General features: G+C 36.2%; 2 protein-coding genes across 2 annotated transcripts in view; one reads left to right on the forward strand and one right to left on the reverse strand.

Moving 5' to 3' along the window:
- Positions 1-18,525, forward strand: part of LOC145676060 (uncharacterized) — a 1,660,834-nt gene extending 1,642,309 nt beyond the window's left edge. Inside the window, exon 24 of the mRNA XM_081746923.1 lies at positions 17,079-18,525. Within this exon, the coding sequence (XP_081603049.1) occupies positions 17,079-18,166 (1,088 nt within the window). The 3' untranslated portion in view covers positions 18,167-18,525. The remainder of the gene's footprint in view (positions 1-17,078) is intronic.
- Positions 18,526-62,087: 43,562 nt separating this feature from the next.
- LOC145676066 (uncharacterized) lies at positions 62,088-119,107 on the reverse strand. Its single transcript, XM_081746931.1, has 8 exons — positions 118,804-119,107; positions 109,649-109,892; positions 105,809-105,904; positions 101,716-102,019; positions 95,860-95,965; positions 89,120-89,240; positions 83,056-83,124; positions 62,088-72,625 (listed from the first exon to the last, which is right to left on the reverse strand). The coding sequence occupies exons 1-8, from the start codon at positions 118,993-118,995 to the stop codon at positions 72,564-72,566; spliced, it is 1,194 nt and encodes a 397-aa protein (XP_081603057.1). The 5' UTR covers positions 118,996-119,107; the 3' UTR covers positions 62,088-72,563.
- Between the last annotated feature and the right edge of the window lie 5,949 nt (positions 119,108-125,056).

Consider the following 125,056-nt stretch of genomic DNA (forward strand, 5'->3'; position numbering starts at 1 on the left):
TGTGCTCCAAGTTTACAATAATTAGTTTAGTTAGATTCATTACTAACAGTTAAATAATTACATTCATTATAAACAGTTAAATGCTGCTGATGGAAAGACTTAAATCTAGCGGTACTGCAAGCGTAATGAAAATATTAGCATGGGTCTGAAGCCTATAATATAATAAGTTGATTGCTATATTTTAGTATTAAACAGAGGGATTTTAAGGAGCCCCTGAGCTTGGGGGCCCCGCCGGAGTCTGGGCTCCACTGGCTCGGCCCTTAATCCGTTCCTACCCCTAAGTTTCAGAAACTTCCGCTTTTTAATAAATTGTTTAATATATTAATATACTTCTTTAAAAAAAACACGAAGCTCTTGCTGAAATGATGCTACTGGATGGAATATGGACTTAGAACATTGAATCCATACCAAATGATCCATTCCTGTTATCTACTAACATTGTAGCTCTGTAGGTCTCAATAATGAAACTGGAATTTCAATAGAAGGCTAAAGGTAGAACTAGAATCTATTCTTTGGCAGTGGAATCCATATTCTATAAGAGAATATCTCGATGTTACCAATTCTGTTTCAATAGCGTCATTTCAGGTTTTGCCGGGGAGGAGGAGGGGCGGCAAGATTGGGATAAGAGTTTCACGTTTATATTAGCAAACAATTTATTAAAATTATGAGTTTCTCAAACTAAGGAAGCAATTGATCCCTGCCGTCCCAAATGACGCCCCTGTTCTGTTCTGATACCTACCGACTCGAAGGTGGACAAAGAAAGTCGTTCTACTTTCTTAGCATAGCATAGATTCTGAAGAAATAGGGAATAAACTGTAATGAGCGAGGAAAATATATATATATATATATATATATATATATATATATATATATATATATATATATATATACAAAAAACATAAGTAATAAATACCCTATACAAAGAACATAAGACAACATATGAGGTAAGAGGACACAGAGGAGAAATAACAATTCAGAAGAGGTTAGACAAGGATCATCCATTTTAATTTAATCTCTACATTGAAGAAGCAACAAAAGAAATCAAAAGCAACCTAGGAATAACAATTCATTAACAGAAAAATGCAGATAGAGGAGGGTTACCAAAGAACACGCACGCCCTAAGAGTGCGCAGTGCCAATTACGCTGAAGTGGTAACACAGAGAATTGTTATTGCTACGCTGTTTGATGCGTCTTTGTGTGAGAGTTGATACAAAGAAAAGGGAAGTTAACGGATCGCTGCAAACAGAAAATACAGCTAAAAATAACTTTTTTGAATTCTTGATGTAATATTTTAATACTCTTAGTTAAGAAATTATTCTGATATAGCAGCTAACTACAGTACCCTTGTTGCATGGTAGGAAACATGAATGCAGATAGAATTGTTTACCATGGCTTTGTTTCGGGAGTCTTGCATGTGCAGCCACATGGATGAATTTTACTCGAGATGACTGTTGTTTCCCAAAGAGTGCGCATTAGTGAGTTACCAAAGAACGCGCACGTACTCTTTGGGAGAATTTCTTTGATAGTGTGTGTGGGTAGCGGCATTCATATTACAGACTGTGGTTATTCTCATCAGTTACTCTCGGAGTGTAATCTGATGTTTGAATGGATTGTAGAATTATTTGTAATTGTTTGTCTTCGATTCAAGCACCAACTGTAAATCATATATAAGAAGTATTTTAAATTCACAAAATTTCTTAAATTACAATGATGATGTGGTGTTCTGCCCGAAGGCAGGCCTTTGGTCCATGGTAGTTTGCCATTGCTTTTCATGGTATGATTATGTCGTCCTAAGAAGTGAGGAAATGATCAAAATAAAGATTCTGGAAGTGTTCTGGAGGAAGATGCTGAGCGAAATATGGCTTCGATTACCATTGTAATGAAACCACGAACTAAGAATTTAAAAAGACATACACTAAAGGTGTTGTTCAGGAATTTTTTTTTTTCAATTGGTGGAATAATGTAATGAAACCACGAACTAAGAATTTAAAAAATCATCATTAATTTTACTCATAAAAATCATAATTTGTGGGTGAAACTAAACGAAGATTTTCTTTAATGTTTTAAATTTCGTGTACGTTCATATATTTTTTAAAACCACATGGACGTGTAATGAAGAAATTGTTGGAAGCAAAAGCAAAATAGTTTAGAATCACCTGTATTCGAACAATTGGAAGCAAACCTTAGGGTAAATTAAAGTTTAAAATCCATTTTATTTTTACATCGTTAGATGATAATATTTTTCAGAAAATGTTATTTTTTTTTTAAACTCAAGTTTTACAATTTCATTACACCGTAGAGAAAGGAAACGTTTTACACCTACAGAAGCCGCAACGACAAGCACGTCTGTTCATCCTAAATACATCATTCCTCTTCCGAAATCAAAAAATTTGCGACAAATTGCACGTACCAAATGTCGATCTGAAATTTTTACTATTTCTTCATTTCACAAGTTTCTTCAGAGCAAACGAGTCAAAGGAAATGTTAAGTCAAAGAGAAAACTCTTTGATCATCCCGATGAACCATCCACTTCAACAAAGAAAACTGCAGCTGAGATCAACCAAAACTTCATGCGCAATGTGTAACGAATTGAATGAAGAACCAATTGACGAAGACTGGATTCAGTGCATTAATTGTAAACGATGGTGACATGAGCAGTGTTCGTCTTACGAAGGGGTTTAGGCTTCAAGTATGATAGGTGTTGAGTGCGCCCTCTTAGGGACCGCAAAACGCACTCTTTGGGACACTGGTCCTTAAGAGTACGCATTTGAGTGTTTTAACTTTTTAACGTATATCTCCATTTCTACATCTAGTAGTAAACTTTTCTATTTCTTACAATGTAGCCTAAACTTCAATTAAAATTTTGTACAATTTTTATAATTTTTGCTTCATTACTTTCGGAGCTATTTGAAATTGAATATTAAGTGCGTGCTCTTTGGTAACCCTCCTCTACAGTGGAGTACCGGTAATCCGAACACGTTTAATCCGAACATCCGGTTAATCCGAATAGGTCCGAAAGGAAAATTTTATTTATTTTGTGGCGAAAATACACAGTTTTAGGAAATTAATGACTAAAAGGATGAAAATGAATGCATGTTTTAATAGAAAACAAAGTACAATTTCGTTAAATAGAGCTTTTTTTAATACTTGTATTTAGGCCTTAAATCACATTACGACAATTACTGTACGTCGAGAAATAAAGTCATCGTTTTTTTTTTTTTTTTTCAATATTTTCTCAGTACAGCACATATACTGTAGTCAGAAAACATGTTTTGAAATACTATACGCTATGTATTACAACACAAAAGACCCGTTTACCCGCTTTAAACCGTGATTTTACTGTTATTCCGGCTAATCCGAAGAGAGTTCGGTTCCAATTAGTTCGGATTAGTGGGACCCCACTGTACTTAGATTTACGAACGATATCGCGCTGTTGGCAGACAGTAAAAAACAATTACAGACACGTCTAAATGGATTACAACAACTGCAGCAAACTCATGAAAAAGTTATAAGATGCACAAGAAAAGAAACAATATATGTATAGAATCTGGTGTTGCAGTATGAGAATTAGGTTCCAAATACACACAGAAATATGATTACACTAAACAACAAAATTTTACTTTTTTTTTTCTGTAACTGGTATGAGAACAGCTAATCTTTATGTTTTCGGGTGTGCTGATAACGAAAATGTTAATGAAAATGCAAGATTAGCTCTCGTTTTGAAGTTATGATAATTTTACGTTATTGCCTATATAAGCATATCCGTGTATTTACCTTGTTGTTATCCCTCGGAGGAAGGCAATTGAAGACGCAACCGCTTTGTCTGGCGTTTGTAGTTTTGTGCTGGTGATTCCCTGATTAGTGTCCAACAATAATCCGCCAACATTAATGCATTCCACTTTGCCTGGTATCTCATTTCCATGTCCGAAATTTGCTGGTGGAAGCTTTCCCCGTGCTCGTCGCTTACAGCACCACAGTTGTCAGGAAAGAAGTCCAAATGGGAATCTAAGAAATGTAACTTTAAGGCCAGTCTATCGTAGCAGGGCAGCTTTGCCACAAGACCCTTATAGTTTTCTGTCCTCTTATTTCCTAAAAAGTTTGTTGATACTTGAACAAAGGCATCCCAAGCTAACTTTTCATCACCTGTCAGGATGGTGTTGAAATGCTCATCTTTGTGCAGTTTACGTATCTGGGGGCCCACAAAATCCCCTCTTTTATTTTCGCCTCACTAAGGCGTGGAAATTTCTCGCGCAAATAGAGAAATACTTCCCCAGTTTTGTCCATGGCCTGAACAAAGTTTTCATTAGGCCCAGTTTTACATGAAGAGCAGAGAGAATTATGTTATTGGATTCAATAAGTGCTTCGTGCATAACATTGTAAGGTCCTGGTTCAAATGATTGACGCTTAGGCCAATCTTTCTTTTTATAATGAAGTGCTTTGGCGCGGCTATCCCAGAGGCACAGGAAGCAACAGTATTTGCTGTAGCCCTATTGTAGCCCAAGTAATATGCTTATGACTCTCAGATCCCCGGAAATCTGTCATTTAAACCTGTCATAGTTCAATCGCAATCTTTCAAAGAACTGAGTTTTAAAGGTGATGGTGCAGCACTAGTTTCACTACCGCCCTCGTCACTATCACAATCAGGTGGAACAGGAACAGACAGTCCATCTCCGTGAGGCACTGGTCGCATGGCCGACGTTATGTTAGGATATATCAAGGAAGACTTTTTTCTTCTTGGAAATACCATGTGTTAGCGGAGTTGTCGTACAAAAGTAACAATCAACCACATGGTTTGATGGTTCTCGCCAGATCATGGGTATAGCAAAGCCCATGGAAGATCGTTTACGGTTTAACTACGAATGAAGACTCGAGACACAAGACATGCAACATACTTGAGGAGCCCAGGGCTTGTCCTGGTCCCCGATTTCACATCCAAAGTACAGTCTGTACGCCTTTCTAATATATGGCGTTATTGGCCTCCTTTGCGATTTCAATGTAGCCTGTCCGCAAATGGAACAAAAAAATAGTCAGCACTGTTTACGCATTTGCGAGGCATATTGAATCACAGGAATTACAATGACCACACGCATAACTACACTTCAATAACACGTTCTTCCAGCACAAGAACACAACACAGCTTGTAACAGACATAAACTATGCTTAAACATGCTCCACTCCTCCCTTCCCTTCTCCTTTCACTCCCACTTGTTGCTACGAGCCCGGGCTAAAAATAGCGACAAAATACACACAGCTATTGTTGCTTGCAGGAAACTTAATTACTTTGTCTACAAGCAGCGAGATTTGAAGCCTATATGGAAAGGGATTGACAATGAATACTAATATAATAAATATAATTAAATGCACCTCCCCTTTAACTTGGAAACGAGAGCTAATTCCAGTTTTTCATTGTCGTTTTCGTTATCAACGTGGTCGATATAGTTAACAAACATCTATTTCATTCCACTTAAATTTTCACGGGAAAAGAACATGGAAGTGACAAAGATGAGAATGTTAAGATGGCAGTGTAGTAAGACAGGAAAGGCAATAAGAAGCATTTATATAAGCGATACTGTTAAGATGGGAACCCTTGAATAAAAAAAATTCAAGAATAGAGTCTGAGATAGCTTTGACAGGTAGAACGAAGAAACGAAAATTATATTGAAAAGAGAATTGGAAAATTGGAAGCACCAGGTAGGAAGAAGAGGCGAAAACCCAAGATGAGATGCAAGAAGAAAATACAAAATGATCTGAGGGAGAGGGGATGGAGATTAGAGGACGCCCAGGATAGAGAAGAATGGAGGAAAAACCTTAAAGACGGAAACACTGACCCTATATAAACAAACAAGAAGACAGCTTTTCCAATATGATTTAGAACGTTTTCAATACCTCAAGTTTAGTAGGCTGCCATATTCATAATACGGGTACTGTTGACGCTATATTAACAATGCAATTTTCAGTGTAAAGATTAATATACAATTTTGTCTGATTTCACCGTATATTTTGGTAAATTTGCTATATCTCAGTATTTAGTATAGCTAGGACAATCATATGATTACACTAGTCAACAAGGTTTTTACCACATGAAAGAAGAATACTGATCTTTAAGGAACTTTGGCCGCTGAATTCGAATCTGCAATCCGTTTTTCTCTATCACGCACAGTTTTCCCGCGACAGAGGGATTTTCGGGAAATTTCCCCTAAAATTTCCCCTTTTTTTCATCATTGTAGTACCTCTAGCTCGGGTACCCTTAGGCATATAAACATACAAATTATATTCTAGGTTAGCTTAATTTATACTTAGTAAACCCTGTAAGTTTCATCTGAGTCGCACCATTCTTCATTGAGAAATAAATATATTTCTATAAATATATGCTATGTGTACTGTCCATTTTACCATATACAATAGGTGCAGAAAAATCACATGTAATTTCCACGGGAATTGCAATATAAGCAAGGTTTATACTTCATTGGATTTGTAATGAAACATACTTTACAATGATGTATACACCATGTCCGCCATTTTTATAAGAGGAAAATTCTAGAGGGATTTTTCGGAAAATTCCCTTAAAAAGTAGATTTTTTGTCTCATGCCACTGTTCATATAGTGATACAGAAACGGGAATTGCGCCAGATTAATCCTATTGAAAAACTGATCTTTAACTCCAAAAGTATACAACAAAATTCTTAGTTTCCACGCCTTTTAAACGTTATTCAAGATCATCATCATAGGTATTCTGCCTTTATTGGCAGGTCACTTGCCGCAGCTGTGAAGCTTCCATACTCCACGGTCCTCCGCTAACCTTTTCGTCTTCGCGTATGATCTTTCTGTTTTAATATCGTCCATTAATTGTAGTCTCCTTCGCCCCCTCCCTCTCTTTCCCGACACCATACCCTCTAGGACGTCCCTCATGATGCAATCTCTTCTTAGGCAATGTCCCAACCAGTTTCTCTTCCTCTTCCTAATAATATCTAAAAGTGTTCTTTTCTCACCCACCATTTCTAACACTCTCTCATTCGTTTTCCGCTCGACCCAACTAACTCTTTCCATTCTTCTCCACACCCACATTTCGAAGGCTTCCAGTCGATTTTCGTCACCCTTACTCAATGTCCACGTTTCCGCCCCATACAGCACAACACTCCACACGAAGCATTTTATGAGTCTTTTTCTCAACTCTTTGTTCAAGGTCCCACAAAACAGACTTTTCTTTCTTTTAAAGGCTTCTTTCGCCATTCCTATCCTTGCTTTTATTTCACGTTCGCATTTCATGTCATTACTAAGAACACTACCCAGGTATCGAAAACTATTCACTTGTTCTATTTTCTCCCCTCCTACTTTTATATTTGACACAGATCCCTTTGTTCCAATCACCATGGCTTTTGTCTTTCTAACATTTATTTTCATCCCATATTCTTCAAAGCCCCTTCTCATTTTTTCTAACATTTTATTGATTTTCTTTTCAGATTCTGCAACAAGGGCCATATCGTCTGCAAATCTTATGCATCTAATCATTCTACCTCCTACCGAAATGCCATCATCATCATGTAGGCTCTTTTTCACTATCTCTTCTAGATAGACATTAAATAGTGTTGGCGAGAGGCAGCATCCTTGTCGAACTCCCCTTCCAATTGCACTCTCTTCCGTCAGTTCTTCCCCTATTCTAACACTTACTTGTTCGTTCATGTATAAGTTTCTTATGAGTCTTCTATCTTTCCATTCCAACCCTATCTTTGTTAGAACTCCCAACAACAATTCCCAATTCACGCGGTCGAAAGCCTTTTCTAGATCAATAAATACAACATACACCTCTTTCCCTTTTTCTATAAATCTTTCACCGATCACCCTTAATAATCCAATAGCATCTCTTGTGCCCTTGCCTCTTCTGAACCCGAACTGCTCTTCCTCAACATCTTTATTTGTTCTTCCATATAACCTTCTGTTCAGTATTCGGAGCAGAATTTTAGCTGCATGAGATATGAGACCAATTTATTCTATAATCCTCACATCTCTTTGGGTTCGATTTCTTAGCCATCGGTATCATGATCGTTTTCAGAAAGTCTCTTGGCCATTCTCCTGTTTCATATATTTCATTGCATAGTCGCCACAATTCTTTCTTTCCCTTGTCTCCTATATTTTTAATGAATTCAATTGGTATGTTATCTATTCCTGTTGCCTTTCCATTCCTAATCTCGGATATAGCCTTTTCAAACTCATCCCGAAGAATACTAAATCCTTTATCATCCTCGACTACTTCATTTTCCACTTCAACATTTAGGCTACACGGTCTATCCCTACTCTCATATAAGTCTTCAACGTATTCTTTCCACCTTCCTATAACCTCATTTCTCTCGCTGACTACCTTCCCATTCTTATTTTCTACTGCCATCATGATACTCCCTTGTTTCCTCCGAAATTCCATAGATTTCACCTCCTTGTACATTTCCTCATATTTCCCAACTCTTTCTAATTCTTCTATGTCCTCGCATTTTCTTTTGTAAAACTCTTCCCTCGCTTTGTCTGTTTCTCTTCGTAATTCATTATTTAACTTTCTGTACATCTTTCTGCCCTCTTCTGTATCAACCTGTTTCCACATCTTCCTATCCCTCATTTTCTGCAACATCTGCTCTGTAACCCATGGTTTCTTAGCAGTTTTGTGTTCGCGGTAACCTACTGCTTCTTCTGCAGCCTGCTGTAAGCAACGTTTAATATGTTCCCACCGTGCGTTACTACCTGCGCCTATCCTTTCCTCGTTTGAACATTTTTCTTCGAATTTTTCAGCGAAAAGATTTCTTATTTCCTCGTTTTTCAACTTTTCAGTATTTAACACTTTGTTACCTACTTTTCTTCTGCCTACATTTTTCAGTTGAATATCTACTTCGGCCAGCACAAGATTATGATCAGAGAAAATATCAGCCCCGGGAAGGGTCTTCGCGTTCTTTAAGCTATTCCGATCCTGTCCTGAATCATAACATAGTCTATCTGATATCTTCCGCCGTCTATTGGTGATTTCCATGTATATCTTCTCCTCTTGTGCTGATTGAACCAAGTGTTCCCAATTACTAGTGAATTCTGTCTACAGAAATTCACCAGTCCCTCTCCCCTTTCATTTCTTTCGCCTAAACCATATTTGCCTACGATACTACCTTCCTGTTTTTCTCCCACAACTGCATTGAAATCTCCCATTAGAATTATGCATGCACCCTTCTTCTCTCTATCAATAATTTCTTCTATTTTCTCATAATTTTCCTCTACTTCTTCATTTGCATGCGAAGTCGTCGGTGCATATGTCTGTATCACCACTAGATCCTTCGTTTTCCCTTTAAGTCTTAACATCATAACTCTATGATCAATAAATTCTACTTTCACTACCTTCTCCTTTAAGCGCTTTCCAAAAATTATTCCTACGCCATTATTACCGCCCTTTTCATTACCTGAGTAAAACATTCTATATCCTTCGCTGTTCAATACCCCATTACCTTCCCATCTAACTTCACAAACTCCTACCAAATCTAAATTATTTTGTTTCATTTCTTCTTTAAGATTTTCTAATTTTCCTCCCTGTAACATAGTACGTACGTTCCATGTCCCTATCCTAAATCTTTTGCTCTTCCTTGTCTTTCTTTCTCTGTTTGTCTTCCCCCCATTATTACTTTCTCGTCCAATAGTCCTTCCCAAGCCATCCCCCTCCCGGAGATCCGAATGGGGGGATATTTTACCTCCGGAACTACATTTTGACCTGCGAAAGACCATTGTTCATATGTTCTCTTTTCGCTGCTAGCAAACTAGGGAAAATAGAGTGGTGGTTTCCTGTTGCCTTCCACCCCGCAGTATCCCAGCCGTTAAAGTCACTCTGACCACGCCTGGGACTAATGTCCAAGTTGCCGTACCAATCACTATGATTTCCGCCAACTTGGCTACTGGAGAACTGCTGCCTTCTCCCAGAACACACTTCGTCTGGCTACTCCATTTAGACCAATTCGGTAGGGGTGGCCCTTCTGGTAGTGAACTACCACCGACACAGCTCTAAATTTCACTGTAGCACGCAATCCTCCCCACCCGACACATAAGTGTCTTCGTAAAGGTGGTGTTTATCGGGGAGGTTATTCAAGATAGTAAACAAAAAATTAATATTGACCTACAAAAACAAATATCAATAACTCACAATGGATCAAATGCACAACTGCTTTACAAAGTATGAAAATAAAACATTTGTACTTACAATAAATTCTTCCTTTTGTAGTGCCAGTCACTTTCTCTAACTAAAAACCAGCAGTAGTCGCCTATCATATGAGGATCATATTTACCTTGATAACGTTGCTCCATTTCTTGAATGTCCTGATGGAATCGTTCCCCTTGTTCCTCACTTACAGCTCCTAAATTCTCGGGGAAAAATTCCAAGTGGGAATGAAGAAAGTGAATTTTCAGGGACATTCTACATCCTAACCTTTGATAGCTATCCAAAAGCTCTTGAACCAAGTGACGGTAATTTTCTGCCTTATGATTTCCCAAAAATCCATACATCACTTTACTGAAAGCTCTCCAGGCGGATAGTTCATCATTATTTAACTTTGTCTCAAAGATGTTGTCCTTTAATAGTTTCCGAATTTGGGGCCCGACGAATATCCCCTCTTTTACTTTCGCGTCACTAAGTTTTGGAAACTGACTTCTAAGGTACGCGAAACATTCTCCATTCTTCTCCATGGCCTTAACAAAGTTTTTCATTAAGCCTAATTTTATATGTAAAGGCGGCAGCAGAATTTTTTCTGAATTAACTGAGGGAGAATACTTAACATTGTGTTTCCCTGGCATATATGTTTCTCTTGGGGACCATTCTTTTTGAATGTAGTGTGATTCAGTTGCCCTACTGTCCCACAAGCAAAGAAAACAACAGTATTTTGTAAATCCTCCCTGAAGCCCCAGTAATATAGCAATGACCTTTAAATCACCACAAATTTGCCAACAGTACTTGTTATAATGTATCACAGCTAACAACACAGACAAACTTTCATAAGTTTCCTTCATCTCTACGGAATATGCTATTGGAATTGATAGTTTAGTGTTCCCATTATGTAGCAAAACAGCCTTAAGGCTTGTTTTAGAGGAGTCGATAAACAATCTCCATTCTTCAGGGATGTGTTGGAAACCTAGTGCATCCATTAAACCATCTATATTTGTACATGCACATAGGGAATTTTGCATTATATAGTAACCTGAAAATTGTTCATGTCGGTTTCTGAAAATTGAAATTCTGGTGGTAGGAGCCAGTAAATTCCATTCTTGAAGTCTCGATCCGAGCAACTCAGCTTGTTGCTTACTCAGATTTAGATCCCTCACTAAATCATTCAGTCTGTACTGGTTAACAAGAAGAGGTGTGTTTTTGGTTGGGCTATAGTTTGGATCAAAGGAAGTTGATGGTTCGGTCAACTCATCTACTTGCTCTTCTGCTGGAGAAGATTCTTCTGACTGTGCGTATGGATCAGGGATTGGGAGTTCAGGTCCATGTGGTATGGGTTTTAGAGCGGATTGAACATTTGAGTACTCAATATTAGATTTTGTTCGTTTAGAATGACCCCAAATTTTTGTTAGACAGAAATAACAGTCTTCAGCATGACTGGTTGGTTCTCGCCAGACCATTGGCACCGCAAAAGGCATAGCTCGAGTTTTATCGCCACTTTTCCACTTAATAAGAGTAGAATAGCATGTTACACAGCACACATGGGGAGCCCACACTTTGTTTTGATCACCCACATGACACCTAAAATAGCTATAATAAGCTTGTTTTAACGTTTCTGTAAATGCACGGCGCTGACTTTTCACAGTATATTTTCCACACACGTAACAGAAAGTGTTCGGTGAGTTTATACACGCACGCCGCGATTTCTTCATAGCGGAGAAAGAAAACAAACACGCACATGCACTTACGATCACTTGTCACAGGTAAATCCAAATTAAAACTAAACCTACAATATGCATGCAGTTATACAACACTTCCTTATCTATTTGCCATGGACCTGACAATTTATCACTAGAGTCCGATTTTGCGCAGCTTTGTTGCATCAGCTAAACACATGTTGTTGTACAGCTGTATCAATGCAATCACATGCCAGGTGGTAGAAAATCACAGACTTCTTACTCCATGTCGTATACTCTCATTTTTCGTATTTGTGCCTGTATGGGTAAATGAAATTATGTGTTTTTTTTTTCTTTCGGTGCAGAGAACGCAACATCACGTCTTAAAATAAGTAGTACAAACAACATACATGCAGCTATATTTAATTCTCTAGAAATAATAATGCGATTGTTCTGAAACTTGCGAGGTTTCTTAAGCATAAATCAAAGTTTTATATAATGTCATTTTTGTATTTATATTTCAAGGGCCAGTGGTACGAAAATTTGGAAAAAAATGTATATTTTGAGGGAATTTCTCAGCCCCCTCCCCTTGTCACGCAAAAAACTATGGATGATGGAGAAAAACGGATTGCACTTTCGAATTCAGCGACCAAAGTTCCTTTAGGATCAGATGTTTTCTTTCATGTGGCAAAAACCTTGTTTACTAGTGAGCTATTGATTTATTGAATTGATATAAATCTATCTTCTGGCGCAATTCCCGCTTCTGTATCACTATATGATCAGTGACATGAGACAAAAAATCTACTTTTTAGGGAATTTTCCGAAAAATCCCTCTAGAATTTCCCTCTTATAAAATGGTGGACATGGTGTATACATCATTGTAAAGTATGTTTCATTACAAATCCAATGAAGTATAAACCTTGCTTATATTGCAATTCCCGTGGAAGTTACATGTGATTTTTCTGCACCTATTGTATATGGTAAAATGGACAGTACACATAGCATATATTTATAGAAATATATTTATTTCTCAATGAAGAATGATGCGACTCGGAGAAACTTACAGGGTTTACTAAGTATAAATTAAGCTAACCTAGAATATAATTTGTATGTTTATATGCCTAAGGGTACCCGAGCTAGAGGTACAAAAATGAAGAAAAAGGGAAATTTTAGGGGAAATTTCCCGAAAATCCCTCTGTCACGGAAAAACTGTGCGTGATAGAGAAAAACGGATTGCAGATTCGAATTCAGCGGCCAAAGTTCCTTTAAGATCAGGTGTTTTCTCTCATGTGGCAGAAAAAAAGTTAAAATTTGTTGACTAGTGTTATTATTAAAGGTATATTAATAAATCATTTTGAGTGTCGAGCGAAAATTGGTTTACAGTTCTGTTACTTTTACAATAAGTTTTGGTGTATGTGTAATACCACAAGATTTAGTGTAGCTGAGACAACCATATAAGTATTTCTGAAGTACATTAACCAGTGGCGAAGCGTACTATCAGGCTCTGAGACCAGGCTTACCCCACAATTTTCTTTAACTTTTATTTCTTATAAAATAAAGTCAATACTTCAACATTTCGGTTTTCTAATAAAAAAAATAATAGGTTGAAAATACTTGGAGACCCTTCTGTCTGAGCTTCACCAGCGCGCTAGACAGGTTTACGGGCTATGCTGCTCAGGGAGCGAAGCTATTATCGCTGGGGATTGCACACACAATAGGGAAGGGGGGAAAGCTCGCCTCTAGGAGTTTAATTTTAGCGTTGAAGGCAACTTTCAAAACTAGTATGTTATTAAATGATTTCCTTAACACAGAGTAAGAAGTTTCTGTGTAGAATTATGTATTTCTATTAGTGATAACTTTTTAATTTAGGTATATACTCTCAGGAGTTATTCAGAGTAGCTGTTTTCTTTTCCTTCATGGGGCCTATTCCATAATAGCTTGTAAAATATTAGTCTGATACACTAAACATATGTCTAAATTTACCAAAAGCTACCGTACAGAATAAAATAATAATATTTGTGTGTAATTTTAGTTGAGTTTTACATTTCATAGAATCACTGCGGTATTTATGATTTTGTTTCAAGGGGTTTTGCTTGTTTCGGAAGGGATTGCTAACTTTATTCCTAAAAATGTGAAAATTCTGCAATATATATAAAACAATAAAAAAACCTGCGATAAAATTTCGGTGAGTGCTTAAGCCCTGAAACTACCCTCTTAAATAGGCCATTTCATAGAGTACAATATTGAATGTCTTGCGTTTATACAAATGAAATTCCTTCTGAGCATTAACATTTCTAGTGAAGTCATTATCACATGATGCATTAAATGCTGTATTGTACTTACTTTGAGAGGTGCAAGTAACAAACGCTTATCCAAGAAGTTTGACAGCTAACAGTAAGAATGCACTTTCTTTCCCTCTCCCTCCATTTTCAAATATGCAGGAAATGAAAACAGCAAGTAGGGAGGAAATTCTCCTCATCCCCCCTGCAAATCTCAGACAGAAGAAAATATAAACTGCACTTCAAAATATTTGTAGTGGAGCTAAGTGGGAATATTAGTTTATCGGGCTTACCTTACTTATGGGATTACGCTTCGCCACTGACATTAACAACACTGTTTTAATTGTAAAGACTGTTTTCTGCATTAATATTCAAAATTTCTAATCTGTGTAACGTTATTTCATTTTTTTAAAAGTTAACGTAAGTTCTCAGTAATATTAAATAAATGATGCATCCCAACAACTATTAATCCAATACATATGTTACATGCGTTTTTCATGAACAGAGCGAACAATCTTCGTGCCACAAGACAGGATATTGCTGGTGCAAAAGATCGGTTCCACGGCGTCTTGCACCGCAAGACGCTCAGAATGATTTCTTGATTATTCTCCAAAATTGTGTGTGTAGTAAGATCAGGATTTCTTGTTGATCATGTTAATTAGCCTAGTCATATCAAAGTACTGCTGCCAATCCAGCGACCTGGCAAATTTGTCATTCAAGAAATATAATCAGGTAGTGATAAACAAATGCACTCTTCAGGGTAGGAAAAGATTCATTCCACTTCCAAATGGACCAATTGGACATTCCATTGGGTCCTTGTAGTGCCTTTGCCATAATATGATGTTGCGCCGCGAATCCTAAATATTCTGGTTATTCCTTCTAGCCTTGGACAGGTTTGGCTGAGGTCATAAGTAAATAACGATAATTGTGACAAGATAGAACACCAAAATAACAAAATAAATTTTAAAAGTGGTAGCTCATGTTGCAAAAATGATTGTATTTATTGCATTTTTGTCATTTTTTTAAACTTTGATGGTGTCAATAACAAAAACACATTAAAACGATTAAAATGAATTAAAATTACAGATCACCAAATATTAGTGCCCTAATACTACACAGAAAGTATGCTGATGAAATGAAATCTTTCAGTTTACCGGTTATGTCCTTTATGGCTAAGGGTGACGATGATTAAAGCAAGTGAATAATGATGGAATAATTGGTGGAATGAGAATGCGGGAGGAAACGGGGGAACCTCAAGAAAACCCATAGGCACGATGTTGTTCATCACATACTTACTTGGCCTGGGATCGAGCCAAAGACCCCATGCACCAGAGATAAGAACTCTACCACTTAGTTACCGTGCCAGCATGCTCCATTGAGAGGCATGGAATTCCATATCTCACTCGTGATCTTAATTTCATGATAACAACGAACAATGTGAGTTGTATTTCATGTAGAAATGTGAACAAAACTTAGAAGACAATCATGAAATAGGATATGGCAATAATCACACAAATTACTAATAAAACTCCAGCTGAACAAAGCAGTGTATATTTTAAGATTATATATTTGTGTTAAAGTTTCGCCTATGTAACATAGCCGAAAGTTTAACACAAATATATAATTTTAAAAAAATCAGGATTTCTATACTGCTTTGGTCAGTTGGAGTTTTATTAGTAATCTTGAATTTTCCAAAGCTACAATGAATAATTTACAAATCACACAAAATGGAATTTATTTATGGTTTCTTGTGAACATGGTAAAAAAAATGCCACAACTGCTGATGTTTAGTCAAAGTCATAAAGTACCCACTACGGTGAAGACTGCGGTTATCATTTCAATTCGTTTCCAATATAAGGTATCAGATGTTCTTATTTTTTCACCCTCATTCGTTCCAGGACATTAGTTTGAACATGTGGTATCAGCCTTAAGCTAAGCATCTCTAAATAATATATCAAATGTACGGAACAAGTAAAAAATAGGACCAAACAAAGAGTGTGGTTTCACTCTAGGCAGTACTTTAGTCATACAGATGAACGGTGCCTTCTGGCTAGCCCTATACTGTAAGTTTTTTTTTTTTCTGTGTCCTTTCGTTAATTAGCACTTCATCATGAATACATGCATAACTATTCAGGCGAATTTTATCATTACTTTATTTGTTTTTATATGTTCTGAATACTGTGCATAATCAATGCATCAGATATTTGCATCAATTGGTTCAAACGCACTCTACATCATTTACAAATCTTTACCAGCAGTGCCGTATGGAAAATTTCCACAAGTCGGAGAAACACAGTCGATGAACCGAATTCAAAAGTTATGCAAAGATATTGTACACATCCTCCATTGCCAAGCCGAGCACACCACAAAATATAGCGAGATCTATTCCTAAGACGATTGACTGCTTGCCTACAAAATTTACGTTAGATTCGGCCAGTCATCGAGAAATAAACTATCAGTTACAAATAAACACACACTTAAAGTGAAGCTAAAAGATTCCGTGTCCTTATGCTGGGAGCTAATAATATGAAATGTGCTGAAACAATGTTGTCTTGTGCAATATTACATAAGGACTTAGAGATTGATAATCCTTGGTTCTTGTTGCACACAGGTTTTATATTTCTATTGCTTATTGCGAAACCACTACTTCGGCATGTTGCCACTTCACAATGAGGTATTAAAAGGAATAATTTTCAACTTGTTTTTGGTCATTTTGCTCTACATACCTTATTTTAGGCCGAAGTGTCACACAGCGATTTCTCTAGAGAAAGAGATTATATACTGTATAAATCATATGTGTTTAACAGAAAAGTAGACTATAAAGCTTTCTCTGTCTATCTTTCTCTCACTTTAATGTCTTATAGTTAGTAAAAATTGTGTGTTTTGATCTGTGTTTGACCTTCAAGTTTCCTCCTCAACTAGAAAAGTAAAATCCTAACTTTATTCTTTCAGGTTTCACACCACAAGCCATAGGCGGCCCTGATGGCGACGGTGATAATCAAGCAATTCCGTCTGGTTATTCCCGACCTGAAATTACAACCAACCCTTCTTTTGACTTCAATGATGCCGAAAGTGACGTAGAAACAAAAGGTGGTGTTGAAGAACTTCTTTTAAATTCTGATGTCAAGATGTCAGCTAAAAGAAAATCTCAAGAAGCAAGTGAACTTCCAAATACGCAAGAAACATATATTACTGAAGAAGATGATGATGATGAAGTGGAAGAAGAAGAAAAGGCAGAAGAAGAGGAAGAAGAGAATGGGAAAACAAATATCGATTTGGAAAACTATGACAGCAGCCCGAAGAAGTATAAAAAGGAGAAGAAAGAGGATAGTGAAAAAGTCAATGGTATCCATGTTTACTCTCAGTACATCGAACAAGATACTAAAGTTCATAGAGGTCTGGAACACTGGAAAATAAGAGGCCATTACATTACCAAGGATAGTGCTGAAATCCTAAGACCTGAACCCGGACGTTGCTACATTCGTGACTCTCCAGAAGTTGTGATCAGAGCTTGTGTCGAGCTGGTACCTCAACGTTCTTTGGAAGAAGCTCCGGCCGTTTTAACGTGCAGTGTCGACGTAGAACAGCATCGCGTCGAAGTAACTCAAATCGAAATCCCCGTTGATTTCAGTGCAAGTTCTAGTCAACAAAGTGGAGAAAGTGTGAGTGTTATCGAGTCATGTCCGGCAGTAAATGTGTCCGAGCAATCAAGCGTCATATCTGACGAACAAGCAAGCTCTGTTTCCAAAGAACAATCGGACGGATCTTCAAGCAGTGGGTGGACTGCTCAAAATGCAAGCACAATGGAACGGAAACAACCAGAAGGTCGGGAAAAGCCAACCACAACAGAGAACATGGAAGGAATGCTGGACAGAATCTCACACGATTTGGATTATCTTCTGAACCGCAATACCCCATCACCTAAGCACGATACAGTTCAAACAGTTAAGAAGAAAAAACCAGGACTTAAAGTGCACATTGAAGAGGAAGACGATGTGTTTTTAATTGCATCTAGTAAAAATTCCCCAAACCATTCCTGACTTTTTAAATCTGTTATTTGTACTTCAACATAAAATTATTATTTACAAGGCCAAAAATATAGTCGTTGACACAGTTCTTAAAATACTACACAGTGTATGAATGGAATGTATGTGGAAAGTTGTTGTGACAGTCTTATTATCTTACATGTAGGAATAAGTATAACTACTGTATTTATAGTAAGTAAATGGTTTGCATTTATAAATATTTTAAGATTTTTGTAACAATGACTCATTATTTATATGAAACATTACTTGTGATCAAGTTGTTTTTATTTATGGTTTAAAGATTATTTAAAGAAAAAGGTAAACAATGTTTTTATACATACACAAGTCGTCGTTTGATAAATATATTTGTTTCTACCAAATGTATTTTCTTTATTTTCATTGTTTAAAACAGTTTAGACATTATTATATTTCCATCACATAATAATCAAGTTGCAATCCAAAATCCAGGCAATTTTAATGTTCCACCCAGAGCAGTACAGAGGTTAGTTCAGTTATATTGAGTCAAATTCAATGTGCAACTGCCACGTCTCATATAGCCTCGCTGCTGAACGGGACGTTAAACTCAAAATCAACTCAACTCAATGTGCAACTGTATCGATCATGTGCAACACATACCTGTGTGATTACCACGAGGCAAGCAACAGTATATCGTTAATTACGCAGTAGAGCAGTGTGGCCGAACGTAGTTTGATGCCGCCGAAACTCAACACATTCTGGGAGGGGTTCATTGTTGCTCTTTTCGACGCTAAATCCACGACGTCGCGCATCGTACAAACGTCTAAAGTGCGTAATTTTTTGTAGCTCGTGTCATTGTGAATCGTAATGTACGTAAATAAGCGGCACAGAGTCCTGGGCCCACCACAACGACGCAAGCAGCTAGAAACCGGCCTCCCTGGCAGAGGATACTGCTGCTTTTACGTGTGGTTGGACGTATGGCAACCTCCGTAAACACCTCACATGTCAGCAAATGCTGTACATCCCAGGTGATAATCAACTACGCTATTGATAGGAATCTACACACTGTCGTTCACAAGAGCAATGTGAATGTCCTGAAATGGTGTCATGTGGCTGAGCGAAAAACGAACTACAGGAGGCTGTGTGAGTGTCATTTCGTGAGTAATCGATGAAGTGTGTTGTTACCCTTGATGATACGTACACTCATGTCCAAAATTATTGTCGCATGTCTATAAATATGTTGTTGTAGGAATATAATTTGATAACGAATTCGCCCGGTATTTCTTATAATGTTAATGTGTGTATAATCGGCAAATACATGTATGTGGCAAATTTCATGTCAAAAGAGCAGTAAATAAGAACAATAAAACAAAAATAATATTTTCTTGTACATTTAGCAACATTTTATTTTACTAATTATAATTTTCGTATTTATAATCCTTTCTCTTTGAAATTTACCACAAACATACATTTCCCGATTATACACATAGTATCTGTATTAAAAGTACCCTGCAAAATCATAATCAAATTATATGCTTACAAGAAGGCAGTTATAGACATGCGACAATCATTTTGGGCATGACTCTACATTTACCTCACAAATTGTGGTAAAGTTCGTGCCATCACATACAGAGAGAGTTTCCCAAAAGAATTCACAATTGTGGCCGGTTTCTCGTACAGGGGCAAACTGCATCTCCGAAGGTGGAACATAACGCCAAAATCAATGCTGCATACTACTAGATTCATGTCCTGATTGAAGTGTACAAGCATGAATTCCCAACATTGTACTGGACAAGACCATGTTGAAACAGATTGACCTGCACTAAGACAAGGCATCTAGCCACACGCAAAATCATCGCTGAATTCTATCGCCGTGTGGAATAATAAATTGAAATTGGGGCAGTTCCCTTCTTCGCCATCCCTGTAAAGAGCCCAGAGCCAACCAAAAGGACTGTTGTATTTTCGGATGCCTCAAGCGGCGCCTGTCTCATCGTGGAGTCCGCACTGTCTCCGGCTTATGGAAAGCCTGTAAAGAGGGGTGGGATGCAATCCTCAAGGTCTAGCTGCAACGCAGTCTCCTACAAGAAAAACTTCGATGCCTGGCAACAATCGGTACTGGTGACCTGCAGATGGAACACAACCAGTAGTGGAAACAGGCATTTACTAGATAAGGCACTTTAAAATTCGGCTCAATGTAACTGAATCAACCTCTGAAGAATTGCGAACTTCCACGGCTAGTTTCCTCTTTGTGTTTCAATTGTAGTTTGCCGAAAGTGGCATTACAGTGAGTGCATGAGTGTCCTAGTTTTGTCTGATTTCGTTACATCATCTTCTGGTGAGTCTGCGAATTTCAAAATGACTGATTATGAAGGAGCAAAGAATCTGCAGTAAACTTTGTTTCAAGTTGAAGAAAACTGCAGCTGAAGCCTACGGAAATACTTAGAAGGATTTTGGTGAACAAACTTTAAGCCAAGCAGGAACATTTGAGTGTTTTAAGCATTTGAAGAATGGCCGAAAACCTGTAGAGATGACAAAAAATTAAGTCAACTATCATCATGCGTAAGTCCGATTCGAGAGTGAACATTAGCAGCACAATTGCATTGCTGCTACCGCTACAATCCATAAAGAGCTATGACTATGACTATCCAGATGATACATGGTTGATGATCACGTTCAACTGAGTGGTGCATGGTCAGCACAACTCTCAGGTGTCATTATTTTCGACTTCCTGGACCTGAGTTCGCTACTTCTTAATTCACATAGGTCTCAACTCGCCTCATAATAACGAAAAAAATAAAATGAAATCTTTCAGTTTTACGTCATAGGGAGGATAAAGAAGACAATAATGTTAATGAACGAAATGGTTGAATAAAGAAAGTGGGAGGAAACGGAAGAATAAGAAAACTAAAACTGACACAATGGTAGTTGTTTATCACATGGTCCACTTGTACGAGTTGGGACCCTTTACATCACAGGTTAGCGCTCTACCACTGAGCCATTACAGCTCTTCTTGATGAAGGGTCAATACCGGGAAATGTTAGTGATCCAATTGGAAGTAGAACCAAGGATCACTCATTACGAATACAAAGTCGCAGGAGATAATAATAATAATAATAATAATAATAATAATAATAATAATAATAATAATAATAATAATAATAATAATAATAATAATAATAATAATAATAATAATAATAGTAATAGTAATAATAAACTTGTCAAGTGAACAGCACATAATTTATTAAAATCTCATGTAGGGTTTGCGAAGTAAGTTTTTTAACATCACTGTACAATACTTGTGATAAATTATGAATTAAGTCATATTATCAGAATCAAAAAAGAAGTATACAATATATAAGCAAAATCAATCAATATACGAAGAAGAATGTGCTTGAGCGCGTCAGCAACTTCTCTTACGCCATTGGTTACAGTGTAGATTTATGCATGTACTTTGAATAGTATGGTTGAATAAAATATACCAATTTTAATAACATTTCTTACATTTCTGTCTACCTCACAGGGAGCTCTCCTTGTTGTTTCATTAAATGCAATATGAGTCCACCTTATCTTCTTCTACGAAGTTTTAACACTTTATATATAGCATTTTTAATATCGGAATACATTACTTTGTGTGACATTCTTTTCTTCGTTTCCGTTTTTCACTCTGCATCACAATAATCACTTTAGCAATATTATAACATAACAAACCAAGAGATGTACTAAGTATCGACTTTTATTGCTCTTATGTGCTGGCCATCCTCTAAAGTAATGCAGAAAACCACTCATACCTCCCCCTCTCGACAACTCTTTCAACAAATAACAACACATGAACACAACAACAGCGACTCCACAAAGCAAATGCACAAAATTATCAGATGTATATAATATATGAATAGAAGTCCTGCCATGTGTTGTTCCTACACACTATGTTTCTACTGTACATGGGAACAACAGGTGGCAGGGCTTTTATTTATGCAAATATCACAAAATTCATACGTTCACAAAACTATTTCCGTGAAAGATTGCTGAAAATATTGTATGCTGTTCGTTACTTGGTATAAATGCGAAATATACCGCGTAAAGCTTTGCTTGGCCAAAAAAGGAAACCAAAACACATTCTCACTATAAGTTACTAGATATTTCTGATAACCTAGAAAGGGATGATGTGGTGTTAAAAGCCTCAAGAATCTGGCACTTCCCCGCTGCTATTCGCCCTATGCACTTCAGACACACTAACCGCTCCTAACACCAATCTCGTCACATTCACTAATAACAGAGCAATCTTCACCAGTCACGGCAATTTCACATATGCATCACTCTGTCTGCAACGTCACATCCGATTACTGGTAGTGGATATACTGGAAACCTGGACCTTCAACTGGCATTGAAGGTAAACGAAACGAAGAGCGCAGTGATGGACTTCACCCGGAACAAATAAAGAAATCTCGCCTTTACCATGAACGGAACAGCCCTTACCATTGCTGAAGGAATCAAACATCTGCAAGTCCACCTGGATCGCAAACCAACCTTTGCCCACCATCTCCAAATAACAGTAAAGAAAGCAAATTGTCGAGGACAAGCACTCCTGGAGCATAGCAACGAATACACGGGTAGACCACCAACACAGCTAGCAGCTTCTGCAAACTACCATTTAATTTGCAATACATGCGAAGCGATTGACAGCAAAATCTGCTTCAGTGGATTTGTTAAAACCAAATGTTGAACAGCAGGACGAGACAGAAGGTGTTTAAATCGAGAAGCAACAGGATAACTCCGTGCTAGTTGCTTAGACTTTGTAGTAAAAGGATCAACTCCATGTCACTTTTTGCGATATCGTAAGTGTTAGACCGATAATAAGGTACCGCACATTCTATAGAATATTGGCCTTAGAATTCCGTGACGTTAATTAAACAATCACATACACAATTAGTGTGAGCTTAACTTACAGTAGATCGTTCAGCGTTCGTATCATTTGTTGTTAACATCAGACTGACTGTGAAATTTTATTTACAAGCATGGAGAAAGTAAATAGTTACAAATAGTGCGATGATTGGGAATAGTATATATATAAGGTAAACGCGCCTGAATTCGACAGGTACTCGAATTCGACATACCTGTGCTTAAATGTTGTGAAATAAGCGTAAGATATTTCCCCTGCAATCGTGCATAGAAGTGGCAACATTATGGGAGTGTCTTTTCTCGTGTCAAAAGCACGGTTACTGTAGATGAGTCATATGTATGGAGAAAATAAGTAAATTGTTGTGTGTGTGACACACTCTTTGAGAAAAAACACATAATCTTAAGGAAAACATAAGACTGCAAGTTATTTTCCTAAGATTTTTATTACAGTTAGGTTTGATTCAAGCAAATAGTAGTACTTTAATGTTGTAATGGAGTTTCAATCAGTGCGTTTTGTGTTCTTCTGTGAGGACAAAGGTTGTGATGTAACACGAACGGGAGGTTGTCGAAAACAGGAGCGTTTATTCGTAACGTGAACCGGATTTCGACAAGGTTGTCGAATTCATGCTCAGTAGTGCAAATATAATTTTAACTGAATATCTAAATGTACAAGTATGTTCAAAATCTTTCATAAAGCTATTTGTTGCATATTTCTCCGATACTTGTAATTTCAGTTCGACATGGGATGTCGAAATCAGGTTCCAGCATGTCGAATTGAGGATCATCGAAGTAACTACTCAGTTCAGAAAATTTAAGTTGTGTTCTTTTGCCCGTCTGATTATTTCTGCATAATAATAAAACAATATTTGAAGCTGAGAAGAGATTACTATTACTAATAATGCAGACTTGATGTTTTACATGGATATAATTGAAGGTGTCGAATTCAGGTACCGCAACTGTTGAAACCAGGTGAAGTGTGTCGAATTCGGGTTCCATTGGCGAGTTCCAGTTTCATAAAAATTTCTAACATTAACATTTGAGCCTTGAAGTGTCTTTTAGTATTAGTAGGGACTGTACAGTTCAAGGGAAAAAATGGGCCAACACCGACCAATATTATGGCCACAATAGACGATTGATTTTTAAAAAAAGTCCTTAACCTGTCGAAATCCGGTGCGTTTACCTCTTATATATATATTTGGGCTAAAATGTATCGATTTACAACAGCTGGTATAACTTTCGAACAAGTCTAACATTGCATAATTGTATTTTACTATACTTTACCCTATTACAAATGTGAGGCAGAATACCATAACTGCACAAAATCTATAATTATATCAGGGCAAGAAAGACTCCATTATTATGCCCTAAAGCTTGTCTCATTGTGAGACAAGGATTTCTTTGCCATGGATTCTAGCTCTCAAAACTTTCTCAATAGGATATGGGGAAGAAGAACGTGGCTTTATTAATGTCACTTAAGCTATATAATTCCTCTATTTTAGTTTACAGTGTTACAAGTCTTCGCGCGCCACTACCTAAACTGTAAAAATTACCTCATTCTTTTGATAGGTCTCCTTATCTTTTTCAACTGTTATATGCTCTAAAAACACTTAAGATACATGCTGAAAAAAAAAATACTAGTCAAGCATCATTCTCTTGCGGTGTCGTGCTATACTTCGTTTTCATAAGAGCCACTAAAGTTCAAACCTGGCGATGATTTCAATGTATTCAACTACTGACTCTGAGTTTTCAAATAAGTAAAGTGTCTGGTTTAAGACTAGCTCAAGCGATCCATTTCACCTCTGTCTCATCTAAACTACCCTTAAATAATTCCAGATTCCTCATTAATATGTAAATAAAGGGCAGCGTAAGCTCTTCTTCTCATTGTTGCCTACAGTTCAATTTTTTTTCAAGATAAGTATTTTTATAAATAGTACACGAAAAAAGCAATCTCAATTACAGTAGCTGCTACCTCACTGTAGGGCATGTCAGGCTATGAAACATATTCTCTTTATCTCTTCGTTTGTTTTTATTTATATTTTTGCCAAGGATGTTGTAAAATAGAGGATCTGCCCATACAACAAAATCGTGAAGCCATACGTCACAGCTTCGCCACACCTACTGTGCCCACTCTGCGCCACTAAGATCGCAATCAGGGATTTATTTGTAGCCAGGGAAGCCTGGGAATTTCCCCCCTTCTAAGTTTGACTTCCCTGTCTCTAGATTTAATTCAGTCTTCCCAGCCTGGGAAGATATTTCCCCCCTTTCTTAGGCTATACAATCTATTTTAAAGTACAATAATTCATTTTTTCAGTATGTTTATTGTCACGAGCTGTGTTGGTCTTGTTTATAGAATTGCTTCCCGAAGAAAAATTCTTTCAATATTACGGGAAAGACTTATGGCAGTTTGTCTGTGAGCGCCAGTAGCATGCAAGGCGGAATGAATGATGCTATCCCTTTACTGCAGCGAGAATTAGACGCCAATTGACTCGTGTTTTACTACACGAGTGAGAAGATAGAACTGGTTGTTCACAACGTTGTTAATACGGTTTCGTATATGGTTAATTTTCAAAACATCGTAGAACGATTACACGGTGTTTACTCAATATCCACGTAGAACACGAGAAATCGAATTAATATCAGGAGAACTAAGTATTCGCTTCTATAATATTACTAAAGTTTTTGATGTACGGTGGTGAGGCTGTTCATATCGTTCAGTAGAAGCATTGTGGAAGTCCTACCTGCGCTAGTGGAACACTTTCGAGAAGCTTCTACGAATTTGCAGACAAGTTTTGAGCAGCGTGCAATATTTTTGGGCCTTTGTTTATGAAATGTCCATGATCCGAGATGTGCTAGAACCTCTAGATGTCCTTAGCCTGTTTCTACAAGAAAGGTCAGCATCCCTTGTACTGTACAGGCAATAAGCAAAATTGAAACAATTGCACGTGTACTGGAAGCGTTGCAAGACAATGATGGCATGTTCATGGAAGAATTACAACGTCAGTTTGAAGAAACTGGTCAGTTTTGTGGAGTCAGAGTCTAAGAGTCTTACAAAACTCTTAGACAGTTCTCTTGAGAAGTACCAGCAAAATAGATTGCAATTCTGTCAGATAATATACGGTCTTGTTTTCCTAACGAAATGTTTAGTAGGGTCGAGGTTTTGCTACAATCCAAGTGGTCAGAACAATTGTCTGCAAGAAGTTATACGGCGACAAAGAAGTAATGGAAATTAAAATGAAATAAAATTTTCCTCTGATAATACAGCCAAAATTCTGCAGCATTCCGAGAGAATCTCCTAATATTGGACCAAATCTACAAAATATTAACATGAAATAATTGTTTTTCTAGTTTCTTCTGCATAGTGTGGGAGAGGCTTTTCCAGCACAAACTTACAGCACACTGACGCTAAAAACCCTTTATCTGTAAAAAAAAAAAAAAAAAAAAAAAAAAAATCGAATCTACCAGACATTACGAGACTTCTTTCAATGTAGAAAAGTATGTCACCAACTGGATAAAAAGTGGACACCATGCTGCTACCGACAAATCAACTGAAAAAAAAACGGTGTCCGATTTAAACCAATCTTCTATTGCTTCACTATTCTAAAGTGAGGTACGGTGTGACAGTACTATTAATTCTACTGGTACCAGGCACGTAGCCAAGGGGGGGTCCGGACCCCCCCTTCGAGACCAGAAATGAAAAAAATTAAGGAAGGATAAAACAAAAGGAAATGACGAAAAGAAGGATCAGCGTTAAATATTAAAAAGAAAACTACAGGAAGCTTTTGCTTACTCTTTCTTATGAGGAGATTTGTATTGCTTGCAATATGGTGGCGAGCTAAGCGAGATATTCTGGAAGAGTCAGGGATTTTGAAATTTCAAGAAAAGTTATGGAATTCTCAGAATTTCTGCTACTAGTCAGGGAGATTTCAAGCTTTCGAAAGTATAGTGCCGTTGTGTAACAGCGTGGACATTTTAAATCATAATTTTTCGTCATCGCATCCTTGCAGTATCAAACATGTTATTTCAAGAACAATTTTCTATTGCTCCTTTAACCTATCATTTGGAACCGACAATAGTTGACGGAATAATAAAAACAAAAATTTATGATGAAAGAAAGTTCTGTTAGCATTTGATTCAACAGAGAAAGGAACGCATATATTGTAAAACTAGTTGAATATACACATGCTTCGCACATGGGCTGTATTTGGAAGTCAACGCCTGTGGGAGTATCAGCATGGTTCACAGCGACGGCGAAAACTGGATTTCTTACTAATATCGGTCATTTTGGGCTATTTTTTTACATGTCTCGGTATCCACCCCCCCCGCTAACTCCCGGCCCGCATACAATTGTAACTAAATTTGCAAGTCATCGCTAATGGAAGTGTCACCATTGATTTCAGCGACCGCGAAAACTATGGATTTGACACTAATATCGGTCATTTTGGATTACTTTTATATGTCTTGCTATCTCACCCCCATCCGATGACCCCCGGCCCGGAGCCGAATAGCGTGAATTTGGAAGTTAATGCGATCCGAGTTTCATCATTGATTTCAGCGACCGCGAAAATATGAATTCGACACTAATAGCTCAAGTGGTAGAGCGTTGGCTTCGCATTCGGGAAGTCGTGGTTTCGAATCCCGCTGCCGACCATCCTGACTGAGGTTTTCCAGGGTTTCCCTCAGTCCTACCAGACAAATGCCGAGATGGAACCTAATAAACTGCCCTGGCCGATACCTTCCCAAATCCTTTCCATTGTTAATGTTGTTGGATATCCAGTGTAAAATGGCCTCTGAACTGTATCTGATGATTGTTAAATAAATAAATACATATCGATCATTTTCTACTACTTTTACATGTCCCGGTAAACGCCCCCTTGAGACCCTCCTGTTTCGAAATTAAAGAATAAAACACTTCGTCGTGATCTGGGGCCTGGGCCAAGGTACCCCTGCAGGGGCGTTATTTAGGGGGGGGGCAGGAGGGAGCAATTCCCCCCAAGAGTTTGAGGAATACATATACTTTAATCGATTGTCTACTAGTACTATACTTTAATCGATACTAGTACAAAACGTGAAAGTCTTATGTCGGTGGGGCTCTTGCCCCCCTCAAGCGAAGTCTAAAATGACGCCCCTGTACCCCTGACCAAAATTTGGTAACTCTCAGTCCACTCGTCTGGTCCCTAGGTCGCACGCAGACAGACAAACACACAAACAAACTCTTTATTTTATTTATATTAGAAGATAGTTTACAAGACAGTATTGAGTATGTACTTTCATAATAATTGAGGTCATAACGAAAGGAAAATTCTTATATTTGAATAAACAGGAGAAGGACGTAAATATTGTAAAGTCTTTTTCAATAGTTTTTTTTATTATTATTATTATTTTGCTCGAAATTTCTTCATAGTTTATTATTAAAATACTTGCCAACATATCCTCATTTTATTGTCCTAGCAAACCAATATATGTTAATAGTAAAGTAGTTTAGATTGATCGAGCTCCTGGGCCTTCAGAATTTCATGTCACTCCTTCCCCCCCCCCTTCGTTACGAAATCCTGGCTAAACGAACCAATATATGTTCCAGTAAAATAGTTTAGAATGATCGATCCCCTTTTGTGATGACCACAGTATTTCATGTCACGGACCCCCCCCCCCTTCACGAAATCCTGGCTACGTGCCTGCTGGTACTAAAACTTATTTATGGTATGAAGAATGACATTTAGCATCGTCTTTCCCCTTCTATTTAATAAAATTAGATTCAAGTGTATGTGCACTTATCACTATTATGCAAAAGGTAAACTCGTAACTTTTGTAGTATTTATTGTTCGAGCAATAAATTTCGTCTTCAAATACCTAATAAGAATGGACTAATGAATTATTTGTCATAACAAGACAGTTTTACGTAGGAGTGCGACACTTATTATGACAAGTTATGCAGGTTGCAGATTTTGCTGGATGCTGCACACTTGTCCTCAGCAGTAGGACGAAAAGTAGCAAGGCAAGTAACGAATGTGATCTCATCTACCTAACCAAATTTTATCTAACGTCCCTACCAATATTTATCATAAAATTGCTTTTTTAATGAAAAAATTATGAACTTGGGGACTGGCTATGAAACTAGTACCATAATTTGAAAGTAGATAGGTTTAAAAATAACGTTGTCCCAACCTGACTTTATAGTTGTTCTGTTATACGGAACGCAATCTTTCATAAATATTCCCCCCTTCTACAAAATCCACAAATAAATCACTGATCGCAATGTTTTCCAGCCAACAATCATGGCGGAAACGAGAGTAGTGAATCAGACGTGCCGGCTCAGACGACGCTCGGTTGTTTTTTGGCTTCATTGATTCACATGATGAAGATACGTATGAGCAGATCCTCTATTTTATAACATCCTTAATTTTTGCAGTGCTTTTTTTTTTTTGTTTTATATTTTAATACGTTCGTTTTTAAACATACAGTTAAACATACAAATAAATAGCCTCAATGCTGACGCCCTCATTAAACCTCGCTTACTCACTCATTCACTCGATGAAGGAAAGAATCTTCTTCCTCTGTCTTCGTCGCTATGAGAGTTTTCTAATTGCACAAGTCGTTTAGGCGTAATGTGAAGTTTTGAAAGGAGTAGGCTGAAATACTTTTCGGAAAATGCTTATTCACACAATATAGGTATCATTTTGCAGTTGACTGTACAATGCAAGAAAAAATATAACACTGCTTCTGTTTCACATGTGGAATTATTGTGTCAAATAAACAATTAAAAGCTTATTTTGTATTACCTGTTCATCATTCAAACACAAACTCAAGTTATTCATTTCACTCATGCGAATAGATAATGTTATCCAATAACAAATACCAAAGGACTAATACGAAACATTACAATTACAGAATAGCGCACAGTGCATTATACTATTACGAGCACAAGTGTACGTTCTACACCCGTGAAGAATAGTTTAATGCAGGGTTTCTCAACCTGTTAGTCGCGACCCCTAAGGGGCTTGCGAGAGGGTTAAATGGAGGTCGCGAAGATAAGCCGAAGAGAGAAATATAATCGAAATCTTGTTCTAATAGGCACATTTTTATATTTATAAATACTGTTAAGAACACCAAAAAATAAGTCTACTAAACATTTTCAACAGTGCAGAGGTGTTTAAAAACGAATTTAAATGAAACAGGTACGATATGAAACTAAGGAGAACTGCATATTAAAATACTAAAAAAGTACAAATGGAACAAAATCTGCATATTGAAATACAATTAAAATTGGAAGTTAATGAGATACCTGAGCCTGGTTTGATTTCGTTAGTGTGGCAATGTCCGGTTCAATTCTCGTGACACACACTATCAAGTAATTTAAAATACGTAAAATATAACGTTTTTAACAACTTTGGTTTTTTTAACAAAAATTAGAAATCACTATATTTTTTCATTATATGACCCAAAATTCAGGGAGTCGAAGTTTTAACATTTTCAAACGATCTCCATTTTCAAACAGTATGACGGATCGGATTCGATATTTGTAATATGAATGAACTGATCAAATTTGGTTTTAATCCATTCGCTTTTAGGGAAGTTACTGTATCCGCTATATACAAGAGATGGATTCTACAGGGTGTCCAATATACAATGCAACCAGGAGTTTGGGGTAGTAGAACTTTTGGACCTGAAGTGATACACGAATAATGGTTATACCAAAATGAAGCCTTGTTCATCTTCATGCATATATTTTTAAACTAGGAAGCAACGATTGAAGTACACTAGGAACCACACAGTGTTACCAGATGTAACCAAAGGTATAAATCTTTTTTTTTTTTTAACATGTAAATTGACTCATAACTTATACATATGGATGTTCTGTCGTTAATTTTCAGTTTGTTTAGTTGGAGTAGCTTGCAAACTATGTAGCAGAGAAAAGAACTTTTCATTTCCATCGGTAACTAATCGGATGAGGCCTCTATAAGGGGGTACTAGGGAAATCGTAGTTTTCATAAATTAACACTCTGAATCGGCAACGCTGATGTTTCAGTGTATCAAAAGGTGTGTTAAGGATCTGTCTAGATTATACAATTCCTGAAAAAAATGAAAAACAAACTTTGAAATTATCATGATAAATTTTTAACTCATATGCAACCGGCAATACTGCTATTCATTTCTATGGGGCTATTTAAAGCAAGAGGTATACAAGAACAATTCTCGAACTATTCAAGACCTGGAAACGAACATTCGCAGTGCCGTTGAGATCATTAATACTTCTAATCTGTGTAAAGTTGCTGCCAACCTGGTGAAACGTGTGACCAGTGTTTGAATCAAAACAGGGGACACTCCCAGCATCCGCTGTAGAGCTGGTAACTCACTTCTGATAGTAGCAGTGTTGCCGGGTGCATGTAAGTAAACGTTTTATCATGATAATTTCAAAGTTTGTTTTTCATTGTTTTTAGGAATTGCATAATGTAGACAGATCCTTAACAAACCTTTTAATGTACTGAAACATCAGCAAAGTTGCCAATTCAGAGTGTTAGTTTATGAAAACTACGATTTCCCTAGTTCCCCCTTACATCCGATTACCCATTGGTGGAAATGAAAAATACTTTTTTCTGCTCCATAGTTTCCAAGCTACTCCAACTAAACAAACTTAAAATTAACGACAGAACATCCATACGTATGAGTTATGAGTCAATTTACATGTTTTGCAATATATATACATGATGTATATATATATATATATATATATATATATATATATATATATATATATATATATATATATATATATATATATATATATATATATATACAGCTTCGGTTACATCTGGCAACACTGTGTGGTTCCTAGTGTACTTCAATCGTTGCTTCTTAGTATAAAAATATATGCATGAACAAGGCTTCATTTTGGTATAACCATTATTCGTGTATCACTTCAGGTTCAAAAGATCAACTATCCCAAACTCCGGGTTGCATTGTATATTGGACACCCTGTACTATTATAGAAATAAATGGATATCGTGAGCAGGGCCGCCCACAGGGGCGATGTATGGCGCAAGTTGCGCCATTGAGAAAAATTTTGGGGGGGATTTTACTCTGCTTTCGAACTAGCAATTTTACTGTCGGAATAGCATTAAAACACGATTTTGAGATGCTAATTTTCAAAAATTTTCCGGGGTCAACCCCCGTACCCCCTGCTTCGATACTCGATGAATGAAGTACCGCGCAAATAGGCGTATGAAAGGAAAGGTTGCTTCGTTTTAAGAGAGAAGGGCCGCCCACAGGAGGGATGAATGGCGCAAGTTGTGCCATCGAAAAAAAAATGGGGGGAATAAAAAAAAATTGGGGAAGAATTTTACTCTAATGTCGAATAAGTAATTTTGCTGTCGTCAGAATAACATTGGAATACGATGCGATTTTTTTTAAAATCTCGAGAATGAATCCCCCTGCCCCCTGCTTAGAAACTCTATGAATGAAGTACCGCGAAAGTTGCTATATGAAAGGATGGGCTGGTCGGTTTATCGCTTTGTGTAGGTAATTTACCCATTTTCTGCTGGGAGCATTTATTTATTTCTTATTTATACCATGTACGACACTTAATAAGTAATGCTATTCAATTGCTACATGATGTATATTAAATGAATTAATGATAATATTTTGTATAGTTTTCTGTTTGTGCGATTACATTTTCCAGGGCCTGCGGTAAATTGAAAACCAGCTCAAAAGTGGCATCACTGTGTACAATAGAGACTTTCCGTGAGAGGTCGCTCCAGTAGTATTCTATATATTCAGCTCCATGTATTGTACAGAGTAAAGCCAGCTAGGCAGTTGTTCGTTTTTCGCAGATCCTGGAAAATGTAATCACACATTCACACACATAGAAAACTATAGAAAATATGAACATTGATCATACATCAAGTAGTAACAGAATATTGTTACGTATTATATGTCGTCCATAATAAATAAATAAATAAATAAATAAATAAATGTAAACGGAATGTTTTTTGTTGGATATCACTTCTTTTTGTAGGCTAATTTCGAGGATAACATTTTATTTTGGTATCAAACTCAATAACTTGTAACTTGCGTCTTACTTTTCATGTACAAGGGAATTATATCAATATTTTGTAAAGAAAAAAATAATACTACTAATTGTAAAAAAAGAATACCTGTGCCATACACAGTGTGTAGAAGTTTTTATACCCTTCAATATCCTTATAGAACTTATTTAGTATTGTACACTACCAAGACTACCAATAAAAGTAATGCCATTTTTATAATTACTACTGCCCCTACTACTACTACTACAAGCATTCTATAATACTACTACAGGAAATAAAAACAACAACAAAAATAGCAATTACTAGTACTATAAAAACTACTGCTACACTGGGCAATTGTTTTTAGAGGACTTGAGTTTTGAGGAGGGAAGAGATTATTAGTTTTGGGGGGGAGTGCGCCATCAGATTTGGGGGGATGGGCACCCCTGATCGTGAGATCTTAGCAATAGGTATATTAAAAATCCAACACAAGCTTATTACAAACCAGAAACTATAAGGGAGTCGCTGGCAAGAGGATGTGATAAAATGGGGATCGTGATAGGAATTAGGTTGAGAACCACTGGTTTAATGAATACAAGAGGGAATTTTGAATGTTACAGAAATTTCCCTTTAGAAGAGAAATTGTCAAGCACGATGAAGCGCTTCTTCCCTTATTCAAAATAAATAAATAAATAGCGAGCACAAAGGAACGGAAATTATAATACTATAAAAATAGCAGATCTTCCCTCTTTAGAATGAATCTATGTATTTCCATATTGTTCCCTTGGGCCCTCACCATAACAACAATAGAGTATTCAACATTATTCGGAAACGGATTTGAGGCTTTCTAGGTTCCATCACGCAACTATGCAAATTCTTTGTGCCATTTCTGGGTGTCTTTACATTTCGTTTGAGCAGCATACTGAACTCAGTGTTTGTAGTTTAAGGGGGATTTCCTGAATCTAGGGAAATTTCTTAGGTAACTATAGCAAAAAGGGAAAAAGGGATTTTGGGGATAAAACGTGAAAATCCAGGGAAAATCTCATGCTTACTGATTGATCAATATAAACGCTTAATTTTTTCTTTGTATTCAGAAATAAACTTTTTGCATGCGTGTGTGTGTGTGTGTGTGTTTAGAATAGTAAATTTGTACCCATTGTTGGCTGAATGTATTTGTGTGTATTCTTTTTTGAAAATAAAGGAAAACATGATGTGTTTCCTGAAACGGACTGTCATACATAACAAGAAATTGGTGTTTTTTTCTGAAATCCAAATGTAGAAACCAGTGGTTGAGCAAGGGCCAACTTCCAGAACTGGCGTCAAACAGGGCCGTTTAGAACATAAAGTCGTGCTCTTTGTGTGGTGGAACTATCAAGGGGTAATTCAGTTTGAGTTCGTTTCTAATGGTCGTACCATCAATGCCGACCTTTATTCCGAACAATTGAAGCGAGAGTATCCTGCACTACACACATCATAACGTTCAGATGAAAAGGTTTCATATTATGTACAAATCTCCTGCCATAAACTTTGATTTTTCGGAATCCAAACACATCAAACGGTTGTACAAATCGTGTGCAGTTCTTTGGTACAGTATATTCGCAACCATTACCTCTTTGCCATCCGTCATTCAACTTGCAATGGACAATTTGTCTCTGAATGGACTCCAGTGATCAAGCAGTATCAAGTCCAAACCATCAGGCTTCGCCATGGAAGAGAATACTTTGGTTACATGCTTCTGATTGAATCTCTTGAACAATTCTCAATCGTACAGGAATTTTATTAGCTTGTTGTAATCAACATGAATTGGTCTTTCAAATGGCATGCTTAGTTTCTCTGCAGGCGAGTGCTTTCTTCCGAACTTCCCTTGTGAGTATCAACAGTTTTGGGTTATGAGTCTGTGAAGACGAACGTCAGGTGGTTTGCAAGAACAGATTTTTCGCTTTCTCATCACCGTCATGAGACAAGCAGAGAAGAGTAATTAAATTTTATCTTAAAGCGGGCAATAATACAGTGAAGGCCATCCTACTCACCAGACCTTGTTCTTGCCGATTACTTTCTCATCCCGAAATTGAAATTTTCCTTAAAAGGATGAAATTTTCAAACAGTGGAAGGCGATCATAGCGCTATGACAAAGGAGCTCGCGACATCTCCAAAACTTCTTTCCACAGCCAGTAGGATAAATAAGGATTCATGGTCTACTTTACCCTCGCGAAAATGTGAGAAGGGGCTCCCTATTCCTATATTCATGAAGACATGTAACATTTATACAGGAATAGAAAAAAAATTGACTTTGAATGTTCCATCTAGTCAGTCACTATTTGCTCCTATTATACAAAAAATATTATTATTATTATTATTATTATTATTATTATTATTATTATTATTATTATTATTATTATTATTATTATATTGTGATGATAATACCCCACTTTATTTTGTTCTCATTATTAAGAAGTAAATTTTAATTCACTCTCGGATAGAGTTGCAAGAGGATCGGATAAAACCGACTTTTTTTAAAAAAATAAATCTAAGTTTTTCCCCTGTCATTCTTGTCTGGGAAATTTTGAGCTTTTAAAAATATTTCAACTTTAGTATTTCACCTTAGTTTTCTCATCATAACACAAGAAAATATTTAATTACTGTATTCTGAAGAGAAAATTCTGAAAACGGTTTAGAATCAAAGATAATCGGCCATTGGATAGGTAACGCCTTGCCGTGAGGAAGAGGGGGGGGGGCAAACGGAGCAACGGCCCCGGGCGCCGAAGTAAGTGGCGCAAAATTCGGGAGGAAAAAGAAGAGAGAGAGATAGGAAAATTACTGAAAATGCATGTGCACATATATAAAGTGGAAGGGAAAAAAATATAAAAAAAGCTCAAATTCAAGGAAAAGCAGAGTTTATGTTTGAAAAATTTTTGACGCTTCGCGCCAACAATTATGGCGCTTCGTGGCTGGTCTGTCGATCTCATGCATATGTACGGGGGCGCCGTCGTAGACTCTAGTCCCGGTTGCTGATTTTCCACGGTACGGCACTGTCGATAGGAAGGAAAAAGTGTAAATCAATAGCCGTAGTGGGTTTTCTAGAGTCAACGAATTGTTTATAGAGCTGTTAGATTAACGGTCAACGAGAAAAATGTTTTAGTAAAACGTTTATTAATGTTATCGATAACTGCTCTAAAAATGTAGCAGATTTCGTGGAACAAAATTTCCATTTGAAATGAATGAATGAATTAGAACTTCATTATAATTATATGTGACATTTAGTGAGATCGCTAAAATTCGAGGGGGAGAATGTTAAAACGCAGTCCACAAGTTTCTTACGAGAAAGAAACAGAAACTAAGATTATAAGACCGATATTTCTGGAGTCTGGAGTTTCGTGTTACAGAGGAGTGAAGAGTGTACTTTAATTGTAATACATCGAGTTGGCAACTGTGCAGACTTTCAGCCACTCGCCACCCGCGGCGCTAGTTGTATGTAAACACAAATGGCGACTCGTTTGGAAAACTGGTCTCGCGAAGAAGTCTGCTCAGTTGTTTGATTTCTGTTGGCGGCAGAAATTCACCGGTAGCTGCTAGAGGTTTACGGAGAGACTGTAATGTCTCGTTAGCATGACACAAAATGGTGTCAAAAGTTTGCAGCTAATAGAGAAAACGTCATCGACGAGGAACGCAGTGGCCGACGCTGTTGAAGCAGTTTAGCTGGTACATCAGCGACCACCCTTTCTACAGCACGGACCTAGCTCCAAGCGACTTTCACCTGTTCCCGCAATTGAAGGAGCACGTAGGAGGCTGTCGCTTTGCTTCAGAACAGGATGTAAAACAATTCGTGACAACGTAGCTTAAGACTCAAGGAAAGGATTTTTGCCAAGAAGGCATCTTCAAAATCATCCCACGATGCTACAAATGCCTTAAGCGATATGGAGACTATGCTGTAAAATAATCTAATGTATGTACTACCTGTTGGATGTATTGATTGTATTAAATAATATATACACGTTTCACTGCAAGCTTTGTAACCTTATTTTCTGATCACTCCTCGTATATATATATATATATATATATATATATATATATATATATATATATATATATATATTAAATGACACGATATACTTGTATCAGTAGAAAGAAGGAATTCTATTGTAAGGATTCCCACATCACAATAAGAGCACATGTCAACACAACACGTGCTATTGATTGTAAACAACCTAGCAGACAAGAAGCCAATACGAAAGACATCGAGGAACGCCAAGAGAAGACGGACCTCACGGAAGAACCCGAAGAGGACAAATAAAAGGCGGACCACCGAGGGACCCAGCATCAGTCGTCCAACTGATCAAATCACCTACACCGCCCTGATGTAGCACTGGACTAGGGGTACACCTATCCTTACTCGAGGTCGCACTGGACTAGGGGTCCTTCCTACAACCAAGCCTCGTAAAGCTGCCTTGAACTGAGGGGCTATCCTTCAAGACTCACCAGAACCGGCAGGTGCCTTAAAAACTGCCTTGAGAGAAGGGAAACCGTGCAAACACCTATTTCCTCTCGTCTAAATAATAACAAAATAAACATTATTTTACTCTTTGTAATCAAACACGTTTTGTATTTAACAAATTTTATAATAAATTGGTGAAGGGGATAAATCTCGATCCATTATTAACTCTACCAAAATCATTACATGGTGATAGGCACCGGAGTACACTATGAATAACAATTTTAAACTAAAACTGCCAAAATAGCCGTGTATAGTATATCGAAATCTCTGAAGCCCGGAGTAAAATGTTTTCCGAAAAGAGAATGAGATCTAAGCAAAATTTTATGCAAAATAATAAGTTTTGTATCTGCTTCTTCTTTCGTGGTACTTTTTTCTTGTCTGCCAGATTAAATTTATTCAACCAGCTAAATGTATATAAATGTGTGCATAAATATGCAGCGTTGCCATCCAGTTGCTCCATTAAATTTCCTAAAGTGAGGGAATAAGAAACTTAAGCAGGGCAGGGTAAAATGAATTCATACTTAATTTGTCATAACTGTCAACAGGTTCGACATTGCATGCTATTTCATTTCAACCTTGGAATATCTGCTGCAGAAGCCAAAAGAACGATGGATGAAGTGTATGGGAAGGACAACATTGATACAAGTACAGTAAGAGAAAGGTTTCCCAACTTCAAGAACGGTGATTTCAACCTGAAAAGACAAGCGAAGGAGAGTGGAAGACTTCAAGAATTTGAAAACGATGGTCTGGAAACGCTATTTGAAGAAGACCCGTGCCAAACAACCAACGAATTGGGTGAGAAGCTTGGAGTCGAGCATTAGACAATTGCTGGACGTCTGCACGCGCTTAGCAAGATCCAGATTTTACTCCAAACGGACTTACAGAACGCAGTATAGAGTATCGTCTGAACACTTGTATATCACTTCATGTTCACCATAAAAGAAAATCTTTCGATGAAACCGGGTTCTGTAGGCCGGAATTGAGTTCAGACGTAATTTTCATTGCAGTGGTCTTTTTAGCTGCTACAATCCGTTTTAATGCCCTTCGGTCCCTATCTGACAGGATTGTCTCTCGACCACTGTTGTGCTTTGCAGACGTCGTTTGCCCATGAATTGTGTATGCCCTCGTGACATTGTACACAGTGCTTTCGATCCCCCCACAATGTTCGCCACTGTTGCCACTGAAGCTCCAACCAGACGGACACCAACGATCATGCCTCTTTGGATGTCTGTCAGGTCGCCCATTTTACCACACCACGACAGTCACAGATGAACTGGTTACTGCTGACAGAAGAGGAAGGTCCACATGACACATTGAAAACATAAAAACCATCGGCAACCGCAACACGTGTTGTACAGTGGAGGGCCAAACTTACGTGTCCTGTATGAAGTGTTTTTTAATATTTTTTGTCTATCCCCTGTAGATTCCAACGAGGTAACAGGCCTCTTGACTAAACGACAACGGCGTTAGACTCGTGAACTGCGCAACATCTAAAAACCTTATCGTGAAGAGTACAAAATTCCCACATCGCGACGTTTATAAATATACTTGGACCTCACCAGACGAAAAAACACATAATCAAATTGATCACGTTTTAGTAGCTAGAAGAAGAAAATCTAACATAATTGATGTTCGGTCATTTAGAGGAGCTGATTGTGACACTGATCACTAGCAAGTAGCAGCGATAATAAGAGATAGCTTATCGTTGAATAAAGGAAGTATTCAATGTCTGAAAATGCAGAGATTTAATTTAAAGAAAGTACAAGAGAGACAGGCAAGAGGGAAATGCCAGATTGAAGTTTTGAATAGATTCTCAGTTTTAGAAGAATCGGAGTGCACTAGTGTTGAGGATACTTGGATAGCATTAAAATTTCAGCAAAAGAAAAATTAGGACACGCGGAAATACGTAGGAACAAACCATGGTTCGACCAGGAATGCATTCAACTAGTGGAGAAGAGAAAACAGGCAAAATTACGTTGGCTACAAAGTCTGAATGAAATAACTATACAAAATTTCATAGACATCAGACGGAAAGCTTCCAAAACTTTTAGAACAAAGAAACGCGATTTTTTGAAAGCTAAAATTTAGGAACTTGAAGATAATAGTAAAAATAAAAACATTCGGGACATGTATAACGAGATCAACGAATTTTAAAAAGGTTATCAACCTCGTGCTTATATATTAAAGAAAAATAACGGAACAGTTCTCACCGATACAGATAATATCTTAAATAGATGGAAAAATTTCTTTGGCGAACTGCGTCTGCTTAACACGCAGCCAAAAACTAATGTGCGTGGAGAAAGGGAAATACACACCGCAGAACCGTATATTCCAGAACCAAACAGATAGAAGTAGAAATCGCTATAAAGAAATTAAAGAAACAGAAATCTCCAGGTGTAGACGAAATTCCGGTTGAGTTAATTTTAGCTGGAGGCGAAAAATTGTGGAACAAGATACACAAACTCATTCCCCTTATCTGGAACAAGGAAGAATTGCCACAAGAGTGGAAAAAAATCATTGTTTCAATTCACAAGAAAGGCGACAAAACTGACTATAATAATTATCGAGGCATTTCTCTTCTGTCAACATCCTATAAAATCCTTTCAAACATTCTATTAGCAAGATTGACCCCATAAGCAGACGGAAATATTGGAGGTTATCAGTGCGGGTTTAGACGAAATCAGTCAGCTATCGACCAAATATTTACCATTCGACAAATACTCGAAAAGAAGTGCGAATACAATAACCCGGTACATTAACTATCTATTGATTTTAGAAAGGCTTACGACTCGGTTAGAACAGAAACATTGTACAACATTCTTACCAGGGGCGGATCCAGGGGGGCGATCGGAACGATCGCCCCCTTCCAAGAGAGGAAGCTTTCTTATTTTATATATAAATAAAATCCATCACAGAGTTTGGAGCTCTTAAAAGTAGTTCTAAGTAGCAGTATTACAACCCCCCCCCCCCCAAGAAGTAGTCCTGGATTCGCTACTGATTCTTACAGAATTTGAAATACCGAAGAAGCTAATTAGATTAATTAAGATATGTTTAAATGAATCCCAAAGTAAAGTCCAGGTAGGGAAAGTTCTGTCCAAGAGCGTTCACGTCGAGAATGGCCTGAGACAAGGAGATGCATTTTCGCCATTATTATTCAACTTTGTCCCGGAATATGCTATAAGGAAAATCAAAGACAGCAACCAAGGCCTAGAGTTGAATGGTATACACAAGGTTATGGCGTATGCTGATGATGTAAATTTAATAGGGGATTATAGAAGAGCAATAGAAAGAAATGCAGAGGCTTTATTAAACTCTTGCAGGGACATCGGTTTAGAACTGAATGCAGAGAAAACTAAATACATGGAAGTTCGTTGGGATCGTAATACGGAAAATTATGGATGCGTTAAAATTTCGAATAATACTTTTGATAAAGTGGATACCTTCAAGTGTATCTAGGATCAATATTAACAGATAAAAACCATATTCATGAAGAAATTAAATGTCGACTAAAAGCACGGAATTCGTGTTATTATTAAGTTTAAAATCTCTTGTCGTCGCGAATTCTGTCGAGGAATTTGAAGCTTAAAATTTATAAGACGATAATCATTCCTGTTGTTCTGTATGGTTGCGAAACATGGTCGTTCACTCTGAGGAAAGAACATAGACTGAAAATATTTGAGAACAAGATCGTGAGACGAATATTCGGACCCAAGAGGAACAGGAATGGGGAATGGCGGAAACTTCATAACGAGGAACTACACAATTTATATGGTCTACCAAATATTCTTAGGGTTATCAAGTCAAGGAGGCCCAGGTGGTCAAGTCATGTAGCCAGGATGGAAGAAACTAGGAACGTTTTGAAAGTTTTAACTAGAAGACGAATCGGAAAACGATCATTTGGAAAACCTAGGCGCATATGGGAGGACAATATTAAGATGGAACTCGCAGGGAAAGAAATAGAAAATAGAAACTGGATCCAGTTGGCTAAGGATAGAAGTCAATGGAGAGTTTTTGTGAACGCGCCATTGAACTTTCGGGTTCCATAGGCCATAGAGTTAGTAAGTTAGTTTAGTTAATTATATGGAATCGTCCTGAAAATAAATGTAATTTATGTCAAAAAGCTGAGACCGAAAAAATTGGCCAACTCCCCCCCCCCCGTTCCCCGTATAAGCAACAAATACACATATAGGATATTACCATGTAGTAGTTTACTTCATTGCTTCACATACCAATTTTTATGACTGTACCCCCAAGGGGAGGAATAGAATCGCAAAGAACTTGATGCAAATATATATATATATATAACTTTACCCTCCCTCTCTTCGCTGTGGTAAAGATTAAGCGAAAAATCGAATAGAAACAACTTTATATTAGGCAAGAGACGCAAGAGATCATAAATTCATCAACATGTCGCTTTGTCAACAAAGAAACAATTTTTAACCTGGGTTGGGAAATTTTTCTATATGCGGTGTATTCAACTGACCTCGCTCCTTCATACACTTTCTGGCCTGCGCTTCGCAAACATTGATAATATCAAGCATCAACAACTCAATGGCGTCTAGTGACATAAGTTTTCGGTAGTTCAGCCGTTAGAAAATTCTAATTCTAGAATTCTTTCAGTATTCTAAATAAGAAAAGTGATAAAAATCAATTAAAGTAATCATATACAGTATATATATTTATACATAATAAGAAGTACCCATTCTTTAACAAAATGCTCCATTTCATTCGTATATGAAATCACTTTTGATGTTCTTCTGACCAATCAACTTACCAATAACTCTTCTGATTTTTTTTTTTTTTTTTTTTTTTTTTTTTTTTTTTTTACATTTGATGATATAGTTAATACACTGAAACTACTACGCTGCCGTTCTCCCGTGTTTAAACGATACCATACAATGTACAGACGAGTTTTACATAAAGTCATAAAACAGGCAAAAATATTAGTGAATGGTACTTACATTGGGAAAGCTTCCAATAAAATGAAAGCTACATGGCAAATTAGGTTTGGGTACAAAACCTCGCGGCCAGAACCTCGCGGCGACAACCTCGCGGACCAAAACCTCGCCTGGCCAAAACCTCGCCTCCCAAAACCTCGCAGCCCAATTCGGAAAGAATCTGGGGAACGAAAACTCTCCTCTAAGATAACTAGCATTTCTTGTCAAAATAAAATTATTAAGAAACCGACTGAAATTGCAAATGCTTTTAACGATTACTTCGCGAATGAAGTGGAAAAGCTTATCACTAATAACGTGAACAATAAACTATCTCGCAAACAATACCTTAGTAGACTCAATGATAATACTTTCGAAAAATCATTGTTCTTACACCCAGTAACTAGTCAGGAAATCTTAAATACTACACTGAAAATGAAACAATAAGAGTTCTTCAGGATATGATGAAGTTTCTAATAAAATTCTAAAGCAATATTCTTATGAGATTGCTGATATCTTATGCTTCATAGTAAATAACTCATTTAGTAGTGGCGTTTTTCCTGACGCATTGAAGCTAGCAGTTGTTAAACCCTTATATAAAAGTGGCAAGAAAGATCTTACATCGAACTACAGACCAAATCATGTCTGTCTACCTTCTCTAAACTTTCTGAAAAACTTATGTATATAAGACTACTTAGCTTTCTAAATAATTTTAACTTAATATCTCCTGCTCAAAATGGCTTTAGATCAAATAAGTCTACTGAAACTGCTCTTTACTCCTTTCTCTATTCCGCTTTAAATTCATTAAACGCTAAGAAGTATACAACCGGCATATTTCTTGATCTTAGCAAAGCTTTTGATACAATTAGTCATAAATTTTACTTGAAAAATTACAAGATTATGGTATTAGAGGAAATGCTTGTGAGTGGTTTAAATCGTATATATCCAACAGAAGGCAAACTGTTGAAATTAACTGTCAAACTCGAGACACACAGGGAGTAAGCAAATGTTATTCAGATACCAAAGAGTTAAAATTTGGAGTTCCGCAAGGTTCCATCTTAGGCCCTATTATATTTTTAATATATATAAATGACTTGCCGCAATGTTTAGACTCTGCTAAAATTGTTCTGTATGCTGACGATACAAATATATTAGTAACCGGAATATTTTCTATAAGTAGAAGCTTTGCTTTGTATATATTAAAAATACTTAAACACAAACAAATTATTTGCTGAGCAAAACAATATATTCACATAAAAAACTACATACGTGTTACAGTTTCGCCAACTAACACTTTGGCTTCATCAGACACTATCTCTGATAGTACCAACTAACACGTATGTAGTTTTTTATATGAATATATTGTTTTGCTCAGCAAATAGTTTGTTTGTGTTTAGTAACCGGAGACTCTTACGTTGAGTTATGTAATGCAGTAGATTCCACCATGTCTGCCGTCATTGACTGGATGGATAGAAATAAACTAATACTAAATACAACAAAGTCTTCGTGCATGTGCTTTTACGTAGTAAAAAACGAGATAAGAGAACGACCTTGTGTAACAATTAACGGCAAAACGTTGAATTACGTTTCGGATATTAAATTTCTTGGTCTTTGGATGTCAGATACATTAGATTGGAAAATTCACATTCAATAATTATCTAGCAAATTGGCTTAAACCTGTTACATGTTAAAGCTTTTACGAAATAGTGTCAGTTAGCATGTTCTGCTCACAACTTATTTTGGACTTTTTCATTCTAAATTGGAATATAGTATTATATTCTGGGGGTCTACTGCACTGCTAAATCCCATATTCGTTTTACAAAAGAGAGCTTTAAGGTTTATGACCGGAAGTAAACCTCGAACTTCTTGTAAATAGTGTTGTAAATAGAAAAAAAACGGTTCGTATTTTTTCAGAAATGTACGTTTTTTTTTAGAAAAAAACATTGGCTCTCGTTTTTTTTCTAAATTTCGTTTTTTTTTTCAAAGAGTCATTTGTAATGCATCTTACGTCTATTTAAGTATGAAATATTTTTATGTAGCTGTAATCACCGTAAAATGCAACATAAATTAAACGCTAGATACTGATACGCTACAAATATTTTACAATTTACATGAATACCATACCTATTAACAATTCGGGTTTCAGCAGTTTTCATCAATATCAACTAAGAAATAAAAGTAGAAATGAAATTTTGTCTTTTCGTGAATGCAGGCCTTTAATAAGTACGTAAATAATGTCACGAGCAGTATAAAATTCCAATAACTTGTCTAAAGGTAAAAACTTAATACTAATTTGCCTAATAGTATTTTTCTAAATGTCATATAGATATAAATAATTTGTCGACTAGATATATATGATATGCAGAGCCGGCTCTACCATATATGCCATGGCGTATTTACGATTTTGTTTCGGGAGGGGCTTTGCTAACTTTCGGGGGGATTTGCCTGAAAATGTGAAAATTCTGCAAGATATTTCATATACTTTACTATAGTAAGTAAGATTTCGGGGGGAGGGCTTAAGCCCGGAAGCTCCCCTAAATACGCCACTGTATATATGCAACACGTGCATTTGCGTGGAACGGCAAGATTGGATGGTCCGGCAAAATCTGTCATAAGTATATTATTTAAATTAAATATTTCTTGTTTAAAACAGACTTCATGATGATGGTAGTTACATTTACTAAGCTGACCTATTAGAATACTACATTCATAAATTATGTTTAGGTTGCATTAGTTTAAGGCCACATGGACAATCCTAAAGCAAATGGTCGAATAAATCCGAGCACAAATTGCTTGATTGTTGTCAAATGCAAGAATTCAATTCTCGAATAGTAGTGAATATCTGTTCCATTTATTAAGTTATCACAGTTTTGATATGAAAGTAGTCTTGTTTTTGTCAGAAGCAAGTTCCTTATCATTGAAGATAGAAACATTTTTTTTAAATTGTTAGAAGATGTAGAAGAAAAATCAAGAAATCAAGATAAAAGAGCTCGTTGCACTGGAATTGCAAACTGATACATTGAGATTGAAGCTCGATAGTGAATTCTATGAAAAGGATTACCATCTTTCCTCTGCAGGTGTGTTTGCTTTATCTTTCACTATCATAATAGATTAACATTTAAAGAAAAAAACAGACACAACGGAATTGCATTTTTAATAAGTATTTAAGCCTTTCTGAGTGCGACTGCACTTGCCCTCACCTTTGTTGTTCATGCTGGAGTAGCATACTTAAAATCATGACTTCTAAGATTTGTTCTTTCTGGAGAAAGGGGGAGGCGGCAAATTATGCCATTGCACGAGGCGACAAATTGACTAGGACCTGAATATAGGATGACTCAATTTGAAGTAATGCAGGGTGTTTCAAAATTAATATTAAGGTTTTGAAACTTTGTAGTATCTATTACAATTAACTTACAATTATAAATATTATATCAAATGAAAGAGCAACTCAAACAGTTTTGTACGCACGCATGTACATGCATTGTTTCTTCTGTCTGCCGTTAGAAAGAGCAAGTAGCAAAGATGGAGACTAGAGAGCAGAAAGCCTTTTGTGTTTTAATAAAGACTGAACCTGTACAGCGCAACCGTCTGTGTGAAGAATATTAAGTAGACGCTTGCAACTACGTCTTTATTGTTTGCACTTGCTACAGGTCTAAAGCCTACAGACTACGGTTTACGTGCCAATTTCGCAAGTGAAATATTCCTGCATAACAATGAAGATTTTCTGGATCGTGTCGTCTTCAGTGATAAATCGACTTTTCACCTAAGAGCTAATGTAAACACTCATAATGTTTGCATCTGACCGTCAGCAAATCCTCAGGAGATGGTACAATTCAAACGGAACTCCCCTAAATTGAATGTGTTTTGTGCCATGTGGCGGAAAGTTTATGGGCCTTTCTCGCCTATCGACCAGATATGTGCCGTGTGACAAATGAATCTCACATTGAACACTTGTAGCAAAGACTGTTTGAGGTGCTCTTTTACTTGATGCATTGCTTATAATTGTACATAAAATGTAATAAGTACTGCGAAGACTTAAAACCCCAAAATTTATTTTGAAACACCCTACATTTCTCACCAACAGTGTTGGAACTAAGATGTAAAAAGGAGAGAAAATTTTCCTTATAAAGTTATTGTTTACAACGATATTATTATTAGTCGAGACTATAACTACAACGACAACACAAGTTAGTAGTCAAAAAAATGTAATCAAATACAGTAAAACCTGCCTTCAACGGACCCTTTATTAAACGGAAAACTGTCTTAAAGGGAAATATTTCATGGTCCCATGGATTTTGGAGTAAAAGACATGTAGAAGTCCCTTCATTAAGCGGAAACTGTGTTATGCGGACAACGGAAAGCAAAATAAACCTTTAACGGAAAATTTTGAGTTTCAGACTACATCGTTTAGAAAATTTTTAAACATCCTGTGAGAGGGTAAACATATACTGTTTGCGATAAATACTTCGTTCTTTTGTTAAATCTTTATGGGCAGTGTTGACCTTCGTCAATCACTACTCATATTCAGCTCCCACAATTTTTCGCTAGTCCTACGTAGCATGTCAGCTGTCAGTCTTCTTTCTGGCGTATTTCTGTTCCGCTTGTGTAGCAACTAGAGACAGCCAACAAAAATTAGAAGAAAACTAACAAAACATAGTTCTGGAAAAAAGGAATTGAGGTAAAGCAGAAGTTATATATCTCCATCACGTGTCGTGAAAACAAGGGGGAAAGAGTTCAGAGGACTTTCAAAATTCCTGAGAAAGCTTTTCTGTGTCCTGAAGTATACCGCAGCCAAGTAGTAGCAATGTATGCAAAAAATCCTGCTTGACTAATGGGAAAAATAAAGGAAAGTGTGCACAGCATATTTTGTGTTTATTTTAAGTTTTTTTTGGGGGGGGGTATTAATCCGTAGAAGGAAAAAGTACTGTAATTGAACAAGTTGCGTACATCAATATATTTTCTCATTATGTCCGTTATAAGCATATATATTGTTTTTAACGGAAAGGTCTATCTCCATTAAGCGGAAACCTGTCTTTAACGGAAATTTTTGCGAGTCCCCCTCGATTCCGCTGAAGACAGGTTTCACTATATATACTCGGTGGCCCAGGTGGCCAAAGTGACACACACAGGTGTGTCACTTTGTTTAATCCGCTCCAGTGTGGACACTAATTAAGATATCGGGATATTATTCTTGCAAAATGTGGTTGGACTATAGTTTAACATATTAATTTCTTTTTCTTCTGGTGTCGAATTTCCTTCTCAAATTTCACCCCAGTCAAAAATTCGAGAATTTTCTAATTTCGAATTTCCTTTACTTATTTTCCCTGTAGCTTCCTTCGTTGTAGAAAGACATCCTTAAGACTTGCCAGGTAGATACCTCGGATGGATACCTAACTGTTGACATCAATTGGACGGGTCTGCGCGCAGTGTTGCCAATTAGGGAAATTAAAATTCTCCTATATTTGGGCAAAAAATTAGGAATTTTTGTTTATAAATCCGTACCTATACGTCCGAGTGCAAGTCAACTTACGCCAATCGAACATTTGTTCTCACTTAACAAACGAAAGTACAGGTCGTTACAATGGGGTAATTAGGGGGCGCACGTAAAATTCGTATTTAGGTTCTAGCCCTTGGTTTTTCTAATTTTCCCTTACTTTTCTGTTTACCGTAATATATTTTTGGTAATTAGAAGCTTTGTTCCTTAAATATCGCCATAATACTTGTAGGATATATTACTGGAGTACCAATGTTTAATTTAAGATAGTTTGCGTCTGTTTGGTAGCAGTGTTGCCAGCTACAGAATATTTTAATTTCAGATTTTAGGGGGAAATTTTGGAAAAATTATATGTTTTGTTTCTATTATTTCCCTCTTGTTGGCTATATCGGAACAAACGTACCAGTATCTGGAAGTCTCGTCTTTGCTCTACACAACCCACTATAGAAAGTTTAAATAGGATAATTAGGGGAAGTACAGTAGAGGTTTACAGTGGACCTTGTTCTCTAATTGGAAAGATAACTGTGATTTTTTAAAGGTAGAATGAGATATTTTTTATTGACATGCTTACTTTATTAGATATCGTCACAATATTTGTAGGATATATTAGAGTGCTACCAAAGCTTGTTTTAAGATAGTTTGTGTGTGTCTGATAGTAGTGTTGCTAGCTACAGAAAATTTTAATTCCAGATTTTAGGGGCAAATTTTGGAAAAAAATCCCTTTTTTATTTCTATTATTTCCTTCTTGTTGGCTACATTCGAACAAATGTACCAGTGTCTAACAGCCTCATCCTTAGCCTACACAGCGCACCGTAAAGTTTTACTAGAATAATTAGGGGAAGTACAGTGGAGGTTTATAATAAACCCTGTTCTGGAAATGGTAAGAAAATGGTGAATTTCTGAGGTAGAATGAGATTTTTTTTTAAATTTCATGCTTACTTTGTTATATATCGCCATGATACTAGTAGGATATATTCTTGGAGCACTACGGTTTATTTTCAGATAGTTTTCGTCTGTCTGATGGCAGCGTTTCCAGCCAAAACAATTAATTCCCGCTATTAGGTGAAAAATTCGGAAAATTTCCCTTTTCCCCTCTATTGTTACCCTCTTACTGGCTACATTGAAACAAACGTACCACTACCTGAAAGCTTCCTCTTTGCCCTACAGAACGCACCATAAAAAGTTTCAATAGGATAATTAGATAAGCTATACCCCGGCATATTTGATTTTTGCTTCTGAGGCGTAAAAAGTGTCAAAATTTCATGTGTATGACAGAATTTTTTCTTTCCCTCTTTGAATGGAAGCCAGCGACTTCAGGATTTCACTGTACCTTGTCAACACACCAAAGATGTTTTTTGGTGACTTGAACCCATATAGCAGCAGTGGTGCTAGAAAAAAATTTTTTTTTGAATTTCGGCTAGGGAATTTTTTGTAAATTTTCACCCCTACATTTCCCTCAATAATTTCCCACCCGTTGGCAACACTGCAATACAACTTACACCAAAAAATAGCCACATCCATTTTCTTAAAAACAAGGCCTTAACCATATCAATCGAATGAATAGTTTTTGAGCAATAAATCACTAACTGGAAATGTAGGAAAACGCCAAAAATGACCTGGGGTCGAAAGGAATAATCACACAATTTTGCTCGTATAGGTACAAAAAAACAAACGATTTGTAAGTTACGAGGGCTTCGACTCAAGTTCTATTGATTATTTCAATAATCTGCAACATAAATCAATAAATAAGAGTTGCCAGAAAAAAAACAGACTTTTGAAAAAAAAACATGAAAAAGAACGATGTTTTTTATTGAAAAAAAACTTCACAGAAAAAAAAACCATTTTTTTACAACACTACTTGTAAACCTCTATTTAAATTTATTGAAATCTTACCTCTTCCATGTTTATATATATATATATATATTATATATATATATATGAACTTCTAAAATTTGTAAGAAAAGATATACAGCTAGGTACAAGCAGCTTCCGGTTGAACTCAGATATTCATACGCATAATACAAGACAAGCGTCGGATTTTCATGTAGAGTCCTCACGTTTAAAAGTGCATAAGAATAGTACATTTCCTATGGCAGTGAATATTTATAACAAGCTTCCTTCCACTTTTAAAAAAAAAAAAATCCGGTTTCAATAAAGCAGTCAAGTACTAACTACTCGAGCATTGCTTCTATTCTGTAGAAGAATATCTCGCCTGTAGTAAATAAGGTTTAAAGTATATATATTTTGCATATCTATAATGTAAGGTTTTATTAACTGTTATGTTGTTTTATATCGTTGTATGTAAACTAGAATAATAAAAAATTGTACTTTTTTTTACTGTACACATTCAGTGTTCTTGTGACGTGCCCAACTCATACATTCACGTTGTGAACAATTTGTATGAAAAAGGATGAAAATAAATACAACATAATACAATACTTTGAGCTACGGCATGTCTTTGAATGTTTTTATATGTATTCATTAATATGATGAAACAACTTTCAGCTTCTGAAGTCAACGTCGGATTATTTACTATGGTTTTCACGAATTTCGTTGAATATCATTCTCTTTCTTCAGATTCCCTTCAATTTCACGACAATATACTAAATGGAATTATCATTAGACTCCAAACGTATGCTATCTCGTATATTTGAATTGCCTGGTATGCTGTTTTGAGAACAGTTAACAGCATACACAAAATATGCAATGTATAAAATTATATGATTTTTACAGAGGCACATTTAATTACGAACGCTTTGTCCATGACTTTTGCATTGTTGTCTCAAGACACTTCATGACTGTTTATTTTGTATTTATGTTCTCTCTTAGAGGTTAGGCTATATAAGACGAGACAGAGTAAAAAGGAGATTACTGTAATGTGTTTGGTGCTATCCCTCCTGGAATTGAACCCGGGCCTTCTTCTCCAAAAACATACTTCATCACTATATAAATAAGGAGGACAGGACACTTATTGAAGTTAACCAAAACACTGAAAACACCAGAGCAAGGGCGCTATATAGAAATACATGTTTCAGAATCCTAAGGTACGAAGTATTTTTATAGAGGGAGTAAGGCTACAGGAATATAATTTGAAGTACTCACCAACTACCTCTATAAAAATTGTTGCCGAAGTGCAGCAGGATTCTGAAACTTGGATATTTGCATAGGGCACACACTAGGTCCTAAGTGAAGTTAAGACCCGACATTTCTCAAAGAGCCCAACAAGCACCTGAATATGTATATAAAACAGAACCCTAGTGCACGTCTTGTTACTATTGGAACGGTTAGGTGGAACAGTAAAAGTCTTGCTACTGTACCAAGGGCGACCATGTTGTGGTTTCCAAGGGGGCAAGTATAAGCGACGTTTCAAATATAGTTTCAAATTTTACTGTAACTAATGTAAAAATTCTATTCGGTTTTCAATATTCCCAAATACAATTTCCTCTTAGGGGGGGGGCGAGTGCCCCCCTTGCCCCCCTGATGGGCTCCCTTGTACTGTACGTATACTTGGTCGCTTTCATTATTGAGCAGAAGGTAGAGCTGCTACAAAGAGGATATCGGAGCCAGTCTTCGTTGAACTTGTGATTACACTCTTCCATATTGGTAACTTCAACGAATTCTTTCAAAAAGTTTTCAATGATGCTATTTCATTGTTGAACTTTCAAAAAAATCGATGAACTTTCAAAAAATATGTGTCAGTTTGGTTATTTCATGAGTTGTTAAGTATTGATAAATCAATGGTTCCGTATAATGGCCATCACCCTTGTAAAATGTTCATTCGCAGCAAACCCATGAAGTTAGGTTATAGAATTTGCATGTTCTGTTCATCAAATGAATATCCCTATTGCATGGAAATCTACAGTGGAAAGAAAGGTGAAGGTGAATGAAGAGTCTATCGTGTCGGCAGTAGTGAAGCATAGCATCAGCATTTTGAAAAATCCAAAGCAGCATGAAATTAATTTTCATTATATATATATATATATATATATATATATATATATATATATATATATATATATATATATATATATATATATATATATATATATATATATATATATATATGCTAATCATATATATTGATTTCTATAATCTCACAAACGAACTGAGATTATTGCACATGAAAGCAATAGGTACAATTGGGGACAACGTAACAAAACAATGCCCATTCCCAAGTTCGAAAGAGATGTCTATAAAGAAAGAGGTTATTTTGACTGCTCCTGTGATGGGAATGTAGGCAAATGGAATGGCAATGCAGTTGTAACAGTTGCATCTAACTTCGCTACACACGAACCTGTTTCTACTGCTAGAAGATTCTCTAGATCTAAGCACGAAATAATTCAAATTCCGCAACCACATTTAATTTCAAAGTGCAACTCCGGGATGAAAGGTGTTGATCTTCTTGACCGAGAACTAGGTAGCTACAGTCCAGTTACGAAGTAAAAAGTGGTGGTGGAATTTGTTCAACAATGCACTGAATATTGCAGTACAGTAGCGGTTTCTGACGTAGGGCTACCGGGCTACAGCACGCTTCCTATGTTTGTGTATTTGTGTTAGACTAATTTTAGTTCAAAAATATTTCATCTATTCATTTGTTTAAACTGTTCGTTAATTAACAAAATACAGAACTTTCCCATGACTATCTTATTTTTCGAGCGTGGAGCGCGATTATCAGCGCCTTCAGCAGTGTGGAAGTTGTACTAACGAACCGAGCGGGCTGTACTGAATGCAGCCCGCTTGAACTATACGAGCCTAGTCAACAAATATATATCTAGCATGGAACAAAGATCTCAATATGCCTTGTCCAGCCTTGTCCACTTTCCTTTTTTTACACCCAGAATAGCTTCCACCGTGCTGAGTTAGGTTGAGCCCGAAGACATTCTGCGCAAGCGCCAAGTATTCCTCTTTCTCGCTTTCTTCTTCTGCTTACTGGCGGCGCTCGCCGCTCGGTTCTCTCTTTTCTCCTCTTTTTTTATTTTCTTTAATCCTAAAGGTTCGGGAGCCCAGAATTGTCGGGAGTGTATATTAAATGAATTGAACATTTTGACACAGATTCAGATCACAGCAAAATTACAGCACATACATTTAATGGGGCATCGGTAATAAGGGATCAATTAATGGCGTACAATCTAAAATTAAAGAACACTTTCCTTTGGCACACTACGTCCATTGTTAACCAATTAAATTTGATAATGAAAAGAACTGCATTTCAAAATCAATCGACAAGGGTTTTTTTCTGTAGTCTTTCAGGATTTTCCACATTTTTCCTCCTGCTCCCCAGAGCGTGTATGTTTTGGAAAAAGTGGCTGCACGACGCATTCCGAGTGGGTCAGCTACTCGATGGAATTTCAAGTCACGAACCGTCAATTCCGTCAATGAAAATTAAAATGTTTCGAAAGAGTGCTTTTCAGAACTAGAGAAATCCAATACAGTGAATTCATGCTTTGGTTAGAATTCTTTCACAAAATAATGCCGCATGTGAATATTTTCTATAATCAAATTCAGTGCAGGCCTACCATAAAGTACAAACAGCACTTAAATATTTCATTGAAGCCGTTGAGAAAATTCGGAATGACACAGACAATATTAGGACAAGTGATATGTTTCTTCCAACAGTTGGTGAAAACAAATGTGGGCGGATTATATCTTGCAGAGTACCCAATGCCAAAGAAGTATGTGATCGCATTTCTGCGGTTGCGCGAAATCGATTTGAGAAAACAAGCCATTTGGATGCCGCCAAACTTCTGGTTCTGCAAATTTTAGTGATTTTTCCGGAACATATTGTGGACACTGCGGTTGAAAGCTACCCAATGTTAGGTAAGTAGTGACTTCGCACTGAGCTTTTGATTCTGTCAGCTTATCTTTAAAAACAACTTTCAGGACAATTTTAGCGAAATAACAACCCTTCCCTTTTGCAAATAATAGTGACCGTACCAACGTCCACAGCAGAGCCTGAGAGATGCTTTTCGTCTCTAAAAAGATTTAAGACATTCGTGAGGAATTTCCGTAGGTCAGGAAGGTTAACTGCCCTTGCCATGCTCTCGATAGAAAAAAGTTTGATCGACAACATGCTAGATTTCAACTTCAGGGTGATAGAAAAGTTTGCCAGCATGAAGAATCGAAGGATAGACATCAACTTCCGCCTTCCGACATCAACACACACACACACATATATATATATATATATATATATATATATATATATATATATATATATATATATATATATATATATATATATATATATATATATATTGTAGCACGCTTTGTTAATGACAGTACGAGCCGCCACTGTTGCAGTAGTAGCAGCATGGCTGTTACATTCAGAAATAAATAAAGAAAACACCAGCTGGAATGACGCATCTCCAGTTCCGGAGGGAAATTACATTATCTTTGTTGCACAGCAAACCAATGGTTGTTAACCGAACCAGCCCCTGAGCTCATCAAAAATCACCATGAAGTAGTCAAGTACTAGGTACTTACTATCTGGTATCAGCAACGAAGCAGGGACGGTGTGTGGTGTGTCAGAAAAATACAGGAAAACAATGCCAGAACTGTGAGAAAAGGTTTCATCAGAAGTGTAGTACCATAAATACTTGAACATTCCAATGAAGTGTCTGCTGTCTGTAGAAACAAATAGCTTTTTGCATTCTGTGTTAATTTTGAAATTCACAACAGAATACAAAACATATAGCGGTTATTGTAAAACTCAATTTACTACTGATAATATAATATATTCCAATTGCACCAAACCATATTTTATTTTCTTAAACATGTATAAAATGTGCACTTGAAACGCCAATATTCCCAATCGGGAACATACCTGTAAAACCCATGAAAATAAGAAATAAAAAAAATAAGAAATAAAAAAAATTAAAAATATTGCTAAATAGGATCAAAATGACCTATTCAATTTCAAAAATATATCAACGAGAAAGCAATTCGGCGTCTAAAAGGCTAAACAGTGAAATTAAGTCTATTTCGATAAAGAGCCTATAATTTTCAGTTTTTCTACTTCATTCCAATAAGTCTAGTAGCTGCAACGAATAGCTATACATTTCTTTAATTATTTGGATTTAACATCTGAAAAGTCTTTGTAGTTGTAGACGACATTTGTTTGCTTTTTGTTAAATTTACCTATTGGCCATACTCCACAAATGCCCATTGTAAAAATTGGTACCTTGATGTCATTTCCTTTAGCAATTACACAGTTCCATAAGAACACTGTATGACTCGTTTATATTAAAGTTTAAGTTTCTTGATATTACTAAACTTAATTTCGTTGACCTGGGCCTGAAATTATGGTCTCTGTTGTCAGGGATCTAAAATATATGAGGGAATTACTACACAATTCCTCATTATATATATATATATATATATATATATATATATATATATATATATATATATATATATATATAGAGAGAGAGAGAGAGAGAGAGAGAGAGAGAGAGAGAGAGATAGATAGATAGATAGATAGATAGATAGATAGATAGATAGATAGATAGATAGATAGATAGATAGATAGATAGATAGATAGATAGATAGATAGATAGATATAAAGCAGAATAAACTCCACGAAAATATTACTTGCAAACATTTACTTGAGGCTCAAAAGTAGGAAAGGATTTGGTCTTAAAAGTATGACCTTTCCTACTTAAGTAAAAAAAATATGACCTTTTCTACTAATAACTAATAAAAGTAGGAAAAATAAAGCTACGGACACCGTTAAACGTTCCTTAGTCATACTCTTCGTAAGAAACAGACCCTTCTCCAAGCACAACCACAAGTAACCACACAGTCTTTTCTGGGCATGCTGAGTGACAAGGTTGTCACATTTTATTTTATTTTATTTATTTTTTATTTTATTTATTTATTTTTTTTATTTTTTTTATTTATTTATTTATTTATTTTTTTGAAAATGTGTGGACACCATATGTGCTTTTTCCTAGAGAGATCCATTGAGAAAATCGTAGTAGAAACCCATTGTACGTATGAATTGGGTGATGAAAAAATGACCAAATGAAATGAAATGAAACGAGATTAAGTTTTACGTCCCACAGTTATGCCGGCCAGGCAAAATGAGACGATGATGATGAGAAATAAATGAAATGATAGACTGAAGAAAGTGGGAGGAAAGGGAGAACCTGAGAAAACCCACGCACGCGCACTTTGTCCACCACAAAGTTCACTTGGCGGAAACTGGAATCGAACCAAGGACCTCATGCAGCAGAGATGAACGCTATACCACTGAGCCACTGCAACACCCAAAAATGACCAAAGAAAAATTATAAATTATTCAGTGCCTACATTATTCACATAGGACGAAAATATCAACTCAACATGAATCATTTATGAGTTTTTTTTTTTTTTTAATATATGCCATATAGGAGAGCTAAAAGAGGGTTCAAATAGTTTTTGCTACAAATAGAGTATATAACAAATCCTTGCAGTTAGGAAGATGAAACTACGGGGATACACTCTTTATTAAAATTAATCGAAAATATATTTCAACGGTTTTTAAAATTTCACTCCTCTAGGAGAAAACAGGAGGTCTGCACTAATATTCAAATTTCTGATTATTTGCTCAGAAAATGCCGAATGTGAGGATTCGCTTAAGGCGGCGTGAAATTCAGTACATACACTTTTTCATTAAAAATTACAGATCGCATGATTCATTTTTTAAAATTCCGTTGCTGAGAAGGGGAAATGGATGGTCAATTTCTATATATTTCTTATTATAACTAGTTTTATTAAAGATATTATATAAATTAGAAACAAACGTTACTACAAAATGTCAACACTCAGAGTTGATAAAGCTGTCAGTACACAAACTTAAAATAAAATAGTAAACAGGCCATTATGACAATGATATCTGTAAATATTTTGCTTTTGTATTGAAATAAATGTAATTCAATTGAGTGCAAATGTCTTACATGAAAACGTATCTTAAGGTTAGTGACTTGGGCTAGGTCTATGTTTCTCATCATTGAAGCCAATAAACTGGTAAGTGTTGTTTAGAATTATTGTATATTATTCCGATATGTGGTTTTCTTTCACCAAAGTAAGGCCACTGGATTGGGACACGTGGAACTATTTAGCTGTCTTGGCTAGTGTTGTCTATTAGACGAGACGTCTCGTTAAATTTGAAGAAGTCTCGTTTCATCTTTTTAAGAATTCTTCATCGTATCGTCTCGAAAAATGTCTCGTTTCGTTCAGTAATTTTATATTCTTGACTATTGAAAGTAATCTTGGTATATAAGAAATTCAAATGTTTTATAGAGATAGGTCTCAAGTACTTAGCATTAATTAAAGAAGACACATATTGGCCAGGTTTCTTAACCAATTTTCATACAGAAACCAGGTCTGTAGCTATGGTGGCCAGGGTTAAGCCTATCTTCGACCACTGGCCAGGTTTCTTAACCAATTTTCATACAGAAACCAGGTCTGTAGCTATGGTGGCCAGGGTTAAGCCTATCTTCGACCACCTTTAGCATTCCCAAAACTTTCACTTCTTTGTTGGTATTCGGCCTTCATTAATGAATCATAAAGGATAAGTGAAATATATTGGATTGTCAATGGTAATAAAATAAAATAAAAATGTCACGTATTACTTTAGCTATACGTGAATTATTCTACAACAGCGAGTGGTATCAAACATACCACAAAATAAAAATCTGGAATAAAATATATCAATTACTTAGCACAAAATGGGGGGCAAACTACTTTCAAATAAGGAATTGTGTCAAAACGTGCAATTATATGGGCCATTCCACGGAAAGTGAAACCAATATCACCAAAATTAATTTTTATTTCAGAAACTTGATGCTTGCTTATTTTGTTAGTACTTGATATAGTGTTTCGGTAACAAGCTTCTTTATTGACTGGCAATATCGTTTGAAGTGTAATCCCGCCTTTTAAAGCAAGATGGCGTCCGCATATTAAACAGTGAAAATTTTGTCCAAGAGAAATCTGATTTAGCAAGGTCAAACCTGCATTTGTGTGAAAATTTGTTCTATGTTCACTTTGTAATATACTTTACGAGCAAATACATATTTCTTACCTTGAAAAGACATACAATTAAGTCATGCTTCCATTTAAGATACCAATGTGTGATTTGTCCCGTTCCGTCACGAATTATTAAAAATTGCAAACAGTTTTGAAAGTATTTATGTTTGGAACACAATATAACATATAGTAAGCAACCATGAATGGACAAAATTCACGAGGTATTTCACCTTTGGTGCATGTCTTTAAAACTGTTACAACCATGAACTGAAAATATGTCCTGTTCCGTCACGGAAATAACGGATTAAAGCGTCACGAAGGAAACTGATAGAAAAATGGTTAACACATCGCGATTCGGATTGGTATTCTCATGAGATACACAGTATCGGAAGATAAGAGCACTGCAACCTGATGCCGCATCACAGTTGCCTATACCGTTACCACGAAAACGTTAACTTACTTCTCGGTGTACTTTCACGCTATTCTAAAAACTTTTCGCTAAATCGTCGGAATTAATAACAAAGATTGTCTGTAGTGTCCAGAACGAATCTTGTATGACCAGCAAATGTAAGACGTGTGGAACTCTTACTTTTCAGTGCAAATACAACACTCTTGTTAATGACATATCGGAAATAACTGGTTTGAGTGGGAAGTAACGGAAGGGGAAAATGGCTAAAGTCATGAAAGAGGAAAGCCTAAGTGAAGCTTTGGATAATCTAGTAAGCAAAATACCTTCTTTTTGAACCACCATTTCCTAATAAAGACGCAGAACAGATACTCCTTGAAGAAGAGGGGGAAAAAAAACACGTACAGTTAATGGGGAACAGATTGTTCTACAAATTGATTTCACAGAAAACTATAGTGTTCGACATCAAGACGAAATTCAGGCTGCATACTGAAAAAACCCAACAGGCTACCATATTTACTGCTGTAGGATGGGCACTTCCAGAACTTATTCAAAGTTACGCTGTTGTGACAAACTGACCCATGATAAGTATGTTATTCTTGCTTTTCTGAAGGTGTTATTAGGATTAATTAAAGAACGATGTTCATCAGTAAAGAGCATTAATATTTTCTCTGATGGAGCAGTCAACCATTTTAAACAGCGGTTCACTTTGTGTAAAATGGCACTTCTTCAGAAGCAGTTTCAAGTTATTCTGACGTGGAGTTTCTTGGCTACTAGTCATGGAAAGGGAAGTGTAGATGAAATAGGTGGTGAATTGTGTGGCATGCAGTATTAGGTAACAGATTTAATGTCGATGACGCTAAGACATTTTATGCGTATATATCTGCAGTGTCAACATCAACGACAGTTCTGTTGTGTCCGAGGGGAAAAAGTGCTTAAGGAGAAGCAAAAATTTGGCATCTGCTTGAAGGACATCCAGGCAATTCCAGACACACACTCAGTCCACTATGTTGATGCAGTGTCATCATATATATAGAGTGTAATAAGACAAATGCACTTTCTGAAGTTAAACGTGACTTCCAATTCAAGATTTCAGAAACCTTTCGATGAATCCATTGATCGTTCAGAACCACGGCTTCAAGTTGGGACATTTGTTGTTCAAGTCGCTGGTAAGAAGTCTGTTAAACAATTCATCGGACATTGTTTCAACGAATGCAGCAGAAAGAGAGATGTCGTTCGTGAGAGAAACTACCGGTACTGGAGATTAGAAGTTAGTTTTTAAAAGGAAGTGATAACTTCTTGGATACCGAACACCGATATTTTAATACCGACCTCTGACATCGACGGTCGTGAAATCTACTTTTTCCATGAAGTAGATGTAGCATCCACAAAATAAATTCTTCAATTGTGTGCATGAGTATTCGGCTTTGTATTAGTTGTCAGACTTTCAGTTCATATCAGTATATTATAGTTTCATTTGATATTAGTATATTATAGTTTCATTTGATATTAGTGTATTATAGCTTCATTTGATATTAGTATATTATAGCTTCATTTGATATTAGTATTTTAGTAAAAACATACATTTAAAACAGATTGTCTCGTATTTTATTAAGTTCCCAGAGATGTCCCGTTCCGTCACGAATATAGTTCAGGGTGTTACCCAAACTAATCAATTGTCAGCACTGAAACCGCACTATTTTGAAGGAAGTAACTAGTACTGAAATCGACAAGATTATGGGAAATATTTCTTCTGTTATTTCACAGATATGTCAAACCCAAGTCCCCTTATCTGAAACCGCTTTAATGTTGTGTGTCCCATTCCGTCACAAGCACTTACATTTATCTATAGGCATTAGTGTGCGTCTCGTTAAATATTTTTTGGCATAGAAATGTAAAGTATACCTCCCTCTTTTTATTTCAAAAGCACTCAGGGATTTGCGTTGCTCACTGTTGATACTACCAAACAAACGACGCCGTGAAAATGTGTTCAAATGTCCCGTTCAGTTACATGGAATGGTCCATATATTCGCCCGTTTCTGAATACAAACATTCAGAACAAGAAAAAATCTTAATTGAATAATAATCGGATACAAATTTTCTAAGACACATGATCTACGTAAACAATATAAAGTGTGGGGGTACTGTCTTACCTTGGAAAGCTCTACTGCTGATCCAAGTCAGAATCGTCTGTTGACGAATCTGTATTTCCATTAAACTCTGCTTGAGTTATTGAAAACAGAGTGAAGAACTGTTTTTAATATCCTCTACGTGTCTTTAAGTAATTTCTCCAATTATGAACACTAATTTTGTTACATGCACTATTTAATAGACACCAGTTTCGCAGGGATTAGCCTTTCAAATTTTGGGATGCTACCGTCAGTTTCAATTGTGACCACACCATTTCAATTAAGTACGCAATGATAAGGAGATAATATTAAAATATGCCCATATGATGCCGCCAGTTCGTCTCTCGCGTACCTTTTTCTACTTCCGTTCGTAGGCAGTTGTTTCTCAATAATTTGAAGAAAAACTTGCATTAACGGGACCAGACTAGGAATGATGATATTGTAGATTCCCATAGAATTAGGAATAGTTTATTTCCTCCACGAAGAATTAGGCTACGGATTAATTATACGACTATGGTAAAGGACATTATCCAAAACTATAATGACTACGCTAAGCGTTCTAGTATGGAGTTCTCAAACCAATGCTCGAAAATTTCTGAGTTTACTGTCCCACGATAATCGGCAGGAGCATCAGACATTTTCTTGAGAGTTATAAAGCACTATTCACAAAACCAAATCAGCCACCACAGTGCATAATAACGATCCTTTCTGCTTTTTTGTCTGCAGTTGCATTTGTACAATTGTCTGAGTCGTTGGACTCATATTTCATTTGGAATGTGCTGCTATTACATACCAAGTTTCGTCTAGGCACATGTCACAGTATCCCGCGGAAGGGTAAGCTTTAATTTCTTCCAAATAACGGTATCTTCAAGCAGTAACTTCATGCTTAAATTTACCACTATGTGATTCATTCTATTATGGCTTACAAAATCCAAAAAACTATAAAACTCAAAAAAGGAAAATAACCCTAAGATATTTTATGGACAATACATAAATATGTCACTTTATCGAATATCAATATAGTGCAAGTTGGTGTGTAGGTCGAACTGATCAGTTTGTTCTTTTGCTGTCCTCATATAACAATCTCCAACGAAAGCTTTTAAAGACAAAGGAACAAAGTCATTCAGTTTAGTAATCTGGCACCATTGACTCCTTCGCGAACCCTAGTGAAATTGGCGGTTACTAAGCCACAGGGGATAGAGGAAAGTCTTTCCTCTTCCAGGAAAAATAACAGTTTATCCATGGCCCCAAGAATATGACCACTTGAAACTCTGTTGTAGGTTACTCGGAAAAACTGGATGCCAGATTGTGTGTGTGTTAACGTGATTGATGAATGTGGGTACACTTCTACAAGAAAAATTAAAACAAGAGATTTTTTTAGACTTTTTATTTGTACATATGGTCCCAAAGGAAGAAATGTCACAGCAACCAACATATATAATAATTAAACAACCCCAACTTTCTTCAAATATTCTTATGTACATAACGCTCTCTTAACATGAAATTTAGAGTATAAAATAACATTTTGTATTAAAAAGAAACTTATGCTTTTTATTTGATAATATACCCTACCACTTGATTTTTCTTTTTTTAAAAATAGGAGGGACTCAGATAACGATCAAACGATATAAAAGCTTTAATAAAAGATTGCTGGTTTAAAAAAAACTATACTAGGGGAAAAAAACATTCACAACACACTCCGTATCAATGAAACAATACTTTATATAATATTTTGGTGCACAAATAATAATTCAAAAAAATATTTTGCAAAACCTCCATAAAGCATGTGCAACCCAAACCCATTTCGTATTACGTAAAAATACATTACTACTTTCAAATTCGTACATAATCATAATACACATTTTCATATATATACTTACAATACAATCACAGCGTATTTTTTTTCTGTTTATTTCATTGCATTAACACATAAAACAGGGACTACACATACAACATAAAAAAATCTATCTCATGTATAAACAAGGTAAGCTCCTAGTTCACCGGCCTATGTAATCACACTATTTAATAACATTAAAATTATTTCAAGACATGGAAATAATTAGTAGCATTTCCAAATTCACTGTTCCGCTTTCATCCACTTCAGCAGTAAAGTTTTACTTATACATATTATGAAGGAAGTGGAAAAATAGGTGCAAGAAAAAGAAAACAATTACTTAAATTAATGATATTTTGGTTATTCATATTACCCTGAACTGTCATAATGGATACAACACCCAGAAAGCTCTTACGAAGGTTTGTAAACGAGTATTGATCGGATAATACTTTATTTTTGTTTTCTTTACTATTTTCCATATGTAAAGGGAGAAAAATGTTATATAGGAGTATATAATGTTTGTTTATTATTTCGAAAAGAACTATCTCTTTTCTTGCATTCTTTTCAGAAGTGGAAAAGTTTAAAAAGCTCCAATATATTATGTACCAATCTCAACTGCAGTAACTGAGCAAGAGTAGATGTAGCTTTGTTTTCTACTGTGTTCTTATTTTCTCGCTCGTTCGTTTAAGCTTTCCTGCCGGTAGGAATTACAGTTACTATACCAGTTAGTTTGGGAGGTATCACTCAGTGTAAAACTGGAAGGGTCTGAGTTCAATTCTAATTACCAAAACAATTTCTTCAATTAAAAAACCAAACCTTGGCGTAACAGCCTATTTGTGAGCCTAAGCCTGCTCCAGCGCCATCTGCTAGTGAGCGGCTGAACTATGTCCAGTCGAGCGGCGAGCACGTAGTCAGAGCGCTGCGACGCCATGTCCCTAAAAAGACCTAGTGGCCGTCACGTCTTGTTTTCACGTGACTCTCCAGTTTTGCCTAACAACACTGAGTGGACGCCGAAAATTGGGAAGCACCGGCCGGGAATCGAACGCGGGACCACGCGGACATTAGCCCAACACTAACCACTACAACTACAGTGTTCCCGTATTTGATTAATTAACTATCTTATAGACAACTCCAACTTTTGATTTGTCAATGAAAGTGGCATTCAATAAGAAATGAGACCATATTGAAATTAAAAAGACAAGTTGGAGGAAACCCTATTTATTTAATAGGGTGTCTATCGGTCACGAATGTCACGAAATCAGAAGATGATCATGAAAGTCACGAAAAAGTCACAAAATTTAATTTTTGGGTCACGATTTTTTTTTTCACCTGTACTAATATAAGTACAGACTAGAATATTTTGTTCTATAAGACATCAAAATTCACCACCAAAAAGGTCTATGGTCGGCTTTAGTCGCTACCAAATCGCTAGCAAAGCAGGCTTCTTTCGTATCTATAAAAATTCGGCCTAATTCGCACCCAAATTCCCCCTTGAGAAAGTTAAGAAATTTTATGGTTTAGTACAGAAAAGGTCAAAAGTCAGGATATTTCATTTTGGAATTTTAGTAAACATCCTGTTTAAGGTCTTAATACGGGCTTTTCGGGAGCTATGCCCATTATGACATATTCAGAAGGAGCCGAAATGTGAAGAATCGAAATATCGCATATTTAAGCAATTGAACGAAACCTGTCCTGCCACAAGACAAGTGCAGTCTCGGGTCACAATCTGTACTGTCAATTACTCCTTTTCAATACAGCCTTGCTGTTCATATTATTTTTATTACTTATAATTCCTTGCTTTTCATTGTACCTATTTTACTAGCACCTCAATCCGAACGGAATCAAGTCAGAAGGGCACTAACATCATAGCTTCGTACCCTTAGGTTTACCATCGGCAGCGAATCTGCACAGCTTTGAGAAAGAAACAACAACTTTTAAGAATCAGAGATATGTTAAATAAGATAACTATATTAATATGATCAATGCTGTCCAGTGAACTAGGATCATCCTCACATAAACAACATACTAGTGTCACACACCCACTTTTTTTTTTTTTTTTTTTTTTTTTCATTTTTATAATTCTTAAACACAAGAGGAAAATAAAGCTTCCCACGATAACTATCACTTTCCAAAACTTCATTTTTTTATAGTACATGATTTCGTAATATGATCCATTAAAAAAAAAAAATATCGCATACACTTGATCGTACCTGACGTTGCTATATCCAAGCGCAATATTGCTTATTCCACAACTTTTCTTTTTAATCTTTAAATATCTAATGCAATATTGCTACTGCAACAAACGGAAGACGACAATTAAAAACACCAAAAAAAGAACAGGAACAATATCCACAAAAATATATTCTTTTAAATACATAGTTTATAATTTACTATTTTTTTTTTATATCGTCCATCTTGATGTAGTCTTGGATTTAACCACGCACTAAACACACACACGCACACATACAACACGCACCCAGCCACACACAAAACACACTTTAAAAATAGTGTGCCGCCTTATATTCGATCTAGATGTCATCTTTAGACTTATTATATGCTATCTACACGGCGTGAAACACGTTTAGTTAAATGGTCCTTCCGCACCATATTTTTTTTTTTAATTATTTGTATATACATGCAACTCTCTCATTTACAACGTAAAACAACCTTTACCTATAACCTCTTTTACATAATAAACTTAGTGGATAATTGAATAAAAAGTACTAAATTCTATATCATGTTGAAAACTTGAGTTTAGGTTGTTTCGTTCCTTGCAGGAACTTTTGTCAATGAAATATGGCTTAGTTACATTGATTTCCTTGAGAAATTATTTTGCAGTGAAGTAATCCTAGAAGATTTGAAGGAAACTGGATCATTCGAACAAAACAACTGTAATAAGAAATTTCTTCCCAAAGGATTACTTCTCACACTTAGCATTATTCTTCACTTATAGAGTTCCGCTTATAAAAACTGACTATCAATAATGAGTTTCAAGGACTGACGTTGAGAAAGGCAATATCACTTTCAAACACACACACAAAAGAAAAAGTACTTCTGAATATAACACAGCGACAAAATCACTTGGCGTATCAGCCCATTTTGTGGACCTAAGGCTACTCCAGCGCCATCTGCTAGTGACCGGCTGAACTACGTCCACCCTAGCGGCGAGTATGTGATATTCGCCTCACGACGCTGGGTGGACGCCGAAAACTGGGAAGCACCGGCCGGGAATCGAACCAATGACCATACGGACGTGAGTCCAACGCCCTTAACCACTAGACGATAATCCAGCGACAGTTATAATTGATACTCAGTTTTTAATAAGCGAAACTAAGTGAAGAGCAGTGTTAAGTTCGGAAAGTAATAAGTAATTATAGTAGGAAGTCGAAAAACCGAACTAATTAGGATCAAATGTAGTTCGGATTTTTAAATTGTTCAGATTTTCGAAAATGACCAAGAAAATGGCATTTAGGCTTAAATATACTAGACGATATATTCTTTTATCCATACAGTAGTTATACAGTACATAGAATAATTACAATACCGTACGTAAGACTGAATGTTTCTCAAGAACCTGTTCGTACACTAGATTACACTGTTCTTGTAACTCACACTTAAAACTTAACTTGTATAGGCCGAAGGGAAAATAAAAATATGTATGACAAACAATTACATATGAATGAGCTTTTGTAAAAACCCTGACTTCACACAACGCCGATGTACAACCCTATTGTTTGTTTATCGCTAGCGCTAAGACAAAATGTAAAACGCTTCTAGGGACCGCGTTCGGATTTTTGACGTCCTACTGTTCTAAATCCTTTACGGGGAAAATTGACACTATGCATTTTTTTTTCGCACGATTCAATTTCTTTCAAATTTCCTAGAATTACTTCACTCAAAGGTGATTTTTCAAGGAAATCAATGTAACTACGCAATGTGTTATTGACAAGGATTGCAGCGAGGACTGAAACAATCTAAATTCAAATTTTCAACAGGATGCAGACATTTGTGCTTTCCATTCATTTATGTAATATGTATCCTATAGCGTCCATAGTAAATAAACTTAGTGCATATTAAAAATTATTCACTTATCACAAGGAAAAATACAACTTTCAGATCAACATTGTACTTGAGCACCATAAGAAAAATCTTACATATTTTGCATCTTATAAAAGAACGTACTGGTCAAATTAAATTTATGTATTTAGAAATACCACTGCTGAGAGCGATAAGGGGAAAAAGAGTAAATCTGTCATACATATCTAAGGTGGATAGTAAAACTTAATGATATGCCCATTTTTTTGTTAATCTAGACGTGAGGGGACATGAAATACAGAGAAGCAAAACTAAACGTTTCACATATTGAATGAAAAAAAAAATAGTTTAACGAATTAGTTTTAATGAAGTGGATGATTAATGAAAGTGAATCTTTGTGAAATCAAATTTTCGTGCTCTCACACCGGAAATCGAACCCCCCGGAACCATGTGCACCAAAGGCACATGTGCCAGCCACCAAACCAGCGGAAAGGGTTACGCAGAATTAGGGGCATCTAATGGCATGGGTACACCTAGTAGTTGTCCATGTGTCCGCATACTACTATTTATACACTGTCAATAAATTAAATACCATTCTCAAAGGCTCCTTCCGAAAGACTGTAGTAGCTTCGCAAAGATTCCATAACACTTATCTCAGTATTCTTGAACTGAATAATAAGCTAGAACAAACTGGTATTTGATTTAATGAAAGCATATTCAATATTCATTAAAAAGGTAGTAATCGTCCATGAAAGCACCTCAAAATATCGAACTTTAAACATTTCGGCAAAAGGTATTTGTCTACCACTGCACGGAAACTTGCCATTGAGGGATATAAATCCACAAAGATTAGTTTTCTGAAAGAATCAGTGCTGAAGAAATTTTTTTTTTTTTTGCTGTAACGTTCAGTTGAATAATTCGGGTACTTTCGGGAAATAAGTACTTTCTTAATGAAAATCTAGAATAAAATAGGTTATTCTAAGCAGCAGTTTTATTTACCTGATACTAGAGCTGTTCGATATAGGATATGCAATAATTGGTAGTATTTTGAAATGAAACAAGAACAGGAATATAGAACGCACACAAGAGTCCTTAGCCTTACAAGTTTGTAAAATATTATTCTTCAAGTTTGGATAATATGGAACCTGTCTTCCAATACTGATATTGCCCTCTGAAGTGTTTACGAAATGATGATTACCAACTTTGTCGAAATTCTCTCAAGACAAACTTTAAAAGGATTAGCTTTGCAGCATGAGGCAGGAGAGAATTTTACGTTGCTGGCGCACTGTATTCAGATATATTTATTCAAAAATATTCTGCAATAAAGATTACAGACTGCAAATAAATGTATTATAAATAAATTACCTAAAATATTTTTTCTGTTTTTAGTTAAACAATTCACAGTACGCCATTACGGAGTGGTATTATTTATATATTGATTTTTTTATTCGTGCCGTACGCTTGTTGCAACTATTGAAGGATTAATAAAATTACCGGTTGTATTTTATGATCGTCGGCACTTTTTATTTCAGTTGGCTCATGGGTAGGTAAGTAGGTGTTCCAGCAATCCAATTCTTTCAGTCTACTATATTTAAGTTGGCCCTGAGTTGGATAGCAAAACTTAAGAACTAATTTCGTCATTATGCTACTTTTTCTTCTACATGCGCTTTAGAAGGTCTTCTCTGTAACTTTACACGTCCCTTTTACGCATTAAGACTAATGTAAGTCATGGATTTCATAAAGCGTTGAGTTCCGAACATGTACTTCGCAAGTCTCTTGTATTAAACGCAAGAATGTTATTATTATACCACATTGACTTGATCCCTTGTCTTCCGTTGCAAGCGCTGCTATCGTCTGAAGGAATTCCACTCACTTTCTCTCGCTTAGCAACAGCTGAACCCTTATTGGCTCAACGCAAGGGTGTGTGAGGGTGTGAACTTTAGTTCGCATTTTTGCCACGGCTCAAGACATTTTGGCAGCACAATAATTTATCCTCCTCTGTTGATAAAAATAACGTACTTAATTCATATCGTATTCGGTAGTTCCGACTTCCCTCTTCAGAGATGCATTAAAGGTGTATTTCAACTATTTTACTAGCGTTTAATAATATTAACAAAGTACAAAGATGAGACTTCTACCAGCAGCCTCTTGCCTCGTTTTCGAAAGAATCTTATTTTTAAACCTAAAAATTGAGGCTGTACAATAGCCAACAACATTTATTACGATTAAACTGATACAAAAGGATACCCTAACCAAGCGTTTCATGATGACACTATAACAAGCACATGGCACGATTAATGAGATAACCCAAAATTATAAATAATGTTTAAACTGTTTTTGTTTAATTATAATAAGACATACATACATCAATCGACAGATGCCACTCAGATCAAATAAAATAAGATGCTATCTGAAAGCAAGACTCCGCACTGCCTTGTGACTATGAGGGAGTCTTACTCTTCTAAAATGAACAAGCACCTTACTATTAACCTTTTATTTCTGTTACACGATCAACTAAAATACCCACAAATGGTAGTAATAAAACTTACATAATGATTATACGCAAATTTTAGCTCTTGAACTATTTATTCTTCACCTTGGGAAAAATACTACATTAAAAAATCATTTTTCTTTTCTTTTTCCTAGAATGTTCAGCTTAAATTATGATCAAATTCATTCCTAAGCAGACTTCTACATTGTTTCCCTAAAAGATCAAGAACTAATGCCTTCCTTCAATTACTCCCTATCTACCTACCACAGTGTATTCAACATGCATGGAACCTATTTCGATAATAAGGACTACGCATTTGGACGTAAATTTTACATTTATTTTACGTGGCAAATACAAAATATGTAAGGCGAATCTCGGACTTCAAGATTACAAAACATTACCCCCTCTGCCCTTTCAACCGCTTCTACCGTTTCACTTCTGAAATGGAACCAAACCTCTGATTATTTCTCATTCGCTTCTTATTTTTGAGAAAGAATACATTGTAAAATTCGTTCTGACGAAAATGGTTCCCTTTTGTTGTAACAGACAGAATATTTTAATCAAGTTTCCATCAAAACACGCATATTATGTTCCAACCCTAGTATGCATTCAAACGGCACTGACGACATTTATCGTCTGGTACAACACTTAGAGAGCACTTAATCTTTCACCTCATTTGATGCTCAGTAAAGACCCTTTGCAACAATAGTATTCAAACTGGCCATTGCACTGCCCCGTTGCCCTGCTGAAAAGTGCAAAAGGTCTTGCACTTACTAGCTATTTCTACAATGACACCAAACTTTCAGAAACTAGTGCCAAACCAAGCAAGTGCACACACATAATATATAGCACGGTAAATTAATGACCTGATTAATTTAGTATCATGGTATTTTGTTATATTTTTAATAGTAACAATGCCATTAAGGGTACGTTATTCGACATAAAGGCTAGGGGAGTTGCCGAAGTTACATTATGACAAAAAAAGGATCGGAAAAAAGTTACGTAAAGGCATTAATTTTGAATTACTCTCACTGACAAAAAAACACGAGAGATCTAACATTTTCAGTCAAAAGCCCACATCTACCGCGGATTCCAGTATGGAATTTCAGAAACACAATATTCTTACTTAACAGTAACCTTCCTGCATAATCATTTATACACATAGACCAACATTAATTCCCTTCTCTCTTGGAATCTTCCGTTGTACTTTCAACTATTCATAATTCTGTACGCATTAACTAATATCTATGAGCTAAGATATTAGCTATAGTGTGAGAATTGTAGCAGGAACCAGTCCCCAGAGAAGGAAAAGTATGGTCCAATTATGAAGAATTCAGTTAGTGAATAAATCTGGCGCTAAGCCTAGAACAGCACTCCGAGCTTAGAGCCGAAGATTGGCGATTTTAGTTGAATTTCATATAATTGCGATGCTTTTAATTACAAATATCCATATGAAGTCCACTGTGTTAACTAAAATAGTTATGCACAAGGATATTCGCTCAGGATTAAAATGATGGATAATTCACTCATTTGATGTTTAGTTCTACTCACAAACTGTAAAATATTTGTTCCCTGAGTGAGAGGAAGTTAACTGAATGCTTAAGTATAAACTTACTGAGGTTCTTGAATAAGCACTCTTCCTCCACTTAAAATTCAATAACTACCACATTAGTTGTGTGTTACATATGTAATTTTATGTTAACCATCAAAAAGCATAATAATAGATTGTACCGCTTGATAAAAGCGACAGTATTCTTACGAGTCTCCACGATTCTACCATGCAGTTTTTACCATGGCATTCGATGCACTTGTATACATCGGTACTTCTTTAGATTTGATTGAAGAGTAATTTGTTCGATTCTGTTCGTTCAATTGAAAAAACTCGAAACATAGATCTCCCTATCCTGAACCTCAAAATAATTATTATACTTTATTGTCCGTAACCTCACAACCTTACAATACTATCTGCAATGCTCTCGCAAAATTTCACTAAACATTGTACTTGAAATAATGATTGTCTTTTCCAATGGGGAAAAATGAGATCTACGCATAGAGTTGAATAGTTTTTGCCATTAGAGAACGTATTGCACTCGAACTATTTCTCACATTATATGCATACGATGGGAAATGTATACATATGTATGACCAAATTTTACTCTTTTTCTCCTAAAACTTCTATGTTTGCCTTGTTTTGTATTTCATCTACATACATTGCTAAGCCATTCGAAACCTTAATATAAAGCCAATATAATTACTTTGGACTTAAGCCTCTGCTATATTTTAAGTAAATACCCTTATTGAAGAATGTAGAGCCATTTCGACAGTAAATATCAAAGCTATATATTTTTTCATATAATAAAAAAAAAACCATCACCAAACTAACATTATTTATCTACAATAGCATAGTCCCAACTCAAGAATGACTACAGATTTGGCATCATTTATGGCATATGAGGACTGCAACTATTTCTTTTTTTAGACGAAAAAGTATTAAAAAGCGCAACTAATCAAAATAATGTTTTTTAAAAAAAACTGTCATGCACAGTTACAAATCGTTATTACTTCAGTAATTTCTTTTCCGGTCATGTAAATACACATATTATCTTCCTACCAACCGTAATACTGTTAATCATCTCGTTTTAATTCATTGACTAACATCTGGAAGAAATTACTATTTAATAACTGGGTGAGTTTCCCGTTGTCATGGAGATACGAACTACTTACAAAAAAAAAAAAAAAAAAAAAGTCTCACATTCTGGAAGCATAATTATCTGAAGGAATGCATTGTTGGAATTGGGACTGCTACATATATGTATGTATATGCATTCTTTTCGTATGCACATGTATTTACAACATATGCGAGCCGTTTTAAATTACGTAATAACAAAATATAATAATCGTGTTATATATTTATCCTCCTATTGCTTCAGAAAATACTAGTAAAAATATATTACTTTTCTTAAGTCAGTCCTGAACTTAGGTTAAGATAATTCCAGTACAGTCAGTCGGCAAAAAAAATGAAGTAGACAGGCACACTGCTGTTGTAGCACACGCCTCAACAATTAAATAATATTCTGATTACATGACATTAACAACTGATGTTTCTTTTCGAGAAAAACTTCAAATGGATTTATTTTGAACATGGTATTACGCTTAACTAATTGTTATCATGTAATTTTATATATACATCTCTATCGTATGTTTTCATAATAATAATCAGCTATCTCTTTCTCGACAATCCACTATTTTCTTTTTCCCCCTCCTTCACTGGTAGCTGAATAGCATATTATGGCTGACATCACATTAAATAAATTTCGTTGCTGCCCTCAAACTTTCATTTTTTTTTTCTGATCGTATTTTTATACTTGTGTATCATTATGTATATAGATATAAAAACACATTGAATAAATTAAAAATATCTGGGAACTTCAATGCAACCATGGGCAAGCGAGATATACATATATATAAATATATAAACCACTCACCCCGAAACAATCTAAGTGAAATTCAAGGGCCACACTTAGGAGATTATATATATATATATATATAGAAATTTGGCCATTACGTATACTAAACACGCACTTTAGAGAAACCAATTTCCAACAGAGTGACTTCATTGATCAAAATCCCAAAATGTTGGCCCTTACTGCTATCACATAGAATGTTTTATGAATAATTTTTTGCTGCAGGGATGTTCACTGTTCCCTTCGGACTTTCTTCTTGCTCTTCTTCTGTGGTTTGGCCTCCTTCCAGACGTCTGCAAGAAAAACATAGGAAATTAGAATTAAACAGCACAAACTTATAGCGAAGCTCTATTAAAATCACCGATAGCAGTAACAGAAGGTACTCCGTTTATTCTTAATTCACAATCCCCCCCCCCCCAAAAAAAAAACTACTCTTTTGCAGTACTGCTTACTCCCTCTTGCTTTATTGAGCTCAGCCTTAAAGGTAAGCCATTAATACAATTTACTGTTTATATAAAAATATGCTACATCTGCAGACAACAACGAATTTATGTAGTACTACTGTTCACATGTGGAAAATTTTGATTCCTATAGAATCTTTGCACTATCAAACTCTCGGCTTTCCTTGAAGCCTTGTTTGTTTTTTAAAAGTAGAAAATAAGAAGGAATAAAAACTTATTGATTACTAGAAGGGTTACTGAGAACGTCAGCGATTCCAATCATGAAAGCACCAATGCCTCACACACACTACTCGTAAAAGAAATGTCAATATAATGATCAGATATATGAATTTTTAAACAAACACACATATAAGGAAAACAGTAAAGAAAAAGAAAAATTAAATGAAATCTAAGGTTTACGTCCCATGGTTATGCCGGGTAGGCTAAAGGGGACGGTGAAGATAAGAAATGAACATGGTGGAATGAAGTCATAAGAAACGGGAGAACCCCGAAAAAACACACGCACATGGTGTTTGTTCACCACAAAGTTCACTTGGCGCGAGCTGGGATCGAACCAAAGAAGAAAAAGAGCTCGAACATATGTGTAAAGAAATTAAACAAAGGTCATAGAAAAACTAAGAAAAATAAATAAAAAAAAGTGAGAAAAATAAAGAGTAAAAAGAGAGGAACTCACGAGAGAGTTGCATAGACCTTAAAACACGTGGTTCTGGTAATAAGTGTCAATTACCAACTTTTGCTACTGATATTACAGTGCCAGTATTATAGAGGCGCTCTGCGTAATGAACAACAAAAGTTACGTGAGCAATGCTCGGAAATTACATTTGAGATGTTCGTGTAGTAATACTGAACTGCTCTATAGCAGCCAGTTCTCGTACCTGTAAGTTGTTTGTGAAAGTCGTTCCCTTCCTTTAGAAAATATAGGTTCAAAATAAATAGATGATTATTTTGACTAATCACAATGCATTTTAAGGAAACAACGCTTTGAGTTACTATTCGGGACGCTTTTATATGTATTTATTTCAACATCTATTTAAACAATATTTGTTCTTCTAGCTTTAAAAGTTTTAAGAGATTTCAAAATCCAATCTGAAAATTACAAAGCACTCCAACTGTCAGCTGAAATAAGTCTTGTATTTGTGATTGTGTTTCTTTAAAATGTTCTGGAATTTACATATACATACATACATACATACATACATATTATATTAGTCACCCTTGTGCAGAAGAGATGAATCGTAAAGCCTGTACAGATGGCGCAGCAGTCGAGTCACGTGCACAACTGTGCGCGCACTGCCTCTAACGGAACCATAAGGCACCTTCAGTCAGTGAGACAAGTGTGTTGCAAGTGTACAGTGTCCGTCAAAATGGGTAAAAGTAACGATATAACAGAGTGGCAAAAAGGGGCAATCGTGTTTGGCCGTGCTCATGGCCATATGGTGAGGGAAGTTGATGCATTTGTTCGTGTTTCGCAGCGAACTGTTCAACGCGTGTACAAGCAGTGGTGTCATACACGTGGCCACGAAACACGGCGTCAGAATTGTGGTCGGAAGAAGATCATGACTGAAAGAGACCGGAGACGCGTTTCTCGGCTTGTGAATGAAAATCGGTTCCAAACCCGACAGGAATTGCTGCAGACAGTGAATGCAGGTCCATCCCAACCTGTTAGCGAAAGAACATTACGACGGGAACTGCATGCATTGAACATTTTACAACGAGATACTTTGTATCGTTTAATAATTATCTGTATCTTGGGCAGAAAGTGCTTCTATACAAGCACTATACTTGATATAATGCTAATTAAAAAATAACAAAAGAAGAATGTTTTTAATATATGTAAGAAATATACATTATTGTATAATTGGTTGCTATGTAGTTGTTTATAGATACCTAATCAACATGTATGTTTGCACGACAGTTTGTGTGAAAATACTTTAAAAGAGAATCAACTAATAAATTATTTAATACTCATCATCGACTTGTAATTTCGATAGAAAAGGTGAGAATACTAGTGGATATAATTACTGAAGATATTTTAATGTGTAAACAATTACTGCCACTAAAGATTTACTTATATTATTAGCCGAACCAGGTTGACGACTACCTTTGGTGAGTCGTTGTAAAATTTTTGGTGCCGGAACCCGGGAACTTTGTAAATTCATATCCTGAAGTACAAAGTAAGGGGTGAATTTACTTCAGTAATAAGGTTCATGACTACGAACTTAACTATACTTAGAAGTGGTAGAATAATCACAAGAAAAATTATGATCGGTGAGGCAATGGAGAAAGAAACTGGTGACAGTGGTAACGACGAACAAAATACAGCTCCTGTTGTACCTGAAGTGTTGACATTTGAAGACAAAATCTTAATGGCTTTACAGCGACAAGAACAAAATTTGGCTCAGATGTCCAACGAATTAAAGCAGACGATGCAGCAGAAATCCGAGGAATCCAGCAAACAGTATGAGGAATTAAGTAGACAATTGGAGCAGAAATCCGAGGAATCCAGTAGACAGTATGAGGAATTAAATAGACGATTGGAGCAGAAATCCGAGGAATCCAGTAAACAGTATGAGGAATTAAGTAGACGATTGGAGCAGACATCTGAAGAGACAAAACACTCTGTTATCCAGGCGGTGAGAGACATCACATCACAGTTCGATGAAAAGCTAAGAAGAGTATCTGAAGATTGCCAGGATAATTACAACCATGTAATTCAAGAAGTCAACTGTGTAAAAAAGGATTTGGAAGTAATAGAATCTTCTGTACGGCAACAAAAGATTCAGGTCACGGATAATTCTAACCAAATACGTGCGAATACTCAGTTGATATCTACCTTACAAGAGGAAATCAGAACGCTACAGATTAAGGACAACGCATACCACAACAACATGGTTAATGATCATTTGGAGTTCCCTTGTTCACAAGAGATGACCTCGCATTCACCCGTAGCAGATCAACGTGGACCTCACATTATCTCATCTTCTAAGTAATCCATCCGATGAGGACATTATTTTGGAAGGAATTCATCCAAGGAATACAGATGGGCGGAAAAGAGATGGTGGAACTACACATCACGCAGTAGGTAGGAATTGTCACTCAACACGAACACGGAATGGTGGAAGAAAGGTAAAGTTAAGTGTAAAGATGAGTGAAATACGTGCTATGAGTAAGTTCAGTGGTAAATGTAACGAAAATGCTACTTCTTTCCTAGAAAAATTTCAGGATGAGTACAATATAATGTGTATAGATAAATCGCAATATATGAAACTAATCCCTCATTTATTACTCCCACCATGTTCTTTATGGTTTAAAGCAGTACGAGATCACGTCAATACATATGAGGAATTCAAAGCAGCGCTGATTGCAAATTACGAAAATGACTTTTTGCTTGCAAACAGAGATGCCACGATTAGAAACCAACCTTTCAATCCTCGTTTGCACAAATCTGTTGTTGATTTTGTTGTAAATACATATAACGAACTAAAAGTCGTAAATCCACTGCAATCGGAATCTAGGGTGATTGCATCAATTCGAAATTTGCTACCGTTTAAACTACAACAGATCCTGTTTTCTACACAGTGTATGAGTTTTAATCACCTATTAATGCTTGTCCAATGTTATGAAACTCAATACCATGCTCTGAATCATCAAGCGGGAGTAGGTAAAATTAAAAACAATTCAGATCACCTTGTACCTGTTCGTAATCTAAATATCCGTAATGTGAACAATACCGAACACAACCTAAATCGAGTGAATTTAAGCAATCGAAACGAGCAAAATAGGCAAAGATATGTTGGGAATCAACCTAACCTAACCAATCGTGACAACAATTATGTCAGATCACTTAATCGAAGTAGACTTAAAAACAGTCAAAATACATGGCGAAATTCTAGGAATGTTATAAATCCTATGGATAGACATAACCGTAGTGCAAGAGATGGCACTTCGTATCAAAATCAAAGTCATGACGCAATACATGTACAAAATAATGTGGAACATAATAACGATTGTGCAGTACAATGTACTTTATTAGAATCATATGCAAGTACGAATTTAAGCTGACTACAGTTGATGAAGTAAGGGTTAAACCCATATCAGCTATAGATTCTCATGAACATTTATCTTATTTTTATTCAATTTAATTTTCTTTAATTCTCATTAACCAATGATAATTTTCAAATGATTTTAATTCTCTCTTGTTAATGTGAAGAATTATAATTCGATTCATAATTGATTAAAAGCAAAGGTTATTTATATTATATGGATTTGTGTTGAAAATTTGTTGTCAAAGATTATGTTAAGTATAAGGTTCATTCTATTAAGCTAATTATTCGACGACTGTCTTTATGCGCTACCTTATATATTACTCGAATAAGATTCTTCTGTATTCTGACGCCTTATTGATACAATGTATATTTTAAAATGTCATCTAACGTAGTTATTATATAATGCGCCCTGGAAAGATCAAACATTTTTTTTCCTTAACATCACCGTTTTAATAATGATTGAAACTGTTAATCATTGTGATTTATGTTTTAAAAAGTAATTTGCCTCTTACGATTTTGACTTCGCACCCTTCATTAATTATATTATTAAGCGACGACGTTTTTGTAATAAAAGATAAATATTAATGGAATGAAAGATTATAAATGTATCTATATATATGAAATTTAATGAAGATACATACGAGGGGCGATCAAAATGTAAAGGACATAAGTAATGTAATATCATTATTATAAACGGACCAGTGGTTCTTAAATATAAAAGCCAAGCTCCCTTGTAATTTGGAGTCTGGCACCTCGAAAGGGGCCATTGCTCACACAGGCACATAAAGCTGCGCGTCTTCAATGGGCCGGAAATCACCAAACGTGGACAGTAGCTGACTGGCGGAAGGTAATGTGGTCTGACGAATCACGTTTTTGCTTGTATTCCAATGACGCACGTCGTCGAGTGCACCGAAGGCCACATGAAACCTTTCATTTTGAATGTGTGCAAGGGCATGTGGAGATGGGTCTGTGATGTTTTGGGGGTGTTTTTCTTATCATGAATTGGACCCATTTACTGAGGTCACCACTACAATGAACCAGCATGTGTATTTGAACATTCTGGATGAGCAAGTGTTGCCTTTCAGTCAACATCTTCATGATGAGTATGCTGTGGAGACTCCTATTTTTCAAGACAACAACAGCAACGTTCATAGGGCTGGAACAATTTGTGCGTGGTATGATGAACACTCCCGAACCCTCTTCCATCTAGATTGGCCTACGAAGTCATCAGACTTGACCCCATCGAGAATCTGTGGGACATGTTGGAACAGCGGGTAAAACGCCGAAATCGGCATCCACGCAGTTTGGCGGATTTGCGCGATCAAATCCTGAACGAGTGGCTTCAACTGGATGTGACATACCTACAAAACCTTGTAGACTCGCTTCCAAACCGAATCCAGGCGGTTATCAAAGCCAGAGGTGATGTTACACGCTATTAATTACTGCTGTTCACGAATTCTTGAGGGGTGACTAATTTTTTGTCAGGTGAGTGTGTATATATATATATATATATATATATATATATATATATATATATATATAAAATCTAAGATTAGCTTTAAACTCTTGGACCTCAAATAACCATGAACTGTTACTCCCATGCCAATTCTTTGGGACTAAATATATATATTGCATTCATATCATTCATATTTTTCTATCGGACTTCATGCTATTGGTCACATTTACTGTAACTGCTTTTGTTGTTTCGCGAAAAAAAAAATCTTTAGAAGAGTGAGGGCAGGGAAATTGAGGTTTTCCTTAAAAAGAAAAGCCATGCTACACAATCGATTTTCGAAGTTGTATATGCAAGTTTTTCAAAGCAAATTCTGTTTCTAAGAATCTGGTATGTCTATCACATTTAAGAAGCGTCCCTGCTTTTACGGGGTGTGGAAGAAAGCGGAGGAAAATGAGGGATGAAAAAGCGCATAATGAGAACGCAGGAGAATCTTATCAAGTGTGTTGCAGATGTATTTGTTACCGCAAGCTAGGACCAAAAGAATATATTTTACCTTATGTCCGCTCTCCCCTCCTGCTCTTGGCGCTGCTTTATCATTTTATAGTGAAAGTTGTTTTGTTAAGAAGCAAAATGGTACCTCGTTGTCGCAGTTTTCGCTGTGCCCTAACATTTTCTCATATCATATATATCATATATATATGATATATATGATATGATCCTCATATCATATATATCGTGATTTTTGGTTTAAGAAATCATTGATTTTTATACCTCGAGTATTGAAGTGTCTAGTGAAAGTATGGCATGTCGTGGTATCTACGTTCAGATGAAATTCGAAATGAGTTCGAGGTGTTGATGAGCACGGACTATTATTGAGATAAAACAGTCTGATAGTTAACTCATCTGAGCATGAGTCTATTGAATTTGCTGGGTAGGTCCAGGTACGCCCCAACGTCACTTGTAAATAAGCGAAATTGACTTAAAAGTAAAAAGCACTCCAACTGTCAGGTGAAAAGTCTACCAATAAACTACTGACTTATTTACATCTACCTAGATTTAAGGTTTGTTAATTCCCCTTTTTGTAGAGTATTCTCGGAGTATCCGCCTTTTTCTGGGCACGCGGGCCTGAAAGACATAAAAGCTAACAGCTGGAAAGGTTTCAATAAAAGTCTTAAGGCGCTTTATGTCACCGTTTCATATATACTTTGCTGGAGGTAAATCCTATATTTTCTTCACAATACTGAAATTTTCAATTTTCCGACCCCCTGAAGCGATGCATAAGTCAATGAGCACAAGTTATATCTATTATGAATAACTCTTCCGCTCTGGGGGTCGAGGTGGCTCAATGGTAGAGCTCTCACCTCTGGTGAGTGTGGTCCCTCCCTAATTCAGCCCCAGTTAACGCCAAGTGGTGTACCTGAGTTTTCTCTGAGTTCTTCCGTTTCCTCCTACTTTCTTCATTCCACTATTATCATCCATCTCATTATCATAGTCTCCCTTAGACTTGGTGCATAACTGTGTGACCTGATTTATCTAAATCAATAAGGGAAAGAGATACAAACATTTGAAAATAACTATAAAACTGCATTTTTTCGAAAAATCAACTGGACACCAAGCATTTTACATAGCGAAAAAATGGACTGGGCCCCAAAAGGTTAACACGTACTATTTGGGGTTGTGGTGACTCAGTGGTAGAGCGATCACCTCTGGTACGTGGAATTTCTAGTTTGATACCGGTTCCCGCCAAGTGAGCTTCATAATGAAAAAACAACGTGTACATGGATTTCCTCGGGGTTCAGTTTTCTCAACTTTCTTCATTCCACCATTTCCTTCATTCATATCATTACATGGTGTGTGAGTGCCTAGAGCATTCTCGGTCTTTTGACTGGTAAGGAACTGGGAGCGTGTCTGTGATGCGATGGTGGATCGAATGAGTGTCATTTGGAGCCGTGAGAAAAATTTACATTACAATGTAATAGAACAACTACATAAAATAATATCCCAAATTGAGACATGAAAACTCGGGAATCTCGAAGCCACTTTGTGATTCGGTTACTATAGCGTGCAACTTTCGGTCCGGGTGTACGCGGCGGCGGGACAACTGACCAGGGCCCACACTAAGTGCTCCGAGTGAATCCTGGGCCTCATGCCGATACTCACAGTCCGTTTCTGATGTGCAGGATGAACCGAGATCAATGAATAATACAGCTACATTAACAAATACAGCCATAATCAATTAAAAAGAAATATATCAGTGAACGTGCTTTAACGACATGACACTTAAGTGTATTATAGAAAAATGTAGTGTTTAGTGAAAGTGGTGTGTGTGTATATAGTGATTATTAACCGCACAGGGGAAACTGACACAGGAGAGGAACACACACACAAGTGAAAATCATTTAGGTGAGAACCAAGAATAGGTAAGAGAATCAACAGTAAGGAGACCTCGAAATTATCTAACTGGACATCAAAGCATAAGAGGAAAAAAAACTTAATGTTATTTTACTGAACACTTTAAAATCAATAAGACGTAAATAGAAAATGTAGGTTTTGGAGAAATATAAACAACTGTTAATATACATGATAATTTAGGTAGTAGCTACATAATCTAGATAAAATCTGTTAAACTCAAACAGGAATCTTATCTTGTGTTAGAGAAGTAGTTGAATTTTAAATCAGTTTCAGTATGTGCTTTTTTTTAAATTTTGCCCAAGAAACGGAGTTTGTTATAGTTTTAGACCATCTGAATAAGGGAATTACAATTGTTAAGAATTTCATCCCAATTTTACTCTAGTAAGGACAATTAATATAATTGATAAGACTATATAAACTGTGTTGCACTTTTTCTACAAAGCCCAGTTCGTTACACTTTCGAGAAGTAAGGTTTTTTTTCAGTTCTGTGTCAGCGCCACTAGCAGATCCAGAAAGGTCGTTTAGAGCGGGTGGATAGCCTCCTCAACAATGAACGTAGGCTCGAAATACAGAGTTTACAGCAAAACAAAATCGAACAATATTTTATACATATACAAAGAATAAATGTATCCTTCTTGATAGCATTTTTATATTCTATGCTATAATAATTATTGTAACGTGATGCTAAATAGTATGACTAAGTGTTAGAAGAAAGCCAAAATGTATGGGAACAGTTTTTTACTATTTCTTTTATTTCTAGTTACAGGATAGAATTCTATACAACTGAAAAGAAAGAAAAAAACAATAGTACGCAAAATGTAACTATATATATATATATAGTTATAAAATAGTGGAATACCGTTTCTCCAGTTCGAGCAATTAACAACAGCATTGTATCAACTACAGTATATATATATATATATATATATATATATATATATATATATATATATATATATATATATATATATATATATAACGTACCTGAATGTTAGGTATACTATCAGTTTAAAGCCTACAACTTCAACGTCTGTATTTTGTAGCGAACTCTATTAAACCAGCATTATAGTAGAGAAAGGAGTATGTAGGTTTGTGTAATACAAAATCAACTAGAAGAGAGAGAGAGAGAGAGAGAGAGAGAAAGAGAGAGAGAGAGAAAGAGAAAGAGAGAGAGAGAAAGAGAGAAAGAGAGAGAGAGAGAGAGAGAATTCTTCAATGGTCAGCGCACAGCGCACAAACTAAATAAAACTACTACTTCGTAATACAAGACTGTATACATGAGTTATTCATCATATATCTTGCAGCAACTACTGAAGTAAAATTTTAACACGTTGACTGCCGAGAATTCCTTCCATTCAGAAACCATTACCACCACAAGTTTCCATTTCCTTCTAATAAATTTATTATTTTTTTTATCGTATTTGTTCACGTAAAGTGACAGTTACGATATATGAAGTGACTTTTTAATTTATTTTTTTTTAAGAATGTCTGTCACGTGTGCCCGACGCGGCATAGAAATTTGGCAAAATGTCTCAGCTCGAAAAAAACGAAAAAGCAGGAACTTAATGGCATTGAACTGATGCCACACCTGGTGTATAATTCTCGCCTTTTTCCTTCGAATTACTACCTGTTCCGGTCCATGGTGCACTTCCTGAAATCACGATGCTTTACCAATCACCAGGAGGCGGAAATGGCAGTGACTGACTTCTGTCTCTAAGGACATGAGATGAAATCGAGGAACTGGAAGAAAGGGGGCTGCAGACAGTCCAATAATTCGAGGAGCCCATTCAATATACTATGAATGTTAACCTGCTTTCGTTGCAGTGTAATAAATACAGTTGTGTTGTGTACCGGAACACTGCAGGGCTAAGACTCACTTTTATACACTTTGGTATCCTATTCATCTTATTAGAATTTATTCAAATTATACGCGATTCATTCTAAGACTGTTTTGTTTAAAACTGAAAAGTATCTACAACATAAAACCATGATTCACATTTATCAATATTGAACTTTTTTTTCTTTCTTTCGAAACTTATTACTTGTTGACTGTGTAGAAAATTATTTTCTTTTAAAAATTAACAACCCATTTCATTGTTGTAAGTGAAAAAAGATTACCCTGATATTGTGAGTCACGAAAAATTAACAAGAAAAGCGTGCTTTCTTTACCCAAAATGATTTTTAAAATATTAATAGGCGGCAATGAAAAATAGTGGTTTGAAAAACTGCGTATGTTATTCTTCACAAGCTCATCCGCAATACTTTCAGAGTAGATCAACACACTTGTGTTAGGCATAAGCAGGTACATATTTACTGCTTCTGGAGATTAATAATCAAATTGTACTTACCTCCCAGTTCATCAAAGGCCACATTTTCTTTGTTGGATTCAACATCAACTGGTGCCTCTTTTCTTGATTCTGAAAATGAAATTTCAGAATATTACAGACCTTTACAAACCCAAAGCAATATAGGTTTTTAGTTTGCAGACACCTGAAACATTTAATGAGTAAGTACCAAGTATCATATGTGTTATGTGATCGTTGTACTTACGTCAGATGGGGTAAAACGGAAATGTGTGTTGACGCGACAGCCGATGGTGATGCAAGATCTCTTGAATTATGAGTGCGCGGTTAGTTGGTGCAAGTGTGCCTAAAGTGATCAATATGTTAGATGTACGCGACAACCACGAGGGTATTCCTAATAGTAAGATCTCCAAACCGCTGGAGACGCAAGGAAACTGTCTGTGCGGCTGTTGGTAAAAACTATTTGTTGTTTCCTCTATTCCTTCGCTCAATCTTTGCTTGGTTGTTCATAATAGAGCTCTGGCTCTGCGCTAAAGTTCGCGCAGCTATTCGGTTTTTGAACGCAAAAGGCACAGGAAACAGGAGGATACGAAACCGGTCCGGAGGAAACCAAAGATGGACGAACCTTCCAGAGGACACCCATAAAAGTGGACTACAAAAGGACCAAGGTATCAGTTCTTGACTGATCAATTAATCTACAACACCTACTCCTGCGGTCACTCTACTTTGGACGAGGGAGTTCCTAATCAAATCCTATCTCTGGAGGCAGCCCTGCGCAAAAGGAGATATCCTAATTACAACCTGCCTCCCGAGCCTGCCACGAGCAAAGGGGTTTCTGTACAAACCTAACTGAACCTTACATATCCAAAGCCACTGCTGTGTGCTAAGGATACAAATAAACTTTGTAAATTCATTACAAAAACTTATTTTTATAATAAATTGGAGAAAGGCTTATCCCGACTATTTATTGGCTACCGAAAAACATTTCAATATTGACGGAAGTATATGGCGAGTCATTCAAGGATGTCAAAAACGTCCGCAAGTGGTGCGGGGAGTTGGCAGCTGGTCGTACTGAAATTTACGATGAAGAAGAGGAGGGAGAGTCTGTTGATTTCCGATAGTTGAGCAAACCAGTGACTAGCATTTGTTAACTTGAAAGAACATTTGGCCGGAACGCGCTTGAGCAACGATGATGTGAAAAATTAGGTTCAACACTTCCTCGAAAAACATGGCGGCAAGCTGGTATGTGGGCATAAAAACACTGCTACAGCGCCTTCGAAAATGCATCGACCGAAGTGATAATTATGCAGGAAAGTAGCTAAATATGTAAGGTTTAAAATTATGTAAATATTATTGAAAACAGATGTTTCATTGTGTTTATGTATACGAGACATCCAAAGAACCTTTACGCTCCAAACCGATTCCTCCCTACCGTGAAACATCCCGGTCGCTCTGTTATGCTGTTTGACTCAATTTCCAGATGTTCCATGGGTCCTGTTATTACGCTCACAGGACGTCGTACTGCCAGTGATTATGTGACCATACGTACATCCCAGTTCCAGATGTTTACGGCTAATGATTTTCTAAAATGACAATGCACCAATTCCCACTGCTGGAGCTGTTGCAGTACGGTTTCATGAATATAAAGATGAACTAGAACGCTTCCCCTGATCCACCCAAATCCCAGATTCCCACATTATTGAATATCTGTGGTGAGTTTTGGAACTCACAATCTGCTGATGAAACTAAGCTGTGTACTGCTAACGAATGGCACAACATTTCTATGGAAAGTATTCATGATTTATATCCTTCAATTCCACGGCGAATCAGAGCTCTTCCCTAGGCTAACGTTGATTACACACTGTACTATGAAGGTACGTAGCATTTTCTTAAGGTGTTCATTATTTTGATAAAATCTGTATATTTCCAGCACTAATAAACCGAACTAAAAAAAAAAAAAAAAAAAAAACCTTCTCATTTACAACTCCTTTTATGATTTTTTTTGTTACATATTAACCGCATCTACAGGGTGAATTTAATTATTTATTTTTTTTTTTTTTAGTTTAACGTCCCTTTCAGCAGCGAGGTTATATGAGACGGGACATACTGATTAACGTGGAATCCGAACCACATGAGCTCCGCCGGGAGGGTGATTTTAAACAGCACGCTTGAGAATATCACTTTAAATATAAAAGGTAGGAACATATCCAGAAGAATAAAAAATACAAAATTTTGCTTTAAAATGCGATGACACATTGTGGTTACCTAAAAGTAGGAAAGTAATTTAACCTACGTTTATTATATGATCAAGTGAAACGAATCTAGAGAATTTTCCTTACAACATATTCTCCACAGGTGCGAATCCATGACTAACAAAATAAAAAACTAAGAGACTGAAATGGAAATCTAACACCGATCTTCGGTTTATCGTACCAGTAAGTTAAAAGGCTCAAAAAGTGAGAAGCAAAACGAGAAGTAATGAGAAATAAATACGGTATAATGCCATCTTGTCAATTATGTCCAGCTACCGAAGTGTATTATCTTATTTCAAAATAAGTTCTTCTAAACATATGTTCTACTTATTCCTCCTATAATAAACACCTTTATTATTACAGACAATTACTCGAGTTTACATACCAACCGGAAGGGCTCCGTTCGATTTCCGGTTGGGCCACGATTTCTTTCCTGCCTTACATAAAGCAATGTCTCTAATTTTTCTCTCAATACATAACCATGACTTCGACCATATCTCATCAGCAAAGAAAAACAGCTGAACCGTTTGAAATGAATTTTGAAACGTAATTAGCACTTGACTCCGGCTGAGCTTTATCATACTACTTTAAAATATGTATCCAAAATGGCAAGGAAGGTTTAAATTTCTCGCACAAATAACGACTGCACCATCCGAAATGTATTTCTGATACATATTACATATATAGATATATATAATTAATCAATATTAATTCAAATTATTCAATAATATTAATTTAAATATGCATCGTTATAGGGAAAAGGGGTACTAATATATCGTTCAATTATTTTCTATAAAATTATTCTTCCTATGCGTACAATTCACTAGAATCCTACATTTTCTTAAATTTACTAGAGACACCAAAACAACAGAAGTATGTTTCTTCCTCAATCTATGATTTTTGAATCAATATTATCACTATTGTATTGTTGTTAAGGAAACCACAGACACTACCAATAGTGAATACTATAAAAGCAGTTTCTAATATCAAAATTACTGCAGTATTTTTCACTCTATTTTGATTTAGGTAGAAATATCTTCCTAAGATTTTGTTGTATTGCTAAAGGAAACTGAGAAATAGGCATGCGTCAGTTGCAGTTCCAATGTGGAACGTTATTCTAATGGGCGGAAAATACGAAAGAAAATATAGTTAATGTAAGCCACTATAAAAACTATTGTAAGTAAACCCAAAAGGAATCAGAACAAGGTGAGTATCTGTCGAGTTTGTTCATGGAAGAACACACAATTAATGTAAGAAGCTTGAATAGTTGTCTTATACTCAAACGGCAGTCAGTGTAATAATGTAGAAAACAGGAATGTAAACATAATTTAGAATTTATTTATGGAAGAATATTTGAGAATGTCTATGGCCAATTTTAAGACTAATTAACGTTAGAAGAACCTGGAAAGTGGTTCGGCAAGGAAAGCAGAATGCCATATATTGAAACTATACTAATCCGCATGGTTGCCAGAATGTCCAATTTTGAAAGAGCAAAATTGATGTTCTCCGTAAGTAAACCGGACACCTTTTATTCTCCTTTTGTGGCTTAAAAATAGTTCCTGTTAAAAACTGAGGATCTTACTGGTAAACTGGATAAATTCTATGAAGAACATAGTTTGGTTAAGAAAATACAGTTATCTGAGAAGTTAATGTAAGTTACGTCAAACGAAGAAAAAAGTGTAGACTCATTTAAGGAATGCTCCACAAACTTCAAAACTACTACAAAATACAAGGGATGGGGAGTAAGTCATGGCAACCCAATAATATTTCGACAATTGAAGGATGTATTAAAAATGTGTTATGTACAACTGAAAGGGGATATTTTGTTGGTAGGAATCATGGAAAAAAAAAAAATAATAATCCTGTAACATACATATGTATTAACGCACATGTTAAAAAAAAAAAAAACTCATGATAAACCCGCAAAATAATGTACCACACACCACGGTGCCGTCCATGTTACAGAATCCTGTCTCATTACAACAAACTTTCAAAATAATCTTCCGCATTGTCCACAACACGCTGCCATCGATGTGGGAGACGTCGAATACCATCCTCTGCACCATGTCTGAAATAGTTGATCTGTTGATACACAGCATTCTCAATATCCACGTGGGTCGCATATCGTCTACTACGCAGTGGTTTCTTTACCTTGGGGATGAGAGCAAAATCACACGGTGACAAATCCGGTGAATACGCTAGGTGTTCCAACTCTTCCCATCCCCATCAGCGCAGTAGGTCCCGTACATAAGCTGCCTTATATGGCTTTGCATTATCGTGCAATAGGATTGTATTATACAGTAGATGAGGATGCTTCTCCCTAACGCTACGTCGAAAATGTCACTGTAGTAAGTCTTTCTAATACGCTAATATGACTGTAGTGCCATGAGGAATGAATGACACGCGTACTCTCCTTGTGTCATATGCCATAATCATCATCAATCGTGTGGGCGAGGGTTCTGCCCACGTGATGATCCTGGATGTCACCACTCTGGAGACTGCGATTTCAACTCAGGTTCATACGTCCTGGTCCAGAATTCATCTATAGCGACGATCTTGGAAAGACAATGATTTGTGTTCATTCTCATAGCGCTGTAGATGAGAAACGGAACAAACTGCATATCGTGCCCAAACCTCCTTGAAGGCATATGGAACCCATTTCGATTCAACTTTACGTAGGTCCAGGTCTTCTTTCGAAATTTTATGGTGTGCTTCTCAATCCCAGTCTCCGTCTCTAATACACACAGCGTCCATCGTTTCTTGTTCCCCAACAAATGTTGCAACACAGCAGGTAGCACACTAGTCTGCACACTTACAGGCCGATCTGACCGTTGTATGTCGCTGCTTGCTTGGCGTCCTCGCTGAAAGGCTGCTACCCATCTTGCGACAGTTCGATATGGCAGAGTATTATTCCTTTGACACCCACTCGCATGTCTTCCCCGGAGAACGGCCACTTCGGTGTACGATCGCTATGCCACTAGTCACTATCACTAGTCACTAGTCACTTTACACCACGACTGCTTCAATTGTTTTCCCAGCTCTTCCGTGCTCATCCAGTACAACACAGAGCCTTCTTTTGACCAGAGGGAAAGTACTGGTGTCAGGCTTCCTTCCGCAGTCTGCATTTTCCGTTCATATTTGCATATCGTTAAAAATTACTAGGTTGACATTACTATTTTGAAGGGTTACCATAATGAGAAGTTTTTGTAACATGTGCATTAATATATATGTATGTTACAGGGTTGCCTAGGTTCTCTTTCGTGGTTCCTACTAAAAAATATCCATTATGGGTAAAATAATTCTTTCAGTTGTATGTAGCATTTTTAATACAGCCTTCGATTTTCGAAATATTACTCGGATACCACGACTTACTCCACAACCTTCGTAATGTAATAGCTTCTCCTCATTATAATAGCTTCTTTCATTTTCTCCGGGTTCAACTGCAATGCTGAATGTCAAAGTATTTTGAAAAATGAAATTTCTGTGGCAAGATGCTAGAAATAAATTCCATGTTGATACAGTGACAGCAGAACTTCAAATTTGTACATATTATAGACACAAAGTGATTACAGTGAATTTCAAACATGTTTGTGTGCTACACTCTATAGCAAGTTTTTAAGGAATAAGGCTCAAATCGAAGCAGCTCAAGTGTTACTATACCTGCTATATTCTGGATACCCAAATATATACAATTTCTCCTTATATAATATAATAGGAATTACTACATAAATACAGGTGATCGAGGAAAGTTTTAGCGGTGAGGAGATTATGTCCTGTCTGATTTTAAATATCTGGCAACCGTATTAATAAGACATGTTCTCCGAAACAATATGGAAAAAGATAATTTAATGTCTTACCTTGCTCGGTCACTGGTTTCTTCTCAGTTTCTGGTGCAACCTCAGGTTGAATGACTAGTTCAGAAGCTGGAGGCGGAACCTCATCTTGCGAAGGTTTCTCAGTAGGTTGCTCATCCGCAACCTTGAGGAGAAAAAAAAAATGTACATAAGTCTACGATAAACAAATATTTTGCACATTTTACTATAACATCGAAAAATATTGTATTAAACTGACAACGCTCATTATATAAAATATGAACTAAATTTAATGGAGAGTAGAACCCATTTGTGACAATACATTCCTTAATTTCTACACAAATTTTCTCCCAGTGTACATGTTAAAACTTCCTCATGATACTACGCAAGATCTGCGAAAATACATAATTGCGAAAAAACGTAATTAGAATTTCTCTATTATATGAATACTGTAAATTTCATTAGCACAAGCTGCCAGATACCATCTGGAATATTGTAAAAAAAACTCAAATTCAGTTGATTTCAAATAGGAAATAATTAGAAGAAAATCAATTTAGCATCTGTTTTAAAGCTATTTCGTTGAGATACGAATAAAAACTATCAATTATTCTTTGGGAACGAACGACACACTCAGTCACAAGATTAGTTTTTCTCGAAAAATTACGGATGAGAATTTGTCATTTTGTTCTGATTGGTGTCTATCCGACTGTTATAAGTCATCTTTGAATAATATTAAAGAAAAATTAGAATTTAAAAAAAATGAAATGAAAAATTTAGTTTAATGTTTATGCACCGAAGCTTAAGGGAGACGGTGATGCGAAAAAATGAATGAAATGTTGGAATGAAGAAAGAGGGTTGAAACGGGATAAGCCTGAGAAAATTCACGCACACGGTGTTTGTCCACCACAATGCTCACTTGGCGCAAGCTGGAATCGAACCAGAGGTGAACGATCTACCACCGAACCATCGCGGCTCCTAGAAAAGTTAAAGTTATAAGATATAATCAAAATCTTGATAATCAATAACCACACCGTGCACTGTCGTCTTGCTAGTGTCATTTATTACATGCTTGATGAGGGTATACTTCAATGCTATTGTCATTTATTACATGCTTGATGAGGGTATACTTCAATGCTATTGTCATTTATTACATGCTTGATGAGGGTATACTTCAATGCTAGTGTCATTTATTACATGCTTGATGAGGGTATACTTCAATGCTAGTGTCATTTATTACATGCTTGATGAGGGTATACTTCAATGCTAGTGTCATTTATTACATGCTTGATGAGGGTATACTTCAATGCTAGTTTCATCTTAGTAAGTGGCGTGGTCACCGTATACCTAGGTAGTATCAATTTTAAGATTTACTAAAAGAAGTTTTTCTCAAAAACTACGCATGAGATTTTTCAAACATACAGTTTTATTCAGACCAATGACATCTACCGATTGGTATGTGTATCAATTTCTTTCAACTTTAAACGCTAATATGAGGGTCATTTCAAAAGTCTTGGACACAGCGCATGCACGACGGTTTGAGTGGTGTGATCAAGTTGAATTTTATGTCAGTTGTGAGTCACAGTTTAGGCTTAACGGTTGTGTCTGTGTTTACTTGTTCACGTGGCTATGTTGTGAGAAATTCACTGTTAAAATGGAAGATTAACCCGACTCAGGTCGAATTACAAATAGTAACCAGTTTTCCTGTATCAAAATCGAAGCTCTACGTGGAAATAATCCAAATGAAATTTACAATGCTTTGCGAGAGGTTTGTGGAAATAGTATAGTGGATCGCAGCACTGTATCACGGTGATCAACTAGTCTCCGTGAAGGCCGTATAAGCGCTACGACGCTTTCCAATGCTAATGAAAAAAATATATAGGAAATCATGAAAACAAAGTTTCGTGAAGCTGTCAGAAAGGAACATTTCAGTTATCCAATAGATAGAAATAATAATAATAATAATAATAATAATAATAATAATAATAATAATAATAATAATAATAATAATAATAATAATATGGAAATTACGACCAGTTGTTACATGAACATACATTCTACTAAAAATAAAACTAAATGGTAATTATCTCGTTGAAAAATTTTATACGAGTTTCTTAGTATGTTTATTTTTCGTTCCATTTTGTAGAGTATGAATACTTTTTACGCTAACTGTATATTGTTTATGTAATTATCTTTAGACAATAAGCAGAAAAAGACAAAACACAGAAAAGTCTATATTTAATCACCCTACTGTGGAGACAAAAGGCCCTCCAACCACCCACTTGTAAAAATATAAGGAAATAAGGTGTGGAAGTAGCTATGCCACAAAAAATATAGATTTCGTTAAAATGCAGGAAATATAGGAACATTGGAAAGCCTGCGCTACGGACAACCCAAGAAGTGGAAGACCAACTGCAACAGACTACCCTCTGAGACTATGAATGGCAGAGATAATCGACGAAAATCATGTGACGGAATTGCATATGAGGCCAGAATGTGTCACTTCAGTTTATAGAATCATTACTGAAAAGCTAAGGATCAGAAAAATCGCTGCGAGATGTGTTCCGCATGATCTGAGTGAAGAGCAGAAACATTCAAATATGAATGGAAAATACTTCCCCACCCACCATACAGTCCTGATTTGAGCCCATTAGACTGATTTGTTTCCCAAATTGAAGGAACCACTCTGTGGAAAAAGTTTCGATACAATTGACCAAACTTCCTGTGAAGTGACCTGAGTGACCAGACATTCAACATCGAAGGTATCCTATCCGGAATACAGAATTTACCAGAACGTTGGGAAGCTGTCATAAGCAAGAATGGAGATCATACTGAAGGCCGGTAAAGGTATTTTGTACAATACATTATTTACTTCCACAATATCTTTCAGTGTGCAGAACTTTTCAAATGACCCTCGTAATATTGTAGAATGATTATTCTATCCTGTTTAAAATTAATCGTGTTCTAAGAATCTTTATTCGAAAATATTCGTGAGATATCTGGTCAGATGAAAAGTTAATTACAGAAATCCTCAATAAAGAACGTTGCTTCTCAAACTGAAATAATAATATAGTTTACTGGAACTGAACTTACGGATAAACCACGTAGGCGTCTGCCCGAATTAAGAAAATTCTCCAAACTTAAACCCCTACGTCAATGGTTCCCAACAGGTATGTCGTGCAGTCTTATAGGGTGTGTAGCGAATTTTCAAAATTAAAAATCATGAATCATTTAATAATTAGTTAAAGTCAATTTTGAGAGAGTGTACTAGTCAACACCTCCAGTCTTTTATAGAAACTACTAAACTTACACTATTTTAATAAAAAATAAAAAGTGTGTCGTGATGTCGTAGGCATTACGTAAAGGATGTTGTTAATTAAAAAGATTGAAAACCGCTGCCTACGGAAAGAAAATTAATCTTATCTGCAGTTATTGTCGTTTGTAGTTGAACGTTCCTTTTCAGAAGGCTATATAAGACAAAACCCTCTATAAAAGGGATCCGAACCATTTCTCAGGTTTGTATCGAGGTAAGTACCCCTCAATGGGTAATCGAACACGACAGGAAGCATGATGTTAGACACTTGACCATCATGGGGGACTTATCTGAATTAACAAATGTTTATTAACTTAAACTCCGAAATGCGTCTAAATATTTATTAATGCGAAATTTTTAATTGGAAACCTTCACTTTCGTCCGTGGTTTATTTCTTTCTTCATAAACACATATTTCTATTTTAATCACATCTCATGACTTCCATTATACAATAGTTCAATAAGAATCATTCGATTTAAAATTTAATTAGTATCCATCGTACAGAACACAGACAATTCAGATTAATTTTATATTACAAAGTTAATCATGATCTTTTACATACTAAATAATAGGAACTCAATACGGCACCCTTGGGATGCACAGCAAATGTTCATACGGAAATCAAATTTGTTCCAAACTTCTGCGAACATATTGGAATCCAATGCTTCCAAGGCTTCAATTATCACTGGATTTCCCTTTACACAAACAACTCATGTCTTGGAATTTGATTATACTATCAACTAATGCTCTGAGCAGTAGGAGCTTTCACCCCAAAATATTGTTGACAAAATCCACGCTGAACAGTTGTTACGGACTCTCACTTTGCGAAGCGTAGAACGCACAATTTCTGCTGTGTAATCGCCATCCTGATGAACACTAAAGTAACCGGTGAAGAAAGCGCGCTAGTACAACTACCAGAAATCACGTTAAACATGAGAATTACTTCTCTCTGAAGGTGGTTCAAAATTGATAAATTACATAATTACGAATAATGTTTGAAATCGAATTATACTTTTTGAAACATACTGTATAATGAAAAAACATCCCCTATTTGTAACATTCTAAAACATATTATGATGGATAATTTACAACAAATAAAATAGCTTTAAACTCTTTAACGTTGCTGCTCCAATGAACTATAAGGTCTTTAATTTTATTGTGAAAAATTTTGGTGCTAAAGTTATGCTTACCGCTAAAAAGTGATTAAAATAAAGAAATACGTCGCTGACGAAGATCAGAGTTCCTACTGAAAACTTGGGCATTAATTAATATTTAGACACAGTCTTGTGCTAAATTAAAATTAGATCTTTTAGTTTTACGCTCCTTATTTAGGACCTATAGGCTAAAGGAGGATGATTAATGGAAGTAAATAATAACGAAAGAATTTGTTGAGTGGAAATGTGGAAGGAGGTCAGAACCTCAAGAAAATCCACGGACATGAACGACGTTGTCCACCAAAAACTCATGTGGCCTAAGATCGAACCAGGGACATCTTGTATTAGAGGTGAGCCCTCTATCACTGAGCCACTGTGTATTTCTGAATTAAAGTCAATAGTTATCATCAAAAGTTATCTTCGCTCCTTTAATAGCTATTAAATATGTTTAAATATTAGGACATAAAATTCACGACAATACTAACATTTATTTAGTTTATACTACCGTCAATTACCCACCGCTGGGTTACAATAAGACAAAACAGAAATTTGCTCCGTTAGTCAGTCACTTTTTACTATTACTAAAGCGCTCTCCGATGTCGGTCATTTTCGTTCATTTTTATATATCTCGCCCCTTCTCCAAGTTGCAGGGCTGAATTTGGATTTAAACGGCATCGGAAATGTCACTGTTCATCTCAGTGACCCCGAAAACTAGGATTCAACACTAATACTGGTCATTTTCGATCATTTTTATATCTCTCTCCCTCCCCTTCCCGAAAGTTACACAGTCAAAAACCACCCCAGGTTCGAACTTCATCTATGTTGAAAATTTGATCGAGATCGGTCGGGTGGTTCAATAGTTGAGTCACAAACACAGTCACTTTCACTTTTATTTATATAGATTTTTAACTTCTTGGAGACGAAGCCTCTCTCACAATGCAAGGCAGTTGGTACTAAGCAGATTTTCAGCAGAATGCAGGTACAGTATTTTAAATGCCTTTAGCAGAGTCCCTAATAGGTCTAGAAGTTGAAACAAGAACCAGGATACGCAGAACAGAACAGATTTTCAGAGTATGAAATAGACTAATTTTATGAAGCGTCCCCTCCGTGAAGGGAGGGAATTGAGAACTATTTTATTCAGCTCCACATACGTGCCAAAGCGTCTCGCTGGCTTCATGGCTGGGTTCATTTCCTATAGTAAAAACTCCTTCCACTTCCCGCTAAGCAGTACATGCAACCAAGTTGATTGACAGATGATAATCTGTGCTGGCCTAAGGAACGTGTTTACACAAAAAATTACGTTCTACTTCTACAGAAATAAATACTTCATAAGTGTTGAGCAGCGAAAAATTAGTTTCTTTCTCTAACAAGCGAAGCTGTACTTTTTCCCCTTCAATAATAATAGTAGTAATAAATAAATAAAACAAGTTTTGGACCCGATAGTATTAGATACTTTTACGGGCATGCATTTAGAAGACATTTAAACTAGGCACATTGCCTTCCATAGCAAGGAATGAAAAACATTACGGTGTTTCCAAGTTAACTCCAAGATTACTTGGTAATCAAAAGATAAAATAATAAAGTTAAAAAGTCTTACATTTCGTGTTACTAAATAAAGTAATTTCCGAAAGAAGGAAAAAAAAAAAAAAGATCCGAGTTATCTGAAGTGACTTCTTGAGAGCTCTGTATATTGATTACAATTTTATCAGGCTAACATATTTTGTTTACGATACTACAATACGTATATTTAGTATTCATTTCCTACAAGATATAAAACTTTACAATACAACTTTTAGAAGCGCACCACAATATATTTCTATGAAATAATAACTAATTTACTATTACTGAGCAATAAGGAATATCTACTGACAGTAACCTTCAGATTTTGGTACTTACCGACCGGTTCGACCTGGTACAATGACAGGAGTACTGATTCAATGCTGTATAAGTTCTAACAAAAACAAACTAGAAAATCTCGTAACAAAATCTTTAGTTTAAAAGTTGGTTCTGATACGCTGACCGTGCAAGACTGAGCCGAAAGTCGGGAATCTGGCGTATTGCACCCATGTGCTAACTATCACGCCGCCAATTCGCTCCCTGAGGTCAGTATTCATACGTTTACGCAGCATAGATTGCTTCACAACTCTTGTACAACAATCCGTACCACATTAGTAAACACCTATAACTGTTGAACGCTATACCATATGAGAAAAGGCTAGGCATCGAAAGATCTCTATACCATAACCCTACATTACCATGTTCTGTCCAGTTTCACACTTTTTCACTCTTGTAATTTTCTAACAAATTAATTTCAAAGTTACCTTATTGGAAGCATCTTGTTCTGTACTCTTTTTCTTCTTATTCTTCTTCTTAGTTTTGGACTTAGAATCGGCATCATCATTTTCCGCTGGAGTCGCATCAGGAGATCTAAGGGGGACACAATACACAAATAAAGCACTCGAAATCTACATGATCCACCCGAACAATAAGATCTTAATCTATCGTTCCAAACTTACAAGTAATTATAGTAAATACCAATAGTGGATGGTAGTCTGGAAAACAAGCAATTGCAACATCAAACATGTGTGTGCACTTTCTGCTACCGAGTGTTAATTCTTACTTAATCAGACACATTTCTGCTTTTGATGTATTTCCACAAAGCTTTATATTTATCTTTATTTGGTGCTGTTGTCTCATCTTCCACGGAGATTTCTTATTCTTTACTATCTAACCTAACCTAACCGTTACTATTCCTCGTATAACTACAGACTGTTTTCCTGTCTTTCTTTTCATTTCCTTTCGGTAGCTTCCCATCCCCATACAACTGTTTTACTTTCAGATATTGATATCTCTTATCTAAACTTCTACACTAGTAAATGAAAGATGGCATTTCTATAAGGCAAATTGTAATAATTATATATTTATTGTAATACCAGGGTGTCCACACAATTTGGCGAAAAAAAAATCCCTGACTTTTCATGACCAAAAGATCCAGATTTCCCTGACCACTGAATAATTTAAAAATATAAAAACAGAAAAAAAATCCCAGCCTCCACTTTCTCCATAGTTGAACTTCTTTTTCTTCGCTTCTGTTTCTTTTTACAATTTACTTTAATCCAAAAGAATGTAAATTTACAAACATAAGCATTACGCCGATATTACACTTACTATTCCATAAATTCAGTAAGTGAACAATGGATCTAAATCCATTTTTCCCTGACCAATTTGCTATTTCCCTGACTTTCCACAATGTGGACACCCTGAATAATTATATCGAGTCCTCTAAATAAATAAATAAATAAATAAATAAAAATAAAGCTTTCTGCGTACGAAATCGTGCTAGTGTCCCAAATCTTAGCGTATATGTCGCAGCGGTACAAGCTTAACGTGATTTGCCATCTGACAGCTGAAGCTAGCAGAGTGTAAAAAGGAAGAAAGAAAGAAAAAAAAAGCTGAAAGTCTTGTAATCAGATGTAAGGTATTACGTCATGAAGATGAGTAACTTTCCGTAAAATGGTGATGTTTACTATTTTATTTCGATAAAGGCGTGAATGCTGCCACTGAAGAAATTTGTGCTGTTTTCGGACAAAATACTTATCAAAAACAACAGCCAAAAGACTTTCGCTCTCGAAATTTGGATATTCAAGATGCTCCTCACAGTGGGCGACCAATCACAGCAGAAGTAAAAGATATTCTGACAAAATTCGAGCAAGATCGGCATATAAACAATCACAACATCAGTGACCTAAAGATTCACCACCAAAGTGTTAAATCACTTAGAAAAAGCTGGCTACAAAAATGAAGCTCGACGTTTCGATGTCACATGATCTGATTCAATACTCGGTTGAATTGAATTTCTATCTATGAATCTCTACTAAAATGTACGAATTCGAGCCATTCTGAAACGGTTGATCACAAGTGATGGAAAGTGGATGATTTAAGACAATATGCCTAAGATCGTGATGGCACAATCTATCATGGCAAAGTTCACTCTGAAGCCCAGGCATGTTACGCTGTGCGTTTCGTGGGATTAGAAAGGCATCGTGCATCACGAGATGCTGTCGCTACGCAGAACGATAGACTGGGACCTATACTGACGATAAGTTTCGCGAGTGCACCTAGCAATTCAAAAGAAACGGTCAGAACTGATCAAGAGAAAGCGTGCTGTACACTACACTAACAACGCCAGACCGCTTACATCTGTAGCAACCCGTCTGAAATTGAGAGAACTTGCCTGGAAGATTTTAATACATTCACCGTAGAGCCCGGACCGGCACTGTCGGACTATCATTTGTTTGAATTTCGGCAAAACTCTGCGAATGATGTTAAGTTAGTTTCAAAAGAAACCTGTGAAAATTGTGACAAGTTTCTGACTAGAAACCTGTGAAAATTATGTGACAAGTTTAATTAGAAACCACAGATATATATAGCGACAGAATTTTGTGTTGTTGGAAAAATGGCAGGAGAAAACTGACAAAACAAGGTTCTGGAAAACAAATCATGAAGATGTTCAACGCTGATGAAACTCCGTATACGAGATTCTAAAAAAAATATGGAAATTTTAAAGCGTTTTGAGAACTGCAGTAATTGAAAAATGAAGAGGGAACTTAAGAAAACTGAAAACCAAGACAATAATGAAATAATGTAGGAGAAGTTTGTTAGTGTCAGATCTAAAAATTACAGCATATCGGACCTATATTACAGGAATACGCTAAATCGCTAGCTAAAAAGTGGGTAAAACTGAGTTCAAAGCATCTAACGGATGGTTAGAAATTTTCTGCAAGAGACATCAGATAATTTTTAACGAATTTTGTGGTGAATCGTGTAATGTAAATATTGAAACATTTGATGAAAGGTTGCTAAACTACCTTCCATAATCGAAGGACATGAATTTTATATTTTAAAGGAAATGTCTATCTCCATTAAGCAGAAACCTTACTTTAACGGAAATGACGTCCCTCGGCGAACACACTATCCGAGGATTGGGGAAGGAAGGAAGCAGCCTGTGACCATTTATGGTAGGCCATTCCGGCATCTGCCTGGTGTGAATGAAGGAAACACAGGGAAACTCACTCAAGATGGCTGGCCAGAGAAAGCTGTTACACTTTTTCGACCGAAAACCCCCACCGGAACTCGAACCCGGGACCGCTCACACCAAAGTCGAGAGCGTTACCGTTTCGGCTCGCGGGGCTACTGCTAGGTTATTAATGAGATTTTTTATGAAATATGGACAAAACCACTTGTGTTATTTTGAGAAAATCGTCCGAGAAAAACTCACTTCAACAATAAACTACCCGCTCTAGAAATATTACTTATACCATATTATAAGCTTGTTAGTGGGACATTGATTTATGAAAAATGAACAAAATTGTTTTTCGAGAAAATCCGAAAAACTTGATCCTTATCCTTCGGTAAACTATTCTTATTTTTGAACGTAGGAAGAAAATTCAAAACGTGCCCCTAAGGCATCTTATGAAAATCTTAAGCTACAAATTTGGTCTCGATATGTTGAATAGCATGTACATCTTCTCGATGAATGAAGATCTTTAACATCAGGACGAACGGACGGACGAACTGATACCCAGAAATCCGTTTCTCGATATCTAGAGGCCATCTCGAATCAGACTTTTCTTCGAATTCACCATACTTTTTCTCCTTTATCGTCGCACAAAAATAAATATTAAAAAAATAAAAAATAAAGAAAGCTCGCTATCATATGTCCTATACTACTAGATGCGGTTACAGCGCTCATGCACTATAAACAGTGTGTAACTTTATATTTACATACAGGGTGTAACTGGAGGTAATGCAAATACTGCGGTAGGTGATTGTACGTGACTAGTACATGAAAAAAAGTTCATATAAACATATCGCGAAACGCCCAGTTTTCGAGTAACTTGGGGAAAACGAGTAACACCGAAAAACACCACGCATGTATTCACCGACTTATTACTAGTAGTACCATTAATGCAAATACATGTTTTGGCGAATGTCCAGTGGTGAGTCCTCAAACGCAGGTGGTAGTGTCTCCAGAAACTGAAGGAAAGTCTGTCCTTTCAGAATATTGTCTAGGACAATTGAGTCAATGAGTATGTCATTCTCTACGGCACACTACACATTAACCGAGAATCTGTGCTGGAAATTTGTGGAGATGGTGGCACGTGGATTGGCATCACACCAATAATGCCAATTGTGGCTATTATTTATGCATCTCGCGTAAAAGTAGCCTCATCGGTGAACATGAGGTACGGGATTAAGTACTCATGTTGCGTTACCCATGTCCAAAAGGCTACACGTTTCTCTTCATCGCTATTATGAAGGCTTTGTTCAGGCTGGAAATGGGTGCAAACCTTCCTCCGCGAATGTTCTCTACACTGCCATATGAGACCCGACCTCCAGCCGACTTGCTATGTGCTTGGTACTTGTGGGGACATTCATCCTAGACAATAACCTGAATGGACAGACTTTCCTTCAGTTTATGGAGGCACTACCACCTGCGTTTGAGGACATACCACTGGTCATTCGCCAAAACATGTTACTTGCATTAATAATACTATTAGTAACAAATCGGTGAATACTTACATGGTGTTTTTCGTTGTAACTCCTTTTCCCCAATTTACTCGAAAACTAGGCGTTTCGTGATATATGTTTGCATGAACTTTTTTCATGTACTAATCACGTACAATTACCTACCGCAGTATTTGTATTACCTCCCGTTACACCCTGTATATATCGGGTGTTCTAAGAATGGCGCCCAGGACCACAAAGCACTATTCTACAAGTCGTAATAAGGATAGTCTTATTGTAGAGTATATAAATTCAAAACTTGTTTTCTCACTTGTGCTTTTCTCATCTAGCCCAGGACGCTTCCAAAATTTCAAAATACGAAATTATGTAAGGCTATAATAAATACCTTATACAGGGTGTATCGAAAAATGAAATGAAATCTTTGAGTTTTACGTCCCACGGTTATGCCGGTTAGGCTAAAGGAGACGGTGATGATGAGAGATGAGTGAAAATATGGAAAGTTGTCAAAAATAATTGGTTTTCCCGTAAAATAGTTCACTGTTTCCAATCGTGCACACCGTGTTTAGACTTCACACTGGCAAAATGACTTAAGTTAAATCAAAAAGAGAAATTTCCAGTTCAGTAGACTGTTCGAACGGAACTTATGAGTACACACAAATGACACAGAGAACACATTGTTGTGTGAGGGAATCTAGTAAACTTCGAATCAGTTTACCAACAATGCTCTATTGTTGGTACGGTAAGGGCTCAAAGAAGACAGATAAATTGGCAACGTTGCATTTTGAATTAACATAGGGCGCGTTACCAGTGTGAAAGCTAAACCGATGGTATGATTGGAAAAATTCCTCCATTTTAGACTGATTAGATTTCCAACAACTTGCCCCTCTCTTTCTACTTTTTCGTACTTTTACTCGTAACAGAGTTGGACGATAGCCAGGAACATTTGATACGCCCTGTATAAGCTAATTGTAAGTAAAAGAGCGAAAGATACTAAAAATTTTCCAACTCAACAGAAAATGGTTAAGGAAACTACCTTTCTTATGAAACCTATTGGATACATATTTAATGTTGGATTTTTTTTTTTCCTCAGCATACTGGACATGAAAATCAAAATATACAGTTTCAAAACTTTAGTCCCGTTATCAATTTTATCTCCTACCGTTACACTGCCCATTACAATATGTCATAACCTCTGTCCATCAGTAAAAAAACCATGCTCCAATATAAAACGTCTTTAGAGAAGATGAAAGTTCAATGCTATTTTCTGAACTTTTTGGTTTAAAAATACTTACCATGAAATCCACTGATTACACCTTTAGCCAAAAATTTTCACGTAGTGTGGTTTTTGAACTATCTTTCTTCCTTTTTACAAGGTTTTTTATATCAAAACATGGGCTTTAACGGGCTGACAGAACCTATAACCATATTTTAATAAGAAATGCAAAGGTAGAAGATACACTGATAAGAAACAATAAAAGTTTCGAAAGTCCATATTGTGATTCTTATGTCATGATCGAAATATTTTTTACCGAACTAATTTTCGCTCACATTCAGTTCTTGTCGTCCATGCTCATTGAAAGCGTTATTGTTCATTTGATGTAATGAATCTCACAAACAAAATGTGATGTCAAAAAGTATTACAAACTTACTTGGTACTATCATTCCGGTTATCTTCATCTTTCTTCTCTTTATCCTTTCCAGATTTCTTTGGGCTCTTTTCTTGAACATCAGCGTCCTTTTTACCTCCATCTTTCTTAGTCTCTTTTTTCTCGTCCTTCTTTTCTTCCTCTTTCTTATTTTCCTTCTTTGGTTCCTTCTCTTCGGTCTTTCCTTCCTCCTTTTCCTTTACGTCAATCAACGGAGTTTCCTCTTTCTTCTCAGGCATTACCTCTTCACTCTTAGCTTTCTTCTTCTTCTTGGCAGGAGTGCCTTCTTTGCTAATACTTCCAGTTCCTACAAACAAAATCCATTGTTAATGATTAGAACAAAGGAACAAAAATTCACTGTTAAGGAGTCTGGTTTGCTACGCGAAATTCCTTTATATCTTTGCACTGTCTGTCCGCGTGTCCGTCCGCGGGACACAAAATCAAGAACTACTACTTTGGCCAGGAAGGGGAGATTCAGAAGCTAGGAACAAATTTTATTCATGAAAGTGATCCATCAACCGAAAGTGGTAGGAATCAACCATTCCTGAACCTGGAAGTGATTACTATAAAATAAAAGTGATAAAAGAAAGTGAGAAGCAGTTTCCTGCAACGATTAAGCGTCTTACCAATATACAGGATGTCTTAAAAGTTCCCTGACATAGGGTAACTCTTATTATCAGTTACAACAAAATGTAAGAGGGGAAAGAAACAGTGTCCAAATGTTTTCAATCTAAAGTAAAGGAATTTTTTAAATCGGACGAACCGTTTGGGTTGTACACTCTTTATACACCCAGTGTTAAATGAAAATGGAACGTTGCATTTACCTGGACCCACAACATAAGTGAATGAAGTTACTGTCTTTTATGCTAACGTGTCGATGACAAGCCCACATTTCAAACAGTAACTTCATTCACTTATGTTGTGGGTCCAGGTAAATGCAACGTTCCATTTTCATTTAACACTGGGTGTATAAAGAGTGTACAACCCAAACGGTTCGTCCGATTTAAAAAAAAAAAAAAAAAAAATCGTCTTCACTTTCGATTGAAAACATATTTGGAGATGGTTTCCCCTCTTACATTTTGTTCTAACTCTGATAACAGAGTTACCCTATGTCACGGGACTTGAGACACCCTGTATTCCATCTATATCCTTAATTTCCTACTATATCAAGAAAATAGAAATCCACTACCAATTCCGGTTTCAATATTGATCCACATAGAACAAAAACAGAGCGAGAAGTTTTCCTTAATCGATTTATCTTTCTAAGAATAGGTACCACCTGTTAACCCTGTATTAAAGCCAGAAATCGAAAAATCAACCACCTCCGATTTTAACTTTTATCAGTATAAATAAAATATAGATAAATATCAATATAGATAAGAAAACATTCACGGATAGTAAGAAGCTGTTTTCTGCAATCAATTAAGAGTTCTAAGAATGTATTTTATCTTTCTTCACTGTTTCTACTACAGTCGGAAGTGGTAGAAATCTAGCACTTATTGTTTCAATATTAACTGAGAAAATATAATCATGCAAACAAATTCCTTCACGTCGTGTACAGCTGACACTGCTGCGTTTTAAACTAACGACTAGTGTTATGATTGAATGAAACTTTTCAAAATTCAGTAAAAAATATTTGGTAAAAAAAAAGAAAGAAAGAAAGAAAAAAAAAAGAAATTATGCCACATGGAATTTTACAAGCGATGCATAACGTCAAATGTCATTGGATAATTCAATTGAAATATCAGAGATGGGACACGCAATTCAATGAAAGGTACACATGGAATGTTTGCAGTTCTAAAACACTTGGCAGGCCAAGTAACAGCGGGAATAACATGTAACGCAGGATATTACGTGTAGATAACAAAAATTTAAAATTAGGTTAATGCAATGCAATCTTTCGATTACACAACTATAACCTTCGCGCTCGTTAAGCTATAGAAAGAAAATCAAGTTTCATTTCATATATTATACGCTGTTATATGAAATAAAGAAATGAATAAACTAACGGAATTAGAATATAATCTAAAATAATGCAAAAATCATTATGTAGACAATCAAAATTTCTCAATGCCTACAAACCTAAATTGGTATGTCTGCAAGAAATGTAGCAAACTAGGATTTAAGAAAAACGAAGAATTGAGAGTTAGCAGTGTCACGCTTATCTAAATATTTATTCACTTCAAAGCACACCATTGAGAAGATACAATTGCTTCACAAGACCACTTAGCAAATGAAAAGATCTACTTTAGAATTCTTACATAACCGAAACTTAATCTCGATCAAGGTTTACTTAACAAAAATGAATTATATTATCAAGCTTACGTTCGTAACTCTTAGGAGGATCAATAAGAATGAGATAATTGAAAAAAAAAAAAAGAAAGAAAGAAAGTTAATCTCATACTTGAAAAATGCCTCAAGGAAGTTTTTATTAATTTGAAGAATTAATTCTGTAGTTAGCAACACTGTATGATGGTGCTTTGAAGAAAAATAAGTTCTTACATAGTACACATTAATTTAACACCGAAAAAATAATAATTATCTCACTTAAACGCTTCAGTAATTTTTCATACTTCTTTAAAAATTAAACAAAATATTAATTGGCAACATTGTATGATGGAGACATGGGTTTTGGGAGGGTAAATATATAAGTGCGCATTAGTGACTGGAACTGAACACCAATTGTCTTCACTTTATCCCGCTAATGATTAGCGAGTATCGACATTACGGAGTGTTTAGAAAAGTACAGTATTTCCAATTGTATGAAGTAATCCAAGAACAGCACGTAAATTGATAGGAACTCAATAATTTAAGGTTTATTCATCTCGAAAAAGATACCAGTGGGACAGTGATGTGGTAGACGCTAAATAAACGAAATGCGATATGGTATACGTCTATTTCTACATTATATCGAAAAATTATAATTCACTTTGAAAAACAACGGCAGAAGCGAACTAACAATAGGATTATAACATCGAATTGAGCTCATTCTACATCATCGTTCGCTGTACAAAGCAAAACTAGTAATTCGTTGCTTGCTTATTCCTACTAGCTATTTGAGAATAGAAATAGCAGCCAGTTCTTTACGATCAATTACATGGCTGATACTTCACTTTCTTCCTATTATAGAATAAAATTGGAAGTTTGGTTAACGCAGTAACGTTCAAAGACGATTAAGATTTGTAGATTTGTTTTCATAAACGGTATTTGATGTAAAACTGTAGAAATTATTACTTCTGGCTGTATGATTATGTATAAAATAGTACATAAAATCTGAGAACTTATTTGATGTTTGAATGTGATCTCTGCTAACTGTTAAGTTGTACAGAACGAAGTTACGACGAGCTGCTTGGTAATTATGTCACACTTGTCAAGAGCTTCAAGTGACTTTTCATGATAACCAAGTGTCAAGAAAAACAGGAACATTGGCCAAGAGCAGCAGTAAGTAGAATCACTAGTATACATCCTTTCTGAAATATGCCCAATTTATTATTATTATTATTATTATTTAAAAAAAAAGTGTGATGGCTCGATAATTTGCATAATGTTTAACTCGGGCCAAATGAGCTTTGTAGTGGAGCAACCACCGTATAAGTGGTTATTTCGAGCTATTCCAGTTAAACTGGATATGAAATGGGATAGTATAATGAGCAGTTTTTCTCAAAAATTAAAGTTACTACGAACGTTATCACCGGGAATTTCAAATGCTCAAAGGCGGGCTCTGAGAAGCATATAGTCTTGGGGAAAGTATGTAGTAAAATATTATCTCTTGTTCTATTCTCTGAGTGTTTACTAGGCAGTGAACGTTCATTGTTATTTTTTTCAAATAAATATAAATTTGTGTATTACGGTATTTGAACAAAACAATTACGTAGGGGTTTTCCGGAAAATTATTAATTGCAATTTTCTTATAATATCATCAATTATTTTCTGGGCATTTTGTATGTACAAACAGGAGTAAGTTCTTGTAGCTATTTTTTTTAACGCACATAGTGACAGAGGAAAAGAACAGAAGATGTTCTTAAAATATGTCACAAACAAAATAACCACTATTATAATGCTTGGCTCTTAAAAATAATGTAAATAAGTTCCCTACCTTGTTTATCAGAGACAGCGTCCTTTGCATCCTCAATCTGGCCTTCATCCTTCTTACGATTTTTCTTGTCTTTCCGGGAAACAGACTGCCACTGCCCTGTAGGCAACAAATGATTACATTAATACAACAAAGAATTACTGGTATTTGGAGAGTAGTACTAACACCATTAACCATTAAGCAAGTTCGCAAGAATCCGTAAAAAAAAGTTAGTACATGTCGCACAAAGCCAACGCCCCGTTATCGAATTCAATCAGCCTCGAATCCCTTGTGAGAACTAGTCCTATATGTGAATAGCGGGCCAGAGCCCGAGTTAGCGCGAGCCCCAATGAGACAAATATGAGCAAGCACGAGCCTCACTGAAGATAGTGAACCGGGCCTCGATCGAGTGAGCTACGCTTGAGATCGCATGTGGCCTGACTGCAAAATGACCATACCTAAACCAGACACACACTACGCGAGAGGATCAGAAAACAAGGTTGCAAGGTCGATATTTCTGGAGTTTCGTCTGTTATAGAGGAATGAAGAGTGTGACAATTTTAATATATTGAGCTGGCAACTGAAGTTTCAGCAACCCGCCACCTACGGCGTTAGTTGTAGGTAAACAAATTGTGACTCGTTTGGAAAACCGGTTTCACGAAGAAGACCGCTCAGTTATTGAGTGTGTCTATTAAAATCCCAAGACGAAATTTCGTGATCTTTTCTTTACCAAATCATAAAATTTTCTAACATTTTCAAGAGCGAATTTGGCTACAAATTAGGCCGAATTTTCATCCATGCGATACAAACATATTTTGCTCGCGATTTGGTAGCGTCTAAAGCTGAGCATAGACATTTTAGGTGGTGAATTTTGACGTTTTATAGAACAAAATTTTTCAATCTGTACTTACATTTGCACAGTTAAAAAAAAATCGTGACCCAAAAGCTAAATTTTGTGACTTTCATGACAGTTTTCTGATTTCGTGACCGATAGACACCCTGTTATTCCATTTTTGAGGGCGAAACATGTAACCGCGGCTGAAATTCACCGCCAACTGGTAGAGGTTTACGAAAAGACTAATGTCTTGTCAACATGTCACAGAATGTTGTCGAAAGTTTGTGGCTGGTAAAGAAAACCGACGTTGAGCGCAGTGGCCCACCTAGCACGGCATCAACAGATTTGAACACAAGCTGGCGTGGAACAGCTGATTCAGAACAACAGGACGATCACTCTCCAAGCGACTTTCACCTGTTGCTAGACTTGAAGGAGCACTTCGGAGGCCGTCGCTTCGCATCAGACGAGGAGGTGTAACACTTCGTAACAACGTGGTTAACAAGCAAGGACAGGATTTTTACCAGAAAGGAATCTTCAAACTTACCCATTATGCGATAAGTGACTCAACCGATATGAGACCTATGTCGAAAAATAACCATATATATGTAATTACCTTTGTTGGTTGTATGAAATAATATATATTAGTTTCCCTGCAGGCTTTGTAACCTCACTTATGAATCACTCCTCGCATTAACACCAGTGAACGTCAAACAGTACTTTAAATCATCCCAACTAAAATTAATTTTCCTGTTTAGACTTCCAAACTATGCTATGTGTAAGTGTTGGAAGTCTTATAGAACAGCCATGTCTATCAGCACTTTCAGTTTCAGTGTCTATCAGACAGTAAGAAATAGTGAGTAATGGCTTTCCGATACGGATCAGCGTCTGAGAAACAAATTCTATCTTCGATTTCATTCCTCTATTGCAACCAGAAATTACAGGTGCACTACTTCCAGTTTGGGTATTAAATTAGCATAGTTTCGAAGTCTATGTAGTTTCACACACTGAAACGAAATTCGCTTGTTTAAAAGTAATAATCAACAAGCAAAACTGAAATTTATGTAACATTCTACAGTTTACAATTATAAGAATGGGAAGTTTTGGAATGTTAATTGCTAATATTATGATGTTACAATTTAATCTAACTTACCTACTGACTGAAGCTATAGAGCACACAATCATAACTAGACTTCGCTTACGCCTCAATTTACTTCCCTTAATTGGATCCGCGCTGAAAACATCTTCAGCAACAGTGGATCTTTTCCTTTGCATCTCCAATTGTAGTTTTTCGATTGGATATGTAAAAGGGAAGATCAGGTAGCAAACAATTGATGTTCTAGATGTTCCCAGTGCGGATGAATATATCCAATTAAAGGAACTAAATTTAGGAACAAAGCAAGTCACGTTTCTTTATCTTATTTTTCCATACAAATTTAACAACTTTGTTGTTCTATATTTCTAGCACTACTGTAGTGAAAGACAAACTAATTGTCCGTAAAACACAATTTGTGGAGGAAATTGCTGCTGAGTTACTTTGCTAAACGTTGTTTACTCTAAAACCCAAATTGCATTGTATGGAATCCGGTCAGTTCGAGCATGGTGCAAAAAGTCAAATATAAAACAACTGCCATATTACAAACAGTACTTATACATTTACTTTAACCGTAGGAATCCATGTTATTTTGGGTTACAGGTAATCCCAAGGGGGATTTCTGGAACCCACTTAATATTTTTATACAATTAAAAGGTAAAGGAGTTACTTTAAATTTTCTTAGTTCAAAAGCGTGCAAGTATTCTCATACAAAAACACAAGATTTATGCCGTTCCCTCTACAGGAAGCTATAGTATACTTTGTAGCTACTATGACGAAACCGGATTCAGCTGCCGCCAACAGTACAAAACAGTTGCTTGGTTGGCCAGTGTGGCCAGATACTATACTTTATTTAACTCAGAGTCATGGGAGATACAATTACCTTTGATATTCTGACCATATAACACTCTGACACTTACATTACATTTGTTTTCATATTCGAATGAAATGATTCCAGATAATCCCAAGGGGGGGGGGGAGATCCTCAGACTAACTACCCTATTTTCTAGGTTTTATTCATTTTTTTTGTATCACTATGGTAAATTAAGTAATCGCAACTAGAAAAGAACAACTAGATGATAACATTTAGTTGGAATTTTTCTTTGACAAAAACTACCATATAGATTCGAGGATACACCTTCTCTTTGAGATTCGTAGGGTTAAGGCACGTGCTTCTTAATCCACCTATTCCACATAGTATTGTCAATACGTATTTACACACAGGTTGCAGAACAGTACGTTTTGTTTCTAAAAGAAATTTGTACACGGTGGGAGATCAGTTAATGAACTGCGAACAAATGGAACAACGAACACAAGTAGTGTGTGAGTTTCACTTAATTGGATTGTCTAACGACAAATTTTCTTCAAATGACTTCCAGATGTGTATATATAGAGTAACTGGAATATCAGAATTAATTGAAATTAAGAAACAATATATGTGAAGGTTCAGGGTACAATATGAACCAACGATCTATAACCACAGTTGTCTCAGTGTCTAGGATCATCAGTGTCCAGCAAGGAATACGACAAGTTAATGATTATGCCAAAATTATAAACAACAGCAAGAAAAATATACCTGCAAACAGTGAAATGACATCAGACTAAGCGAGAGTCAGTATTAGTATTGTAGTTCGAAGAAATAATGTTACGAGGTGTTTATATATATATATATATATATATATATATATATATATGAAACTGTACTCGCCTGCTGTTTGAACCTACATTTATTCACCAGTTCACAGCAATTTCAATGAACTACAAACTGATTTCAAAGAGGACTATAATATGCTAACTCTAGATAAAATAGTTTCATTTTATATACTAGTACATGTTGCGTGAAATTAAAAATTGAAATAATGAATGTGATATATGGGAACAGTCGAACATTTTTTTTACATTTCCACTTAAGGGAAAGGAGTAAGCTTTTTTAACTCACCATCATCAAAATCCGCAGGTATCTCCTCTATTTCCTTCTGCTTCTGAAGATTCTTCTCATTTTTCTTATTTTTGGCTTCAACTGTTTTATTTTCCTTCTTCTGTTGTTTTGCAGAGCTTCTGTTTGTGTTTTCCTTCACTGGTGACGACTGCACCTGATCCTGCTTCCTCTCCACTGCCTTCTCAGAATGCTTCTCGGATGAGCTTTCGCTGGCACTAGTTACATGGCCATTCGCTTGCGATTTCTGAAATAACAAAAAATCAACTTTATATTGTTTTTTACTGCTTAGATATTTACTTAAGGAACTTAAGAATCAAATAAGAATGTTCTTGCCTTTTATCCATGGTTATCGAACATACTTTTTCCTAACATTAATTTACTTTCTTTCCCTCTCTTGCTGTAAAATGCATCCGGGCGCCTTTCCAATATACAGGGGAAAGTCAAAAAGTAAAGAGACTAGAAAAGGTACATTTATTGTAATAACAGAAAACAAACATTTTTCTGCATAATCTCCCTGCACTTTAACGCACTTTTCTCAAGGTTTCACGTTTCTTTTTCTTTTTTCTAATTTATTCCGTCGGAAAAAAAAAAGTTTTTCGGTTGCACATGTAACCAATTTTGTACCACATCAATCGTTGATGTATCGCATCATGTTTTGTACCGATGATTTAAGTTTCATCTACAGTAACGATTTGCTATAAAAATCCATTTCCTTCGCGACGATAACGGGCCAAATGTTTACAATAGATGTCCAACCTTTGTGCCTTATGCTGCGCTGATAATTTTTTCAGGACCCATCTTGCAAACACTTTTCGAAAAATTTAGCCAGTCGTTTAAGATGGAATACGCTGAAACATGACAGATATGTAAAGTATTGGTGATTTCGTCTGTTTTCCATCACCATACCCTCAACGACTTTCAACTTGTCCTCAGTCGTAGACGTCGATGGCCTGCCCGATCTATCTTCGTCACATAACGAAGTTCTTCCCTGTTTGAAATATTCTATCCATTCGCATATCTTGCTTCGCGATAAACTATACTGCGCTTGCATTAGAGGAATAATTTCCGCAGGATTGACACCTTCCACAAACAAAAAGCGAATCACTGCCATCATTACCTCCTTGGTGCAGATCGACAATGGAGCTGCCATATTTAACTATCTGCTACACTCCACCGGCTAACGCAGGAATACGTGACACGTTGCACACAAGTATTGCAGACGACACTAATTCAGCGCTGGATACAAGTAGTGTTATCAAACTCTAGTGTGAGAAATTGCAGAAATCCTTTTACTTTCGACCTTCCCTCGTATAATATGCCTGGGTTTTAAAGAAAATTTATTGGACAAAGATACTTATTACAAGTAATCACCTAAGTGAGCTTGTTCAAGTATCGACCAGAATAAGCCGTGTGTTTTACCTAGTGGCCTTGTGTTTTTAGGTTGGTATTCCTGATATCATACGACTTCACTTGTTCTACGTTTCAGTTCCGCATTGCTTGGATTACTGAGTTCAGTGTTACCATGCTGAGGGATAAACGCGTAGTTAATTTTCTCGTGGAGAGGGATTACACACTAAACCACTATCCGCAAAATACCATTGACCTTTTCTAATCCTCCAAGAAGCAGTACAATTTCTCTTACTATCTTTTTTTTTAGAATTATCTACAATGAGAACTAAACAGAATAAATCGGACCTACTGAATCAAGTTGCATCAGCGGAAAAATACAGTTTGTTATCAGCAGGAATATCAAAGGATAACGAGACCTGTAGTTTGGTTTTGTACAAATATAATTTTATTCATAGTACGGTAAATTTGTAGTTCTAACGATACGTCAACAAATTAAACTTATATAAATCTTTCCTTAGAGTGTTTTGTAATACTTGGATGAGTTTAATTGTGCCAAATATGGATAGCGTACGCGCCTTCGGCATAAGAAACCCAGCAGCGATTCCCGGTGGAAGTTGATGTGGTTTAGAACCCACGTTAAGCTGTAGATCTAAGTCCCATATAACCTTGCTGCTGAACGGGACGCTAAGCTTCCACCCAACCAACTAACCAACATCTGAAATCAGGTGTTTTCTTAGTTGCATGAAATTTGATAAACGTGCCTGTATCTAATTTTTTAAATTCCCTTAACACTTTCAGTGTACTCTGCCACTTTTTTCTTTCAATAATCCCTTTAAAACTGCTGAGCTGGATGCATTGTTAGATTCCTCCTTTTCTATGAACTATCCAGGGTTGGCAAAAACCATGTTTTTTATTGAAAAGGTTTTTTTTTTTTTTTTTTTTTTTTAAATAATTTGCTCTATGTATTTATATTACACATGGCCAGAAATAAGTTTGTTTTGCCTTGGTCTTATTATGCAACAACCGGGTTATGCTAAAAGAGCTCACATAAGCTTAACGCGGAATCCAAACCGCTTCTCGGCTTACATCCGAGAGAAACTGCCCTCCGTTTGAACTCGAAACTGGGACTGCCGACTCTCTCATGAAGGACTCCTGATATATATTTAAAATAATAATAATAATAAAATGTTATACTGATCTTGACGTACTTGTTAATATAATTGTCAAGAGTCATTTCAGAAGGACAAAAAGATAAACAGTTGCACAAGTGAAGCGATTATACAGAATTACATATGAACAATTTCAAAATGTTGCAGAGTAGAGAAGAACTAATTTAGTCCAAATTAATTTACTAAAATTTTTATTAGTCCAATTTAAAGAAATACAACGACTTAATTTGCATATAAGTAAGAAAAGTGAATAAAGGTAAGAATTACTTTAGTTCACTTTGGCTCTGACCCATTTATACATAAATAGATACCGAAGATACTTCTGATTTCAATAAATGCCTCTCATGGGGTTTGTATGATCCCCCCCAAAAGTACGGCATTTCGATGTATTTTATCACCCCCCCCCCAAAAGTACGGCATTTCGATGTATTTTATCAATAGTAATCATTATTAAAACGAAACAATATTTAGAATTTTTCTTTGATTGCAATTGCATAACAATAATAAACTATAAAAAAAATCACAAAAGATAGATTCATTAAAAAAACAAAAGTTGCTTTTGTAGTAGTATAATCTCTGGGAGAATTTAGGTCTGAACATAATACGAATAATATACGGGAGTGAAACGTGATAACCCACAAGTGTGTTTTCATCAAGATTTTACGAACACTTCCACTTTTACGAACATATTTAGTTTTTTGGTTTAAACCAACCAACCCTGGAACTATCCCATAAAAAAACAGTAAAAGCTTAATCTTCGGAAACCAAGATTACATCTTCTATGGCAACTCGTATTTTGTACTGCTAAGATTATCACTACTCTTGTATACAGGATGGCCCAAAAGTACGTATACAGTCTTACAAAGTATGACATTTTAAATTTATTAAGGTAATTAGTTTATTTGCTTCCGTCTGGTTCAAGCTTAAGGTATGAGTGAAGAGAGATTAAGAACAAATAATAAAGAAACTAAGTCACTACCTGAAGGGATAACAATAAGAAAATTGTATAAAATGTCATGAGCCGGTCAGTACGGGAGTGTATACCTACTTTTGGGCCACTCTGTATTGTACGCTATACGAAGGCGCTGTGGATCAGTGGCAAAGTCCTCACCTCTGGTTCTATCCCAGTACACGCCAAGTGCACTGTGGCGCATAAACACCATATGCATGGGCTTTCTCGAAGTTTTCCTCTTCCCTCGCATCATATTACATCATTTCGTTCATTTAGTCAGCAAAGTCTTCCTTAAATTCAGAGTATAACTGTGAAACGTTAAAAACTTAATTCTTGCCGGGGGTAAAATAGTAACGAAATTGTAGTAAACAGTTAACTACTTTCCACACTTCAGCAAAACCAAACTTTTTGAAAAAGTGTGATGCACTCCCTCATAGCAAGAATTAAGGTATAGAGTTAGTAATTATCAGAAGCACAAGGCATGACATCCCTTCTAAAATACATTGTTTCTACAGTTTCCGATGGTTCAGGGCTTACTACGCAGGTAGAAGAAAGCAGAAACTTAATATCAAGAAACAATAAAACAATATTAATATTTTGAAACTAAGTTGTAAGGTAAAATTGATTCATTATCCAGCAAGTGATCTGGTTAAAACAACACGATTGGAAAAATATTGATAAAAAAATTAAATGAAACGCAATCTAAGTTTTACGTCCAACGCATATGCCGGCTAGGCTAAAGGAGACCATAATGATGAGAAAGGAACGAAATGGTGGAATGAAGAAAGTGGGAGAACCCATGAAAACCCACGCACGGTTTGTCCAAAACTTGACGCGAGCTGGGATCGAACCAAGAACTACATGGACCAGAGGTGAACGTTTTAAAACTGAGAATATCGATAAAAATAACGCTAATATTTTTAAACACTGTGGCGGGATATTGACGTGCTATTGAAAAAATGTTAGAACAGAAAGGAGTGTTTTTGGACAAGGAAGTGTCATAGCACCAATTCAAAGAACTTTTAAATTGTTCCAATCGTGGATTTAACTAATCAGAATATGTAATTCAACAAGGAGCGTAATTAAATAAAAATAAAAAACACATGCATGTAGATAAAAAAGTCATGAAAATGTAGCATCGATTTGCAGTCATCCTTTGGGCGCCTCAGATAGTATAATTTTAATACTGGTAGTTTTCAGTGGTGTATAGGAAATTAATTTAGGAACGAATTCACCACTTTTTCTGCCGTCAACAGTAGATTCCATTAATAAATTTTTCCACTCGTTCTGAGTTAACAAAAACTCAGCATTGGCAAAGTATTTCTGCTGACAACTGTACAACCAATGGAATGACCAGTTTTAAATTGAGTATGTTTCTTTTTTTATAGCAACTTTATTTTCAAGCAATAAAATAAAAAAATACTATAACATTCTTACAGGAAAAAAAAATAGATCGTAGGTTTAATGATCGGTATTGAAGTCAACGAAAACTTAATATTTCCGGTAAATCTTAAAGTATACGCTTCAGCTACGCATCGACAACTAGGACCGCGGTAAGAGTGCACTTTATGCCAAACATTCATTGGAACCGATTTCTCGGAACAGATCAGACATCAGTTCCCAAAAATAATCCTATGAATCGAAGCAATCGAAAAGTAAATTCTGGACAAGATCTGCAGACCACCTAATAAGCAATCGTAATCTAACTTCGCACCATCAAACTAAGGTGTATCACAACAGCGACAATAGATTACGATTGTTAAAGAATGATATACCACACTCACCAAAAATTTATTCTTCAACTGCTACGAATAATGGAAATATTCAGGAGAAATGACGCTAAACTATTCCGAGAAATCAATCCAGGTGAAACGGTAACAATCAATTTCGAGATCTAAATAGGGAGCTGTCGCCCCCAAACCCCCTGCTCAAGAACCAGTAAAGAAAATATCCAAAACAATAAATAATAAAATCACTACGATAAATCTAACGTAATAAGGAAAAAAACAACTGCAAAAAAATTAAGTAACCTTCACCACTAATTATAAATCAATCCAGCAAGAAGAAAAATTAAATACATTTCACTAATGGAACAACCTGCAGCAAACCTCTTCCATAAGTAATAAGCAAAACGAAGCATTAAATTATCAGGACGATAAGTTAAATTTAAATTCCTCTTTAAATACAACCACACATTCTCGATAGACTGCGTATGTACACCACTCTCGGGATCAACAAAGTTATGCGAATGATTCAGTCACATGAGTCCACTGTCCCTCATCCAAACCTACGTACCCCTTCCAACAACCGGTGATAATAACGGAGTCAGGATGTACAATGCTTAGAAATAATTTCTAAAAGGGAATTAGCACTGCGAGTTCTCGCTACACTCACTCAAAAATATTTCATTAGTTTCACGGCACATACCACCGACTATCCACTCCTGACTACGGCCCATTCGACCAACATTAAATTTGCGTCTACCGAACAAACTCTTATCCATCTCAACTGTTAGTCCAGGACCTCCGATAAGGTCACTAGAATTTCTAATTGTTTCAAGACACACCTCTCTACAGAAACACAACCAAACCGAAACAGTGTGCCTACTAAGTTTCGAGGAAATTCCAGAACACTCGTTGATAATGAAATCAATTAGTAACATTACAAACAAAAAAATATAATTAAAAAAAAACTGTGATAAAGATAAATTAACATTTTTTAAAAAAAAAAAACTTCCGTTTCACAGGAACATATTTCTTGAAACCCGAACACTTCCTATTATGACAGAATAACGAAATAAATAATCGCCCACTATTAAATTTCGAAAAAACATTGAACAGTCCACCAAATTTACTACAATTCTCAATGTTAATCAATCCACACAATGCTGCGAAACGATATCACTTCAGTATCACAAACATGTTTAAATAATAATAATAATACTTGAACAATCAAACTCGCAAAATGGTCTCTGTTTAACTCCTGGACAATATTAGAAAAACGAACAGACATCGAAACGGACTTCAGTTGACACACTTTACTACCTTCTGTTTGCTTCACCAATGCAACACACACGTTCACTTCCAAATTCAAACATAGAGCATGATCACTCAATATATAACAAATCAGCGACATCAACACAGCCAACCAACCACAGCATGAGACAATATCAGTGCTACCTAGCGCTAAAACAACAAAAGAACATGGTTATAGTTAAGGAGCCGTACTTCCCATTTAGGGAAGGACGAGAAACGCCATACTTTCAGGAATTATTCATTGACTATCTAGGATGTTAAAAAGTAGGTAATAGACTGAGTTCTTGCCCTTGTACTTAGGGTGTTTAGGTAGTGCAACAGTAAGATGTATCCTCGTGCACGGGAGATGAGAAGTAGCTGTTCTTAACTATTACCAAGAACATTCTCAACAAGAGGAACCAAAACACCGATTCCGTACCTGTTCCAGCGACAGTGATTCTGTTCCTACAATGCCATATCCAGTGATAAAATCACTTGTTCAGCATAAAGTGCACTCTAGCCAGGACCGCTTTAAAAGTGTATAGTAGATTAGAGTAGGGTGGGGTAGGATAGGATAGAGGTTAATAGACTCGAGTTAGGGAAATTCGGACTCATCTTGTTAAAATTAATAGAGTGTAATTTCTTGTATCCGGATAGGAATACAAATTGGAGTGGGTATTGTAAAGTTTACCCTTTAAAAAAATCAGAGCAATTTAATCAAATAACGAGCATAGAAGATTCAAAACTAATTTATTATATGTTATGTTACTTCAGTACGAACTCAGAGATAAGCACCTCATTTACAGCAACATGAGTTTGCAACAATGCTTATAATAACTTGTAATCAAATTATGTGTATGATAATGTAATAACTTATATCAAAGGTATTGCTGTGATGTTATAGAAATATAAATCAAAAATTACATTAAAAAGCTCCCAGAATTACGCCATTTTACGCAATATATCAAATTTTATCACTTATTTTCTATATTCATATTTTAGGAGTGTAACGATAGGGGTCTCTGCCCCCAATCTCCCCCTGTAAAAGTACTTACATAATACTGTAGGAGGGTGTTATTTATAGTTAGTTCAAAACGACAAGGTAAGGATTCAATTTCGTTATTTTTGAGTAGTGTAGTTTGCAACACTTAACGGTGCTGGTTTACTTTTGGAGCACCACATTTTGGAAGATAAACAGGTAAAATTTAATACTCTGCATGAAAAGATATATTTATAAAGAACAAATTTCTGCAGGAGGTTGGATTAAATAGAAGGTAATACACCAATGTTTTAGGTTTAGATGTGTACGGTTACTACTGTAAAATCATTACAAATGCTTTAACGATGGATAAAATAAATGAGTGCCTATTAAAGATGGCTATATTAGATGCTATTTTCCACAGTGTAAAGAAGCTGTGTTTTATGTCTGCAAGTGGCATCGAAACTCGTATCATTGCCAAACCATATTTCTTCTCACTACTCTCACCATCGCCGAGGCGCCTGCTCCCTTTGGACATACCCATCGCTAACGCCCGGCTGCACCAGCTTCGCCCTGAGCTGACTCGGTTTGATAGCATTCGTGCTTTTAAGTAGCTTTCTAGCACAGGTTGTGTTTTTTGCAGTGTAGTTTTATACTACACATCCGTAAGCCGTATTCATATGCAAATCGTAAAAGAATTGTAAATTTTCAACAATTGTTTCCGGTGGTCCCCTTGAATTTTATCTATGGCAAGTGAGATATTTTATGTCTCCCAGTGGAAAAGTTTTAGAGAACAATAAGGATATTAGTGGGAGAATTATAGTTTTTCAACCATTCTTTCCAGAAATGCGCAAAAAATTAGCCAGTACGAAATTAACAGTTGAAACTTACTAATTTTTGCGAAATAAAAATGCATACGAATATCTCAAGCGAAGAGCAAAGAAGGTATGAAAAACAAACTGGATAACTATGGTTAGCAGTTAAAAATGAACGACGAAAATGTGAGAGGAAGAATCTTAGGTAAGGGACATTAAAATAACAAATGAACAGCAATACATCGACGAAAACAGGTTCGTGTGTGTGTGTGATCGGGTAAAATGAAATGAAATCTTCAAGTTTTACGTCCCACGATTATGCCGGTTAGGTTAAAGGAGACGGTGATGATGAGAGATGAATGAAATGGTGGAATGAAGTGGGAGGAAACGGGAGAATCCCGGGAAAACCCACGAGGACGATGTTTGTCCACCTCAAAGTGTGTAATCCTGTATCGCCATTTGCGGAAGATTAGCCCTCACTTATTTAACCGTAGTAAAACACTTGTCATGATTTTACACTAGCAGACATAAAATATACCCGTATTACTCTGATTTTATCGCTTCCGAAAATGTATCCCTTATTCCTTTGCATTCAGATTGTTGGATTTTACACGTAAATTTTGCAAAATCCAGTATGCCCAAACTTGAGCAGCACCTGTTTTAATTTGAAAGTACCAAATAATAAACTTTCACGTTGTCTGCTATACTTGTTCATGTTTAAAATTAAAACATACATGTATTCCTGATTCACGAAAGAACATCCATAATTTACAATGACATAAGCAACGCTGGTACCTAAGAACAGTTTGAGCAATATGGACTACAACAATTAAAATACAAATATAATAAGGAATGCCCACTTTTTGTGATGCTCACCTTATCCTTCGGTTTTCGTTTCTTGCCAGCTGGTTTCCGGTCATCGGCCGTCGATGTGAGTTGGTCAAAAGGTGGTTCTTCAGCAGATTTAAACCCAAATGCGAATACCAACACTGCACATAGGATTACAAATCCAACAGGAAACGCATATTGGGTATTAACGACTTCAGTTAATTCCATTGCAGATATCATTCCAGAGGCTATGTAATACAATTTCTTTCCTGTTAACTATATTCGCGCATCCTCTTGCCAGACTACAAGTACTGAGATGACGCGTACATGACGTCAGCGTCAACGTTCACCAAACTGGCAATCCAGCGTCTGGAAGGTGCTGTCCCCTATCCAATATGGCCAGCTCCAAATATGAAATTCTCTGATCTGTGAAATCGATGCATAGCAGTATATTGTGCTCACTTCAAGGTTAAGTTTAGATGACAATCTAATGGAGCGAAATATGAATATTTATGATATAAACTAAAATAGGAATTACTCGGGAGATTTCCAAATCCTCACGGGCAAGATAAGCACATTTTTTAAATGAATATGTTTGTTTATAAGTATTCTTGTTCGTTTATTTGTAGGGCAACGTTCCTTTTCAGCAACAAGAATGTACAGACGAATCTGTGTCAGTCTGGGATTGGGACATGCACCAAAGAAGATCGAAATGATATGAAATAAAAACTTTACATTTCTGCAAAGAAGATCTACAAACAATCTCTACAGAGAAGATGGAAATTTCACGTCCCACACTTATGCCAGCTAGGCTAAAGGAGACAGTGATGATGAGAAATGAATGAAATGATGGAATGAAGAAAGGAGTGGAAACGGGAGAAACCTGAGAAAACCCACGCACACGGTATTTGTCCACCACAAAGCTAGGTTGGCGTGAGCTGGGATCGAACGAAGGATCCGATGCACCAGAGGTGAACGCTCTACCACAATGAAGATCAAAGTTTAATCCTCAGTGGACTAATGCACTAATAGTGGAATAGTGGACTCGATGTACTAATAGAAGATCTAAAACATATATATATATATATATGTTTTAGTACAAGTTGGTTAACAAAAAAATGTATATCAACACATTACTGGCTCAAAATTATGCTGGCTTTAATGCGAGGCTGAGGAATTCAGAGTTGATTGACAGGTGCCCCACCCCATCACCAAGAAACGGTCCTGGGCAGGGTGGCCAGTGCTTTGTCAAAAAATTAACCTAATACTCACTTAATTCAAAGAGTTTATGTAAATTATGCAATCCCTATCGAGGATCCCTGTATACGTGGACACACGCAAATTAGGCTGTGATAACAAATCCTCCAGTTTTTCTCCCTCTCTTCTTCGTCGCACTGCACTATGACCTACCTTATTACTTCTCTAGCTTCGCTGTGTATAGTTTGCCCTCTCTTTCGCTGTGAAGCCATTGTCAAATGAATAATACGCAGGGCCTGGATTTTGTTGACAAGTCAACTTTTTTCTGTTACACATAAGACAAGGCAAGTTCAAATAAAAACGTTATCCATCAACTCTAGGTCCTAAAAATATTTTTTAAGGGTCAACCTTTTGGTTACTTTTTGCCGTTTTGAAATTTCAGGTCAATTTTTAATATTTTAAGGTAACTTTTAGATCACTTATGGTCTTTCTATTCTTTTTCTTTCATATAAGGAAATCTTTAAATGAATACGGTTTACGGATGTGATAAAAGTTGAATAATCTCTTTTCTTGTTTCCTGATTACTTGGGTGGAAAAACTGCATTCTTAACAAGCTAATGAACACTAAGCTGTGGCTGGTTGACGAAAGGTGGGGGTTGGTAGGTGACCAAACAGATAGTTTTGGGTTGTTGACCACAAAGGATGTGATCACGTGAATAACTAAAAGTGGATTAGAAGGCGTACAAGGATTTTAAACAAGTTTTTATCTATTATTTTCATGTAGTCTACACTTGAGAACTTTTATTGTTTACGAGTGCTTCCTACTTTCAACTCGGGAGTGAATTGACGCTTTCAATTCTTACAATGCCGTACGATAGACTGATCAATAGAAATAAATGATCAGTGGACTGCAACTAACTGAAACAAAACTTTTTGAACATGAGTGAGAAATGTTAATTAAAAATCCAATAGATATTTAAAAATGTCAGTTTAACGAAATAAACGTTTATGAAAACGCAAGTTTTAAGGTCAATTTTTGTTATTCTTAGGGTTATTTTACAGGAATTTTAGTGTCATTTTATAGGTAATTTTTAAACAATTTTAGGTCAAAAAGATCCAGGTCCTGACAATAAGCAACAAAACCGCAACAACAACAGCACTCAACAAATAACCAACTCACACTTACTCTTCAGAATGACATTCATGTGTCAATTTTCTATCCTGGCAACGCTGACATATAGAAGGAGGGTAAGGGAGTATCGCAAGAGTCAGGTAGAAAAAATGTTGAAATATTTCCCCCTCTACCTCAGCCCCCGCTGGTAAACAAGCTAGCTCCCTATAATACGTATATATTTTCGTAGGTAATCACTTACCTTTTAAACAAATAGATGTAAGCAAGCTTATATTACACTTTGGAATAGCAGCCATTTCTATTGGAAATATATACAAACTACACACACTTTCTTACAAGGCTGTCTATAATCTTTATTATAAATTAACTAGAAATGTTACAGTTTCGGAAGTATATCACTTCCTTCTTCAGACTAATTCTCCAACTGAAATCATAAAGAATATAGCTTTTACACAATAGTAAATATAACCTATATTAGGAACAAGATATAAATTTGTTTAGGAAATTACTTAACGCAATGACGTACAAAACTAAAACAATATAAATTGAAGAAATATAGATAAATACATCGATAATCCGTGACCCAGAGAGCATTACAAATAAATTTAATAGAATTGTTTACTTAAGAAACATTTAACCCTATCAAAATAGATCAATAACAAATTATTTTGTAAGCTACAAAACAGAATTATATCAAGATCGCTTTTTCTGAAACCACCTACACAAGAAAAAATTTCTCAAATAATAAATAATATTAAAAGTTATGTCACCAGGATGGACCGAAGTTCCTTCCATGTTCAAAAAGAAATGTTTCATTTTTATTACACATCAACTTCGTCATATATTAAATTACTCACTTATACGACTGGAGTTTCTCATACGAGGTAAAAGCTAAGGTTACACCTGTGCATAAAAAGAGTAATAATATGGAGAGAAACAATTATCGTCCTATTTTAGTTTTATCCTGTTCCTTTAAAATATTTAAATTAGCTATGTGGACATTACTCAATATTTTTGGTTTAAGTAACGTAATATCAACAACTCAATATGGGTTGCAAAGGTATAAGTCAACTAATATTGTAAACAGATGACGAGAAGAACCCTAAAACAGGGATGGCGGGGAAAGGTCAACGACATGGTCAAGTCCATTTTCGTTTTTTTAGGTGTGGTCTATAGTTAGATGTCGTCTGCTATTCCGGGTAAAGTTATCTGTGTGCTATTCCGTGCTGTCATTTGAAACGCGCGTTGTGCTTTGTGTTTCGTGCTTAGTTTCGTTCGTGCTTAGTTGTGTTTTTCGAATTAGTGTGTTTTTAATATTATAATATACTGTGTTTTAGTGTAATGGCGAGCTCTAGGAAGAAAGGCGCGACTATTCATAGTGATTGTCGAGAAATAATAAGCAACATTGTTGAATTCTGTGACCGCGAATCAAGAGAGAAACAGTGTTTAGTAAATCTTGGTCAAGCCACAAAACGTGCTTCTAGAGCTACAGGTTTGTCTGAATCAACTACAGTATAAAAAGAATTCGCAAGGAGTCTCTTACACGGAAAATGCCGCCTATATGTGTATATATACATATATACGATATATCAATCACTCATATTTGTAAAATACATATTTAAATACAGAACTTATACGTTGCGCGCAAGAAAAGGAATGTATTAATTAGATAGCATGAGAACTCGTATAGGAAAGGACTTGCCGAAACCCCCGTGCGAAAAGTGGGTGAGCCCATACCTACGTCACACTACGTCTGCTAGGGTTCTTCTCGTCATCCGTTGGCTGTACGTTGATCTTTAATTTTCTATCTGATGTGGCAATGAACATAAATAAAAGGGAGTATGTAATTGGCATTTTACAGATCCATCTAAGGCGTTTGATTCCATAGATCATGACACTATCCCAGAAAAATCGTACTCGGATGGAATCTGAAACTTGGCACATAGATTACTAAAATCTTATTTATCTCAACTTCGTCAAACAAGAAAGATCCATATTAGGTCCTCCTTTGTTTATTGTATATATAAAAGACGGTAAAAAAAATTGGGCCACGTTAAATCATCATTAATGTTGATGCCGTAAAGATTCCTGCTAGAGACTCGGTAGATGAAATAGGACGGTTCAACTCGTAGATACGTTAACAGAGCTTATTATTATTAGATATTCTACCTTTCGGCAGGTCCTGGGACTAATGAGGTTTTTTTTTTTTTAATTTTAGATTTTGGCATAGAAATGTTTCTTCCACTTTTGTCGATCTGCTTCTTCTTTTAACTCACAATATTTTCTCCTATCTTTCAAATCATCGATCAGCTTTGTTCTTCTTCTTCCTATTCCTCGCTTCCCTTCCATCTTTCCTTCTATGGCGGTGTGAAGAAGACAATTTCTTCTCAAGATGTGTCCAATCCAATTGGCCTTTCTACGAAGAATAGTGACTAGAAGTATCCTTTTCTCCCCTATCCGTTTTAAAACATCTTCGTTTGTTGCTCTCTCTCTGTCCATTTTATCTTCTCCATCTTCTTCCAACACCACATTTCGACGCTCTCCAAATATTTCTTCTCTAACTTCCGTAATGTTCAAGTCTCTGAACCATACAGTCCAACGCTCCATATATATAGCACTTTACCAACTTCTTCTTAAGTCCAATATTGAGCCTGCTAGTAAAGAATGATCTTTTCTTGTTGAATGCTTCTTTAGCTATGGCAATTCTTGACCTGATCTCTTTGGTGCAGTAAGCGTCTCTCGTCAAAATATTTCCCAGATACTTGAAATTATCGACCTCTTCAAGTTCTCTTTGTTCTACTCTGATTCGTAAGGGCGTGTTTCCACGGGATATTCTCATGACTTTCGTCTTTTCGATGTTAATTTCCATTCCATACAGTGTCAACTATTTTGTCAATTATCTCGGTTTTAGCTGCATACCTGATCTTGTTACCATCTGCATACCTGATCTTGTTAATGATCTGTCCTCCAATCTTGAAGTCTCCAGTTCCCTTTAATGCTTCCTTCATTAAACATTCACTGTAAATGTTGAATAATTGGGGCGAGAAACTACATCCTTGTCTGACTCCTCGTCCAATCTCCACACTATTGGTTTCTAATTCATTGAAGCGCGTCTTCACTCGTTGTCCTATGTACAGGTTTCGAATGAGTCGTCGATCTCTCCAGTTGACTCCGGTTTCTTTAAGTATTTTCAGAAGTTTCGTCCAATTGACTCGGTCGAAAGCTTTTCACCAGTCGATGAAGCACAAACACAACTCTTCCTTTACACCAAGAATTCTTTGATATAATTTTCATCAATCCAATAGCATGTCTAGTGCCTTTTCCTTTCCGGAATCCAAATTGATCTTCTTCTAACCTCTCATTTATCTTGCTTTCCAGCCGCCTGTTCAGTATGCGTGCAATGATCTTTTCAGTGTGGGGAATCAGGCTAATAGTTCTGTGATCGCTACACTTTTTTGCTTGATTTTTCTTGGGCAATGCAATCATTGTAACATCAAGAAAATCCTTTGGCCATTCTCCACTCAGATAGATCTTGTTAATAAGTGAGGTCAGTACTTTCATTGCATTGTCTCCTAATTCCTTGAGCAAATCTACTGGTATGTCGTCATCTGCAGTGGCCTTTCTCCTTCGCATGTCTTTGATTGCTTGTACTACTTCACTTTTCAATGTACTGGGTCCTTTTTCATCATCATCCACCTCTTCCTCTTCTTCGATCGCAATATCTTTGGGGAGGTTCTGATCATACAGATCTTTTATGTATTCCTCCCAAATTCTAAAGATTCCTTGATTGTCAGTGACCATATGACCTTGTTGATCTTCGATGCCGAACGTTCGTATACTTTTGTTAGCTCTCCCTCCTAATTCTTGAGCTTTCTGGTACATCAGATTATATCTGCCGCGCCGTTGAAGTTCCATTATTTCTTCACTTATCTGCTCCATGTACATTTCTTTGACTTTGTCCGTTTCTCTTCT

The sequence above is a fragment of the Thermobia domestica genome, chromosome 18, assembly GCF_964235325.1.
Source record: "Thermobia domestica chromosome 18, izTheDome1.hap1.1, whole genome shotgun sequence".
NCBI lineage: Eukaryota > Metazoa > Arthropoda > Insecta > Zygentoma > Lepismatidae > Thermobia > Thermobia domestica.

Excerpts from the sequence above, each read along its gene's own strand:
- LOC145676066 (XM_081746931.1), bottom strand. The coding sequence starts at position 118,995 with ATGATATCTGCAATGGAATTAACTGAAGTCGTTAATACCCAATATGCG. Across the intron at positions 95,966-101,715 it reads AACCGGAATGATAGTACCAA|ATCTCCTGATGCGACTCCAG; the intron begins GTAAGTTTGTAA and ends TGTCCCCCTTAG. Across the intron at positions 89,241-95,859 it reads AACAAGATGCTTCCAATAAG|GTTGCGGATGAGCAACCTAC; the intron begins GTAACTTTGAAA and ends TTTCTCCTCAAG.